Source organism: Eleutherodactylus coqui, chromosome 11, assembly GCF_035609145.1.
Source record: "Eleutherodactylus coqui strain aEleCoq1 chromosome 11, aEleCoq1.hap1, whole genome shotgun sequence".
In the NCBI taxonomy this organism is placed as follows: domain Eukaryota; kingdom Metazoa; phylum Chordata; class Amphibia; order Anura; family Eleutherodactylidae; genus Eleutherodactylus; species Eleutherodactylus coqui.
This window is the reverse complement of record NC_089847.1, coordinates 12,049,873-12,194,051: the sequence shown is the minus strand read 5'-3', so window position 1 is coordinate 12,194,051 and position 144,179 is coordinate 12,049,873. Positions and strand designations below refer to the sequence as shown.

The window sequence follows — 144,179 nt, the reverse complement described above, 5'->3', positions numbered from 1 at the left end:
TTGTACATAGGGGGCAGTATTATAGTAGTTATATTCTTGAACATAGGAGCAGTATTATAGTAGTTATATTCTTGTACATAGGGGGCAGTATGACAGTAGTTATATTCTTGTACATAGGGGGCAGTATTATAGTAGTTATATTCTTGTACATAGGGAGCAGTATTATAGTAGTTTTATTCTTGTACATAGGGAGCAGTATTATAGTAGTTATATTCTTGTACATAGGGGGCAGTATTATAGTAGTTATATTCTTGTACATAGGGGCAGTATTATAGTAGTTATATTCTTGTACATAGGGAGCAGTATTATAGTAGTTATATTCTTGTACATAGGGGGCAGTATTATAGTAGTTATATTCTTGTGTATAGGGGGCAGTATTATAGTAGTTATATTCTTGTACATAGGAGCAGTATTATAGTAGTTATATTCTTGTACATAGGGGGCAGTATGACAGTAGTTATATTCTTGTACATAGGGAGCAGTATTATAGTAGTTATATTCTTGTACAGAGGGGGCAGTATTATAGTAGTTCTATTCTTGTACATAGGGGGTAGTATTATAGTAGTTATATTCTTGTACATAGGGAGCAGTATTATAGTAGTTATATTCTTGTACATAGGGGGCAGTATTATAGTAGTTATATTCTTGTACATAGGAGCAGTATTATAGTAGTTATATTCTTGTACATAGAGGGCAGTATTATAGTAGTTATATTCTTGTACATAGGAGCAGTATTATAGTAGTTATATTCTTGTGTATAGGGGGCAGTATTATAGTAGTTATATTCTTGTACATAGGGGGCAGTATTATAGTGGTTATATTCTTGTGTATAGGAGGCAGTATTATAGTAGTTATATTCTTGTGTATAGGGGGCAGTATTATAGTAGTTATATTCTTGTACATAGGGGGCAGTATTATAGTAGTTATATTCTTGTACATAGGGGGCAGTATTATAGTAGTTATATTCTTGTACATACGAGCAGTATTATAGTAGTTATATTCTTGTACATAGGGGGCAGTATTATAGCAGTTATATTCTTGTACATAGGGGGCAGTATTATAGTAGTTATATTCTTGTACATAGGGGGCAGTATTATAGTAGTTATATTCTTGTACATAGGAGGCAGTATTATAGTAGTTATATTCTTCTGTATAGGGGGCAGTATTATAGTAGTTATATTCTTGTACATAGGGGGCAGTATTATAGTAGTTATATTCTTGTACATAGGAGGCAGTATTATAGTAGTTATATTCTTGTACATAGGGGGCAGTATTATAGTAGTTATATTCTTGTACATAGGGGCAGTATTATAGTAGTTATATTCTTGTACATAGGAGGCAGTATTATAGTAGTTATATTCTTGTATATAGGGAGCAGTATTATAGTAGTTACATTCTTGTACATAGGAGCAGTATTATAGTAGTTATATTCTTGTACATAGGGGGCAGTATTATAGAAGTTATATTATTGTACATAGGGGGCAGTATTATAGTAGTTATATTCTTGTACATAGGGGGCAGTATTATAGTAGTTATATTCTTGTACATAGGGGGCAGTATTATAGTAGGTATATTCTTGTACATTGGAGACAGTATTATAGTAGTTATATTCTTGTACATTGGAGGCAGTATTATAGTAGTTATATTCTTGTACATAGGGGGCAGTATTATAGAAGTTATATTCTTGTACATAGGGTTAGTATTATAGTAGTTATATTATTGTACATAGCAGCAGTATTATAGTAGTTATATCCTTGTACATAGGAGGCAGTATTATAGTAGTTATATTCTTGTACATAGAGGGTAGTATTATAGTAGTTATATTCTTGTACATAGGGAGAAGTATTATAGTAGTTATATTCTTGTACATAGGAAGCCGTATTATAGTAGTTATACTCTTGTACATAGGAAGCAGTATTATAGTAGTTATATTTTTGTACATAGTAGCAGCATTATAGTAGTTATATTCTTTTAAATTGGGGTAGTATTGTAGAAGTAATATTCTTGTACATAGGAGCAGTATTGTAGTTGTTATATTCTTGTACATAGGGGGCAGTATTATAGTAGTTATATTCTTGTGTATAGGGGGCAGTATTATAGTAGTTATATTCTTGTACATAGGAAGCCGTATTATAGTAGTTATACTCTTGTACATAGGAAGCAGTATTATAGTAGTTATATTTTTGTACATAGTAGCAGCATTATAGTAGTTATATTCTTTTAAATTGGGGTAGTATTGTAGAAGTTATATTCTTGTACATACGAGCAGTATTATAGTAGTTATATTCTTGTACATAGGGGGCAGTATTATAGCAGTTATATTCTTGTACATAGGGGGCAGTATTATAGTAGTTATATTCTTGTACATATGAGGCAGTATTATAGTAGTTATATTCTTGTACATACGAGCAGTATTATAGTAGTTATATTCTTGTACATAGGGGGCAGTATTATAGTTGTTATATTCTTGTACATAGGAGGCAGTATTATAGTAGTTATATTCTTGTACATACGAGCAGTATTATAGTAGTTATATTCTTGTACATAGGGAGCAGTATTATAGTAGTTATATTCTTGTACATAGGGGGCAGTATTATAGTAGTTATATTCTTGTACATAGGGGGCAGTATTATAGTAGTTATATTCTTGTACATACGAGCAGTATTATAGTAGTTATATTCTTGTACATACGAGCAGTATTATAGTAGTTATATTCTTGTACATAGGGGGCAGTATTATAGTAGTTATATTCTTGTACATACGAGCAGTATTATAGTAGTTATATTCTTGTACATACGAGCAGTATTATAGTAGTTATATTCTTGTACATAGGGGGCAGTATTATAGTAGTTATATTCTTGTACATAGGGGGCAGTATTATAGTAGTTATATTCTTGTACATAGGAGGCAGTATTATAGTAGTTATATTCTTGTGTATAGGGCGCAGTATTATAGTAGTTATATTCTTGTACATAGGGGGCAGTATTATAGTAGTTATATTCTTGTACATAGGAGGCAGTATTATAGTAGTTATATTCTTGTACATAGGGGGCAATATTATAGTAGTTATATTCTTGTATATAGGGAGCAGTATTATAGTAGTTACATTCTTGTACATAGGAGCAGTATTATAATAGTTATATTCTTGTACATAGGAGGCAGTATAATAGTAGTTATATTCTTGTGTATAGGGGTAGTATTATAGTAGTTATATTCTTGTACATAGCAGCAGTATTATAGTAGTTATATTCTTGCACATAGAGGCAGTATTATAGTAGTTATATCCTTGTACATAGGAGGCAGTATTATAGTAGTTATATTCTTGTACATAGGGAGCAGTATTATAGTAGTTATATTCTTGTACATAGGAAGCCGTATCATAGTAGTTATACTCTTGTACATAGGAAGTAGTATTGTAGTAGTTATATTTTTGTCCATAGCAGCAGTATTATAGTAGTTATATTCTTTTACATAGGGGTAGTATTGTAGTAGTTATATTCTTGTACATAGGGAGCAGTATTATAGTAGTTTTATTCTTGTACATAGGGAGCAGTATTATAGTAGTAATATTCTTGTACATAGGGGGCAGTATTATAGTAGTTATATTCTTGTACATAGGGGGCAGTATTATAGTAGTTATATTCTTGTACATATGGAGTAGTATTATAGTAGTTATATTCTTGTACATAGGGGCAGTATTATAGTAGTTATATTCTTGTACATAGGGAGCAGTATTATAGTAGTTATATTCTTGTACATAGGGGGCAGTATTATAGTAGTTATATTCTTGTGTATAGGGGCAGTATTATAGTAGTTATATTCTTGTACATAGGAGCAGTATTATAGTAGTTATATTCTTGTACATAGGGGGCAGTATGACAGTAGTTATATTCTTGTACATAGGGGGCAGTATTATAGTAGTTATATTCTTGTGTATAGGGGCACTATTATAGTAGTTATATTCTTGTACATAGGACCAGTATTATAGTAGTTATATTCTTGTACATAGGGGGCAGTATTATAGTAGTTATATTCTTGTACATAGGAGCCAGTATTATAGTAGTTATATGCTTGTACATAGGGAGCAGTATTATAGTAGTTATATTCTTGTACATAGGGGGCAGTATTATAGTAGTTATATTCTTGTACATAGGGGGGCAGTATTATAGTAGTTATATTCTTGTACATAGGGAGCAGTATTATAGTAGTTATATTCTTGTACATAGGGGGCAGTATTATAGTAGTTATATTCTTGTACAGAGGGGGCAGTATTATAGTAGTTATATTCTTGTACATATGGAGTAGTATTATAGTAGTTATATTCTTGTACATAGGGGGCAGTATTATAGTAGTTATATTCTTGAACATAGGAGCAGTATTATAGTAGTTATATTCTTGTACATAGGGGGCAGTATGACAGTAGTTATATTGTTGTACATAGGGAGCAGTATTATAGTAGTTATATTCTTGTACATAGGAAGCCGTATCATAGTAGTTATACTCTTGTACATAGGAAGTAGTATTATAGTAGTTATATTTTTGTCCATAGCAGCAGTATTATAGTAGTTATATTCTTTTACATAGGGGTAGTATTGTAGTAGTTATATTCTTGTACATAGGGAGCAGTATTATAGTAGTTTTATTCTTGTACATAGGGAGCAGTATTATAGTAGTAATATTCTTGTACATAGGGGGCAGTATTATAGTAGTTATATTCTTGTACATAGGGGGCAGTATTATAGTAGTTATATTCTTGTACATATGGAGTAGTATTATAGTAGTTATATTCTTGTACATAGGGGCAGTATTATAGTAGTTATATTCTTGTACATAGGGAGCAGTATTATAGTAGTTATATTCTTGTACATAGGGGGCAGTATTATAGTAGTTATATTCTTGTGTATAGGGGCAGTATTATAGTAGTTATATTCTTGTACATAGGAGCAGTATTATAGTAGTTATATTCTTGTACATAGGGGGCAGTATGACAGTAGTTATATTCTTGTACATAGGGGGCAGTATTATAGTAGTTATATTCTTGTGTATAGGGGCAGTATTATAGTAGTTATATTCTTGTACATAGGACCAGTATTATAGTAGTTATATTCTTGTACATAGGGGGCAGTATTATAGTAGTTATATTCTTGTACATAGGAGCCAGTATTATAGTAGTTATATGCTTGTACATAGGGAGCAGTATTATAGTAGTTATATTCTTGTACATAGGAAGCCGTATCATAGTAGTTATACTCTTGTACATAGGAAGTAGTATTATAGTAGTTATATTTTTGTCCATAGCAGCAGTATTATAGTAGTTATATTCTTTTACATAGGGGTAGTATTGTAGTAGTTATATTCTTGTACATAGGGAGCAGTATTATAGTAGTTTTATTCTTGTACATAGGGAGCAGTATTATAGTAGTAATATTCTTGTACATAGGGGGCAGTATTATAGTAGTTATATTCTTGTACATAGGGGGCAGTATTATAGTAGTTATATTCTTGTACATATGGAGTAGTATTATAGTAGTTATATTCTTGTACATAGGGGCAGTATTATAGTAGTTATATTCTTGTACATAGGGAGCAGTATTATAGTAGTTATATTCTTGTACATAGGGGGCAGTATTATAGTAGTTATATTCTTGTGTATAGGGGCAGTATTATAGTAGTTATATTCTTGTACATAGGAGCAGTATTATAGTAGTTATATTCTTGTACATAGGGGGCAGTATGACAGTAGTTATATTCTTGTACATAGGGGGCAGTATTATAGTAGTTATATTCTTGTACATATGGAGTAGTATTATAGTAGTTATATTCTTGTACATAGGGGCAGTATTATAGTAGTTATATTCTTGTACATAGGGAGCAGTATTATAGTAGTTATATTCTTGTACATAGGGGGCAGTATTATAGTAGTTATATTCTTGTGTATAGGGGCAGTATTATAGTAGTTATATTCTTGTACATAGGAGCAGTATTATAGTAGTTATATTCTTGTACATAGGGGGCAGTATGACAGTAGTTATATTCTTGTACATAGGGGGCAGTATTATAGTAGTTATATTCTTGTGTATAGGGGCAGTATTATAGTAGTTATATTCTTGTACATAGGACCAGTATTATAGTAGTTATATTCTTGTACATAGGGGGCAGTATTATAGTAGTTATATTCTTGTACATAGGAGCCAGTATTATAGTAGTTATATGCTTGTACATAGGGAGCAGTATTATAGTAGTTATATTCTTGTACATAGGAAGCCGTATCATAGTAGTTATACTCTTGTACATAGGAAGTAGTATTATAGTAGTTATATTTTTGTCCATAGCAGCAGTATTATAGTAGTTATATTCTTTTACATAGGGGTAGTATTGTAGTAGTTATATTCTTGTACATAGGGAGCAGTATTATAGTAGTTTTATTCTTGTACATAGGGAGCAGTATTATAGTAGTAATATTCTTGTACATAGGGGGCAGTATTATAGTAGTTATATTCTTGTACATAGGGGGCAGTATTATAGTAGTTATATTCTTGTACATATGGAGTAGTATTATAGTAGTTATATTCTTGTACATAGGGGCAGTATTATAGTAGTTATATTCTTGTACATAGGGAGCAGTATTATAGTAGTTATATTCTTGTACATAGGGGGCAGTATTATAGTAGTTATATTCTTGTGTATAGGGGCAGTATTATAGTAGTTATATTCTTGTACATAGGAGCAGTATTATAGTAGTTATATTCTTGTACATAGGGGGCAGTATGACAGTAGTTATATTCTTGTACATAGGGGGCAGTATTATAGTAGTTATATTCTTGTGTATAGGGGCAGTATTATAGTAGTTATATTCTTGTACATAGGACCAGTATTATAGTAGTTATATTCTTGTACATAGGGGGCAGTATTATAGTAGTTATATTCTTGTACATAGGAGCCAGTATTATAGTAGTTATATGCTTGTACATAGGGAGCAGTATTATAGTAGTTATATTCTTGTACATAGGGGGCAGTATTATAGTAGTTATATTCTTGTACATAGGGGGGCAGTATTATAGTAGTTATATTCTTGTACATAGGGAGCAGTATTATAGTAGTTATATTCTTGTACATAGGGGGCAGTATTATAGTAGTTATATTCTTGTACAGAGGGGGCAGTATTATAGTAGTTATATTCTTGTACATATGGAGTAGTATTATAGTAGTTATATTCTTGTACATAGGGGGCAGTATTATAGTAGTTATATTCTTGAACATAGGAGCAGTATTATAGTAGTTATATTCTTGTACATAGGGGGCAGTATGACAGTAGTTATATTCTTGTACATAGGGAGCAGTATTATAGTAGTTATATTCTTGTACATAGGAAGCCGTATCATAGTAGTTATACTCTTGTACATAGGAAGTAGTATTATAGTAGTTATATTTTTGTCCATAGCAGCAGTATTATAGTAGTTATATTCTTTTACATAGGGGTAGTATTGTAGTAGTTATATTCTTGTACATAGGGAGCAGTATTATAGTAGTTTTATTCTTGTACATAGGGAGCAGTATTATAGTAGTAATATTCTTGTACATAGGGGGCAGTATTATAGTAGTTATATTCTTGTACATAGGGGGCAGTATTATAGTAGTTATATTCTTGTACATATGGAGTAGTATTATAGTAGTTATATTCTTGTACATAGGGGCAGTATTATAGTAGTTATATTCTTGTACATAGGGAGCAGTATTATAGTAGTTATATTCTTGTACATAGGGGGCAGTATTATAGTAGTTATATTCTTGTGTATAGGGGCAGTATTATAGTAGTTATATTCTTGTACATAGGAGCAGTATTATAGTAGTTATATTCTTGTACATAGGGGGCAGTATGACAGTAGTTATATTCTTGTACATAGGGGGCAGTATTATAGTAGTTATATTCTTGTGTATAGGGGCAGTATTATAGTAGTTATATTCTTGTACATAGGACCAGTATTATAGTAGTTATATTCTTGTACATAGGGGGCAGTATTATAGTAGTTATATTCTTGTACATAGGAGCCAGTATTATAGTAGTTATATGCTTGTACATAGGGAGCAGTATTATAGTAGTTATATTCTTGTACATAGGGGGCAGTATTATAGTAGTTATATTCTTGTACATAGGGGGGCAGTATTATAGTAGTTATATTCTTGTACATAGGGAGCAGTATTATAGTAGTTATATTCTTGTACATAGGGGGCAGTATTATAGTAGTTATATTCTTGTACAGAGGGGGCAGTATTATAGTAGTTATATTCTTGTACATATGGAGTAGTATTATAGTAGTTATATTCTTGTACATAGGGGGCAGTATTATAGTAGTTATATTCTTGAACATAGGAGCAGTATTATAGTAGTTATATTCTTGTACATAGGGGGCAGTATGACAGTAGTTATATTCTTGTACATAGGGGGCAGTATTATAGTAGTTATATTCTTGTACATAGGGAGCAGTATTATAGTAGTTTTATTCTTGTACATAGGGAGCAGTATTATAGTAGTTATATTCTTGTACATAGGGGGCAGTATTATAGTAGTTATATTCTTGTACATAGGGGCAGTATTATAGTAGTTATATTCTTGTACATAGGGAGCAGTATTATAGTAGTTATATTCTTGTACATAGGGGGCAGTATTATAGTAGTTATATTCTTGTGTATAGGGGGCAGTATTATAGTAGTTATATTCTTGTACATAGGAGCAGTATTATAGTAGTTATATTCTTGTACATAGGGGGCAGTATTATAGTAGTTATATTCTTGTACATAGGGGGTAGTATTATAGTAGTTATATTCTTGTACATAGGGAGCAGTATTATAGTAGTTATATTCTTGTACATAGGGGGCAGTATTATAGTAGTTATATTCTTGTACATAGGAGCAGTATTATAGTAGTTATATTCTTGTACATAGAGGGCAGTATTATAGTAGTTATATTCTTGTACATAGGGGTCAGTATTATAGTAGTTATATTCTTGTACATAGGAGGCAGTATTATAGTAGTTATATTCTTGTACATAGGAGCAGTATTATAGTAGTTATATTCTTGTGTATAGGGGGCAGTATTATAGTAGTTATATTCTTGTACATAGGGGGCAGTATTATAGTAGTTATATTCTTGTGTATAGGAGGCAGTATTATAGTAGTTATATTCTTGTGTATAGGGGGCAGTATTATAGTAGTTATATTCTTGTACATAGGGGGCAGTATTATAGTAGTTATATTCTTGTACATAGGGGGCAGTATTATAGTAGTTATATTCTTGTACATACGAGCAGTATTATAGTAGTTATATTCTTGTACATAGGGGGCGGTATTATAGCAGTTATATTCTTGTACATAGGGGGCAGTATTATAGTAGTTATATTCTTGTACATAGGGGGCAGTATTATAGTAGTTATATTCTTGTACATAGGAGGCAGTATTATAGTAGTTATATTCTTCTGTATAGGGGGCAGTATTATAGTAGTTATATTCTTGTACATAGGGGGCAGTATTATAGTAGTTATATTCTTGTACATAGGAGGCAGTATTATAGTAGTTATATTCTTGTACATAGGGGGCAGTATTATAGTAGTTATATTCTTGTACATAGGGGCAGTATTATAGTAGTTATATTCTTGTACATAGGAGGCAGTATTATAGTAGTTATATTCTTGTATATAGGGAGCAGTATTATAGTAGTTACATTCTTGTACATAGGAGCAGTATTATAGTAGTTATATTCTTGTACATAGGGGGCAGTATTATAGAAGTTATATTATTGTACATAGGGGGCAGTATTATAGTAGTTATATTCTTGTACATAGGGGGCAGTATTATAGTAGTTATATTCTTGTACATAGGGGGCAGTATTATAGTAGGTATATTCTTGTACATTGGAGGCAGTATTATAGTAGTTATATTCTTGTACATTGGAGGCAGTATTATAGTAGTTATATTCTTGTACATAGGGGGCAGTATTATAGAAGTTATATTCTTGTACATAGGGTTAGTATTATAGTAGTTATATTATTGTACATAGCAGCAGTATTATAGTAGTTATATCCTTGTACATAGGAGGCAGTATTATAGTAGTTATATTCTTGTACATAGAGGGTAGTATTATAGTAGTTATATTCTTGTACATAGGGAGAAGTATTATAGTAGTTATATTCTTGTACATAGGAAGCCGTATTATAGTAGTTATACTCTTGTACATAGGAAGCAGTATTATAGTAGTTATATTTTTGTACATAGTAGCAGCATTATAGTAGTTATATTCTTTTAAATTGGGGTAGTATTGTAGAAGTAATATTCTTGTACATAGGAGCAGTATTGTAGTTGTTATATTCTTGTACATAGGGGGCAGTATTATAGTAGTTATATTCTTGTGTATAGGGGGCAGTATTATAGTAGTTATATTCTTGTACATAGGAAGCCGTATTATAGTAGTTATACTCTTGTACATAGGAAGCAGTATTATAGTAGTTATATTTTTGTACATAGTAGCAGCATTATAGTAGTTATATTCTTTTAAATTGGGGTAGTATTGTAGAAGTTATATTCTTGTACATACGAGCAGTATTATAGTAGTTATATTCTTGTACATAGGGGGCAGTATTATAGCAGTTATATTCTTGTACATAGGGGGCAGTATTATAGTAGTTATATTCTTGTACATATGAGGCAGTATTATAGTAGTTATATTCTTGTACATACGAGCAGTATTATAGTAGTTATATTCTTGTACATAGGGGGCAGTATTATAGTTGTTATATTCTTGTACATAGGAGGCAGTATTATAGTAGTTATATTCTTGTACATACGAGCAGTATTATAGTAGTTATATTCTTGTACATAGGGAGCAGTATTATATAGTTATATTCTTGTGCATAGGGGGCAGTATTATAGTAGTTATATTCTTGTACATAGGGGGCAGTATTATAGTAGTTATATTCTTGTACATACGAGCAGTATTATAGTAGTTATATTCTTGTACATACGAGCAGTATTATAGTAGTTATATTCTTGTACATAGGGGGCAGTATTATAGTAGTTATATTCTTGTACATACGAGCAGTATTATAGTAGTTATATTCTTGTACATACGAGCAGTATTATAGTAGTTATATTCTTGTACATAGGGGGCAGTATTATAGTAGTTATATTCTTGTACATAGGGGGCAGTATTATAGTAGTTATATTCTTGTACATAGGAGGCAGTATTATAGTAGTTATATTCTTGTGTATAGGGCGCAGTATTATAGTAGTTATATTCTTGTACATAGGGGGCAGTATTATAGTAGTTATATTCTTGTACATAGGAGGCAGTATTATAGTAGTTATATTCTTGTACATAGGGGGCAATATTATAGTAGTTATATTCTTGTATATAGGGAGCAGTATTATAGTAGTTACATTCTTGTACATAGGAGCAGTATTATAATAGTTATATTCTTGTACATAGGAGGCAGTATAATAGTAGTTATATTCTTGTGTATAGGGGTAGTATTATAGTAGTTATATTCTTGTACATAGCAGCAGTATTATAGTAGTTATATTCTTGCACATAGAGGCAGTATTATAGTAGTTATATCCTTGTACATAGGAGGCAGTATTATAGTAGTTATATTCTTGTACATAGGGAGCAGTATTATAGTAGTTATATTCTTGTACATAGGAAGCCGTATCATAGTAGTTATACTCTTGTACATAGGAAGTAGTATTATAGTAGTTATATTTTTGTCCATAGCAGCAGTATTATAGTAGTTATATTCTTTTACATAGGGGTAGTATTGTAGTAGTTATATTCTTGTACATAGGGAGCAGTATTATAGTAGTTTTATTCTTGTACATAGGGAGCAGTATTATAGTAGTAATATTCTTGTACATACGAGCAGTATTATAGTAGTTATATTCTTGTACATAGGGGGCAGTATTATAGCAGTTATATTCTTGTACATAGGGGGCAGTATTATAGTAGTTATATTCTTGTACATATGAGGCAGTATTATAGTAGTTATATTCTTGTACATACGAGCAGTATTATAGTAGTTATATTCTTGTACATAGGGGGCAGTATTATAGTTGTTATATTCTTGTACATAGGAGGCAGTATTATAGTAGTTATATTCTTGTACATACGAGCAGTATTATAGTAGTTATATTCTTGTACATAGGGAGCAGTATTATAGTAGTTATATTCTTGTGCATAGGGGGCAGTATTATAGTAGTTATATTCTTGTACATAGGGGGCAGTATTATAGTAGTTATATTCTTGTACATACGAGCAGTATTATAGTAGTTATATTCTTGTACATACGAGCAGTATTATAGTAGTTATATTCTTGTACATAGGGGGCAGTATTATAGTAGTTATATTCTTGTACATACGAGCAGTATTATAGTAGTTATATTCTTGTACATACGAGCAGTATTATAGTAGTTATATTCTTGTACATAGGGGGCAGTATTATAGTAGTTATATTCTTGTACATAGGGGGCAGTATTATAGTAGTTATATTCTTGTACATAGGAGGCAGTATTATAGTAGTTATATTCTTGTGTATAGGGCGCAGTATTATAGTAGTTATATTCTTGTACATAGGGGGCAGTATTATAGTAGTTATATTCTTGTACATAGGAGGCAGTATTATAGTAGTTATATTCTTGTACATAGGGGGCAATATTATAGTAGTTATATTCTTGTATATAGGGAGCAGTATTATAGTAGTTACATTCTTGTACATAGGAGCAGTATTATAATAGTTATATTCTTGTACATAGGAGGCAGTATAATAGTAGTTATATTCTTGTGTATAGGGGTAGTATTATAGTAGTTATATTCTTGTACATAGCAGCAGTATTATAGTAGTTATATTCTTGCACATAGAGGCAGTATTATAGTAGTTATATCCTTGTACATAGGAGGCAGTATTATAGTAGTTATATTCTTGTACATAGGGAGCAGTATTATAGTAGTTATATTCTTGTACATAGGAAGCCGTATCATAGTAGTTATACTCTTGTACATAGGAAGTAGTATTATAGTAGTTATATTTTTGTCCATAGCAGCAGTATTATAGTAGTTATATTCTTTTACATAGGGGTAGTATTGTAGTAGTTATATTCTTGTACATAGGGAGCAGTATTATAGTAGTTTTATTCTTGTACATAGGGAGCAGTATTATAGTAGTAATATTCTTGTACATAGGGGGCAGTATTATAGTAGTTATATTCTTGTACATAGGGGGCAGTATTATAGTAGTTATATTCTTGTACATATGGAGTAGTATTATAGTAGTTATATTCTTGTACATAGGGGCAGTATTATAGTAGTTATATTCTTGTACATAGGGAGCAGTATTATAGTAGTTATATTCTTGTACATAGGGGGCAGTATTATAGTAGTTATATTCTTGTGTATAGGGGCAGTATTATAGTAGTTATATTCTTGTACATAGGAGCAGTATTATAGTAGTTATATTCTTGTACATAGGGGGCAGTATGACAGTAGTTATATTCTTGTACATAGGGAGCAGTATTATAGTAGTTATATTCTTGTACAGAGGGGGCAGTATTATAGTAGTTATATTCTTGTACATAGGAGGCAGTATTATAGTAGTTATATTCTTGTATATAGGGAGCAGTATTATAGTAGTTACATTCTTGTATATAGGGAGCAGTATTATAGTAGTTATATTCTTGTACATAGGGGGCAGTATTATAGAAGTTATATTATTGTACATAGGGGGCAGTATTATAGTAGTTATATTCTTGTACATAGGGGGCAGTATTATAGTAGTTATATTCTTGTACATAGGGGGCAGTATTATAGTAGGTATATTCTTGTACATTGGAGGCAGTATTATAGTAGTTATATTCTTGTACATAGGGGGCAGTATTATAGAAGTTATATTCTTGTACATAGGGTTAGTATTATAGTAGTTATATTATTGTACATAGCAGCAGTATTATAGTAGTTATATCCTTGTACATAGGAGGCAGTATTATAGTAGTTATATTCTTGTACATAGAGTGTAGTATTATAGTAGTTATATTCTTGTACATAGGGAGAAGTATTACAGTAGTTATATTCTTGTACATAGGAAGCCGTATTATAGTAGTTATACTCTTGTACATAGGAAGCAGTATTATAGTAGTTATATTTTTGTACATAGTAGCAGCATTATAGTAGTTATATTCTTTTAAATTGGGGTAGTATTGTAGAAGTTATATTGTTGTACATAGGAGCAGTATTATAGTAGTTATATTCTTGTACATAGGGGGCAGTATTATAGTAGTTATATTCTTGTACATAGGAAGCAGTATTATAGTAGTTATATTCTTGTACATACGAGCAGTATTATAGTAGTTATATTCTTGTACATAGGGGGCAGTATTATAGCAGTTATATTCTTGTACATAGGGGGCAGTATTATAGTAGTTATATTCTTGTACATATGAGGCAGTATTATAGTTGTTATATTCTTGTACATAGGAGGCAGTATTATAGTAGTTATATTCTTGTACATACGAGCAGTATTATAGTAGTTATATTCTTGTACATAGGGGGCAGTATTATAGTAGTTATATTCTTGTACATACGAGCAGTATTATAGTAGTTATATTCTTGTACATACGAGCAGTATTATAGTAGTTATATTCTTGTACATAGGGGGCAGTGTTATAGTAGTTATATTCTTGTACATAGGGGGCAGTATTATAGTAGTTATATTCTTGTACATAGGAGGCAGTATTATAGTAGTTATATTCTTGTGTATAGGGGGCAGTATTATAGTAGTTATATTCTTGTACATAGGGGGCAGTATTATAGTAGTTATATTCTTGTACATAGGAGGCAGTATTATAGTAGTTATATTCTTGTACATAGGGGGCAATATTATAGTAGTTATATTCTTGTATATAGGGAGCAGTATTATAGTAGTTACATTCTTGTACATAGGAGCAGTATTATAATAGTTATATTCTTGTACATAGGAGGCAGTATTATAGTAGTTATATTCTTGTGTATAGGGGGCAGTATTATAGTAGTAATATTCTTGTACATAGGGGGCAGTATTATAGTAGTTATATTCTTGTACATAGGGGGCAGTATTATAGTAGTTATATTCTTGTACATTGGAGGCAGTATTATAGTAGTTATATTCTTGTACATAGGGGGCAGTATTATAGAAGTTATATTCTTGTACATAGGGGTAGTATTATAGTAGTTATATTCTTGTACATAGCAGCAGTATTATAGTAGTTATATTCTTGTACATAGAGGCAGTATTATAGTAGTTATATCCTTGTACATAGGAGGCAGTATTATAGTAGTTATATTCTTGTACATAGGGAGCAGTATTATAGTAGTTATATTCTTGTACATAGGAAGCCGTATCATAGTAGTTATACTCTTGTACATAGGAAGTAGTATTATAGTAGTTATATTTTTGTCCATAGCAGCAGTATTATAGTAGTTATATTCTTTTACATAGGGGTAGTATTGTAGTAGTTATATTCTTGTACATAGGAGCAGTATTATAGTAGTTATATTCTTGTACATAGGGGGCAGTATTATAGTAGTTATATTCTTTTACATAGGGGGCAGTATTGTAGTACTTATATTCTAGTACATAGGAGCAGTATTATAGTAGTTATATTTTTGTACATACGAGCAGTATTATAGTAGTTATATTCTTGTATATAGGATAAGTTTTAAAGTAGTTATATACTTGTACATAGGAAGCAGTATTATAGTAGTTATATTCTTGTACATAGTGGGCAGTATTATAGTAGTTATATTCTTGTATATAGTAGAAGTATTATAGTAGTTATATTGTTGTACATAAGGAGCAGTATTATAGTAGATATATTCTTGTACATAGTGGGCAGTATTATAGTAGTTATATTCTTGTATATAGTAGAAGTATTATAGTAGTTATATTCTTGTACAGAGTGGGCAGTATTATAGTAGTTATATTCTTGTATATAGTAGAAGTATTATAGTAGTTATATTCTTGTACATAGCAGACAGTATTATAGTAGTTATATTGTTGTAGATAGGGAGCAGAATTATAGTAGTTATATTCTTGTACATAGGGGGCAGTATTATAGTAGTTATATTCTTTTACATAGGGGGCAGTATTGTAGTACTTATATTCTAGTACATAGGAGCAGTATTATAGTAGTTATATTCTTGTACATAGGGGCAGTATTATAGTAGTTATATTCTTCTACATAGGGAGCAGTATTATAGTAGTTATATTCTTGTACATAGGGGCAGTATTATAGTAGTTATATTCTTGTACATAGGGGGCAGTATTATAGTAGTTATATTCTTGTACATAGGGGGCAGTATTATAGTAGTTATATTCTTGTACAGAGGGGACAGTATTATAGTAGTTATATTCTTGTACATAGGGGGCAGTATTATAGTAGTTATATTCTTATACATAGGAGCAGTATTGTAGTAGTTATATTCTTGTACATAGGAGCAGTATTATAGTAGTTATATTCTTGTACATAGGGGCAGTATTATAGCAGTTATATTCTTGTACATAGGGGGCAGTATTATAGTAGTTATATTCTTTTACATAGGGGGCAGTATTGTAGTACTTATATTCTAGTACATAGGAGCAGTATTATAGTAGTTATATTCTTGTACATAGGGGCAGTATTATAGTAGTTATATTCTTCTACATAGGGAGCAGTATTATAGTAGTTATATTCTTGTACATAGGGGCAGTATTATAGTAGTTATATTCTTGTACATAGGGGACAGTATTATAGTAGTTATATTCTTCTACATAGGGGGCAGTATTATAGAAGTTATATTCTTGTACATAGGGGTAGTATTATAGTAGTTATATTCTTGTACATAGCAGCAGTATTATAGTAGTTATATTCTTGTACATAGAGGCAGTATTATAGTAGTTATATCCTATTACATAGGAGGCAGTATTATAGTAGTTATATTCTTGTACATAGAGGGTAGTATTATAGTAGTTATATTCTTGTACATAGGGAGCAGTATTATAGTAGTTATATTCTTGTACATAGGAAGCCGTATTATAGTAGTTATACTCTTGTACATAGGAAGTAGTATTATAGTAGTTATATTTTTGTACATAGCAGCAGTATTGTAGTAGTTATATTCTTGTACATAGGGGGCAGTATTATAGTAGTTATAGTCTTTTACATAGGGGGCAGTATTGTAGTACTTATATTCTAGTACATTTGAGCAGTATTATATTAGTTATATTCTTTTACATAGGGGCAGTATTATAGTAGTTATATTTTTGTACATAGGAGCAGTATTATAGTAGTTATATTCTTGTATATAGGAGAAGTATTAAAGTAGTTATATTCTTGTACATAGTGGGCAGTATTATAGTAGTTATATTCTTGTATATAGTAGAAGTATTATAGTAGTTATATTCTTGTACATAGTGGGCAGTATTATAGTAGTTATATTCTTGTATATAGTAGAAGTATTATAGTAGTTATATTCTTGTACATAGGGAGCAGTATTATAGTAGTTATATTGTTGTAGATAGGGAGCAGTATTATAGTAGTTATATTCTTGTACATAGGGGCAGTATTATAGTAGGTATATTCTTGTACATAGGGAGCAGTATTATAGTAGTTATATTCTTGTACATAGGGGCAGTATTATAGTAGTTATATTCTTGTACATAGGGGGCAGTATTATAGTAGTTATATTCTTGTACATAGGGGGCAGTATTATAGTAGTTATATTGTTGTAGATAGGGAGCAGTATTATAGTAGTTATATTCTTGTACATAGGAGCAGTATTATAGTAGTTATATTCTTGTATATAGGAGAAGTATTAAAGTAGTTATATACTTGTACATAGGAAGCGGTGTTATAGTAGTTATATTCTTGTACATAGGGACAGTATTATAGTAGTTATATTCTTGTATATAGTAGAAGTATTATAGTAGTTATATTCTTGTACATAGGGGGCAGTATTATAGTAGTTATATTCTTTTACATAGGGGGCAGTATTGTAGTACTTATATTCTAGTACATAGGAGCAGTATTATAGTAATTATATTCTTTTACATAGGGGCAGTATTATAGTAGTTATATTTTTGTACATAGGAGCAGTATTATAGTAGTTATATTCTTGTACATAGGGGGCAGTATTATAGTAGTTATATTCTTGTACACAGGGAGCAGTATTATAGTAGTTATATTCTTGTACATAGGGGGCAGTATTATAGTAGTTATATTCTTGTACATAGGAGCAGTATTATAGTAGTTATATTCTTGTATATAGGAGAAGTATTAAAGTAGTTATATACTTGTACATAGGAGCAGTATTATAGTAGTTATATTCTTGTACATAGGGGGCAGTATTATAGTAGTTATATTCTTGTACATAGCAGCAGTATTATAGTTGTTATATTCCTGTACATAGGGGGCAGTATTATAGTGGTTATATTCTTGTACATAGGAGGCAGTATTATAGTAGTTATATTCTTGTACATAGGGGCAGTATTATAGTAGTTATATTCTTGTACATAGGGACAGTATTATAGTAGTTATATTCTTGTATATAGTAGAAGTATTATAGTAGTTATATTCTTGTACATAGGGAGCAGTATTATAGTAGTTATATTCTTGTACATAGGGGATAGTATTATAGTAGTTATATTCTTGTACATAGGGGGCAGTATTATAGTAGTTATATTCTTGTACATAGGAGCAGTATTATAGTAGTTATATTCTTGTACATAGGGGGCAGTATTATAGTAGTTATATTCTTGTATATAGGGAGCAGTATTATAGTAGTTATATTCTTGTACATAGGGGACAGTATTATACTAGTTGTATTCTTATACATAGGAGCAGTATTGTAGTAGTTATATTCTTGTACATAGGAGCAGTATTATAGTAGTTATATTCTTTTACATAAGGGGCAGTATTATAGTAGCTATATTCTTTTACATAGGGGGCAGTATTATAGTAGTTATATTCTTGTACATAGGAGCAGTATTATAGTAGTTATATTCTTGTACATAGGAGGCAGTATTATAGTAGTTATATTCTTGTACATAGGGGCAGTATTATAGAAGTTATATTCTTGTACATAGGAGGCAGTATTATAGTAGTTATATTCTTGTACATAGGAGGCATTATTATTGTAGTTATGTTCGCGTACATAGAGGCAGTATTATAGTGGTTAGAGTCTTGTACATAGGAGCAGTATTATAGTAGTTATATTCCTGTACATAGGGGGCAGTATTATAGGGGTTATATTCTTGTACATAGGAGCAGTATTATAGTAGTTATATTCTTGCACATAGGAGGCATTATTATTGTAGTTATGTTCGCGTACATAGAGGCAGTATTATAGTGGTTAGAGTCTTGTACATAGGAGCAGTATTATAGTAGTTATATTCCTGTACATAGGGGGCAGTATTATAGGGGTTATATTCTTGTACATAGGAGCAGTATTATAGTAGTTATATTCTTGCACATAAGGGGGCAGTATTATAGTAGTTATATTCTTGTACATAGGGGGCAGTATGATAGTAGTTATATTCTTGTACATAGGGGGCAGTATTATAGTAGTTATATTCTTGTACATAGGGAGCAGTATTATAGTAGTTATATTCTTGCACATAAGGGGGCAGTATTATAGTAGTTATATTCTTGTACATAGGGGGCAGTATGATAGTAGTTATATTCTTGTACATAGGGGGCAGTATTATAGTAGTTATATTCTTGTACATAGGGGGCAGTATTATAGTAGTTATATTCTTGTACATAGAAGGCAGTGTTATAGTAGTTATATTCTTGTACATAGGGGGCAGTATTATAGTAGTTATATTCTTGTACATAGGGGGGCAGTATTATAGTAGTTATATTCTTGTACATAGGGGGCAGTATTACAGTAGTTATATTCTTGTACATAGGAGCAGTATTATAGTAGTTATATTCTTGTACATAGGAGGCAGTATTATAGTAGTTATATTCTTGTATAGAGGGCGCGATAATCTTCATTGAATTAATGGCCATTAATGAATACCAGGTGCTGCCAGCGAATTTTGTGTCCGCTCCCCTCTATACTGTATATAAGACATGGATATATATATATATATGCTTCTTTCAGTCTGGTAGTCTCTTTGTATTTCTGCTCATGATTTTTTTACTTTTCCTATTTTTAAAAACCTTTGATCAGTCTCACATTTTACATCACATTCTCAGGCGCCTCGTTCCCCGGAGACCTTTGTGTTAAATTATTTTGTGTCACAGGACTGGCATGTGATTCTGTTGACGATCAATCTATCTTGACCCACCTGGGGATTGAGACCTTGCAGGATCAGAAGCCCCGAGGCATCTTGTCTGCCTGGAGACTGGCGCAATTCGGCACAGCTATACTGGAGGAGCTGCTGAAGTTTCATAGAAGGAAGAGAATCTATACATTAAATTACCCGAAGCAAAGAGTGAAGTATATTAGCACAAACAGGATATATCCCCTTAGTTATGTGCGCTCTACTTGTCTGCAGCTGTATGGGGCTCTGAGGACTCTGCAGACAAGAGTCAGAGTCCCAATGTAAGGGCTACAAAGGGTTTGGCATCCGGTGTATGTGAGTCATTGGGTGGTTGAGTCACCTCGCGCCTCTTGTCCAAGCCAACCTTTACATGGATCGATTTATCATTCCCATCAGCAAACGATGACGGAGTTCGCACATGCAGGCGGTTTTCAAATCGTTCTCTCATTCGCTCGCAAATCGCTCAGCAGTTAACATTTAGTGCAGTGAGAACGACTTAAGGACTGGTATTAAAACTGAACGATTAGTGAATGAGCTAATGCAGATTTTCATGCTTGCATGAAATGAATGATAAGTGAATGAATTATCATTGATCACTCGATCGTTGGCCGTTTTTACGCTGAACGATTATCGTTCAAATTCGAACAATTTTAGCAATTTTTTGAACGATCATCGTTCCGTGCAGAAGCACCTTTTATTTAACAAGCATGTTGCCTGAGCTCTCCATGGTCCATCCAAGACAGGAGGACCTTGGCATCTGATTATGTCCGTCCTGCAGCTCTGCCTTATGTCAGCAAGCAGCCCAACAAATCCCCAATGCCGACCAACTTCATATTGCCCCTCTACGCCATTCTCTTTGCATATGTGCAGTCTGTAACGCAGCAGCCGACGGACCGCCCGACTATGTAGTTCTGGCAGCACCTCACCCGCCCTGTATACTATAGGCAGGGAAGCTCTGAAGGCTTATAATGGGCCCCTGTACACTGAATAGACATTTTATTAGAGCCACCGCCCCTTTAACGATTGGCGCTTCACTGTACAGAAATCCCCGTGACCCCGGAGTGCAGTATAAAATCACATGACAGGTTTTCTGTGGATCCGTTTCAGTGTGAATCCACATTAGATGAGAAAATCCAGCGATCTTAGTGATTGCCAATGAAGCCCGGTCATCGGAGCTAGACTAGCCGGAGCCAGGATGTCATTGCCAACCGCAGCGGGGGTTTCTCATGTAACGGTGTGGAGAGTATACCGAGATTGCCATGATCAAGGAAAAAGATCCAGTGAAAGGGGATCCTGTGAATGGAAACAACTCATCACCAATAGGGGTGAGAGGAGGATGTCAAGAATCGTTCTAATAGGCGCTACACAGTCAGGAGCTGGGGCTTCAACTAACATGTTTGAATGCACAACTCAGCATTGCTTAGCACGGATGGGCTATAAGAGCAGACGACCAGTTCCAGCGCCATTGTGTGTAAGAGGAAAAGAAAGGTGAGACTCTAGCGGGCAAAAGAGCACAAAAATTGTAGCAGAAAAACATCTCCTGGTCAGATGGATCCAGATTTCTGTTGCTGATGGGAGGTCAGAATTTGGTGCAAGCAGCATGAATCGCTGACCCCTTCCTGTCAGCTGGTCAGAACATGTCAGCACAAGGGTGTAAGTATACTGGATGCAGGGGATGCGGTTGCACCCGGGCCCAGGAGCCTAAGGGGGCCATAAGGCCTCTCTTCTCCATATAGGGAGCCCCGTACTATGAGTAAAACATTATAGTTGGGGGCCCTGTTACAGGTTTTGTATCAGGGCCCGGGAGCTTCAAGTTACACCTCTGTGTCAGCACCTCCATCTAATTTAGGCCACTACAAGAAGCTTCCTGTCCGCAGGGGCCGATATTCCTGCAGAACAATTTCATCATCTGTTGGGATCTACATCATAATGAACTGCTGCGGTTTAAAAGGCCAAAGGAGTCTACTACTAGATGGGGGTCTCTAATAATGTGGCCATTCAGAGTAGTTCTCCCTTTGCTTCCCTTATCAGTGCAGTAAGGGCTGGATCTGGCACCAGCAACAGAATTAATTAGCATAACTAATTAACAGAATTAACACAGTGCAGTTAGTGGTATGAAGCCTTCTCCAGACAGAGCTGCATACCTTGTAATAGCCCCCAATGATGTCCTCTGCGGTTACTGACGGCGGGCCTCTGGGCATGCAGGACTATTGACATCTCCTGGGTGTAGAAAGGATATTTCACACGTTTTTGCTCTTTTCTAAGTTTCTTGCCCTTTTATGAGCTCTCCGCTTTGTCGAATATCTCTTCCTCTAATGGGATTAATTAAATCTTGCATGTCCTGGCTTTATGAATGTAGCTGCGCTCACCTATTGCATTAACTGGTCAACTTCAGCTCCATCATCATCTATCTTCATGTCAGCAAAACCGAGACATTTACAGTATTGCATTTTTTTCCAGCAAATGAAACAATCCTTGATGCGCCGGGGCCTCCGCCACAGAAGACTGAAGCCTCAAGGCCAAGGATGCAGCAGATTCCTCCTATATATGCCATTTACACACAAACCTGTATAAAGCGCCAGGAAGGGTTAACTGCAACATGACTGGCCGCTTCACCCTTCTTGGCCATTCTGCTTTTTCGATTTTTTCATTCTAATGATAAATGTAATATATACTGAATGACCCCTTTATTCGAGACCCCCATCCAGTAGTGCGTTGGACTCCTTTGGTCTTCCGAACTGCAGCAGTTCGTCATGGTATACATTCCACTAGAGGAATTTTGGCCCCTGCGGACAGGAAGCTTTTTGTAGTTGCTGCAGATTAGATGTAGGTGCTGACATGTTCTGTCCAGCTGACAGGAAGGGGTCAGCGATTCATACTGCTTGTGCCAAATTCTGACCTCCTATCAGCAACAGAAATCTGGGTCCATCTGACCAGGAGATGTTTCTCCGCTGCTCAGTGATATAATTTTTGCGCTCTTTTGCCTGCTGGAGTCTTGCCTTTCTGGCTTGGAACTTGTCATCTGCTGTTATAGCCCATCTGTGCTAAGGAACAGCGAGTTGTGCATTTAAATATGTTAGTTGGAGCACCAGCGTTGTATTTGGCTGTTCCTGACTATGCAGCACCTGTTCACCAGAATAATTCCTGACACTAGTGTGCCGTCAGGGGTCGCAGGGGTCACAATGGCGACCGGGCCCCAGTGCCGAGGGGGCCCAGAGGCTGCCCTCTGCCATATATAAATGCACATACAGTGTATTACCAGCTAGTCGCACTGCTGGTTGCGCGGTTGCTGCAGTGCAGTCGACAGTGTGAGCCGGAGAAGATGCTGAAGCACAGGAGGAGGGAAGTGGGCAGACTCACAGCGCAGAGGAGAGTAAGATGATGAGGTCATGAACCTGCTGATACAGTGTACAGCGTCTGTCTGCCCTGCTGCTCTCCTCACACACAGAAATGGTCAGGCCATAGTATCTATCTATCTATCTCATATCTATCTATCTATCTATCTATCTCATATCTATCTATCACTATTTATCACATATCTATCTATCACATATCTATCTATCTATCTCATATCTATCTCATATCTATCTATCTATCTATCTCATATCTATCTATCTATCTATCTATCTATCTATCTATCTATATATCTCATATCTATCTATCTATCTGTCTATCTACCTCATATCTATCTATCTATCTATCTATCTATCTATCTATCTATCTATATATCTCATATCTATCTATCTATCTATCTGTCTATCTACCTCATATCTATCTATCTATCTATCTCATATCCCTCTCTATCTATCTCATATCTATCTATCTATCTCATATCTATCTATCTATCTATCTCATATCTATCTATCTATCTATCTCATATCTATCTATCTATCTATCTCATATCTATCTATCTATCTCATATCTATCTATCTATCTCATATCCCTCTCTATCTATTTCATATCTATCTATCTCATATCTATCTATCTATCTATCTCATATCTATCTATCTCATATATATCTATCTCATATCTATCTATCTATCATCTATTTATTTATCTATCTCATATCTATCTATCTCTATCTATCTCATATCTATCTATCTATCTCATATCTATCTATCTATCTATCTATCTGTCTATATATCTCATATCTATTTATTTATCTATCTATCTCTCATATCTATCTATCTATCTATCTATCTATCTATCTATCTATCTATCTATCTATCTATCGCTGGTATAGGGTATTCACCTCCCTGTATATACTGTATACAATTACACGCAATTAAAAAATGCATCAAAAGCACATTCGCTTTTGAATAGTGTATGCAGTTTTGTAAAAACATATGTGGTCTTTGAACACCGCATGCAGATTTTTATGTGTTTTTCCTAATTGTGGTTTAAAAGTACAACAAAAATCATGAACCACCCTAAGGCCACTCTCACACATGTGTTCAGAAAAAGCAGCTCGAAGTATAAAGTTTTACGGGCATTTTTACCACAATTTCCAGCGACGTTTTTGAACGCGCTTTTTAATGCCCCCCATCATTGTGATGGGGAGGAGGTGCGTTAAAAAAACGCAAAAATAGAACATACAGCTTTTGAAAATCGTTAAAAACGCCTTGTTCGAGCGCAGGTCTGAGTAACCCCATTAAAATCTATGGGATCGTTGAACCACGGTTAGCACGGTGCTCGAGACGCCGCACTAATGGCGGTAAAAAGTAGTATGTGTGTAAGAGTGACCTAAGAGGCTACAAACAAATTTTCACGTAGTGCTGGAAATGAGTCCTGCTTGGAAAGATTACGCCAAGGGGCAGATCATGTATGGAATTCATTTTGCAGCTGTATGCAGCACGATTTAGGTATGGGTACGGGGAAAGGGGGGTCCCGAGTTGAACTTTTGCACTCAGCCCCCTAAGCCTTTACTTACACCCCTGATTCCTAACATTCTCCTCTGACCCCTTTCGGTGATTAGTTGTTTCTGTCCACAGGATCGCTTGTCGCTGGATAATTTTCCTCAATCACGCCATTCTCGGTATACTCTCTACACCGTTACATGAGAAAACTCCATGTGGCTGGCAGTAAAATCCTGGCCCCGGCTAGTCTAGCGCCGATGACCGGGCCTCGTTGGAAGTCGCTCCGATCACTGGATTTTCCCATCTAATGTGGATTCATACTGAAACTGATCCACGGAAAACTGGTCATGTGACTTTTTTATGCTGCATTCCGGGGTCGCCCATACAGGAAAGTGCCAATGGTGAGCGGGCTGGGGGCTCTAATATAGGGGGCAGTCAGTGTAACTTTACACAACGTGCATAGTTGTTTGTACTGCCTTGTACCCATATGGGCTTGTAGAATATCTCCTTGAAGACCGATGGATATTAAATGGGTTGTCCAGGGTTAGAAAAACATGGCTGCTTTCTTCCAAACACAGCGCCACTCTTGTTCATAAGGTTGTATGTGGTATTACTACTCCATTGAAGTGAATAGGAGCTGAGCTGCAATACCAGACACAACCCACAGACAAGGGTAGTGCTGTGTTTAGAAGAAAGCAGCCATGCTTTTCTAACCCTGGACAACCCCTTTAATGGGCTTCCACTCTTTGACCCAAAGACCTGCGGTCGGGCATTGATGTAGGGTGATAAGATCTGGTGAATCTTGTAAAAATGTAATTTTCCTTCTAATCTGACACATTTATAATAAACCAGAGCGTGATTTCTCTCTCCTTCCACAACCCCCATACATCTTACTGGTGTCACATAAATCTGGCAAGGAAGAGGCAATGTCCACTGTAATGTGTGGATAAATAGATGGTCTGTGATGATGATACAAGAAGGATGGAGCAGAGCGGGCACAAATCACTGACCCTTAGACAAACCTGAGTTTTCCACAAGTTTTCTAGAATACACCAGGTTCTCCTTATGGTCTCATTTGCTGCTGTTTGTAGCTTGTTTCATGTCTAATTTTCAGGTGGTCTTCCCTATTTTTCTGTCGTTCTGCTGTTTGCAATGTACTTATGGAGAAGAGCATGTAGCAAGCCTAGCATTCTGCCAGTAGTTCACTGTCCTGATTTCCTTGCCCTTACTTCACATGCTGCATTGGTGGCAGTATCTGAATGCCTACTCCTCTGCTCTTCCAGGATGATCAGGAATTCAGAGATATCATGCACAAATGGTTAGTAAACCCACTATAATGTGTGTACACACACAGATGCACACAGACACGCTGTAGCAGCTGGAGAGGCAGAGATTGGGAAAATCGTTATCATAGTGTCTGCAGATCTGTCAGCCTGCAGCCTATTATATGAAGCTAGCCCCTCCCCTATTACTATGGAAACATCCCTGGGTCCTTGTTACTAAGGAAGCTCTGTACCTAATGACAGCGAGTGGATTGCAGAGAAGCTGGAAGAGAGACCCCTAGTGGCAGCCACTTCAAGCATGATTTACAGCGGTAAAGCAACTAAATGTTTAATGCAAGCATATTACATAAATGAGAATAACACAAGCAAGCAGATGAGCAGAAGTTGTCTGGAAGGTTAGTGTCCCTTTATTTTTACCGGAGGCTGCGGGTCAGTGCTCTTCCAATGATACTAGTGAGTGTGTGTGGGGGGGGGGGTAACAAGTTATGGCAGAGAAATGTGACATTCTGCAAAAAAATCATAAGTAAATCCAATACTATAGCACAAATCCTATAATCTGGCATTAAAGGGAACTATTACTGTCCACTAAGAGGCTTCTGCAAAGATTGAAGATGGTTAAATCATCAAACTACCCCATAAATTACAGCATCTTATTTTGCTGGCTGAGCCGGTTTTAGTGGTGAGTAGCAGATATGATTTCCACCCATTCTTCTGCATTCAGTGATGGTATGAGGCACTTTGCAATATTTGAAGTGTAAGATTTGGGGTCCGACGCCATGAAAATGAGTTCCTTTCCCCTGTTTCACACATGAATGGACCCCCACACTTGTTTGCCCTTATGAGAAGCCCTTTACATTGACGTGTGTGGCTTCAGAGCTGCAGATCATGGCTAACCTATCCTCTTTTCCTATATGCTGTATAATGCATCATGTATGAGCATGGCAGGTCTTACTGTAGCCACGTGTAACCCATGCAGTTGCACAGGGCGCCGGACACCAGCTTGTAGGGGTGCACCAGGCTGGCAGCGATCTCCACCTTAGGGCTACCCAGCCAGATGATCTTCTGTCTCCACGCAGCAGCATCTTGTGAAGCTTCATGAATCCTCATCTTCCTGCTTCTGCCTCCTCTCCTCTGATGTTCCAAGCACCGCTATCAATACCCCTGCAACACAATTACTTAGTTCTACTACTGTATTTACATTATGAGCTTGGCACTGGTGCTGTATCTATGTACTGAGGTTGGTTTGTGCAGTATTTATTTTATGAGCTTGGTTCTGGTACTGTATTTATGTACTGAGGTTGGTTCTGGAATGATATCTCTGTACTTTGGTTAGTTTGTGCTATTTATGTACTGAACTTGATTCTAGTGCCGTTCTTATGTTATGAGCTTGTTTCTGTGACAGTATTTATGTACTGGGCTTGGTTCTGATGCTTTATTTACTTTATGAGCTTGATTCTGATGCTGTATTAATGTTATAAATGTGATATACTGTATTTATACACTGAGCATGGTTCTAGTGATGCATTTATGTTATGGGATTAGTTCCAGTGCTGTATTCATGTTCAGAGATTGGTTTTGTGCTGTACTTATGTACTGAGCTTGGTTCTGGTACTGTATTTCTTATGACTTTGGTTTTAGTGCTTTATTTATTCATTAAGCTATTCTACTGTTATTAAATAAACTACCTATCAGTGCAATATATATTGTTTTTTATTAGGATGGTAAGGGTTCAAAAAAAATCTGCACAGGGTGCCAACTAGCATCATGGGGTGTAATTATAATATTAGCTATGGGGCCACATCTGCTTAATGTAATAGCCCCTGTGTCCGCCTCTCCAAAATACCCCACACTCAAGCATGAAGTCATTTTAGGATGGAGCAGCTACATGTAGGCCCCCCATCTACTGTGCACAATGCGGATTGGCTCAATGGTTGGTTTGTAACTTCAGGTAACGTAAAGCTTCTGGGCCTCTGTGCAAAATCTATAACAGGGCCGATCCCCTTTCACGTGTCACTGATATTACAGTGTTTTCTAATGTGTCTGAGGCGCTTTAAGATGCCATAAGTCATCAGGGCCCAAGTGTGACTGCTTGCTCTGCTCCCTCTATAGTAATACTGCTACTTGGTCCTATAGCTGGTAGTAAACACATCCATAATACCCAAGCATGTTTGGCGTACGGTTTACAGGGAGGCATTATCTATTTGCATGTACAGTCATTGCCCCATGAACGGTATACACATGAATGCATTCCACACCTGCAGCATTTTTTTTTTGGTAGAGGATGCGGGCAGCACATGCAGCGAAACAATGACCCCTTGCAGCAGCACAACAGGTGCAGGTTTTAACACAGCTTTCAAAATTGCTACCTACTCTTTAAAAAAAAAACATGTTGTTAAATACGGACTCCACCTCTACCTGCGCATCTAGGTCTTTTCAATAGAACAAAGATATTTTTCGTGTCCTGTTGGTAAGAAAAGGACACAAAACATGATGAATTTAAACATTATGCCTTCCATACAATACAGACAACCTGTAATCAAGCAACACTAACAATCTGCAGCACTGCACCCCAATTTCTGTCCTGAAGCAGAACGCTTGGTCACTACAGCCTTCTTCACTTGGACCTCAGCCATATAGCAAAGTAGGTGGCTACGACTATTGGGGGTCTACAAGACCTATCAAGAACACAACAGGTTGACTATATTTGGCTCCGAATGCTCTGTATACCCTTCAGTTCTTCATCTTCTTTCCCATCGCCCCCCGCCTTCCTCCCAATCTATGGGACCCTCTTCCAAACAGCTTCACATGAGGGTCAGACAGTGGAAACTTCGAGCAGTACGCCCCCTCCCTGTCAGAGAGCCACTGCCTGGATTTTCCCAGTCCACAGCTGTTGGGGAGGCTAAGAAGATCCATCGCCGCTTGATCTGCAGTGCATTCCTGTTCTAGGAGGATGCAAAGGAAAATCTAAGGAGAAGGAATCGCATGCAAGAAGCTGGCACAAGCCCCTCATCCCTGCAATGCCTGCAAGGGGATGATGTGAAATCCACATAGGAACAGGTTAATTTGTGCTCCCTGGTAAAGCTAGCATACAGCAAGCCTGTTCCATCTGACTGCATTGGCTGGGGAGTGGGGGAAGCTGGATTCGGCACTGACTGCTAACTTTGCAGAAAGGAGAGAAGCCAAAGATTGGAAGACACCTTCTTCCTGAAATAGTGCATAGAAGGCAGGCTTGCCAGCTGATGATACCTGGAATGATGCTATCCCCAGCAGCTCCTGTCATCATCCCCTGCAGTTCTTGGATTTTCTCTGAATCAGACACCAATGCTACTGTGCATGATCTTCAGACTGCATGGCAGAGCTGAGAGGTGAGCAATCTATTTTGTCTGCTGCTGATGATGATCATTCACTTGTAGGGTGCTACTTCTCCGCCACCCCTTATAATCCTGGGGTGCGGAGATCCGGCTGGGGAGGAAGGTTCCTTTAATCCTGGAAGAATGAAGTCATTGCATTAAAATATGACAAGCAGGACTTCATTTTCGGCTGCTCTTGGGGGCAAGGACTTCATTATTGTCTGTAGGAACGGTGCAGGTAGCTTGGACGGTATTAGGGGAAGGGGGGATATAAGTTTATTGGAACCTATGGGCGATATAGGAAGGGGGTCTGTGATCTCCGATGTGCGTGTCCTTCACCGTTCCGCCATGCACTGTGTTATGCAGCTCCTTCATAAATCAGGGTAGTGTATTTTTTTGGGGAGGTGTGAAGATTTTTTTGCAATAGCCATTCGGCGCTGTGTAATAAGCCGTATTAACCCATGGAAGGTGGGGTAGTAGATTGTCAACCAGTGTTGAAAGAAGGACGGTGGGGGGGTAATTATTTTAATTTGCATGTTAATCCTTAAAAGCGTGATACCCTTTAGAGATGAGACACAGTTGTCTTCAGTTCTCCAGGCTGACAGGAAGCTGCTGATGGGTTTTTGTTCCCAATTACAAAGCCATCCGTTGGGTTGACTGAGCCTCAATAAAGGATTTTAATGCCCCTATTGTTGTGACAAGTGCGCCCCCTTACATTGATTCAGAACAGAAGCCCCCCCATAGTCTTTCTTCCTCCTTCCTGTAAACAAAACAGTCTCTATTATATTTCCACCCTATAGGGGGTTGTCCTATAGTCTTCAGCCCTAGAGGTGGATGATGAGCACTATATGGCGGTGAAAGCTCTTCCAGTCTTGGAGGGGTTAAACAGATGTGCTCTATCACATCCCTCCCCTTCTGGTTTTAGTGAAGTGAGGACCAAGGCACATGAAGTGACAACGAGTATTTTTTGGCTAAAGTGGATGCTGCTTTCAAGTCCCTCTGTTATTTGATGTTGGTGAAGGACCCTTGCAGAATTTTTTATTGGTGGTGGTGGGGGGGGCTCTTGGTTTGCCCATTGTTGCCTATCCTGGTTTTCCCAGATGAAGGGATGATGGGGATCCTCTGTTTTCCTTACCTGTTGTTGATGTCTTGAGGTGTAGTCTTTTTTGTTGATGTGGATTTTGGAGTGTAAACAAAAAAAAAATCTCCGAACCCTTTTTTGGTTCTCCTTTACAGATCTGTCCAGGGAGGAGAAAGGATTAGACGGGTGATCTGGAGGATCCAAAAAGCCTATCCTGGTTATCTCTCTTGATCGTAGGAGCAAAAAAATATATATATATATATACCTATCAAATCCAGTCAGAAAGCAAACGACAAGGAATCAACAATCACTACTCCACTGCTCGGGAGTACGATGAAGACTTCTCGTTGAGTCCGTTCTGTAACACCGAGCTTTAATATTGGCATGGGTTTTGGAAGGATCTGGTGTCCACTGGATCGCAGTTGATCCATCCAAGGGTCTCCATGTGGATTTTATAAATTGGGATCCCAGTTTCGGAGGAAGTATCATCGAGAACTTTCCACCTACGTATTCTGCACCTTTTTTGGCCATGGGATTGGAAATTCCCTAATTCTCAGTTGTGTATTGTGTTTCCCGGCTTCTTCTATCCTAACACTGACATGTATGAGATGGAAAAGCAAGGATTGTTCAGTGCTCTTTGTTACCTGATGCTCAATTCCCCTCTGCTGTTTACTGTCCATGGTGAGTACCTGCTGCTGCATTCTTGCAGGCACCTAACCAGGGCTCCCCCTTGCATTGTTTATTGCTTCCTGTGCCCGCATCCTCCACCATTTATAAGGGGTATCCAGTCATTACAAGTGCACCCTAAAACTGCATTTGAATTACAAATGAGACTTTTCCAAGTGGAGACATCTATACGTATATGAGATAGGGGGGCATAAATGTGTTAACGGTCATCATGCAGGTGATCTGATGGGGATATATGGATGGGTATTATGTGCAAAACAAGTCTCTAATGTAGTGTATGTCTTTGATTGGGTGTATTGGAGACATATTGGTCGGTGGGGAAGGGGTCAAGCCTGCATAAAGGGGCGGTTAAAGTAGTCGTAGATTGCTTTCCATGGAGAAGCGGCCGAGGGATGCTGAGGAATATTGTATTAGGTTACTTCTTAATCCACTGGAGTCTCATTTAACAGACTGCTGTAGACCCCTTGAGTAAAGCCAGATGAGATTAGAGCAGAACAGTCTGATCTTGTCTATTAATCTCCGCTGTTAACCAACCCCCCTGTAAATTCTATCTTCTGCTCTCAGCCACATTCACTGAAGTCCCCAAAGATGTGACTATAAGGGAGGGAGATGATATAGAGATGCCTTGTGCTTTTCGAGCCAGCGGTTCTTCATCCTTCTCTTTGGAAATCCAGTGGTGGTACCTTAAAGAGGCGACCAGGGAAACGGCACTGGAATTAGCTATCACTGCTCCCGGGAGCAGGAACAAGGTAACGACTACTCAGCTCTGCTACATACGTACAGTGAGAACATTACACATACATGATTGACAAGACCCCACCAGTTTGTCCACAGCCAATAGGAGCAATGGGCATTGAGTCATTTGCAAACAGATGGGTTATAGAGTAGCTAGCCATCATATCCCCAAGAGGGGGCCCCCAAGTCATCCCTACTGCACCCCCCACCCCACACACAATAGCCTTGGTGGTAGACTGTAGCTGTACAACTCCTCCGGTCAGCCTCCCAGCCTTGCAATTAGTTATGTAAATGGAGGTAAATAGATATTGACAGGCAGAATTATGGAGCTAAATGTATGCAAGAAAAAGCAGCCGCAGGAACAGAATGCACGGAGCTCCGGCTGCCAAGAAGCATCGCACAGGATGAGCCGCTCGAAAGGAAGGATTCTCTGTTTTGGAGATAGGAGTCAATTGACCCCTTTTTAATGTGGGGGCAGTGCTGGTACTGCAGTCTGTTACAGTTAGAGAATTTGGCCCTGGATCTGAGGAGGATCTGATGTGCAAGTCCAGAGGAGAGGGGGCCGGGGGGATTATTAATAAAATGGTATTGTAAGCCCATCCTGGAGAAGTATCAGGACAATATCCCAGGGAGAGGGGACACATAGAGGTGACACAGACTGTAGAAGAGAGACATGCAGAACTCCACACAGAGATCACCGCTAGTGATGGACAAGCATTCAGGTTCAACTCTGCAAATAATCACAAATCTCCCCCTCCCCCACATGTCCCCCACCACCACACACACTGACTCCCTGGACCCTCTCCCTCCTCTCCTCTCTCTCCCTCCTCTCGCCCTCTCTCTTCTCTATTCTCCCTCTGTTCTTTCTCCTCCTTCTCTTTCTCTCCCTTACACTCTTTCATTTCCCTATTCCTCCTCTCACTCCCTCTTCTCTCTCATCTCTCACATCCCCCTCTTCCTTTCTCTCTACCCCTCTCCCCTTTTCCTCCTCTTCCCTCGCTCTATCTTTCCTCTCACTTTTTCCTCTATCTCCTCTTCTTCCCCCTCTCTCTCTATTATTTCCCCATCTCTCCTTTGCTCTTTTATTCACTCTCCATCTCTCCCCCCTCCTCTTCTCTCCTCTCTCTCCTTCCTCTCTCTTTTTCCCCCCTTCTGTTCTTTCGCCTTCCTTTCCTCTCCTTCACTTTCTTGCTTACACTTTCATTTCCCTCTCTCTTCTTCCTCCCACTCTCCCCCTTCTATCCTCTCTTCCTTTCTCTCTTCCTTTTTCTTTCTCTCTACTCCTCTCCTCTTTTCCTCCTCTTCCCTCTCTCTATCGCTTCCTCTCCCTCTTTCCTTTATATCTTCTTCACCCCTCTCTCTATTCTCTCCTCTGTCTCTCACTTTCCTCCTCTTCCTTCTTTCTATCTCTTCCTCTTGTCTTTTTTCACCTAACCATCTGCCTCTCTGTGATCCCCGTCTCTCCAGACAGAGTATTGTGTAGTTACTTCTTATTCTTCCTCTGACTTGTATGCATTTCTTCTCCTTCTCTTATATCATCCCACTTTGCATTCCCTTTTACTCACTCTCCTGCATATACTGTGCGTACTATTACATCCACAATAGATCTATCTATCTATCTATCTATCTATCTATCTATCTATCTATCTATCTATCTATCTATCTATCTACTATCTATCTATCTATTATCCATCTCATATCTATCTATCTATCTATCTCATATCTATCTATCTATTATCCATCTCATATCTACCTATCTCCTATCTATCTATCTATCTATCTCCTATCTATCTCATATCTATCTATTTATCTATCTCTCTCATATCTATCTATCTATCTATCTCTTATCTATCTATCTATCTCCTATCTATCTATCTCATATCTATCTATCTATCTCATATCTATCTATCTTATACCTATCTCATATCTATCTCCTATCTAACTCTTATCTATCTATCTATCTTTCTATCTATCTCTTATCTATCTATCTATCTATCTCTTATCTATCTGTCTATCTATCTATCTATCTATCTATCTATCTATCTCTTATCTATCTATCTATCTATCTATCTATCTCATATCTATCTATCTATCTATCTATCTAATATCTATCTATCTCATATCTATCTATCTATCTATCTATCTATCTATATATCATCTATCTATCTATCTCATATCTATTTATCTATCTATCTATCGATCTCATATCTATTTATCTATCTCATATCTATCTATCTATCTATCTATCTCACATCTATTTATCTATCTATCTCTCTCATATCTATCTATCTCATATCTATCTATTTATCTATCTATCTCTCTCATATCTATCTATCTCATATCTATCCCATATCTATCTATTTATCTATCTATCTCTCTCATATCTATCTATCTATCTATCTATCTATCTCATGTCTATCTATCTATCTCATATCTATCTATCTATCTCATATCTATCTATCTCCTATCTATCTATCTATCTATCTATCTATCTATCTATCTATCTATCTATCTATCTATCTATCTCATATCTATCTATCTATCTCATGTCTAGCTATCTATCTATCTCATATCTATCTATCTATCTCATATCTATCTATCTCCTATCTATCTATCTATCTATCTATCTATCTATCTCATATCTATCTATCCATCCATCTATCCATCCATCCATCCAATATTTGGGTTCCTCACATATCATCTGCTGTGATTCTATATTTTCCGCCCCTCTTCTGGCTGGATCCTGTCCTGTATTATCTTACCTCGTCCTCCATAGATCATGATGTTAGAGGTGAAGTCGCGGCACCTGTACTTCCATTGTACGTTTATGCACAATATTTACATTGTTGACTCGGCGCCGCTGCCTTAAATGCTTCTCTGTTGTGTGGGAGGACAGCTCTGAGAATGCAGCAGAGATCTGCCATTTATCCCAGCTACTAGTATGTGTAAACACCATTGAGGCCGCGGCGCACCGGGGAGGCAGCGCCGGGCTCCGGCTTACAATATGCTGATTACTATTATGACAAGGCGGTCACTTCATACCCATACAGTGGAAGGGGGGGCTTCTGGGTAATGAGCCTTGTGCACACTATAACTTAAACTGCATCCTGGATTAGGTCACAGGTTGTGCTTTTTGCATGCATCGCGCCATTTGTCGCAGGCTGCCTTCACACCGGCCATTTTGGTGCAACTTTTTGTTGCAGTTTTTGATTTCAATATCCGCAGTGGATCCTAAAATTTAGTAAATTACACAGAAAATATTATATTTCCATCTTTTTCCAAATTCGCTCAGCTTTAGAAACAAGAATAAAATGGCGCATATAAAGGCTCCCTTAAAGTATAACGTTAGAATGGCGCAGTCTGCGCCCGCTAACTAAAAAAAAACAGGCATAAACCATTAAACAGCTACCTGCTCCGTATGTTTTTAACATTATCTTCTATGGAGGGCAGAAATACGTCAAGTATAAAAATGGCGCACAACGTAACACGAACGGGCACTCACTTGTATCTGTCTTATTTTTCAGGTTATTGCGAATAAGGACGGAACGAAAATCAGCGTAAGTTGTGTTTATCTTTTTAGTCAAAATGAGCAAAATCAAGAGGCGCGCCCGCAGACTACAAGAGAGATAGCGGCGGGGCCAAGGTTTCGCTATAGTGAAAGCGAACAGATCCGTGGATTGTAATGGCAGACAAACGCAAGTGCAAATCGCTAATTGGAAAAACGTGAACGAGTTGATCGCCTTTCCTTCTCTTGGATGATTGGTCTTGGTTGGCCAGCCCATTAGGTTGTGTTTGCGCATAGTACGGATGTAGCAGAGTTGAATTTGTTGTAGCTGTAGGTTGAGCTAGTGGGGCATGTCTGCTTGGTGCTAGAGGGTGCCAATAAGCCACTCTGCTATGGCCGGGGTATTTAAAGGGGTTGTCCAGTTATAAGTTATTGATGGCCTATTCTTAGGATATTAGATCAGCGAGGGTCCACCACCACCTGGGATTCCCACTGATCAGCTGTTCACTGGGCCTTCGTACTCATGCACTGAGCTGATTTATGCAGAAAACGGACAGCTCCGTTCTCACTGCAGTGGCCAGAGATGGTATTACTGAAGTAAATGAGAACTTGGCCCGCAATACCAAGCCTGGCCACTGTAGTGAGAACGGAGCTGTCTGCTTTCTGCAGAAACCAGCTGAGTGTATGAGCACAAAGGCCCAGCTTACAGCTGATTGGCGGGGGACCCACGCCGATCTACTATTGATGGCCTATCCTATAGTTAAGAATGGCCAACCATGTTTAATACAGGATTTGGAGAAGCAAACCAGTACCAGAAGAGGGTCAGGGCCTGCCCACCAGCCGGTCACCCACAAGGGGTGAATGTCACCTTTGACCTTCAGGGGGCACATTTTATTAACCAGTGCCTTGATTGCACATTGCGGCTTTTCTCATTGTGCAGGTTCAGTAGAGCATAAGAGCAGCCATTATACCCCTATATATGGGAAGAAGAGCGACGGGCAGCAAGAAAGTCTGAAAAATGGAAAATGGGGGGCATTCAGCTCTGGAGATGGCAGAACCGGGCGCAGAGGGCATTTCTGGCTCACTAAATAAAGACTGGTGCTGGTGAGCGTTGGGTGCATAACTGGCACCAAGTATCTGCGCTGCTATAGACGGGCACAAGACTGGCTCACGGTTTTCAGTTAACGATATTCTTCGTCATCACGATATGCTGGCGTTTTTTTCAATATTTGGAGGAAGAAAATGGCGCAGTTTTTGGATAAATATGGCGCATAATTTATACACTGTGCCAATATGGCGCATAGAGCATCCGTTGTATGACGCCATTGCCTCTTTCTTGGGGGCAGCAGAATGAGCGGGCATAATATTGGTGCATCGGACTCAGTTTGTGGTTAGCGCCAATACGCCAGAGACGTTGGCACGCAAAAGACAAAGGAAGGTCGTTCTGCCCATTTTTTGCACGACAGTCATATAGGTCTCCGGTTCTCTATTTAGACTGTTCTCAATGACATCATCCCAAAAACTAGTGGGGGTCATCTTCTATTGATAGCATAGCGTAAGGTTGCATTAACATGGGCGATTTCCACATGCGCTTACGCTGCATTGCGCACAGAAATCCACGTGAAAAGATGCCAAGATGGAAAAATCGCAGCAGGTCCTATTTTTTGGGTGATATCCCCATTACTTTCTATGGGTGCAAAGAAAAAAAAAAAACATCGCACTCGCATGCAGACGTGATTTTCATGCAAGTGCAATGCAATTTTTTGGTTTCCTGTTGAAATAACATGCAATTTAATGCGCGTGAAAATGGCGTGTGCGGAGGTGCGATGTGCGTTTGCAAGCATGATATCAATCTGAATTCCTCGTACCAATATCGCGCTCGCCCACATAAATCCGGCTGGGGCACAATAGGTGGTACACAGAAGGCGGTACACAGACACCATTTTTGGCGCACAGAGCTGGCGTCATGGGATGATACAATGTTGCGACCGCCTTTAAAAAAAAGTACGGGTATAACCAATTTTTGAGCCCAAGAAAGTGATTCACCAATTATAAGACCAAGACCCGTCGGCGCTGTGATGGCGTTCTGTCCAGGGAGAAGCGCTGACATTAATAAGCGCGGCGGACGAGAGGTGGATTATTTCATCGCGGCCTGAAATGCCAATGATAACTTTTTTTTCTCGTTCTTTGACTTGGGATCAATAGTAAGTGAGTCGAGCTTAAGTCAGGGATATTGGAGGAGGAAATCTATTGGCGGCGCGGCGGTAATAAAGGCCGCTGACAAGTCCTTTGTATTTGGATGGCTTAAGTCACAACAGGTGAAAATTGGGAAGACTGGAAATGACGGAGATTGAAAAACTAGATGAAGTAGAAATCATCATCCGGCACAATGGAGGCCTTTATCCCCCGCCGGAGTGATCTTCGCCACGCTTCAGTGGTGCTCATCATATAGAAGAGGTCTTACCTCTCCCCATTCTGGCCAAGCACTTGGTACGTTCCTTCCAAAATTAGCGCAGAAATGTCCCTATGTCCGGAGTTGTCTGGTCCTGCATCTATACACCCTGGCCAAGGCAGAGCGGCTTGTTGGCACCTCCAGATGGGCACACAGAATGTAGAAGAGTGATCGGGCTATATTGTCCTGTGTGTGTAATAACAAGGGGGAGGAGCCAGTCTGATCGCATAAACCGCTGTCGGGAAGTGAGTGCAGCACTGCTGTTTGATGCATCTGAAAGGCTTTGTTCTTACTGCTTAGTGTCTGGGGGGCGGCCAGTCTAACTTAGGGGCCTGGTCACAATTGTGACCACTGCGACCCCTATTATTATGCCACTGGTGAATAGTATCAGATGATGCAAACCTGTATATACTATTCACAGTCGAGGAATGGCTACTCCAATCTAGATGATCATCTATGAGTTAAACAGCTGGGACTGCAGGCTGATATGTTTTATCTGCACTGATACTTTGGAACAAACTATCAGAACAGATTTCTGCTGTGATGGAAGATTATCCAGACTTGATACAATTGTAACAAACCCTCAGATGTGTGAGGTACGGGGTAAGGGCAGTTTTCTGCATATAAGTGAGAATGTTCCCATTCGCTGGCAGCAAGTGGACTTACGATAGAATACGGCTCTTAGACCTGAGGCTCTGAGGACTGAAATACTTACCAAGCGACAAGGTATCCGGGATGATATATCATGTGACTCTGTCTGCAGTAACATTAACAATGATGCTTCTTTCAATATTAATTACATTACAAAGCCCCCAACTAATCTCCTCGTCCATATAATCACCCCCCGCCCTCTTAGTGTTTACTCTGATAGCTATGAGATAGATATGAAATAGATATGAGATAGATAGATAGATATGAGATAGATAGATATGAGATAGATATGAGATAGACAGAGAGATAGATAGATAGATAGATAGATAGATAGATAGATATGAGATAGATAGATAGATATGAGATAGATAGATAGATATGAGATAGATAGATAGATAGATATGAGATAGATAGATATGAGATAGATAGATAGATAGATAGATAGATAGGAGATAGATAGATAGATAGATATGGGATAGATAGATAGATATGAGATAGATAGATAGATAGATAGATAGATAGATATGAGATAGATAGATATGAGATAGATAGATAGATAGATATGAGATAGATAGATATGAGATAGATAGATAGATAGATAGATAGATAGATAGATAGATATGAGATAGATAGATAGATAGATAGATAGATAGATATGAGATAGATATGAGATAGATAGATAGGAGATAGATAGATATGAAATAGATATGAGATAGATAGATAGATATGAGATAGATAGATATGAGATAGATATGAGATAGATAGATAGATAGATAGATAGATAGATATGAGATAGATAGATAGATATGAGATAGATAGATAGATATGAGATAGATAGATAGATAGATATGAGATAGATAGATATGAGATAGATAGATATGAGATAGATAGATAGATAGATAGATAGGAGATAGATAGATAGATATGAGATAGATAGATAGATAGATATGAGATAGATAGATAGATAGATAGATAGATATGAGATAGATAGATAGATAGATATGAGATAGATAGATAGATAGATAGATAGATAGATATGAGATAGATAGATAGATAGATAGATAGGATAGATAGATGTGAGATAGATAGATGGATAGATAGATAGATAGATAGATAGATAGATAGATAGATAGATAGATAGATAGATATGAGATAGATAGATATGAGATAGATAGATAGATAGATATGAGATAGATAGATAGATGGATAGATAGATAGATATGAGATAGATAGATGGATAGATAGATAGATATGAGATAGATAGATGTGAGATAGATAGATAGATATGAGATAGATAGATGGATAGATAGATAGATATGAGATAGATAGATAGATAGATATGAGATAGATAGATGGATGGATAGATAGATAGATAGGAGATAGATAGATAGATAGATAGATAGATAGGAGATAGATAGATAGATAGATAGATAGGAGATAGATAGATAGATATTAGATAGATAGATAGATAGGAGATAGATAGATAGATAGATAGATAGATAGATAGATAGATAGATAGATAGATAGATAGATATGAGATAGATAGATAGATAGATAGATAGATAGATAGATAGATATGAGATAGATAGATAGATAGATAGATAGATAGATAGATAGATAGATAGATAGATAGATAGATAGGAGATAGATAGATAGATATGAGATAGATAGATAGATAGATAGATAGATAGGAGATAGATAGATAGATAGATAGATGATAGATAGATAGATAGATAGATAGATAGATAGATAGATATGAGATAGATAGATATGAGATAGATAGATATGATAGATATGGCAAATCTTAACTGTTGCACCCAGTGGTGAAATGAGGTGATGATGTGGGGAAATCTGACACCTACAGATCTCTCCTTGTTCCTGTGTAGATGGTGGCACTGAGTATAGTGCACCCAAGCACACCGCCAGCACTTCTGCCCCCTCAGTGCCAAACCATTAGACGGACTGCAGGGAACCCCGGCAGCTTTCAGTAGAAAAGGCTAAATCATTGTATTATAAAAAGTCCTACAACTTCCTAATATACTTTGTGATTCCATTCATAATTTTTAAGATCGCTGCTTGCTGTCAGTGAATGCGAATCTAATTGTTTATATCCATAAACCCATACAAACCAAATATATCACAACGGAGGGGTTGCTCCAATTGTACAAATATACTTCGCATTATTGCACACTTTTCAAGATCACTGCTTCCTGTCACTGAGACTGTAAACCCATCTTATCCCGACTCACAAAGAGCTACTATAGTTACATAAGGCAAAGCTGATGGCAAGCCGCACCTGCATCGGTAGGACATGATCAGACCAGGTTTGCCCCTTGTGTATAAACAATGATTCCCTTCACTGACAGCAAGCCGAGATCTTGAAATTGGTTGAGGAATTGAGACACAAAAATAATAGCATATTTATATTTTTTTTTTTTTTAATTAGCGGTGTTTGATTTAATTATCTTGGAGTACGGCGGGATAAATTAACCCTTTTGCTCTCGTTGCAGACTGTTCGGGTCCAGGGCAATGACATCTCCCACCGGCTGAGGCTGTCCAACGTCAGGAAGCAGGACGAGGGAGTGTATGAGTGCCGGGTGTCAGACTATGGAGATGATGAGACTCAGGAACACAAAGCCCAGGCAATGCTTCGGGTCATTTCACGTTATTCCCCACCCGACATGCAGGCCGCCGAGGCTGTATCCCATATCCAGAGCAGCGGGCCCCGTAGGAATAACCCCGGCAATAGAGCAACCCCGGAACCTGGAAACAAGCGCCCCAACCCTCCAGGAGAAAGCCTGGCCTCATCCCCAGCCACTGCAGCATCCTCCTCAGCCTCCCCTGCACCTGGAAAGGCGGCTATTCTGCGGCAGCAACACGGTTCTGGTGAGTCATCTGCTGATCTGCACTGCCATCTAGTGGAGATTACTGTGAATTGCACAAAAGCCAAAAATGCTAGGTGATGCTGGATACTTTTGTGTTACAAACAGACATTAATGTATCAGATCTGAGAAAACCTTATTAGTGATTTTAAAGCACCACAGTATCAGCTTCCACTAGCAGGAAAGAAGGAATTGTGTAGATTTTGGCATCAAATGAATATGGCGCACAGCGTTTTGGTGCCATTACAGGGTCCGTTCTCTATCGAGTCTATCATGTATCCGTTTCTGCTGTTTCTGGTTTCTAGAATTGCACAATTGCATTGTGCTGGTCTTGCCTTGTGTCAATAGTTACACCTACCTGCCCGCTACTTACCTGCCAATGCCAGGTCTGACAGTATATTATGTAGTATTATTATCGCCCAACGAAGAGATAGACAAGTCCTGCAATTTTTTTTCTTACATTCGGCCACAGATTGTGTGTCCCCTTGCGGTAATAATGTATTTAGATGTGTTCTACACAATGATAGTGGTTACAATGCAGTTACCTCCAGTGATAGTGGTTACAGTGCAGTTACCTCCAGTGATAGTGGTTACAGTGCAGTTACCTCCAGTGATAGTGATTACAGTGCAGTTACCTTCAGTGATCGCAGGTGCTATCCTCTCTGATTGGAACTATCCATTTTTGGTTTTCCTCTCTATCTGGGCCCAAAATGCCATGAAGACATCTTCCAGCCACGACTTGTCTTTCCACACTCTCCCCCATCCTAGCACTAACCCCAGTGAACCTCTCTGTACCTCCCCGTTGTAATAGTGCCATTTCTGCTTAGTATTAGTGCCTTCTCTATGTCCCAATTTAGTTATAATGCTCCCTTTGCGGGCCAACTATGTTATAATACTGTTATAACCCCTGTTTAGCCCCACTTAGTTATAGTGCCCCCTCTGTGGCCTCCCAAAGTTTTAATGTCCCGTCTGTGGCCCACTTAGCTATAGTGCCTTCTTTGTGGCCCCACTTAGTTATGGTAATACCTATATGGCCCCATAAAGTAATAATTTTCTCATCTTTTGCCCAACTTACTAATAGTGCCCCCTCCGTGACTCCACTTACTAATAGTGCCCCCTCTGTGGCTCCACTTACTAATAGTGCCCCCTCTGTGGCCCCACTTACTAATAGTGCCCCCTCTGTGGCCCCACTTACTAATAGTGCCCCCTCTGTGGCTCCACTTACTAATAGTGCCCCCTCCGTGGCTCCACTTACTAATAGTGCCCCCTCTGTGGCTCCACTTACTAATAGTGCCCCCTCTGTGGCTCCACTTATTATTAGTGCCACCTCCGTGGCTCCACTTACTAATAGTGCCCCCTCTGTCACCACACTTCGGCATAGTCAGGTCTCTGTAGAGACCGTGCTCTCCTGCTCTACTAAATGAGTGATGAAAAGGGTTTGTACTGCTGCTAATTCGTGGAGGTTCTGCAGGAGCAGCTGGCAGTAATGGGGGGAAATTTGGGACATGATGCATGCCTCCCAGGATGGCAGGACAGACCCCAAAATCCGGGACAGTTGGGAGACATGTGATTATGTCACTTCTGAAATTATGTTCTATTTGCTGTGGCAGTTGTCTGTACCCCGACAATTAAAGGGATTTCCCCTTATATCTACATGAAGCTCCTTTTCTGTGTATATTACATCCTGCAGCTTTCTAATATACTTTACTCTTTCACCTTTTCACTGTTTTCAAAATCTCTGCTTCCTATCAGTGAATGAAAGCAAGCTTGTATGCATCCAGAGGCAGAAACCCCCTCCTGCTCTTGTCCAACCAAGACAGATGGAAGGCTCGTTACAATCAGATACATTGTAACGAAGTGTACGATCAGGATGGGAATGTGAACAAAAGTCTTTTTACTTAAAGCAAGCAGAGATCCTTTAAAATGATTTAGAAATGACATAAAATGAGTATTCGGCGGTCATGGACCTGGTGATTATACACTAATGGAGCTCTATGTATATATAACCAGCGTCTCCTGTCCACACAGCGGATATTGCTGCAGGTTTCACACAGAATCGCATGGAATTCACGCCAATTCCTCATAGAGTCCGCGGTGAATCCATGTCATTTACGTGTCCCATTCATGTGGAAGGACAGTGTGTACAGCGCTGACGCCATATCATAACCTGCGCTGGGCGGTCTGCATGCGGATTAGCCCCATTGAATGATGCTGCATGCAGCTCCACCAGGGTCAGTATGAAAATCCGTGTCACAAATTGGCGCCGAAAATGCGGATTCCTGCCATAGTTTTCCATTGAAACTCACATTAGTTTTTTTCTGACATGACTTTTACTGCAGGAACATACTTGTGGGAGCGCCCGGCCTCCATGGAGATCTGGAGATGAACAGTGCCTCCTGCTGGTGGTGGATGGCTTGTAGGAGGCCCCTTAGTTATACCATGTGTGAGGAGTGTCCATATACTGCATGGCCACTTCATTAGAGACCCTATCTAGTAGCGCATTGGTTCTCTTTGGTCTTCAGCTACAATTTGCCTGTTGAGCGATTCCTGACATCCTCCTCTGACCCCTTTCAGTGATGACTTGTTTCCATCCCCTTTCGCTGGATATTTTTCTTCGATCGCGGCATTCTCGGTACACACTCTACAGTGTTACACAAGTAAACACCCGCGGTTGACAGTGTGGCCCGGCTAGTTTAGCCCCGATGACCGGCCTCGTTGGACGTCGCTCCGATTCATGGATTATCCCATCTAATGTGGATTTCACTTGTATTGGAACAGCCGTATTATGCAGAGGTCACGGCGTTCATTTTAATACAGGGAAGCTCCAAACGTAAGAGGGCCGAGGCTCTAATAAAGGGGTCGTTCAGTATATACGATGTAGTGCGCCAACGCATGAAGTGGTGGGAGAGTAAAATCCTCTTAGGTCTCACTCAGGCCGCCTTTACACGGGCGAGAATATCGCGAGAGATTTGCGTATTGCGAGATGCACAAATTTTGGATAAATATGTTCTCACGCAGCATTTACGTGCATACCTGATACATACGTTCAACCCCTATAGCCTGTCTTGTAGTGAGTGCGTGCGTGATACACACCAGGATAGCGCTTGCTTTGCGCACATATTTCGTGCACATCTTGTAAGCGGCGCCATGACAGTTTATGGGATATTAGTACTGTGTATTACATACGCAAAAACTGCACATGTAATACATAGTGGATATACATTCATGCACTGTGGAATCTATTGGCGCTATTTAAATAAAGATTATTATTATCATAGTGGCCCCACAGTAGCCTGAGTAGTAATAGTGAACCCACAGCATCCCCTGTAGTAATAATGTCCCCCACAACGGCCCCAGCAGTGATAGTGTTCCCCACAGTGGCCGTAGTAGTAATAGTGACCCCCACAGTGGTCCCAGTAGTAATAGAATCCCTACAGTAGCCCCAGGAGTAATAGTGATCCCCATAGTAGAACCAGTAGTAATAGTGTCCCCAACAGTAGCCCCAGCAGTACTAGTGACCCCCACAGCAGCCCCAGTAGTAATAGTGACCCCCACAGTAGCCCCAGCAGTAATAGTAACACCCACAGTGGCCCCAGTAGTAGTAGTGTTCCCCATAGTAGCCCCAGCAGTAATAGTGACCGTCACAGTGGCCCCAGTAGTAATAGTGACCCCCACAGAAGCCCCAGCAGTAATAGTGACCCCCGCAGCATCTCCTGTAGTAATAATGTCCCCCACAACGGCCCCAGCAGTGATAGTGCTCCCCACAGTGGCCGCAGTAGTAATATTGACACCCACAGTGGCCCCAGTAGTAGTAGTGACCCTCACAGTGGCCCCAGTAGTAATAGTGACCCCCACAGCGACCCCAGTGGCGCTGTGATTGGTTGCTATTTGTTTTACTGCTGAGGTAAAAAGAAAGCTGCACTGTGATTGGTTGCTATTTGTTTTACTGCTGAGGTAACATGAAAGCTGCACTGTGATTGGTTGCTATTTCTTATACTGCTGAGGTAACATGAAAGCTGTGCTGTGATTGGTTGTCATTAGAGATGAGCGAGGGTACTCGCTAAGGGCAAATACTCGAGTGAGTATTGCCTTTTGCGAGTACCTGCCCGCTCGTCTCAAAAGATTCGGGTGCCGGCGGGGGTGAGCGTTGAGTTGTGGGAGTGAGCAGGAGGGAGCGGGGGAGTGAGAGAGAGAGAGAGATATCCCCCCTGTTTCTCCCCGCTCTCCCCTGAGGTAAAATAAAAGCTATTCTGTGATTGGTTGTTATATATTATACTGAGGTAACATGAAAGCTGCGCTGTGATTGGTTGTTATATATTATACTGAGGTAACATGAAAGCTGCGCTGTGATTGGTTGTTATATATTATACCGCTAAGGTAACATGAAAGCTGCGCTGCGATTGGTTGTTATATCTTATACTGCTGAGGTAACATGAAAGCTGCGCTGTGATTGGTTGTTATATATTATACTGAGGTAACATGAAAGCTGTGCTGTGATTGGTTGTTATATATTATACTGAGGTAACATGAAACCTGCGCTGTGATTGGTTGTTATATATTATACTGAGGTAACATGAAAGCTGTGCTGTGATTGGTTGTTATATATTATACTGAGGTAACATGAAACCTGCGCTGTGATTGCTTGTTATATATTATACTGCTGAGGTAACATGAAAGCTGCACTGTGATTGGTTGTTATATATTATACTGAGGTAACATGAAAGCTGCACTGTGATTGGTTGTTATATATTATACTGAGGTAACATGAAAGCTGCACTGTGATTGGCTGTTATATATTACACTGAGGTAACATGAAAGCTGCGCTGTGATTGGTTGTTATATATTATACTGAGGTAACATGAAACCTGCGCTGTGATTGGTTGTTATATATTATACCGCTGAGGTAACACGAAAGCTGTGCTGTGATTGGTTGTTATATATTATACCGCCGAGGTAACCTGAAAGCTGTGCTGTGATTGGTTGTTATATATTATACCACTGAGGTAACATGAAAGCTGCGCTGTGATTGGTTGTTATATATTGTACTGCTGAGGTAACATGAAAGCTGCACTGTGATTGGTTGTTATATATTATACTGCTGAGGTAACATGAAAGCTGCGCTGTGATTGGTTGTTATATATTATACTGCTGAGGTAACATGAAAGCTGCACTGTGATTGGTTGTTATATATTATACTGCTGAGGTAACATGAAAGCTGCACTGTGATTGGTTGTTATATATTATACTGCTGAGGTAACATGAAAGCTGTGCTGTGATTGGTTGTTATATATTATACTGAGGTAACATGAAAGCTGCGCTGTGATTGGTTGTTATATATTATACCACTGAGGTAACATGAAAGCTGCGCTGTGATTGGTTGTTATATCTTATACTGCTGAGGTAACATGAAAGCTGCGCTGTTATTGGTTGTTATATATTATACTGCTGAGGCAACATGAAAGCTGTGCTATGATTGGTTGTTATATATTATACCGCTGAGGTAACATGAAAGCTGTGCTGTGATTGGTTGTTATATATTATACTGCTGAGGTAACATGAAAGCTGTGCTATGATTGGTTGTTATATATTATACCGCTGAGGTAACATGAAAGCTGTGCTGTGATTGGTTGTTATATATTATACCACTGAGGGAACATGAAAGCTGTGCTGTGATTGGTTATTATATATTATACCGCTGAGGTAACATGAAAGCTGTGCTGTGATTGGTTGTTATATATTATACCGATGAGGTAACATGAAAGCTGTGCTATGATTGGTTGTTATATATTATACCGCTGAGGTAACATGAAAGCTGTGCTGTGATTGGTTGTTATATATTATACCACTGAGGTAACATGAAAGCTGCACTGTGATTGGTTGTTATATATTATATCACAGAGGTAACATGAAAGCTGTGTTGTGATTGGTTTTTATACAGTATATTATACCTCTGAGGTAACATGAAAGCTGTGCTGTGATTGGTTTATATATATTATACCGCTGAGGTAACATGAAAGCTGCGCTGTGATTGGTTGTTATATATTATATCACAGAGGTAACATGAAAGCTGCGCTGTGATTGGTTTTTATACAGTATATTATACCTCTGAGGTAACATGAAAGCTGTGCTGTGATTGGTTGCTGTTTCTTATACTGCTGAGGTAACGTGAAAGCTGCGCTGTGATTGGTTGCTATTCCTTATACTGCTGAGGTAACATGAAATCTGCGCTGTGATTGGTTGCTGTTTCTTATACTGCTGAGGTAACATGAAAGCTGCGCTGTGATTGGTTGCTGTTTCTTATACTGCTGAGGTAACGTGAAAGCTGTGCTGTGATTGGTTGCTATTTCTTATATTGCTGAGGTAACATGAAAGCTGTGCTGTGATTGGTTGCTATTCCTTATACTGTACAGATAACAAGAAAGCTGCGCTGTGATTGGTTGTTATATATTATACCGATGAGGTAACATGAAAGCTGTGCTGTGATTGGTTGTTATATATTATACCACTGAGGTAACATGAAAGCTGTGCTGTGGGCTGTAATAAAATGGCCCCTCACTGTATAAGGTGTAATACGCTGTGCCGTTCGTTCCATGTCCTCTTAATACACTAAACTGTGTGCACATACTACACCGCCAAATAATACTCACATAAACTGCCCCACCGCCAGCAGGGATTAAGTGTTGGAACCAGCTGGTGGCGTAAGATCCTCTTATAGACATACTATACCCCGATTAGTGCCAAAAAACTGGCGTCTGTGCCTCGCCCCACATCTACAGCCTGGCTACAGAAAAGTAGGCCGACGCCACACTGTTATGAAAGCCATCAAATCGGCCTGTTGCCCCTAGCAACCAATCACAGCCCAGCTTTCATGTTACCTCAGCAGTGTAAGAAATGAAAGCTGCGCTGTGATTGGTTGCTAGGGGCAACAGGCAGATTTTGACTCGAAGTCAGCTGTGTATTTGCAGTGTCCGTACAGCGCTCACCTCCCAGTTCTGTGGTAAGGTGATGTGGAAGTGGTACTTCTGTATCACCCGACCCGTGGCGCGGCGCTCACTAGCGGGGACGGGGTGGCGCTGTCATCGCCAGGTATTCCGAGGCGAGGGGGGGAGCGCTGTACATTATGTAATCAGCGGCAGATACGCAGCTATTTACTAGTCAAAATCTGAACCATTTGTGCAGCTTTTGACGCAATTTTTGATACGGAAAAGCTGCGAATTTTCCCTTGGAAGGTCCGCATATTTCTGCTCCGTGTGAACACACCCTTAGATACCCCTCGTGCCTCGCATGCGTCAAGGAGATATAATTTAGTGAAAAGGACATAACTTGTGACAATATGCGCCAAAATTGCACCAAAATATTGGTGTAAAGTGAGATGCGCCAAATATATCGTCCGGCGATAAACCTGTCATATTTTCGGACCGTCTGATCTGTCTGAGTAATAGACAGGATTAATACCTCTGCCCCCGTATCTGAATGACTCCCTAATGAGTCCTGTTGCGCATCGGTCCCCGGAGTTTCCCTTTAATGAACGGCACGGCGTGCGGCGGAGGGCGCGCTTACATTAAGGCTGCCAGCGGAGATCAGACGACCCAAGCTCAGAGCAGAAAAAGTCACTTTTTGTCTATTTAAATTTTAACTATCCAGTGATGTGATGAGACTCGCGGCCCGGCGGCCCCTCCGGAGCACAGAGTGCAGCCAGACAGTACTTGGAATTAATAATTAATACCGCAAACAGTGTCGTTAGCCTATCCGCTCTCCTCCGGAGTCCCAGCAGCCGGAGGTGATGAGATGAAAGCACCACCGGCTCTGGAGGCTCTTCAATGAGACGGTCCTGCTGCTCGGACCGCGGTCCCTGAATATCACTTATACATAAGCTATGGAGGACGGAGATTTAAAGGGCTAACGCCCAATTACAGGTTCTCTGCCGCATGTGGCCATATAGCGGGTAGGGAAGCTTCCACGTTGGCATCTTGTTACTAAACTCCTGGCATCCGCTCGTAGACGAAGGAATCTGACCCAAAGAATACTGTTTTACACATCTGGGCTCTAACCTCTGGCACTCCGACTACAACTCCCAGCATGCCCTGATAGCCACAGGAATTTGGTTCTGCAGGGTTGTGCTTTAGACCACTGATGTTTAGCCTGCGGCTGAAAAACTACAACACCCAGCATGTTCCGACAGATGCAGGAATTTAACCCTACGCTTGATAGTTGCAGTACTGCAACAGTTGGAGACCACTGATTTACAACATATAACTGGAACCTACACTGAACGGACTGCACCGTGAATTGGACTGCACTGTACATAGACGCCAAGATGGCGGGGACTCAGCCCACAGTGCAGCGCTGCCTGTATTACTATGCAACCCGCTTGACCACTAGTGACAACCTCTGTGGGTGCTGTAACGGCGGTCACCATTGTTGTCACCCACCCGAAACAGATATAAATATATATTACACTGATGGAGTGACTGGCTCAAGGTCACTGGAACTTGGCACCAGGACAAAATCCGTCTGCTCTATGCGTCTAATGATCCCTGAAACGCGCCTCTGCTCGGAGGGGATCTATTTATCAGAGAGGTCGGAGCAGAGGGAAGAAGAGGCGGTGTTGATTTTCTGAGCATTTACATGCAATCTTCTAATATCTAGTATCTGCTGCGAGACCTCGAGGCTGATGGATCGCCCCGAAGAACGCTGGACGCAACGTGTTTTAATCACCGTTTGCCTAAGCTCCTCTCAGGAGTCATTTTTAAGCTTCTGATTGCCCGTGTTGCATTGAAGTGGGTGGGACAAGACAAATCGATGAGAATAAGAGGAGGCTTCTGATCTTGTGCTAGATGGAATGGGTCTCGCACAGCAGCACAGAGTGTGTCAGATATCATTGTAGCAGATGCAGTGTACTGACATGAAGAAAGGAATAGGAGGTCACAGGCTGATAGATAGATGTAGTATAACATATGTGATGTAGGATACAGTGTATTACCGCTTGTTAAAAGGGTGTCACGTGCATGTAGAGTAAAACCGTGCAGAGCAGGGGTCACTAAATGAGACAAAGACGAAATAGACACAGAACTGGGAATTCTTACAGAACTAAGATTTGGAGGGCAATCGTCCTGACAAGGACGGCCCTATGTCATGAACCTAGTGACCTGGTCTGCCCCTAGATGGTAAACGCAAACAGGAGACCACAAAGTACAGGAATATGGGAACAATACAGACGAAAGGCAATGGACAGGAGAAGACCCAAGAGGGGAAATAAACAGAACGAGGTTCTGGCGTCCACCCACCAATAGACAGGTAGGACAAACAAACAAGAACCAGGTATCCAATAGCCATCTGGATGGATGGATCAATACAGAACACAAACGTAGACAAACAGTCCAGCAAGCTGGCAAACAGACCAACAAACCAGCAGAGCATAGCATAGCATGCATGCAACACAACAGACAGACGAACAGACAAACTGCCAGAGCACAGCATGCATGCATCAACAACACAACAGACAGACAGAGCAGAGCATGCATGTAACAACAGACAGACAGACGGACCAACTGACGGAGCACAGCACAGTATGCATGCAACAACATAACAGACAAAACCAGATCCAGACAGACAGAGCTCTAGAAAATATACACACACAACAGACATACGCTGAAGGACCAGCACCCATGGCAGGGCGTGGCCGAATTAAATAGCATAACATATCACTAATTGGCTGACAAGGGAAATTGCCTACCTGACAACCAATAAGAACATGCACTGCAGGGGGAGATGCAGCAGGGAAGACAACAGGGAAACACTGGGGTATTCCCAATAGCCGAGTCAAGGAACTTCTACAGTGACGGGACATGGATTCCTGATTGTGGCCGCCATGCTGCAACGCTTCTCTTCTTCATCCTCGAGAACAACTGGTACTCAGTTGAATGGTGATTGGCTCGCTGGACTAAAACTAAACAGACAAAACAGATGGAAAGTCCAGACTACCAGCCAAGTGACACCATGACAAGGGGTCATCCGAGTACCCCTAACATTGGTGGAAGTGGGGGGACACCTTGAATATATATTAAAAAAGTGAAGATCCATTAGATTTACAATGGGACTACAGTTCAACCCCTCCTAAACACCCAGCAAACCCCTGACATGTCCTTTGGCAATCCAGTGTTTCTACTTGGACAGAACTGGAGAGCTTCTAGTTGGCGGGTCCTTAATATGATCACTAGATTTTATAATGTTACTTCTTGTAATAGACTATTTACTGGATAGCAATTCAATTAGAATTTCCAACCACCCCGGGAGGAGGTCTTGACGAAAGCACAGATCGCTCATCGTATTGCTATGTGGGAGCTGGAGTCAGAACCTTACCCCAACTACATTCGAGCTGAGATCCCTGCAGGGAGGCGACGTATCCCTCCTTTATTCATTATTCAGCAGCCCTCTCCCAGACAGGAATCTCCATTTTATGGTTAATTGGGAACAGGATCTTACAGAAATCTGGATCCATCTGACCAGGAGATGTTTTTCTGCTGCTCAGTGATACCATTTTTGTGTTCCTCTGCCCGCTGGAGTCTCGCTTTCCTGTTTTTCTTAGACACAATGGCACTGGAACTGGCCGTCTGCTACTATAGCCCATCCATGCGAAGGAACAACAAGTTGGGCAGTCGGACATTTTAGTAGCAGCGCCAGCATTGTATTCAGCTACAATTTCCTTGACTGTGCAGCTCCTGTTGGTGAGAACACTTCCTGACACCCTCCTTTGACCCCTTTCAGTGATGAGTTGTTTCCATCCACAGGATCCCCTTTCACTGGATGTTATTCTTCCATCACACTATTCTCTGTATACTCTCTACACCGTTACATGAGAAAGCCCTACGCAGTTGGCAGTGAAATCCTGGCCTTTGCTAGTCTAGCTCCGATGACTGGGCCTCCATGGAAGTTTACCTTCTAATGTGAATGCTCACTGAAACTGAACCACAGAAAACCTTTAGCCTCCCTGTGTACTCCACTGAAGAGAGAGATGGCAGACTATGTGGAAGGGCAGTCCTGAGAACATTGCTGGATTCTGCCGTATTTGCTAGGTAGTCACAGCATACAACTGTCCTAGTAAGTTAGGGTTTGCCAGGCATGCAGATCAGCAGTCAATATGTAAATGTCCAACACTTGATTCATTAGAATGGATCAACTGCTCACACAGCTGCAGCTCAGCCTCGTTTGGAGAGGAGTCTCTGATTGGTTAGCATCTCTTTAAATATTTCTGGCTTCTGCAGTGTGCTGCCTGTTATAGTGTAAGCCATGTGCATTTAAATACAATATTCCTTGTGTTTTTCAAGTATCTTGTTCCTAGCCTAGCTTTGTCTCGTGTTTAGACTGAACGATATAGTTCAACTTTCGCTCGTTTGAACGGTTTTTTTGAACAATAATTAATCATTCTGTCTAAAAGCACCCTTAGCCTTGTAGTTTTTATTACCTTTTTTCCCTATTTTAATCTGTCTTGTCCTGCTTCTTAGTTCAGTCTTGGTCGTTTTGTTTTTTGTCTTTGAGTCTTAGTGTCCTCTCATTGTTTGGGTTTCAGATAGAGTTTCCATCAGGGATGCTCAGGGACAGTGGTGTCTGGTGTTAGTGTCAGGGATAGATTAGGGAAAGACTCAGCAAGAGCTAGAGTCAGTTTTTGTTAGTTTGTAATCATCTGTTCACTAATATACGTCTGCTCTATTATCTAATAACCATCACCATCATCCACCTTCTTCATTATTTGATTACCATCAGCATTTCGTTCCTTTCATCTATTGGTGAATTCCTGTTGTTGCATCTTTGCTACCAGCTACTGTTTATAACTGGATTCATATTTTTGCTCTTTCAGCGATCCGGTTGTTAGATAATTTGGCAGACAACAGAGTCTCAGTAATAGCCCGATTTACTGCATAAACAAGTGACAGCAAAAGCAGTAAAATCGAGCTGCAAAACAACCCCAATTGCAAAAAAGTTGGGCCGCTGTGTAAAACGTAAAGAAATGTAAAGGGAAAAAGGAATGCGATGATTGGTAAATCTCATCTAACCATATATTATTCATAGTAGAACATATCAGAGGGGGAAGGGGAGACATTGTTCCATTTTATCCAAAAATTTGACTCATTTAGAAATTGATGATAGCAACACATCTCACAAAAGTTGGGCGGGGCCGTGTCCACCTTTGTGTAGCATCTAGAGATGAGCGAGCATACTTGCTAAGGACAATTACTCAAGCGAGTATTGTCCTTAGCGAGTACCTGCCCGCTCGGAAGAAAAGATTCGGGTGCCGGCGCGGGTGAGCAGTGAGTTGCGGGAGTGAGCAGGGGGGAGCGGGGGGGAGAGAGGGAGAGAGAGATCTCCCCTCCGTTCCCCCTTGCTCTCCCCCACCGCTCCCTGCCGGCACCCGAATCTTTTCTTCCGAGCGGGCAGGTACTCGCTAAGGACAATGCTCGCTCGAGTAATTGTCCTTAGCGAGTATGCTCGCTCATCTCTAGTAGCATCCCCACTTCTTTCATAACAGTCTGTAAACATCTGTGAAGTGAGGAGAACAATTGCTGGGGTTTTGGGAGAGGAATGTTGTCTGATGTAGGATTCTAGCTGCTCACCAGTCCTCGGTCTTCTTTGCCGGATGTTCTCCATTGGTGAAAGGTCCGGACTGCAGGTGACAGTTCACCCCCGGACTCTTCTTCTGTGCAGCCATGCTGTTGTGATGGATGCAGGATGTGGTTTAGCGTTGTCCTGCTGTAATATACAAGGCCTTCCCTGTAGGAGACGTTGTCTGGATGGGGCATACGTTGTTCTACAACCTCTATATGCTGCTCAGCATTGCTAGTGCCTTTCATGATGTGTAAGCTGCCCATGCCATAGGCACTAATGCCACCCCATACCATCATAGATGGATGCTAGTGAACTGTGCGCTGATAACTCTTCAGTCCGCAGGACACAACATTCATGGTTTCCAAAAGGAATTTCACATTTTGATTCATCTGACGACAGAAATGTTTCGCAGTTTGCCTCAGTCCATTTTAAATGACCTTTGGCCCAGAGAAGACGCCGGTGTTTCTGGGTTGTGTTGATATGTGGCTTCTTCTTTGGATGATACAGCTGTAACTTGTATTTATGGATCACAGGGAGAACTGTGTTCACAGACAATGATTTCTGGAAGTATTCCTGAGCCCATGCAGTGATTGGCATTACAGAATCATGTCTGTTTTTACTGCAGTGACGCCTGAGGGCCCGTAGATCTCCAGCATCCAATATAGATAGTTGAACATAACTTTTTCCAGATTCTCTGAATCTTGTGATGATATTATGTACTGTAGATGTTCTGATATTCAAAGTCTTCACAATTTAGAAACATTTTTCTGAAATTGTTCCACAATTTTTAGATGAGGTTTTTAACAGATTGGTAAACCCTTTGCAGCGTCCCATAGGGAGACCCCAGACACACGTGGGAAGCTGGGAGGGTAAAGTGATGGCTTGTCACGGCAGCACTTACCAAACTCTTTTCCGAAGGGAACACATGCGGCCAAGGCCAGAGTATCACTGCAGGCCACCAGAGGCACCCCTAGGATAGGGAATGCCAATCACACAGGATAATGGGGGTTGTAGTTGTAATGGGTGACGCCACAGATCCTTCACATACCGGTATGACCCCCGGAGGAGAATAAATGCAGTCTCAGACAGTTTCTTAGTACCATGGGTCCCTAGGAATGGTTAGAACACGGCAAACTTTACTTGAAGAACTGTGAACAATTATTGCAAGGCAGTTCACTTATAGACTTCACAGTGCAGGTAAAAAGCTAGTCTCCAAAACTCAGTACCTCCACATGGCTCTCACAAGCTCAAAGATGCACGTGTGTGAACAGTGATTATTTCTTTTTGTAGTACCTCCACCCAGTCTGGAAGATGCAAGGGTGTGTCAAATAAAGAGGGTACCTCTACGCGGTGATCTCGGCTCAAGACGGCCACGTAGGAAAATCAGGCAGTGAAGTAGTACCTCTGCACTGGCCTTATGAAGAAGTAGTTACTTACAATTTGCTCTCTCTCTCTCTTGGGGGCTCACTTCACTTACATCCCACATTCAAACACCCCAGGATATCTCTCTTCCTTCTCCATCTTCACCACAGGGAGGCTGAAGGTGCCTCCATGCAGCTCTGTACCTTAGTCTCTCTACACTCCAGAAGATGCTACACAGGTTGAAGATGAAGAACATTTCCCGCTCTTAAGCACTCCTTTCTATACCTTCTCTTGTTCCACATGACAGACTTGATACATTTACATCCTAACGCTGCAGCTGTGCAACACACACGCTGGAAATGACAAGACAGGCTTGCACAATGCATCCAGATAAGACAAACATGTATGACATTTATGGAGGGGACCAGAATGATGTGCTGGGTCACTACACCTTCTTCTCCTTACTGCAGGGATGCCTCTCCTACCCACAGTGACGTCACATTGAATGGAGTAATGGCCGCCCCTCCGTTCATTTTAATGGGGCTGATGGAAATTGCCAAGCACCCATTGAAAGTCAATGGAGCAGCACCATGCATGCACGACCATAGTGCAATTCAATTTCCTCCTTACTGCAGAGGTTGCAGTGATCTTACAATAGGGAGGATGAGGAAAGTGGGACCCCTGTTCTCATGATGAGTGGGGGTCTTAACAGCCCTACCAATCATAAAGTGCTAATGTAAAGGGGCTATCTTGGGATAACCCATTAAAATTAACACCATGTGACGGTATAGTAGGTTAGTTCTGTATGTCAATATTATACTTATAACATCTGGCTGTATTATGGCAGAATAGTGGTACAGTATGGTGGTATTATATTGACACGGTATGCCATTTTTTCGTTGTTAAGTAGGTATTATTTGGGATGGGAATAGTATGAGGATATGATTTGTGAATTATATGGCCCTATTAACCAGATCCTGTGGGCAACATATGATGGTATTATGGGGACATTGTATTTGGGCCTTGCATGACGGTATTATGTGAGGACTGTATGGCAGTCTTATTTAGAGACTGTATGTGAGACTTTATTGACGACAAAGGCTTAAAACACTTTGTGGCATATTTCATTATACTGGCATTTCATACAATGGTCTTAGTGAAGTGCCCACTAGAATAAGATATGACAAATTTACTAAAAGAGTTTTCCAGGAAAAATACTATTGATTACGTATCCTCAAGATCGCCGGAGGTCCACCGCTCAGGACCCTAGCTGATCAGCTGATCCCGAGTGATCGCCTGCTGACAGCGCCACAAATACACAGGGTTAGTAGCAGACGCTGATGCTCCAACTCCTGTGTAGTGGCCGGCGCCAGTAACTACAGGTGCAGCTCCCATTGATTTCAGTGAAACCCCAGCCTGCAGTTACAAGCTTCGGCCACTACACAGGAGTCAGAGCACTTGTTTTCACTCTGAACCCTTTGTATTCACAGTGCTGTCAGCAGACACCCAATCAGCTGAGGTAATGAGTGGTGGACTCCCAACGATCACCTATTCATGACTTATCTTGAGGATAGGTCATAAATAGTATATCCATGGAAAACCCCTTTAAGAGGTGGATCTCTGGCATTCCTATGCCCTAGAAAGTCAACTCTACACCAGTCCATAGCAGGTATACATTAGTGCTAGAATTTGTGGCAATTTAGGGAATAAATAATAGTAAACTTGTTGGGCACAGGACCTGTTCCTTCCACAAAGGCAATATGAAAAAAGGTTTGGTCGCCAGTAGAGTGAAGTGTGACTGTTCTCAGTGAGAGAAACCAGGTAAACTGGTATTAACCCTTTCCCACTGTATAATGTACATTTACATCCTGGAGCGTTGAGGTATGTATGAAGAGAGATCGCGGGGCAACCCCTCTTCATACAGTGCGGCGTCAGCTGTTTAATACAGCTGACACCCGCGGCTATTAACCCTTTAAATGTTACTTGCAATTCTGGCAGCAGCATTTAAATCCCCCGGGGGGTCTCGTACGCCCCCCCCCCACCCCCCGCGCGCGCGGTGAGATTGGGGGAGCCGTGCAGGCGTCATGGCAGCCGGGGTCCATTTGAAAGGCCTCAAGGCTGCCTTAGCAGACTGCCTATCAAGCCATCCCCATGAGGTGGCTTGATAGACTGCCTGTCAAATTGCAGTATGATGTAATGCTATAGCATTACATCATACTACAGGAGCGATCAAAGAATCACTAGTTGTGGTCCCCCAGGGGAGCTAAAAAAAAAGTCAAAATAAGATCAATAAAGTTTTATTAATTGTAAAAAAAAGTAATAAAAGTTTAAATCACCCCCCTTTTGCCATATCTATAATAAAAAAAAAACATTAAAACAAAAATACATATTTGGTATCACTGCGCCCATAAATCTATCAAAGTAATGCATTATTTTCCCCGCACGGTGAACGTCATCCGAAAAAAAATAAAGAGCGCCAGAAATGCACTTTTTCAGTCACCCTGTCTGCCAGAAAAAAATCCAATAAAAAGCGATTGTAAAGTCATATGTATGGTACCAACTAGAGATGAGCGAACGTGTTCTTAACGAACACTTACGCACCCGGACACCGGCTTTACCGAGGACTTCAGTGTCCGCGCGTAAAGATTCGGGGGGCGCGGAGAGGCGCGGCGGCGCGGGCGGCAGCAGCGGGGAACAGGGGGGAGCCCTCTCTCTCTCCCTCTCCCCCCCACTCCCCGCCGCACCCCCCCGCGCTGCCACGGCGACCCCCGAACTTTTTTCGCCCGAGCACGGAATTGCTCGCAAAGTTCGGTGTTCGGGCGAAAAGGGGCGGAGCCGAACACGTTCGCTCATCTCTAGTACCAACGTAAACTATAGGACATTCTGCAAAAAATGAGCCCTCGCTCAACTACATCGACGGAAAAAAAAAAGTTATTGCGCTGAAAATGGTGGCAGAAAATAATTTTTTAAAAATTGAATGTCTTTGAAAAAAAATAAAAGAAGTAAAGCAAAAAAAAACTATACAAGTTTGGTATCCTAGTAATCGTACTGACACGTAGAATAAAGTTATCATGTCATCTTTGTTGCAGTTTGTGCGCCGTAGAAACAAGACGCACCGAAAGATGGCGGAATGTTGGGTTTTTTTTCATTTTACTCCACTTAGATTTTTTTAAAGTTTTTCAGCACATTATATGTAGAGATGAGCGAGTATACTCGCTAAAGGCAATTGCTCAAGCGAGCATTGCCTTTAGCGAGTATCTCCCCGCTCGAGACAGAAGGTTCGGGTGCCGGCGCGGGGGAGCTGTGAGTAGCGGCTGTCAGCAGGAGGGAGCGGGGGAGGGGGAGAGAGGGAGAGAGAGATCTCCCCTCCGTTCCGCCCCGTAGCTCCCTGCCCGCCGCCGGCACCCGAACCATCTGTCTCGAGCGGGCAGGTACTCGCTAAAGGCAATGCTCGCTCGAGCAATTGCCTTTAGCGAGTATACTCGCTCATCTCTAATTATATGGAACATTAAATAGCACCATTGAAAAATACAACTCGTCCCGCAAAAAACAAGCCCTCATACAGTGATGCCGATGGATAAATAAAGGACATACGATTTTTAAAAAGGGGGGGGAGGAAAAAACGAAAGTGGCAAAAAAAGGGCCGCGTCATTACGGGGTTAAAGTTATCATATCTACAAGCTTACTTGGTTTCTCTCACTGAGAGCAATTACATTTTCCACAAAGGCCGCTCACTTTTTTTAGAAAAGTGGCAAGGGCGGTAGAAAAAGGCCAAGAAGTGGAAAATTGTTGCTCAAGTATGGCAACTACAATTTTTTTAATGCCTGAACTCTGGTGCAGGGGTCCTAATAACCCCCCATAGTGTCTACAGGAGGAGAAGATCTAAACCCATACTGCTTATTATATGTAAAGTACAGATATCAAAAGTGACTCACGAATGCGGAACGATCCAGTGTGGGTTCTTTGGCGCTGAGTAATACATTATCTTCCGGGGGACAATGGGATCGGCGCATCGTGATATCTACAGCTGTGACTTCAGGAAGTTGTAAGGGGATTGAGCTTCTCGCCCTTGTAGTTGAGTTAGAACATGAATGATTCACTCAATGACAAAGTGACATTGATGTGCAGCGCTATTATCATTCCTTCCATGTAACCGTCTAACATGATCATAGCCACATGACGCGAACCGTCACCGGCAATGAATATAGGAGTATACTGTATACGGGCCCCGATGGATCTGCATGTCTTGTTCTCTCTGATTCATCTCATGTAACAGATTCTGATTCAATATGAAGAATGAGAGATGTGACTGCAAAGTGTCACTCCTTACCGCCAGACACTACAACACCGTGCACTTAGAGGCGTAACTTGAAACTCCTGGGCCCCGATGCAAAACCTGTAACAGGGCCCCCTACTATAATGCTTTACTCATAGTACTGGGTTACCTATATGGAGAAGAGAGAACCTATGGGCCCCCTAAGGCTCCAGGGCCCGGGTGCAACCACATCCCCTGCACCCTCTATAGTTACACCCTTGCATGCACTAATACACGTACACGGGAACACACATACACTGACCACCCCCTGATTAGAGACCCCCATCTAGTGGCGTTGGACTTCTTTGGTCTTCCGAACTGCAGCAGTTCGTCATGGTCTAGATTCCACTAGATGATGACATCATTGTGCAGGAATACCGGCCCCTGCGGACAGGAAGCTTCTTGTAGTTGCTGCAGATTAGATGGCGGTGCTGACATGTTCTGACCAGCTGACAGGAAGGGGTCATGCTGCTTGCGCCAAATTCTGACTCCCATCAGGAACAGAAATCTGGATCCATCTACCAGGTGATGTTTTTCTGCTGCTCAGTGATACAAGTTGTGTTCTCTTTTGCCCGCTGGAGTCTCACCTTTCTGGTTCTCGTAGACACAATGGCGCTGGGACTGGTCGTCCGCTGTTATAGCCCATCCATGTTAACGAACGTCAAGTTGTGCGTTCGGACACGTTATTTAAAGCTCCAGCATTGTATTCGACTGCTCTTGACTGTGCAGCTCCTGGTAGTCTAGCACTGATGACCGGCCTCGTCGGAAGTCACTCAGATCGCTGGATTTTCCCATCTAATGCGGATTCACACTGAAACTGATCCACGCAAAATTGTCATGTGATTTCATGCTGCACTCCGGGGTCACGGGGAGACTTACCATATGAAAAAGCACCAAGTTATAATCCTGAATTTACCAGTGTCCCTAATAAAATGTTTGTTCAATATACAGCTATCTATATAGAGAGTCTGTGTAAATACGATCGTGTAAATAAATATATATATATATATATATATATATACACACACCAGTTATTAATTAGGAAATTATAGTACCAGTTTTTCTGGTAGCTGTAATAGTGACCCCCACAGTACCCCTGTAGTATTAGCGTTCTACTATACCAGCCCCAGCAATAATAGCGACCCCCACAGTAGCACCAGCAATAATAGTGACCCCCCTTGTAGTAGCCCCATTAATAGTAGTGACACCCCACTGTAGCCACAGCAATAATTGTGACCTCCCACAGTAGCCCCAGCAGTAATAGTGACCCCCCACAGTAGCCCCAGCTATAATAGTGACCTCAACAGTAGCCCCAGCAATAGTAGTGACACCCCACAGTAGACCCAGCAGTAATAGTGACCCCCCACTGTAGCTCCAGTAATAATAGTGACACCCCACCATACCCCCAGCAATAATTGTCACCCCCTACAGTAACTCAGCAGTAATAGTGACCCCCACAGTAGCCCCAGCAATAATAGTGAGCTCCACAGTAGCCCCAGTAATAGTGACACCCCACAGTAGCCCCAGCAATAGTAGTGACACCCCACAGTAGCCCCAGCAGTAATAGTGACCCCCACAGTAGCTCCAGCAATAATTGTGACACCCCTGAGTAGCCCCAGCAATAACTGTGACCTCGTACAGTAACCTAGCAGTAATAGTGACCTCCTCACAGTATCCCTAGCAATAATAGTGACCCCCATAGTAGCCCCAGCAATAATAGTAACACCCCACAGTAGCCCCAGCAATAGTAGTGATCCCCCACAGTAACCCCAGCAGTAATAGTGACCTCTCACAGTAGCTGCAGCAATAATAGTGACACCCCACAGAAGCCTCAGCAATAGTAATGACTCCCCACAGAAGCCTCAGCAATAATAATGACTCCCCACAGAAGCCCCGTATTATTATCGCTCCCCCCAAGACCCATATACTTACCTCTTCCTGGTCTTCACAACGCCGACGCTCCTCTCAGCGCTGTTGCTGGCGGGCGGAAGTGTGTGCACTTGCATCAGCAACTCCTCCCTTCTCCTCTCCTCTTGTGCAACCAAAGAGGAGAGGTGGGGAATGAAGGGGCCGAAGATCCCGAATGCAGACACTGCTGGCAATGTGTGCATTTGACCCGCGGCGCTGCAGAGGGATTACTAACCGGGAAGCTGCGGCACCTCGGCTGGTAATCACTATAATGATGACCCAGCGGAAATTAGGATACTGGGCCCGAAAGCGGTGTTATCCTACCTAAATCGAGACGACTGGTCACCTTATCATAGAGGTTATAAGAACAGCTCCCAAGTTACAGAAACAGTCCTCTATGGCAGTTACAGAAACAGTGTACTGCTAGGCAGGGAGCACTCCCCTTTTGCGGACGCTCATGCCGGAGGTTGCTCACCTTAATGAAGGTTTTTGGGCTAAAGAGAGGCCCTGCCTCCACAGTGGGACGGGAGTGCAGGTTGTGGCTGCTCTTCTCTCCTCGTTTCACTATTTCTGACCGGTAGACAGAATGAGGGCATACTTGTCGGGCTGCTGTAGAGCTGAAGCAAGTGTGTGTGCAGGTCCGCCCAACGAGACACAAGTGGAGCTCCTGGCTTAGGGCTGTTTGAGGTTGTCTCTAGTGACATGCATTTTAGAGGGGACATCAGTGCCCACCCCTGAAGGAACCTGTCCTGCAGTTTCTATTGTGACAATAGACGGGTTACGGTCTTAACTGAAGAGGAAGGTGAAAGACTGTTTATCTGGATATTCTGAACCGTTAGATGCTCGGCTGCGCTAAGGAACTTTGCCAACTATTGTTGTATGGACTTTGTGGTCTGTCTATAACTACTGAGGAGTCTGCAATCAGAAACGACTTTGTCCCTGACACGAGGGACTTGTTGGCCGTTACCTATTTCGGCCGAATTGGCCCAAGTTGGACCGTTGGTGGAATAAAGTTTTAAGCTTTCCTCGGCGGTTCCACTGGGTTCTGCATTCATGGAGGTTGTACGATGAGGTAAAACAGCACCCTATACCCAACCTTAAGTGGTTGGACCCCAGGTATGAGAGCCTCGTGTCCCTGCTGCCTGAAATATGGGAACAAGGCCCAATGACTCCTACTCATACACAAAGCCACGTGCCAACCGCGATAAATGACTCTAGCTCCCTCCACATCGGTGAGCGCAGATTCCTTCTCAGCCAGGGTTTCAGAGAGCCCCATACCTGCCCTTGCATCTTCCACCTCTTCACCTACTCAACTGTTTCCCTAAGTCCCAACCACCCCCGACCACAACATTCAGGGGGCCATTAGGCCTGTATGAAATGAGTGTTCTCCTTGATGCGACTGGATCCTTCAATCTGAGGTTTGGATCGCCATCGTCCTTGTATTCATGAGTGACGGCTCCAAGTTATATAATCTTCCCCTCTAATTTCCTGTTATCTTTCACCAGCATTCGTCTTCTCCACGTTCTTTTTTTTTGCAGCAGCAGCAGTTAACATGCACAATCGCTGGCACCTGTGACCCCACAGAAGCTTCTAATTTACTTATGGTTAAACACATTGTGTGCTGGCAGAGGGAAGGCAGCGTTGGCGGCCAACAGAGTGTGCGAGCAGTGTGGAGGAAATGTGTTTTGTCAGGCAAAATTCCCATTTGGTGCCAACCACTGGACCTGCTGCTCCTGTGCACAAAGCATACACATGAAATAACATTCATAAAGAGGAACGGAATGCGAGGAGACGTAGCTACAACCTAATGTGTTACCTTAGTTTACATTAGCTGTTTTACTACAAATTATATTAAACCCAGGTATGAGGGGAAGTTGGCATCTTCCTACATCACCAGCCCCCCAATCATCCCACATGCAGAGGGACATTCCTGGATTTCAGGTTCTGCCCTGCCACCCCTAGAAGGCTGACGCATTTTGATCAATGGGAGGGCAACCTCTGGGACCCCCACTGAGAATGGAGGGGCCATAGCATCAGGAATCACTTGAATAACCATCTTGTAATAGAAGGGTGGCATAGGTTCTGCCCAGACAGGAAAGGCACTTACAGAACGGCTTTCCATTCTGGCCATAGGGGAAGGTCCTGAGTGGGTAACCCTACTCTATGCCATCCATATGCCCTGATAGGGCATATAAATAGGGGATGCCATCTTTCAGCGCCTCTCCACAGGCTAGGTGATAAAAGTCTTACTGGTGGGGAGTTTCACCACTTTGACCTCCACCGATCCCTGTGTTCCTCCTCTTCCTCACTGTGGGCTTAATGAAGAGGAGATTAAATGAGAGTGATGGTTGAGCATGCACTGATCACACTTTTATCACCTGGCCTATGGATAAGTGGTAAAGTCCACTTTGGTACAATCGCTTTAACTATATTGAAATATGTTAGGCTTCCATCATACCGTCCCGCATGCTGCGCTGTTTTGTGCCGGATCTGAGCTGGAAGCTCTGATTAGACCCTCCACAGATGTTAACATAGGATTAAAAGGGGTTGTATGGTATAGAAAGCCCATTATTAAACACACTGTTATAGAATTCTCTGAAAAATGTGTAATGCTTCATTTCTCCTGTGGGGGAGCTGCAGGGAAATTGAACACTGGCAATTCATCCACAGGCTACAACAGAGTGCTGAAGTCTCATCTGATGTAAGGGTGGAACTTCCTAGAGATCCCCTTTCACATACTCTGCTACCATGACTTCCATATTGGTTGTCACCGAGCTTTTCCAGAACCGCATAGAACTAAAATAACATGCGCATAAAAAGCAACTGGAGGACTTTACTTATTGGTGACTTAACAGGAGAAATAACTTTTACCGCCGCTTTATTTTTGGGATCGTCTGACTGTAAAGAAGCAATAATAGAGGACGTGTGACTAATGCTTCCGCCGTTAGTAGCCAGATATCTTTAAACTCTAGCAGCGGGTAAATCAGGCAGGAGGCTGAGCCGGTATTAAACATTCGCCGCACTCTCCGCGGGGGGGCAGATAATTTTGTAATATTTTATTAATTTGCCTATCAAATAAACAAAAAGGAAAGGATTATGCTGATTTCAAGGACAAATATGCTCCAGCTTGTCAGGCATGTTTAGTCTCCAGCAGCCAGGGACGACTTACAGGCTGATTTCGGAAACTGTTGTTCTTTTTGCTTTTAGCATTCGGGAGCGGCAAACAGAACTGATTTCTGCTGATTGGCCATTTACAAACAAGTGCGTTATAACCAGGAAACAAATGTGTTTACTGTACAAAGCGCCACAAGTCTATAAGCGCGTAAATCTATAGGATAGGATGAATCATGTCTAAGGCCGGTACAAACTGCATATAATAATATGGGCCATACTGGTATAACCTGGGTATCTCCTGTATATAATTATATATGTGCAGCTGCTTCCTTCCTTCTGTCAAGTCCAATGGGTGAAGGAGCTGCTTGCAATCTGAGCAGCTTCTTTCCTTCTGTTAAATCCGATGGGTGAAAGAGCTGCTTCCAATCTCAGCAGCTTCCTTCTGTCAAGTCTGATGGGTGAAGGAGCTGCTTCCAATCTCTGCAGCTTCCTTCTGTCAAGTCCGGTGGGTGAAGGAGCTGCTTGCAATCTCAGCAGCTTCCTTCCTTCTGTCAAGTCCAATGGGTGAAGGAGCTGCTTGCAATCTCAGCAGCTTCCTTCTGTCAAGACCGATGGGTGAAGGAGCTGCTTGCAATCTCAGCAGCTTCCTTCTGTCAAGTCCAATGGGTGAAGGAGCTGCTTGCAATCTCAGCAGCTTCCTTCTGTCAAGACCGATGGGTGAAGGAGCTGCTTGCAATCTCAGCAGCTTCCTTCCTTCTGTCAAGTCCAATGGGTGAAGGAGCTGCTTCCAATCTCTGCAGCTTCCTTCTGTCAAGTCCGGTGGGTGAAGGAGCTGCTTGCAATCTCAGCAGCTTCCTTCCTTCTGTCAAGTCCAATGGGTGAAGGAGCTGCTTGCAATCTCAGCAGCTTCCTTCTGTCAAGACCGATGGGTGAAGGAGCTGCTTCCAATCTCAGCAGCTTCCTTCTTTCAAGTCCATTGGGTGAAGAAGCTGCTTCCAATCTCAGCAGCTTCCTTCTGTCAAGCCCGGTGGGTGAAGGGGCTGCTTGCAATCTCCGCAGCTTCCTTCTGTCAAGTCGAATGGGTGAAGGAACTGCTTCTAATCTCAGCAGCTTCCTTCCTTCTGTTAAGTCCAATGGGTGAAGGAGCTGCTTCCAAACTCAGCAGCTTCCTTCCGTCAAGTCCGATTGGTGAAGGAGTTGCTTGCAATCTCAGCAGCTTCCTTCTGTCAAGTCCGATAGGTGAAGGAGCTGCTTTCTTCCTTAGCAGCTTCCTTCTGTCGTCCTCACCACATTGTAGATTAAATGTTCAGTTGGTTAAACAGCAAGTAAGGTTGGAAGAAGTCCTTCGATTTCAACCTGTAATTACTTGCTATATTGACCCAGAGGAAGGCGAAAAACCCCTGAGGGGTTTTCGCCTTCCTCCCTGACCCCAAATATGGTGATCGGTATAAGTCATAAGTTACATTACAGAGGGGGTCACTTATTTTTGCACTTACAATTAAATAATCGAGTTGTGACCCATTTACTTTTCCTATTTATGACCTATAGAAGGCTTGTGCCAAATGTAGCGTTTGTACGACACCGGGAAGATAGAAAATTAGATTAGGTACATTACATAGGGGCTCACTTATTTTTCTACTTAGCATTAAGTATTTGATTTGTGACCCCTTTATTTTTCCTATTTAGGACCTAAAATATGGTCGAGCCAAATTTCAAGTTTGTACAACATCGGGAAGTTAGAGAATTAGATTAGGTACATTACATAGGGGGTCGCTTACTTTTGCACTTAGAATTCAATAATCAAGTTGTGCCCCCTTTACTTTTAAAATGGTCCTGCCAAATTTAAAGTTTGTGCGGTGCAGATGTGTGTTAGTTATATTACATAGGGGGTCCCTTACTTTTGAACTTAGCATTCAATAATCAAGTTGTGACCCTTTTAATTTTTTTTCTACTTAGGACCTAAAGAATGCTCGTGCCAAATTTCAAGTTTGTACGATATCGGGAATTTAGAGAATTGTGACGAGCCAGTCAGTCAGTCAGTGAGGGCTTTTGCCTTCAAATATATAGATATATTTTTTGGCAGATGAATAAGTACTAAGCAGCTCAATATCATCAACTATCCTTGCCTGTTACATATAGTGTGATGTCATCAACTGCCTTTAAAAACATTCCAGAACGTGGATGGATGGATGGATGGATGGATAGATAGATAGATAGATAGATAGATAGATAGATAGGAGATAGATAGATAGATAGATAGATATTAGATAGATAGATAGATAGATAGATAGGAGATAGATAGATAAATAGATATGAGATAGATAGATAGATAGATAGATAGATAGATAGATAGATAGATAGATAGATAGATAGATAGATAGATATGAGATAGATAGATAGATAGAAATGAGATAGATAGATATGAGATAGATAGATAGATATGAGATAGATAGATAGATAGATAGATAGATAGATAGATAGATAGATAGATAGAGATGAGATAGATAGATAGGAGATAGATAGATAGATAGATAGATATGAGATAGATAGATAGATATGAGATAGATAGATAGATAGGAGATAGATAGATGGATATGAAATAGATATGAGATAGATAGATAGATAGATATGAGATAGATAGATAGATAGATAGATAGATAGATAGATAGATAGATAGATAGATAGATAGATAGATATGAGATAGACAGATAGATAGATAGGAGATAGATAGATAGATAGATAGATATGAGATAGATAGATGGATATGAAATAGATATGAGATAGATAGATAGATAGATAGATAGATAGATATGAGATAGCTAGATAGATAGATAGATATGAGATAGATAGATAGATAGATAGATAGGAGATAGACAGATAGATAGATAGGAGATAGATAGATAGATAAATATTAGATAGATAGATAGATAGATAGATAGATAGATAGATAGATAGATAGATAGATAGATATGAGATAGATAGATAAATATTAGATAGATAGATATGAGATAGATAGATAGATATGAGATAGATAGATAGATATGAGATAGATAGATAAATATTAGATAGATAGATAGATAGATAGATCTGTGCCAATCTATTATGGCTTTCGGGGGCACTGTGGGCACTACCACACTGCCCATGCAATCAGAGGCAGGAAGCAGGTATAATAAATAATGGTTGGAAGTGAATGTTCTCTGATGGAATAGGACCTCGGTCTCTACAGGCGGGGCCGCTATCAGGACGGTTTCAGAGGGGTGGAAGCACACCAGAATGAGGGGAATTTCTTCCCCTCCGCCGGATTTTCAAACTTTGCACCAGAGCGCAGGGGTTTGAAAGAGGCTACAGGAAGATAGGTGCCGCCCGATCGTTCCTGATCGTGGTGCTCACTGCAGGGCGGGTCCTATCTGTTCTATCTGATAGTTAAAACGAAACCAATGAAATCTACTGAAATCCGTGGTTTTGTTTCGCTGACAGTGCGCCCTCGTGAGCCCTATAGACATCTATGGATCGTACACAAGAACACACATCCGACCGTGTGGGTGTGCGTTAACGCAGCACATACCCGCAATCACTGGCACTTCATTAGCTAATTAGCCTTTTAAATCAGGGTGGGGTGATTCCCCCGCCAGTGGGAACGAGCGGCGCCTGTGCAAATACATTGTGGGTTCCTTCGCGTTCAGCGTTTTTGCGCCCTCATTTATATGCAACATGCTCTACTTTGCACCCAAACCACCATAGGAGTCTATAGGGGTGCGCACAAAATCACGTGCGTAACTGCGCGATTTCGCTGGGGTAATAGATAACACTGGGGACTAATTAGGCTGCTGAGCTGATGTGATTCGGCCTGGAAGCGCAAAAAAAGTACAGTAAGTGGCGCAGATACGCTCGCGAGATCGCGGGAAAGTGCTCCATTCACAGAATCATGTCAATCTCTTGCGAAGGGATGTGTCGCATTCGCATGAACCGGCCCTGCATACGCTAAAAGTACAGTACTATGCGCCAATCTGTGCACTAATCTACCTCGTCAAATCTTGTTCACTGCGCAAATATGTGGCACGAAGACGAGCGGATTTGCGCATGTATTTTGCATTCCCAAATACACATACGCTCATGTGAAGGAGACCTCACAGCCGATTTTGCAATGTGGAAACTCGGCAGCACATACAGCCCGTGTGCACATACTATTGCACATACATGTGCACACATACATACACATGGCACACAAGATCCATACTTGCACCACCGCCTGCGGAGAGATCATCCAACCGAGCTGCAGCAGGAGGAGGGCAGAGGCACCTTGATTGGGAAGGCGCCATTGCTGCTGGGCACACGCACCCCTCCGTTCCCAGCTGTTATGGCATGGCAGTGATCGCAGTCAGCCGCTGCAGTCTGAATCAGGGTGATCAAGTGATTGAAGCCCACCGAGAACTGTGGGTGGCCCTAAAGAAATATGATGCCACAGCGCTTATGCGCCAAGCTGCGGTCCCAGCGTCTTCTGCGCTTGCCTCCTAGTCTGCTTTTCAGCCGCTCTGCTGCCTGACCGCTCTCCTCTAGGGACGGGCAGCGCCACAACTGAAAAGCACTGGCACCACTTGAGTCAATTGCCAAGTTTGCCTCCCCCAATACAGGCCGGTCTGCAGGGTTTGGCTGAAGGGGACAGGAGGAGGTGGCCTCTGTTAACATGCCTGTCTATATAGAAGGGCCCCCCTGACCCACAGATAAGCGTGTTCATGCATCACACAGGACCAACACGCATCCTCCTCCTTCCCCCTTTACCCAAACTCTGCAGATACCCGATATGTTCTGTTATTGCTGGTTAGACATTATTTAGTTAAATAAAGTTAACATGGTTTAAAATGAATAAAAATTGAATACTCAGCTCTCCCCGTCCAGCACAGCAGCCCCGGTGCCGGCCGCACAGAACCCAGTAGTGCCAGGCAGCCATGTGTACCGTATATACCGGCGTATAAGGCGACGGGGCGTATAAGACGACCCCCCAACTTTCACCTTATACGCCGGTATTACAGTGGAGAAAAAAAAAATCAGTACTCACCTCCCCCGGCGTTCTGTCGCGCTCCGGCAGGATGTCGCTCCCTCCTCGTCCCCGGCGCAGCAGTGCTTTCTGAATGCGGGGCTTGAAATCCCCGCCTCCAGAAAGCTAATACACACGCCATCAGCCAGTTACATCCATTCAATGACATCATTGAATGGCTGTGATTGGCTAAAACACACGTGGCTTCAGCCAATCACACTATTCAATGACATCATTGAATGGGTGTGATTACTAACACACGTGCGCCTTCAGCCAATCACAGCCATTCAATGATGTCATTGAATAGCTGTACCGGCTGACGGCGTGTGTATTAGCTTTCTGGAAGCGGGGATTTCAAGCCCCGCATTCAGAAAGCACTGCTGCGCCGGGGACGAGGAGCGAGCGACATCCTGCCGGAGCGCGACAGAACGCCGGGGGAGGTGGGTAATGATTTTTTTTTTTTACACTTTTTTTTTTTGTATTACCGGCGCATAAGACGACCCCCGACTGCAGAGCAGATTTTTCGGGGTTCAAAAGTCGTCTTATACGCCGGTATATACGGTATATAATTATATATGTACAGCTGGTATAAGTTATACATCTCCTGTATATAGTAAAATGGAGCATGCTGGTATAACCTGGGTATCTCCTGTATATAATTATATATGTACAGCTGGTATAAGTTATACATCTCCTGTATATAGTGATATGGAGCATGCTGGTATAACCTGGGTGTCTCCTGTATATAGTTATATATGTACAGCTGGTATAAGTTATACATCTCCTGTATATAGTGATATGTAGCATGCTGGTATAACCTGGGTGTCTCCTGTAAATAATTATATATGTGCAGCTGTATAGGTTATACATCCTGTATATAATGATATGGAGCATGCTGGTATAACCTGGGTATCTTCCTGTATATAGTTATATATGTACAGCTGGTATAAGTTATATATCCTGTATATAGTGATATGGAACATGCTGGTATAAACTGGGTGTCTCCTGTATATAATTATATATGTACAGCTGGTATAAGTTATACATCTCCTGTATATAGTGATATGGACCATGCTGGTATAAGCTGGGTATCTCCTGTATATAATTATATATGTACAGCTGGTATAAGTTATACATCTCCTGCATATAGTGATATGGAGCATGCTGGTATAAGCTGGGTGTCTCCTGTATATAATTATATATGTACAGCTGGTATAAGTTATACATCTCCTGTATATAGTGATATGGACCATGCCGGTATAAGCTGGGTATCTCCTGTATATTTTTATATATGTACAGCTGGTATGTTACACACCTCCTTTTATGTGGTGATAAGGAGCATGCTGGTATAACCTGGGTATCTCCTGTGTATAATTATATATGTACAGCTGGTATAAGTTATATATCCTGTATATAGTGATATGGACCATGCAGGTATAACCTGGTATCTCCTGTATACAATTATATATGTACAGCTGGTATAAGTTATACATGTCCTGTATATAGTGATATGGAGCATGCTGGTATAACCTGGGTATCTCCTGTATATAATTATATATGTACAGCTGTTATAAGTTATACATCCTGTATATAGTGATATGGAGCATGCTGGTATAACCTGGGTATCTCCTATATATAATTATATATGTGCAGCTGGTATAAGTTATAGATCTCCTGTATATAATGACATGGAGCATGCTGGTATAAACTGGGCAGCTCCTGTATATAATTATATATTATAGCTGGTATAAGTTATACATCTCCTGTATATAGTGATATGAAGCATGCAAGTATAACCTGGGTATCTCCTGTATATAATTATATATGTACAGCTGTTATAAGTTATACATCCTGCATATAGTGACATGGAGCATGCTGGTATAACCTGGGTATCTCCTGTATATAATTATATATGTACAGCTGTTATAAGTTATACATCCTGTATATAGTGATATGGAACATGCTGGTATAACCTGGGTATCTCCTATATATAATTACATATGTACAGCTGGTATACGTTATACAACCTGTATATAGTGATGTGGAGCATGCTGGTATAAGCTGGGTGTCTCCTGTATATAATTATATATGTACAGCTGGTATAAGTTATACATTTCCTGTATATAGTGATATGGAGCATGCTGGTATAACCTGGGTATCTCATGTATATAATTATATATGTACAGCTGGTATAAGTTATACATCTCCTGTATATAGTGATATGGAGCATGCTGGTATAACCTGGGTATCTCCTGTATATAATTATATATGTACAGCTGGTATAAGTTACACATCCTGTATATAGTGATATGGAGCATGCTGGTATAACCTGGGTATCTCCTGTATATAATTATATATGTACAGCTGGTATAAGTTATACATCTCCTGTATATAGTGATATGGACTATGCTGGTATAACCTGGGTATCTCCTGTATATAATTATATATGTACAGCTGATATAAGTTATACCTCTCCTGTATATAGTGATATGGAGCATGCTGGTATAACCTGGGTATCTCCTATATATAATTATATAGGTACAGCTGGTATAAGTTACACATCCCCTGTTATGAAGTGATATGGAATAATCCTCTACAGGCATGTACTCTCGATTAGGTAATATTCCCTCTTCCCCGCTTCTCTCGTGCTGCAGGCTGTGGCGGTTTTCAGTTGTGATACCATTTTTTTTCCTGCCAAACTAAATCACTCTGCTGAAATTAAAGTAGCATTTATGATAATGAATGCGGAGAGGAGAGGTTACTGAGCATTCCTCGCTTCCTGCTGTTATTGCTTTACAAGGACCATTTGCATTTTTTGTCTTTCACTGAAAACATAAATAACCTTCATTGCGGTGTCATTCTTGCCTCCGCCATCCTGTATAGTACTGGCGTTTGTGGATCTCTCTGAAGGGTCCCACCGGAGACAAGCTCACCGGTCCATTTGCACTGCACCAGTGCTGCTGGTTGAATGCCAGTCGGAGAGCAACAGGACATTCCCAAGGACAAAATGAATGTACAGGGTAGTCCTCTGTTCCCAGCTGCTAGCCGGCCGACTACACTTACTGTCCACCAATCCTGAACCTATTCACACCGGCCCTGAAGCCAGGAACATGATCCGTGATGGGACACAGGGGCGTAGTCAGGTGGCTGTCAGACCAGAACTATACATTCAATCATCCATGAGAGTACCTCCGTTGGGATGAGGAGGCTGTGAAGTGGGAAACGGCTCCCTCGAGGGGCCTGGAGCACTACGATAAACAAAGTTTAGGGGGGGTGGTGAAGTGGGACTCAAGCCTGGGCTTCGGCTTTATCCAGGATTTCTCTATTAACAGACTGTCTTGGCTGCACAACTTGGTGGTAGTTGGTGTGTTATACCATAATGACCGGTGACCGCGGTGCATGGGCCCCTGCCGTCAGGCGTCCAGATGAACCCAGGGGACGATACCCTGTGTGGCCGGTTTGGGTCTAGGGGGCTATTATGCGAGTCTTCAGATGCCATCACCCAAGCGGGCACCGGATTGGGAAGAGATACACCACCTATCAGGTTGGCTCTCTCACCAGGAGCAGGTGCGTGCTATGGCCCAAAACCTGGGGTCTGTGGAAGGAGCCAATGCCCCTCCAGTAGAACTACAGCAACCATCTGCAGTGCAGGTGCAACTAAAGCAACTGCAGTCCCATGCATTGAAGGATAGAGATGCTGAAGCCGGTAACCAGGAGTCGGTGTTGTACATCAATTTGTTGGGCTTTCATTGCAGCTTCTTGCTTTTCTTGCTAATGTTATTACTTGTGCTCAGAGCTGTGTCCAGCCTGGGACTGACCAGCTAAAAGGATGGGGGGATGTAAAGGAGTATGACAAGGGGGTGTATACTGTTTGTGCACCGTTGTTGATGATGGTTACACTGTTTTATATTGCAACATTGTTTTGTAACATTTTACACTGTTCAAGCTATTTGCCCTCGGAAATAGCATTTGCTGCTCTGCGCGACTTTGTAGCACCACTTACGAAGATTTTCGGGGGGAGGTTGAAATATAAGCCCCTGTCCCAAAAAAAATAAGACCTAGCTGCAGAATTTTTTTTCTTCTTTTTTTAAGTATACATCACCTTAGAAGCGCTGGCAGGGCTACACTGAATCTTCTCCCTGGTCCCTGGCACTGTTTTTATCTCCTCTAGCCGGGGATTGAAAAATCCCCACCTCCTGGAAGTGCTGGCTGTGATTGGCTAACACTTAGCCAATCAGAGCCAGCGCTCGATGAATGGCTGTGACTGGTTCATCGAGCACTGGCTGTGATTGGCTAAGCATCAGCCAATCACAGGCAGCGCTTCCAGGAGGCGGGGATTTTTCAATCCCCGGCCAGAAGAGATGAAGGAGAATAGTGCCGGGGAGAAGATGCGGCCGGGCTGACAGCGCTTCTAAGGTGATGTATCCTTTTTCTTTAAATGCTTCCTACGGCTAGGGCTTAGGTTATGGCTTTACAGTGGGATTTCCCAGTGACAAAGTTGCATCACACCATACAAAAATCACGTTTTCGTGCGATGCAACAGAGAAGAAGGCTCCGTAGGGAAACATTGGCTACAAAACCTCACGAGTCACATGCATATCCTGGGACCCGCAAGGTTTTTGTGTCGGGATGTCGCATGCAACAAAACATCGCATGTGTAAAGTAACCCATAGGAAAGCATTGGCTTCACATACATGTGATTTGTAGCAACGCGACTTTGTCGCCCGTGTAAATGAGGCCTAAATCTGAGAAGTAGAGCAAATGAAAGAAATAGTGAAGGCACATGAGCTAAGCTCAAGACACAGCAGAGAAGCTGTAAAGTAAGGAGATGAGGTATGAGTGTATGCTGAAGTGAGGCTCTGCCTGTATGCTGTAGAAAAGTTGATTAAAGGGGTTCTGTCATAAAAAAAAAAAATCTATACTTGCCTATTCCTCCCCCGTCAGTCTACTTACCAGATCTTTACCTCACCTATCTTCTCCTGTCTCCTGCAGTCCAGGGGGGGGGGGTCACCTCCCCTCCAGCTGGATGATTCCTCAGCTTCCTGTGAGGTTACATACATTCACAGGCAGTCTCCTTCCTGCCAGCCAATGTATGTTACATCACAGTTCACAGTCCAGCAGGGGGAGTGCCGAGCTATTGCAGAGACTGCTCATGTGTGCTGTCTCAGCAATAGATGAGCATTCCCTCCGAGCCAGTGAAGGCTACGTCACAGGGACATGACCTTCACCGAAGAATGTGAGGAATGCCGGCTTTATAACAAGCTGGCCAGGCTGGAGGGGACGTGACTGCAGAAGCTCAGGGAGGAGAAGATCCGTAAGTAGACTGCCTGTGGGGGAATAGGTGAGTATAGAATTTTTTTTTAATGACAAAACCCCTTTAATTCCTCAGGGAGGATAGGAACTAGGGGAATGTCACAGGCTGTGCAGACATCTAATTTCCCAGAGTACCAGGAGAACCAGAAGTTGTGCCTTCAAATAAAGTTCTATGCGTTGCAAGCATCGTGGAGAACCAGGATTTCTTTGAAGGGTTCCACCAAAGACTTGCTCTCCGGTCGTTTCGCAGCACACTAATGCTGCCAGTTGAATATCAGTCGAAAAAGGACCAGGACAGTCCCAAGAACAGGGCCACTACGTGGTCCCACTAGACTTACCACCCACCGATCCTGAATCTGTTTGAGGAGAGAGGGGAGGGTGCTGTATACTAAGGAGCATCTTGGAGACCAAGTTGCACAACCCATCCAACGAGCCCCAGGGATAACTGCTCATAAGAAGTGATCCCAGTGCTAGGAAAAGTCCCGTGACTTAGTTAGGGGGGCTCAGGATGTAATTATACTGTTGGGACTGTTATATTTATAGTGTGATGAGGGGAGCACCGGATGAGATTATACTGCGAGGGAGTACTGGATGGCATGACTTTGTAAAGAGGGAGTGCCAAATCAGATTATATTGTGGGGGAGTGCTGGATGTGATATAGGGAGGTGAGATATAATGGGGGGCACTTGATGCGATTATCTTTTGAGGGGGAGCGCCGACTGAGATTATACTGCAAGGGGAAAGTGCTGGATGAGATGATACTACATAAAGAGGGAGCTTTGAATGAGATTACACTGCAAGGAGGAGTGCCGGATGAGAATTATACTGCAAGGGGGAACATCAGATGAGAGTATACTGCAAGGAGGAGTGCTGGATGAGAATTATACTGCAAGGGGGAACATCAGATGAGAGTATACTGCAAGGGGGGAACATCAGATGAGAGTATACTGCAAGGGAGGAACATCAGATGAGAGTATACTGCAAGGAGGAGTGCTGGATGAGAATTATACTGCAAGGGGGAACACCAGATGAGAGTATACTGCAAGGGGGGGACATCAGATGAGAGTATACTGCAAGGGGGGAACATCAGATGAGAGTATACTGCAAGGGGGGAACATCAGATGAGAGTATACTGCAAGGAGGAGTGCTGGATGAAAATTATACTGTAAGGGGGAACATCAGATAAGAGTATACTGCAAGGGGGGAACATCAGATGAGAGTATACTGCAAGGGGGGAACATCAGATGAGAGTATACTGCAAGGGGGGAACATCGGATGAGAGTATACTGCAAGGGGGGAACATCAGATGAAAGTATACTGCAAGGGGGGAACATCAGATGAGAGTATACTGCAAGGGGGGAACATCGGATGAGAGTATACTGCAAGGGGGGAACATCAGATGAAAGTATACTGCAAGGGGGGAACATCAGATGAGAGTATACTGCAAGGGGGGAGTGCCAGATATGATTATATTAGGAAAGGGGAGCGCTGGATGAGATGATACTGTAAAGAGCAATTACTGAATGAGATTATACACTTATATTGGGGGAGAATAGCAGGATGAAGTAATACTATGAGAGGGAACGCAGAATAAAAATTGTACTGCAAAGTGGAGCACTGGATGAGATAATACAGTAAAGGTGGAACGCTGGATAAGATTATACCGTGAAGGGAGTGCTGAATGACATTATATTTATACTGAAATGGTGAAAAACGGATGAGATTAAACTGCAACAGGAGCACCAGATGAGATTACATTGCAAGAGTGACATCAGATGAGATTGGATTACACGAGTGGGGCGATGGATGAGATTATACTGTGTGGTGGAGTGTTGAATGAGATTATAGTGTATGGGGGGAGCACCGGATGAGATTATACTGCAAAGGAGGAGTACCGGATGAGATTATTCTGCAAAGAAGGCTTACCGGATGAGATTATACTGCAAAGGAGGAGTACAGGATGAGATTATACTGCGAAGGAGGAGTACCAGATGAGATTATACTGCAAAGGAGGAGTACCAGATGAGATTATACTGCAAAGGAGGAGTACAGGATGAGATTATACTGCAAAGGAGGCGTACCGGATGAGATTATACTGCGAAGGAGGAGTACCGGATGAGATTATACTGCAAAGGAGGAGTACAGGATGAGATTATACTGCGAAGAAGGCTTACCGGATGAGATTATACTGCAAAGGAGGAGTACAGGATGAGATTATACTGCGAAGGAGGAGTACCGGATAAGACTATACTGCGAAGGAGGTGTACCTGATGAGATTATACTGCAAAGGAAGAGTACAGGATGAGATTATACTGCGAAGGAGGAGTACCGGATGAGATTATACTGCAAAGGAGGAGTACAGGATGAGATTATACTGCAAAGGAGGCTTACCGGATGAGATTATACTGCAAAGGAGGAGTACAGGATGAGATTATACTGCGAAGGAGGAGTACCAGATGAGATTATACTGCAAAGGAGGAGTACAGGATGAGATTATACTGCAAAGGAGGCGTACCGGATGAGATTATACTGCGAAGGAGGAGTACCGGATGAGATTATACTGCAAAGGAGGAGTACAGGATGAGATTATACTGCAAAGGAGGAGTACAGGATGAGATTATACTGCGAAGAAGGCTTACCGGATGAGATTATACTGCAAAGGAGGAGTACAGGATGAGATTATACTGCGAAGGAGGAGTACCGGGTAAGACTATACTGCGAAGGAGGTGTACCTGATGAGATTATACTGCAAAGGAAGAGTACAGGATGAGATTATACTGCGAAGGAGGAGTACAGGATGAGATTATACTGCGAAGGAGGAGTACCGGATGAGATTATACTGCAAAGGAGGAGTACAGGATGAGATTATACTGCAAAGGAGGCATATCGGATGAGATTATACTGCAAAGGAGGAATACAGGATGAGATTATACTGCGAAGGAGGTGTACCTGATGAGATTATACTGTGAAGGAGGAGCACTGGATGAGATTATACTGCAAAAGAGGCATACTGAATGAGATTATACTGCAAAGGAGGAGTACCAGATGAGATTATACTACAAAGGAGGAGTACTGGATGAGATTATACTGCGAAGGAGGAGTACCGGATGAGATTATACTGTGAAGGAGGAGTACAGGATGAGATTATACTGCGAAGGAGGAGTACCGGATGAGATTATTCTGCAAAGAAGGTTTACCGGATGAGATTATACTGCAAAGGAGGAGTACAGGATGAGATTATACTGCGAAGGAGGTGTACCTGATGAGATTATACTGTGAAGGAGGAGCACTGGATGAGATTATACTGCAAAAGAGGCATACTGAATGAGATTATACTGCAAAGGAGGAGTACCAGATGAGATTATACTACAAAGGAGGAGTACTGGATGAGATTATACTGCGAAGGAGGAGTACCGGATGAGATTATACTGTGAAGGAGGAGCACCAGATGAATTATACTGCAAAAGAGGCGTACTGGATGAGATTGTACTGCAAAGGAGGAGTACCGGATGAGATTATGCTGCAAAGGAGGCGTACCGGATGAGATTATAGTGAAAAGGAGGAGCACCAGATGAGATTATACTGCGAAGGAGGAGTACCGGATGAGATTATACTGCAAGGGAGGAGTACCAGATGAGATTATACTGTGAAGGAGGAGTAGCAGATGAGGTTATACTGCGAAGGAGGAGTACTGGATGAGATTATACTGCAAAGGAGGCATATCGGATGAGATTATACTGCGAAGGAGGAGTACCGGATGAGATTATACTGCAAAGGAGGAGTACAGGATGAGATTATACTGCAAAGGAGGAGTACAGGATGAGATTATACTGCGAAGGAGGAGTACCGGATGAGATTATACTGCAAAGGAGGAGTACCGGATGAGATTATACTGCAACAGGGAACATTGGATGAGATTATATTGCAAGGGGAGTGCCAGATGAGATTATACTTCAAGGGCATTGCACCAGATATATAACATTTTATTTGGCCTTACGCTTTTCAGGATAAGAGCCAGCGGCTCCAAGGTAATTTATTTTAGACTAGAGCGCTGCTATCGGCTGAGATTGCCGTCTACTCACCAGAGGTTTCTGCATTTTCATTATCAACTCGGACTGTTCATGTCAAATCCCTAAATCTTGTGCCTGACTTGGTCAGCAAAATTGTATTGTTGGTCTCAGTGCAGCCGTGTCTGCAACCAAGGATTCCCACGTACCAGGTTATCTGCCCGCAGAAGGAAACTGTTGAATGGTCCGGTAATCACATCAGCCTGGCACACACTGCAGCCTGGCATGCCTGTAATCTTACAGAATGGACAACTCATTAGAAAGTGGATTTACCCACTGGCGGCTCCCCGTAGCATCCTGGCTGCGGCAGCTGGTACAGATAGTATGGCTGATGGCATTGTGTGTATGCAGCCTACTCAACCTCACTGTACGCTCACGATATTAGTGGTATTACCTAAAGAGAACCTACACCGAAAATACCATTTATGTAATGTCCCCCTCCCCCATCTAGGCATACACTGGGAGGAACTGGCATCCTGATTGTTCCTCTAGAACGGTTTGTGTATGGGCACTGATATATACAATGTCAATTCCCAAAAAGTTGGGATGTTGTTTAAAATGTAAGTAAAAGAAAAACAGAATGTAATGATTCGGAAATCTCATCTAATCATATATTATTCACAACAGAACACAGAATATATCGGGGGTGGGGGGGGGGCATTGTTCCGCTTCATTTTTAAAAAATGAACTCATTTAGAAATTGATGGCAGCAACACATCTCACAAAAGTTGGGCGGGGCCGTGTCTACCGTTGTGTAGCAGCCCCTCTTCTGGGAAGTGAGGAGACCAACTGCTGCAGTTTTGGAATGTTGTCCCATTCTTGTCTGACGGTGGACTCTAGCTGCTCACCAGTCCAGGGTCTTCTATGCCGGATATTTTCATAATGCACCAAATGTTCTCCATTGGTGAAAGGTCCGAACTGCAGGTGACAGTTCACCCCCGGACTCTTCTTCTGTGCAGCCATGCTGTTGTGATGGATGCAGGATGTGGTTTAGTGTTGTCCTCCTGTAATATACAAGGCCTTCCCTGTAGGAGACGTTGTCTGGATGGGGCATACGTTGTTCTACAACCTCTATATGCTGCTCAGCATTGATAGTGCCTTTCATGATGTGTAAGCTGCCCATGCCATAGGCACTAATGCCACCCCATACCATCAGAGATGCAGAACCGTGTGCTGATAAGCTGGATGGTCCGTCTCCTCTTGAGTCCACAGTTTCAGAAAAGAATTTCACATTTTAATTCATCTGACCACAAAACTGTTTCACAGTTTGCTTCAGTCCATTTTAAACGACCTTTGGCCCATAGCAGACGCTGGTATTTCTGGATTGTGTTGATATGTGGCTTCTTCTTTGCATGATACAGCTGTAACTTGTATTTATGGATTGTACGGCGAACTGTGTTCAGACAATGATTTCTGGAAGTATTCCTGACCCATGCAGTGATTGGCATTACAGAATCATGCCTGTATTTAATGCAGCACCGCCTGAGGGCCCGTAGATCTCCAGCATCCAATATTGACCGTCAGCCTTGTCTCTGGTGTATATGATTTTCTCCAGATTCTCTGAATCTTCTGATGATATTCTGTACTGTAGATGTTCTGATATTCAAAGTCTTCACAACTTTACGTTCAGGAACATTTTTCTGAAATTGATCCCTAGTTTTTAAATGCATTTTTTTCCCCAGATTGTTGACCTTTGACCATCTTTGTTTGAGAGACTCTGCCTCTCTAACATGCTCTTTTCATACACAGTCATGTGAATTTGTAGCAAATTGACCTTCCAGCTGTTTTTCATTAGTACTACTTACTTTTCCAGCCTTTTGTTATCCCTGTCCCAACTTTTGTGAGATGTGTTGCTGCTAGAGATGAGTGAGTATACTCGCTAAAGGCAATTACTCGAGCGAGCATTGCCTTTAGCGAGTACCTGCCCGCTCGAGACGAAAAGTTCGGGTGCCGGCGCGGGGGAGCGGTGAGTAGCTGCAGTCAGCAGGAGGGAGTGGGGGGGAGAGAGAGATCTTCCCTCCGTTCCTCCCCGCTCTCCCCCGCAGCTCCCTGCCCGCCGCCAACACCCGAACGTTTTGTCTCGAGCGGGCAGGTACTCGCTAAATGCTCGCTCGAGCAATTGCCTTTAGCGAGTATACTCACTCTTCTCTAGCAGCAACACATCTCACAAAAGTTGGGACAGGGATAACAAAAGGCTGGAAAAGTAAGTAGTACTAATGAAAAACAGCTGGAGGGTCAATTTGCTACAAATTCACATGACTGTGTATGAAAAGAGCATGTTAGAGAGGCAGAGTCTCTCAAACAAAGATGGTCAATGAGTTATTTGTTTAAATGAAATGGAACGATGTCTCTCCCCCCCCCCCCCCCCCCCCCCCTTGATATGTTCTATTGTGAATAAAATTATGGTTAAATAGGATTTCCAAAAATCCTTGCATTTTTTTCTTTGCATGTATTTACATTTTACATAGCAGCTCAACTTTTTCGAATTGGTGTAGTATTATACTAGCTCTATTGAATATTATATGGGCACTCCAATTTATTGTATGGCTACTGCAGTATATTGTATTCTACTTGGACTGAAATTATACATTGTATAGATAGTAACTTATATGGTATGGGCACGAATGAATATTTTATGGACACTACTGTATACTGTTATTTCCACTACGGCAATTGCTAGATATTGCATGGACATTGCACTGACTGACATTATATTATATGGGTATGGTATCACCCCTGCTGTATATTACAATGGTACTGCTGTATGTTATAGGGCCACTGCTGACTACTGTCTGGGCAATGCTATACACACTTAATGGTCACTTTATTGGAGACCCCCATCTAGTGGTGCGTTGGACTCCTTTGGTCCGCAGAGCTGCAACAGTTTGTCGTGGTGCAGATTCCAGTAGGTGATTAAATCCTTCTGCAGGAATAACGGCCCCTGCGGACAGGAAGCTTCTTGTAGTTGCTGCAGATTAGATGGCGGTGCTGGCATGTTCTGACCGGCTGACAGGAAGGGATCAGCGATTCATGCTGCTTGCACCAAATTCTGACCCCCCATCAGTACGGTACAGAATTCTTAACCCATCTGACCAGGAGATGTTTCTCCACTGACCATTGATACAAGTTTTGCGCTCTTTTGCCCCTGGAATCTCACCTTTCTGTTTCTCTTACACAATGGTGCTCGAAGTGGTGTTCTTGACATCCTCCTCTGACCCCTTTCTTCGGCGAGTCGTTTCCAGTTGTTTATTGCTTCAGCAGTACAGTTGCAAAAAAAACTAACTAAACCCTTTAGACACATTTAGTGTCGCTGATTGCTGCTAGAAGGGGATCTACAGGTTGTTAAATCCAAGGGTTCACTTACTTTTGTGGCTGACTACAATAATAGACATGAGAAGTACAAGTGTCTGCGGGTTATTAGCTACATTGTGTTTGTCTACAATGATGACTGTGATACAAGCAGAGCACGCTTCATTAGTCATCAATGCAAAAATCCAGGGACTCCCTAAGACTAGTGTCACACGGCGACCGCGGCAAAGTCGCATCGTTATTGCTGCAATTTCTGAGCATCAGCGCTGCTCTTTTCGGAGAATAATCTCACATCCCATCGCTGCCGCCGCGCTAAAGTCGCGTGATCAAGCTTCAGTGAAAACATGGCAGATAGGAAGGAAACCATTGGTTTCCCAATCTGCTTTTTTACTGACTATCATATCAGGTGAAAATCGTGCAATTTTCTTGCCCGTGTGAAACTACTTACTTTTCTTGCAACTTCGTATCCATTTTTTTATACTGCTAACCACTTCCAACATTCAGTCGTTGCACATATCATCTGCAGGGACGGGGTCTGTTCTCCCATCTGCAGGGGTCCGCTGCCCATTCAGTAGCTGTGCCCCCACCCCCCCCCTCGCTCTTGTTGCGCTGATAATGTCTTTGATTAGATTTCGCCCCGCTTATCTCTGATTACCTCCCCTGTGCAGCTGTCCGGTATAGAAAACCCAAGTCGTTTGTGCTGAGGCCACCAAAGCTGCTAATTTTCTATACATTGACGATGTCACCCTGATTGCACAATGAGAGCGCTGAGAGCTGCAGACCGAGGCCAATCAGCGGATCAAAATATCACTGATTAGATATTATAAGAGGCGCTCGTCCTTTCCAGATAGATGGCGGCTCCTGTTGGCCACATCTTGAAGAGGATTAGTCGCTTGATGCGATACAATCTGCGGCGCTGCCCCGAGGAACCGCATTATGCAAAGGAACCTCTGATATCGATGCGCCGCAGAGAGAAGACGAGGCAAAGGAAACACCTGGAATACTTAAAGGGGCGCTGCACCGAAAACCAGCAGCACATATGCTACCCATAAGAAGGCAATTGGCGTGGTTGGCCCTAGCTAAATGTGACCCGCACATGGGCGCCAGCCACCAGCTTGTAGAAGGGGCACCAGATGGGGGGCTTCCAAGGCACTGCTGTCATCCCATTGGTGCCCTTGCAACACAATTGCTTAGTTTTGCTACTGTGTTTATGTTATGAGCTTGGTTCTGGTATTGTATCTATGTACTGAGCTTGGTTTTGTACGGTATTTATGTACTGGGCTTGGTACTGATATTATATCTATGTACTGAAATTGGTTTGTGCAGAATTTATGTTATGAGCTTGATTGTGGTGTTTTATTTATGCACTGAGCTTGGTTCCCGTACTGTATTGATGTGTTCTGCTTGGTTCTAGTGCTGCATCTATGTTATGAGCTTGCTTCTGGTGTTGTATTTATGTATGGCGCTTAGTTCTGATGGTATATTTATATTATGAGCGTGGTTCGCTTGCTGTATCTATATACTGATGTTGGTTCATGTAGTATTTATTTTATGAGCTTGCTTCTGATGCTGTATTTATGTTATGAGCTAGGTTCTGATGCTGTATTTATGTACTGGGCTTGGGTCAGGTGCTGTTATGTAATGAGGATGGTTTGTACAGTCTTTAACTTATAAGCTTGGTTCTGGCGCTGTATTGATGAATTGAGATTGGTTCGTGCAGTATTTATTTTGTGAGCTTGGTTCTGGTATTGTATTTGTTATGAGCTTTGTTCTGATATTATATCTATGTACTGAGGTTGGTTTGTGCAGTAGTTATCTTATGAGTTTGGTTCTGGTGCTGTATCTATGTTATGAACTTTGTTCTGGTGCCGTATTTATGTTCTGCGCTTGGTTTGTGCAGGATTTAGATTATGAGCTTGGCTCTGGTGCTGAATGAAGTTCTACACATGAGTGATGCTGCGAGGTAAAAAATCGCTGCATATCTGATTTTTTCGTGTCCCTTGGAGAGCTTAGCTAATCGTTTTCAGTGGCACCGCCAAACCCATCAAGTATCCAGAAAGTAAAGGAGAACGGGCAGCGCTCCTGGGTGTTCAGAATTAAAAGCAGCAATTTATTTATATAAACATTGGCAGGAGCGAAGCCAGGACACGGTGCGCAAGAAATAGGCGTCAACTGTTTTGCATCACATGATGCTTTATCAAGCCTTCCAATATGTGGCGCTGTACAGGCGTTGGTCATATCTTCCCATATCCAGGCCATTGAGGCTCATTCCCACATGCGTATGCGTTAAACCCTGGGGGGGGGGGGGTCACGCAGTATTGCACCGCCCTGGGAGCCAGCGGTGAGCAGTATGGCAGCGATAGCGCACTGCATATGACACGTATCTCACGCTCGCTGTCATGCGGTGGGACTATTTTTTGTAATTCCTCGCTCCGTCACATGGCAGCGTTGCGTATGTTTATGCTCCCCATACAGAACAATAGGGCTGTTCGTGTGTGAAATACAGCGCGCTGCGATCGTTTTCATGCATGTATTTACAGGCAATGAATACGCGCTAATGTGAATGGATCGATGAAAATCAATGGACTTCCATTGACTCGATTCATACCCCGAAAATAAGACATAGCATGATTTTCCTGAATTTTTGAGGATGCAAAATGATTTTTCAGGCTTTTTGAGGATGCTTGAAATATAAGCCCTACTCCAAAATTAAGCCCTGCTAACAGTTAATTTAAAAAGTCAATTTAAATAGTGTCCAGGCAGCTGTACATGTAAAAAAGTTTAACCTTTTTGAACAAAAATTAATATGACAATGTCTTATTTTCAGGGAAACATCGTAGGTGTGCATTGGACGCATAAAATGCAGTGAAATCACCGCCTAAGGGCAGCTGCACACGGGCGCATTTCTGCTCACTGAATGCGCAGCAAATAGACCCCATTAAATTCAATGGCCCCTTCTGCATGAAATCGCTGACCCACCTACCAAGTCAGCTGCCCCGCCTACTCTAACATGGCGCTGTCGGGACTAGCGGTCCCCGCAGTACAATAAAGTACGGATAAAAGCTCTGATACGGGCGAAATAACCCGCGATCGGGGTGCCCTGTATAGCGCATATATGTTGGGCGATAGCGCTTCTTGTGCTTACACCCGTGTTAAGAACGCAAGAATCCTGAAATAACCTGTTTCCCTGAAAATAAACCCTACCCTGATTTTCAGTGGGGAAGGGGGATGGGCTTGAAATATAAGGCCTCCCCAAAAATAAGGCCGTAGCTAAATTACATGAAAAAAAAAGCAATACTCACCTAGCCGGCGGTGTCTGTGTCCCTCGCGCTGGTCTTCAGCACTGCGGCAGGCTGCAGTGTCGTCCTCAGTGCTGACATAACAATCTCTTCCTGGTAATGGGGCTTTGAATACCCCGCCTCCAGCAAGCGAGTGCTGTGATTTGATTAAGAGCGCCGTTGCTCAGCCAATCAGAGCTGCCGCTTGATCATTCACAACCATTCAGAGAATTCACAGCCATTCACCTATTGGATGGCAGCATTCCTTCAAATCAATGCCTGACCCTTTATGCTGCCATCCAATAGGTGGCGCTGCAGAGGTATCATTCCACCTTCCTTATTTGCATATTACCCAGAGGAGCATGCATGGCCTTATAAGTCTCCCCACTCCCCTTCTTGGTGCTCTTCTTAAGGAGTGATGATACCCCCTCCCGACTAACTATTCCTGTGCCAGGCACTCCTGGACACTTCAAACAAGGCAGGAAAACGGAACCCCTGAGCACAGATGTGATGGCAGTCGTAGTCCGCTCTCACACGAAAGGGTCGGATTCCGCATGCGGATTTCTGCAGCAGAAGACCTTCGATCAATCACAGATCGCGGAGGATCGCGGATATCAGTGTTTTTCCATGCCGATGTACACTGTGCACCCTGCATTGTCCGCATGGAAGAAAGCTCTCTCTCCCTCCATTGCTGCCGGCATTCCGGCTTGCCTATTGAAGTTGCAAGAGTTGGCGTGGACGGCGATCACGGAATCCGCAATCCAAATCCGCCCGTGTGAGCCCGGCCTTACAGTGCATCCAAGAAGGGTATTTCATTTTGACTTTAAGTGTGAGTGATCAGGGGGAGACAAATCCTGGCGCGGACCCCAACGAGCCCCCAGAAATGGATCATCATCATTCTAGATGAAACGCTCCTCCCGGTAAGCAGGTGACGAGGCAGAGCCCACGGGGCGACCTGGTATGTGCGCGGATATGTATTACAGTCTAGATGGACTCCTTCAATCTGTGTATGTTGTCCATGAGTGGCCCAGCCTGCGTTGTACGATGGTATGGAGGTGCACAGCACAGATATATCTCATGTCACCCATTTATATTCTGGCCGCCATCCAACAGTATCCATGATTATTACAGTTAATTGGTATCCCTTATAAATCCTGCCCCCCCCCCCCCCCCGCCCTCATCACCATTGGCTGCAGATGATTACCTAACCAGTTGGACAGTTAGTTCTGTAATAGATTCCAACACCGATATAAGGGGTCTCATAGGAGGTGGGGAGACAAACTGGACATGTTGGTTGTAGTACATTAATAATCAGCTAACTTATAATAATTATTCTTAAAGATTTTCCTTCCTCCAAGATGTCACACTGAGGTTGGTTTGTGCAGTATTCATCTTATGAGGTTAATACTGGTGCTGTATTTATGTTATGAATTGGTTCTGGTGCTGTATCTATGCACTGAGCTTGGCTCTGGGGCTGTATTAATGTACTGAGCTTGGTTCTGGTGATGTATTTATGTACTTAGCTTGATTCTGGTGCTGTATTTATGTACTGAGCCTGGTTATGGTATGTACTAAGGTTGGTTTTAGGGCTGTATTTATGTACTTAGCTTGGTTTTGGTGCTGTATTTATGTTATGAGTTGGTTCTGGGACTGTATTTATGTACTGAGCTTGGTTCTGGTGATGTATTTATGTACTTAGCTTGATTCTGGTGCTGTATTTATGTACTGAGCCTGGTTATGGTATGTACTAAGGTTGGTTCTAGGGCTGTACTTATGTACTTAGCTTGGTTCTGGTGCTGTATTTATGTTATGAGTTGGTTCTGGTGATGTATTTATGTACTTAGCTTGATTCTGGTATGTACTAAGGTTGGTTCTGGGGCTGCATTAATATTATGATATTGGTTTGGGTGCTGTGTTTATATTATGAGATTGATTCTGGTGCTGTATTTATGTTATGAGTTGGTTCTCGTGCTGTATTTATGTTCTGAGTCTAGTTCTGGTGCTCTATTTATGTACTTAGCTTGATTCTGGTATGTACTAAGGATGGTTCTGCGTCTGTATTTATGTTATGAGATGGGATCTGGTGCTGTATTTATGTTATGAGTTGGTTCTGGTGCTGTATTTATGTACTGAGCTTGGTTCTGGTATGTACTAAGGTTGGTTCTGGGGCTGTATTTATGTACTTAGCTTGATTCTGGTGTTGTATTTATGTACTGAGCCTGGTTATGGTATGTACTAAGGTTGGTTTTAGGGCTGTATTTATGTACTTAGCTTGGTTTTGGTGCTGTATTTATGTTATGAGTTGGTTCTGGGACTGTATTTATGTACTGAGCTTGGTTCTGGTGATGTATTTATGTACTTAGCTTATTCTGGTGCTGTATTTATGTACTGAGCCTGGTTATGGTATGTACTAAGGTTGGTTCTAGGGCTGTACTTATGTACTTAGCTTGGTTATGGTGCTGTATTTATGTTATGAGATGGGATCTGGTGCTGTATTTATGTTATGAGTTGGTTCTGGTGCTGTATTTATGTACTGAGGTTGGTTCTGGTATGTACTAAGGTTGGTTCTGGGGCTGTATTTATGTACTTAGCTTGGTTCTGGTATGTATTAATGTTGGTTCTGGGGCTGTATTCATGTTATGAGATTGGTTCTGGTACAATATTTATGCACTGAGTTGTTCCCATGTGGGTATGCTGCTATCTTACTGCTTTCTGCACAAGCAGAATACAGGCAGATTACCTATCAATGCAATATTAAATTGCAATTGACAAGGGAAGCCCCCAAAAAGTCTGTAAAGCTAGCCTAAGCCCGGCACTGGAAACTAATATATATATACATGTCTATGGAGGTCGGTGAAGCTCTGAACCTACACTCACTGCAAATATAAACTTTGTTGTGAAAGCTGATGAGAAGGTACAGGAGGAGAGAGCAGAGGGGAACTAAGCTAACAGTCCAGCCTCACTGTTAAATCTCCTAATGAGACTCGGTCTGCAGTTTCTAAATACAGTGATATGTAGAAGCTGCAGAAGACAAACGTTGCAAAATTTTTAATCACTCCCTATTGCAAAAATGATTGACAGACCAAAACACATACATTAAGTGAAAGAACTTGTCCCCCTAAATGTGTCCATAGTCTTTATAAGGGTTTCTGGGACTCTAATATTGATGACCTATCAAACTGCTAATTGTTGGGGCTTTGCCTCTCAGAGCCCCCACCGATTAGCTGTTTGAAGAGGCTGGGGCATTTGCATGTGCAAGTGATATCGCATTCATCATTCACATGACCTGCGAGAAGCTCAGTCCCATTCAACTGAATAGGACTGAGCTGGTATACCAAGCACAGCCACTATACAATGTATGGCGCTGTGTCTGGTATGCAGGCAGATGGCCAGGATGCTCACCCCTGCATCATGGCTTTGTCAAACAGCTGGTCTTCTATGGGACCCCCACTGATCTACTATTGATGACCTCTCCTGCCAATGAGCCATTAGTATTAGAGTCTTGGAAAACCCCTTTTAGTAGCCTCCTATCTAATCTTGTAAAGGATTACACTGCCACCTAGTGCCCAGATTTGAGTCAACTAGTAAATCCATCAACACTATGTGTAAGCAGAGCTCTCATGGCCGTGGTGGCGATGCGCAGTGGATATACTGAAGATTTCAGTGGATGTACGCTCTTGTTTTTTCTTATATTTTTGTCTTGGTCAGAAAATGTTAAAATCAAGTATTCCGGCTAATTTTGTTTTCCCCCTCCCCTCTAATCCCGGGTCGGCTAGGAAGAATTTATCAAATCACGCTGTCAAAAAGTCATCAAAATCAAAAGCTGAAAATATTCTTCCCTGACAATTGGTTCTTAAAAATAGCTGCCGCTAATCAACAGGAGCGAGCAAGAAAGCGACAGGCGAGCCCCAACACCGGCTGTTTATTCATCAGTGTCACGGCTGCCCTTATCCTCCAGTGTCCCGGCCGCTCCTGACGTTACTCTTCAAGGAATGGTGACATTTCTGGAGAAACAATGTATCAAGAGTATGACAGTCGCACGGCGGAGATGCTGATAAGAAAGCATCCTCAGGCTTAAGAAAATAACTTTTTTTTCACTTTTCTATATTTTCAGTAAAGTTGGATGGATTGTAATTATTTGTTATTTTTATAATTCAATTGTTATGAAAAATTAGTAATAAGATATTTTATATATAAACACTGGAGAAATCTACAGAGATAATGATAAATATCCAAAATGTGTTAGAAAATCCAACCTAATCTATCTATCTATCTATCTCATATCTATCTATCTATCTCATATCTATCTATCTATCTCATATCTATCTATCTCATATCTATCTATCTCATATCTATCTATCTATCTATCTCATATCTATCTATCTATCTCTCTCATATCTATCTATCTATCTCTCTCATATCTATCTATCTATCTATCTATCTCCTATCTATCTATCTCATATCTATCTATCTCATATCTATCTATCTATCTCATATCTATCTAGCTATCTATCTATCTCATATCTATCTATCTATCTATCTATCTATCTATCTCATATCTATCTATCTAACTATCTCATATCTATCTATCTATCTATCTCATATCTATCTATCTATCTATCTATCTATCTATCTACCTATCCCATATCTATCTATCTATCTATCTCATATCTATCTATCTATTATCTATATATCTATTATCTATCTAGCTATATATCTATCTCATATCTATCTATCCCATGTCTATCTATCTATCTATCTATCTATCTATCTATCTATCCATCTATCTCATATCTATCTATCTATCTATCTATCTATCTATCTATCTATCTCATATCTATCTATTATCTATCTATCTATCTCATATCTATCTATCTATTATCTATATATCTATTATCTATCTAGCTATATATCTATCTCATATCTATCTATCCCATGTCTGTCTGTCTATCTATCTATCTATCTCATATCTATCTATTATCTATCTATCTCATATCTATCTATTTATCTATCTATCTCATATGTATCTATTATCTATCTGGCTATATATCTATCTCATATCTATCTATCCATCTATCTCATATCTATCTATCTGTCTATCTCATATCTATCTATCCATCTATCTCATATCTATCTATCTGTCTATCTCATATCTATCTATCCATCTATCTCATATCTATCTATCTTATATCTATCTATCTATCTCCTATCTATCTCCTATCCATCCATCCATCTATTCATCTGTCTCCTATCTATCTATCAATCTATCTATCCATCTATCTCATATCTATCTATCTATCTCATATCTATCTCTCTATCTATCTCCTATTTATCTATCTAATATCTATCTATTATCTATATATCTATTATCTATCTATCTCATATCTATCTATCTATCTCATATCTATCTATCTATCTATCTATCCCATGTCTATCTATCTATCTCCTATCTATCTATCTCATATCTATCTATCTATCTCCTATCTATCTATCTATCTCATATCTATCCATCCATCCATCCATCCATCTATCTTCTATCTATCTATCTATCTCATATCTATCTATCTCATATCTATCTATCTATCTCATATCTATCTATCTATCTATCTATCTATCTATCTATCCATCTATCTCCTATCTATCTATCTCTCTATCTATCTCATATCTATCTCATATCTATCTATCTATCTATCTTCTATCTATCTATCTATCTATCTATCTAATTTCTATCTATCTATCCATCCATCCATCCATCTATCTCCTATGTATCTCCTATCTATCTATCTCATATCTATCTATCTCATATCTATCTATCTATCCATCTATCTCCTATCTATCTATCTATCTCATATCTATCTCATATCTATCTATCTATCTATCTATCTATCTATCTATCTATCTATCTCCTATCTATCTATCTATCTATCTAATTCCTATCTATCTATCCATCCATCCATCTATCTCCTATCTATCTATCTCATATCTATCTATCTATCTATCTATCTATCTATCTATCTATCTCTCTCATATGTATCTTCTATCTCTCTCATATCTATCTATCTCATATCTATCTATCTATCTCCTATCTATCTATCTCCTATCTATCTATCTATCTATCTATCTATCTATCTATCTATCTATCTATCTATATCTATTGTATATCTGGACTTCTCTAAAGCATTTGACACCGTGCCGCATAATCGGTTGATTATATAATATGAGGCAGCTCGGACTGGGCGATAACGTGTGTATCTGGGGAAAGAGCTGGCTCAGACATAGAAAGCAGAGGGTGGTAATAAATGGTTCGTACTCTGATTGGGCCACCGTTGCTAGTGGGGGGCCACAGGGTTCAGTATTGGGCTCCATTCTGTTCAACATATTTATCAATGACCTGATAGAGGGGCTGCACAGCAAAATATCAATATTAGCAGATGATACAAAATTATACAATATAATTAATGCAACGGAAGACAATGTGCGGCTACAAGCGGACCGAGATAAGCTGGGGGCTTGGGCAGAAAAATGGCAAATGAAGTTCAATGTTGATAAATGTAAGGTTCTGCACATGGGCAGGAGAAATGGATGTCACCAATATACACTAAAAGGGGTACTGCTAGGGAAAAGTGATATGAAAAAAGACCTGGGGGTACTAGTGGATTGTAGACTAAACTGGAGTAACCAATGCCAGTCAGCTGCTGCAAAAGCAAGTAAAGTCTCGGGGTGCATTAAAAGCGGTATAGGGGCGAAGGACGAGAACATTATCCTCCCACTATATAAGGCACTTGTCAGACCCCACATGGAATACTGCACACAATTCTGGACACCGGTGCTCAGGAAGGATGTTACAGTACTGGAGGGGGTTCAAAGAAGGGCAACTAAACTAATAAATGGTATGAGAGGACTGGAATACCCAGAGAGGCACCAAAACTGGGATTATTCACCCCGGAAAAAAGACACCTAAGGGGCGATCAAATAACTCTGTATAAATACATGAGGGGACAATACAAGGATCTCTCCCATGATCTGTTTACACCCAGGACTGCGACGGTAACGAGAGGACATCTGCTACGTCTAGAGGTACAAAGGTTTCATCACCAACACAGAAAGGGGTTCTTTACTGTAAGAGCAGTGAGACTGTGGAACTCTCTGCCTGAAGAGATGGTGATGGCAAAATCCATAGAGGAGTTTAAGAGGGGCTAGAGGGCTTTCTAGAGCGCTGCGATATTACAGGATATAGACACTAAATAACCAGCAGGTTGTTGATCCCATTAAATAACCAGCGGGTCTCGGAGTCAGGTAGGAACTTTTCAAACATTGATGCAGGGAATATTCTGACTGTCATTATGGAGTCGGGAAAGAATTTTCCCCCAAAATAGAGTAAATTGGCTTCTACCAAATTGGGTTTTTTTGCCTTCCTCTGGATCAAAAAGGAGGGTGGAAACTGTCTGGACGGGATGGACATTTGTCGTTTTTCAGCCTAGCATACTATGTCATATCTATGTATCTATCTCATATCTATCTGCTCTCCTCAGTGCTATCAACAGAATATTAGAGCCTTTTATACAGTCCATGTTCTCTGCCTATAGATTTGGAAGCCATGGCATTCAGGGTTTTTACCTGTGCCCATAAGTGCAGGATTCCTAGCAGCAGGCCTCATGCTTGAACACTATACTACATACCATATAGTGATTTCTGCAGGAAGCAAACAGCTCCACTCTTTCTGCAGTGATCAGGTTTGGTATTTCAGGCAAATTTTTTATTAATCCCATTAATAACCCAACCTGCCATACCAGGCCTGACCACTGCAGTAAGAACAGAGCTGTCTGCTTCTTGCAGAAATTAGCTCAGTACATGAGTGCACTGGTTGGTGAGCAGTTGATCGATAGGGTGCCTGGTGACGGAACCCCATCACTCTACTATTCAAGACCAAAATTGTCAATAGACTATCAATAGTTTACAGCCAGCCAAGCCCTTTAAAGAACAATTCCATATATAAATGATAGGGAATATCCACAGGATAGGGAACAACTTTATGATCAGTGGGAGTCCAAATGATAGGACCCCCACCAATTCTGAGAGTGGGGTCTGGTCGGAATGGAGCAGAGGTTGCACAGCCGCTGCATTCATTTCAATGACAGAGATAACTGAGTTCAAGTGCTTGGGCAATCTCTGTCGGGAGGGTATCATCACTCCTTAAGGAGAGCACCTGGGAGGCGAGTGAGGAGACTTATAAAGCCATGCATGCTCCTCTGGGAAATATATGTAAATAAGGGTGGACACCCACTTGCTATACGATAGCCTTGCGATGCGAGAGTGAGTGAAAACGCATGATAATAAAACAAACGATTTTCAATGGTTTCATTCTCATTTGAGATGTTTTCAATGTAATCTCACATTGCAAAGAAGAAAGGGCGATATCGCCCATTGTCATCAATGAGGCCCTATTGAAAACATAGGGAGAACATAGCGCTCCCCTGACACAGCTGTGACAGCTTTGGCAGGGGATTCCTTCACCCCCACAGGGATCGCGGGGATGAAGGAATCCTCTGCCACAGCTGAGACAGCTGTGGCAGAAGTCCGTGATGCTATCCTATTCCTTTCAATGGGGCCGGCACTGCCGCGGCCCCATTGAAAGCAGTGGGTTTGCAGCAATGATTTTTTGGGGAAGGGCTTGAAATAAAAGCCCTTCCCTGAAAAGCATAGCAAGTTGTAAAAAAAAAGTAAAAAAAAAAAATTTAACTCACCTAGAAGAGCCTTCTGGCTCTTCTCTCCAGCCCCGGCAGTCTTCTTCTCTGTTCTGGAGGCCAGGAATTGAAAAATCCCCGCCTCCATAAAGTGCTGCCTCTGATTGGCTGAGCGCTCAGCCAATCAGAGGCAGCACTAAGCTGTCATTCAATGACTGCTGGACACTGCCTCTGATTGACCACAGCGCTCAGCCAATCAGAGGCAGCACTTTATGGAGGCGGGGATTTTTCAATCCCTGGCCTCCAGAACAGAGAAAAAGACTGCCGAGGCTGAAGAGAAGAACCAGAAGGCTCTACTAGATGAGTTAATCCTTTTTCTTACTTTTTTTTTTTTACAGCTTGCTATGATTTTCAGGGAAGGGCATATATTTTAAGCCCTTCCCGAAAATCATCGCTGCAAACCAACTGCTTTCAATAGGGCCGCAGCAGTGCCAGCCCCATTGAAAGAAATAGGATAGCATCACGGACTTCTGCCATAGCTGTCACAGCTGTGTCAGGTTAGCGCAATGTTCTCTCTATGTTTTCAATGGGGCTTGCGCTGCTGCCGCTTGCCTCATTGATAACAATGGGTAATATCGCCCATTCTTCTTTGCGATACGAGGTTACATTGAAAACATCTCAAATGAGAATGAAACCATTAATAATCATTGGTTTCATTATCATGCGTTTTCACTCTCTCTCGCATCGCAAGGCTATCGTATAGCAAGTGGGTGTCCACCCTAAGGAAGATGGAACAATACCTCTGCAGCGCCACCTGCTGGATGGCAGCATTCCTGCAAAGCAATGTCCGACCCTTTATACAGGTCTTTGTAACACAGATTGGGAACAATCAGCCGTGATCCTCATTACCGGCGCTGGTAACAGTTAGAACAAGATCACGGGTGATATTCTCATTATTGGTATTTTATGACAAAGATGGCTGCCAGCGGCGGACGGGTAAATCCTAAGACTTCCACTGCTCCAGCCTTGAGGATCTCGGAGGACCTGCAGGAGTCTCATCGCGTCTCATTTACATTTTCATTGAATAAATAAATGCGGGAGGCATCCTGACATGTTTACTTCTCATTATGGCGCGGCGCGCACTGTATACCGTTCTCTATACCGCGACGTGTGGAGGAGGATAATTGAATATAATGTGATTTTGCAAACCACTACACATGGGCCGGATGGCTGCACAAATTGAAATTTCATCTGTAGGCACAAGATGTTACAGCTGTTAAGACAAATATATAGGAAGCCGAATCCTGACATCGCGGGCAGTTCTGCCTGTTCCCAAAAGCTCCACTCGTAGGGACAAAATGTGAAGTCTTAAAGGGATATCAACCCAAAACCAATGCTTCTGTCCATAGGTGTAGGCTCTATTAAAGGGAATGCATCATCTATATTTGTACTAATCGTAGCCCAATAGTTAAACGTTTTCTAATCTGTTTTCTGATTGCCGATTTTTTTTGTCTATTTTCAGTACTTGACTAGGGGGGCGGCCATCTGAGCTGTTCTTAACAGCATTTAGATATATGCTTTACAGCATTGGCACAATATACAGGATCTGACCCATTGACTTCTATGGGAGAGTGTTGTGGACATGCACTGTGACCTGTGCAGGGAGAGGGAGGAGGTGAGCTGTGGCAATAACGTATAGAATTCTATCAGAGAGTGTTGGGTGCATAGACTCCTAGAATGGTAGAGTTAGAAGGGACCTCCAGGGTCATCAGGTCCAACCCCCTGCTCAGTGCAGGATCACTAAATCATCCCAGACAGATGTTTGTCCAGCCTCTGAAGAGTTTCATTGAAGGAGAACTCCCCACCTCCTGTGGCAACCTGTTCCACTCATTGATCCCCTCACTGTCTAATATCTAATCTGTGTCTCCTCCCTTTCAGTTTCATCCCATTGTTTTTCCTTGTACAGATGAGAATAGGGCTGATCCCTCTGCACTGTGACAGCCCTTCAGATATTTGTAGACGGCTATTAAGCCTCCTCTCACCCTTCTCTTCTGCAAGCTAAACATTCCCAGATCCTTTAACCGTTCCTCATAGAACATGATTTGCAGACCGCTCACCATCTTGGTAACTCTTCTCTGAACTTGCTCCAGTTTGTCTCTGTCTTTTTTAAAGTGGGGTGCCCAGAACTGGACACAATATTCCAGATGAGGTCTGACTAAGGAAGAGTAGAGGGGATAATGACCCTAATGTGATCTAGACTCTATGCTTCTCTTAAAGGGGTTGTCCCGCGCCAAAACGTTTTTTTTTTTTTTTTCAATAGCCCCCCCGTTCGGCGCGAGACAAACCCGATGCAGGGGTTAAAAAAAAAAAAACGGATAGTGCTTACCTGAATCCCCGCGCTCCGGTGACTTCTTACTTACCTTGCGAAGATGGCCGCCGGGATCTTCACCCTCGGTGGACCGCAGGTCTTCTGTGCGGTCCATTGCCGATTCCAGCCTCCTGATTGGCTGGAATCGGCACGTGACGGGGCGGAGCTACAAGGAGCCGCTCTCCGGCACGAGCGGCCCCATTCAGAAAAGAAGAAGACCGGACTGCGCAAGCGCGTCTAATCAGGCGATTAGACGCTGAACATTAGACGGCACCATGGAGACGAGGACGCTAGCAACGGAACAGGTAAGTGAATAACTTCTGTATGGCTCATAATTAATGCACAATGTACATTACAAAGTGCATTAATATGGCCATACAAAGTGTATACCCCCACTTTGTTTCGCGGGACAACCCCTTTAATACATCCCAGAATTATTGACTCATGTTCAGTCTATGATCTATTAGTAGACCCAAGTCTTTTTCACATGTGCTGCTGCTTCGCTCAATTCCTCATATTCTGTATGTGCTTTTTCATTTTTCTTGCCCAGATGTAGGACTTTGCATTACTCCTTGTTAAATACCATTCTGTTAGTTGCTGCCCACTGTTCAAGCTTTTCTAGATCTTTTTGAATCCCCTCTTTCTCTCTTATCTAGTGTTAGCTATCCCTCCTAGCTTTATGTCATCAGCAAATTTGATCAGTTGCCCTTCAAATGAGAGACAAGGAGAAACGCAGTAGTAAATGTATAATGCGCCGTGGCCATCACCTATAGACATCTATTGGAGAGTGTTGGGGGTACAATATATAACTTGTGCAGGGAAGTGAAGGAGGTGAGCTGTAAGCATCACCTGTAGACTCTTATGTGACAGTGTTGCAGGTAAACTGTGTAACCTATGCAGGGAGAGGGATCAGGCAAGCTTAGATCATCACCTATAGACTTTTATAGAACGATGTTGCAAGTATGCTCTGTAACCTTTGCAGGGAGGGTGAGGAGGTAAGCTGTGGCCCTCACCTATTGAGATCTATTGAAGAGTGTTCGGGGTACACTCTGTCACCTGTGCAGGGAAGGGCAGGAAGTGAACCGTGAGCATCGCCCATAGACTCTTATGTGACAGTGTTGTAGCTATGCTCTGTGACCAATGCATAGAGGAGGAGGTGAGCTGTGACGTCACCTGTTGTGATTGGTGGATCCTGTGTTATCTATATATACGTGTCACCTCTCAGTGTAATCCTGCCTGTGATGATAATGAGGTGGCTGCTGGGAAGTTTTCTCTTTAGAACAGCAAGTATCAGAAAACTGCAAGATTTTAGGATTTTCATTTAATATGGCAGGTGAAAAAAAAACATTAAGAAACTTATCATTTATAAATTTGGAAACTGGAGGGCGATGATTCCTTGATTTTGTTGGGACTGTACTCTGGTCTGATTATAAATCACAATCTCCACTTTTTACTATAATGCTGTCTTTAGATTTAACATGCTCTGCTGATACCTTTATATCAGTCAGGGCTCAGTATTTCTGATACACAGTTCCAAATCCCCTGAATAGACATAGTTATAATAAAAGATTTTGGCTGCCCATGACCACCACTAGGGGGATCTCAGACGCTTGCTGCATACTGATAATGCATTACACTCAGTATATAGTAAGCACCTGAGCTCCCTCTAGTGGTGACTGCAGACAGACAGAATTGCTCTATTTAACTCGGGGAAGAGTGCATTTACACGTGCAATTAAATTGGGCGAGTTTTGTGCATTGTGAGATGCACACAAATAGAACCTGTTCTTTTAAATGCGTCTATTTAAACTGGCATAAATGTGTAGCGCAAATCTGAGTGGTTGGCATTCCGGTGCCAGAGATTTGATAGATTTAGTAAGATGTATACGCCTGTAACTAAATTTGGCGCATTTCATTACAGCATACTTTGAACTTCCCCCAATGTCTATGGGCAGGATGTGAAGCCATATAGCAGAATAATGTGCTTATTTCTCTGTTATCAGCCTGAAGGATCCCGGGTGTTCTGGTTAGCCAGGAAATATATCACCTCTGTAATACTGTTGTCCTTTTTATACCAGAGTACTGAACATGACATAAGCTACGTATCAGGAAAAGAGAGTTAATTAAGAAATGAATTAATGTAGGTAAGACATTCGTTTTAAGCTTAATTAACGAGGGCTCGTGTCCAAGGTGTAATTCTGTCTTCAGCATCTCACAGTACAGGAAGAGTTGAGTAATTCTGCAGACGCCTCGCTTCACTGATTTAATGCAATTATTTCTATTTAGAATTGTCTTAAAAATTCTGCTGGTTGCCGTTGGAAACAGACAGCGATGAGCGCCACCTGGTTGTCAGACATGTGACTTAACTTGGCCTTTGAAGCTAGGTTCACACTTGTATTCAGCCAGTTATTTTATGCCTGAGATGGATACAACTGATGACATTTTTGTGCTCTTCCTTCACCTCTTTGGCATCCATAGGCGAACAGAAAAATGCTGCGTGCAGTGTTTTTTTTTCCTGTGCAGTGAAGCATCCGGCATCAAAACTGATGTGCTTCATGCTATTAAAGGGAATCTGACATCAGTTTTTAGCAATGTAAACCAAGACAAGCGCTATAATAATGAGAGTCGGGAAGGTATCGTTTCTCCTTAAGGAGAGCACCTAGAAGATCTGAGGAGACTTAAAGGCCACCCATGCTCCTCTGGGAAATATGCAAATGAAAAGAAGGAACAATGTTTCTACAGCACCACCTAGTGGAAGACAGCATTCCTGCAAGCTTTGTTTCAAGGTTTGATGTTGACTTGCAAGAATGCTGCCTTCCCATAGGTGGCGCTGTGGAGGTGCTGTTTTATCTTCTCATTTGCATAATAATGAGCATCCACTCTTTTACACAATTATCTTTGCATGTCTGCTAATAAAAGCCTACCTGGGTCATTAAAGTTCATAATATTGCTGCATGTAAATAAGGCAGAGGAGTCCAGTGGGTAGGCCGGACTGTCTCTTCTAGCATCTTGTTTTGCTCCTCCTCCTGGCATTATCCAGGCAGCACTCCCAAGTCTAGCGCAAGTGCTATGAGGTCATCAATCGGCGCATGTGCAAATGATCTGTCCTTTTCTGGGCTGAATCGCACTGTGCACCTATGCCTGCACCGGCTGACAAACTCATGGCGATCATGTGAGACTTGGGAGCTCTCTGTGGATTATGCCCATTATACCATTAATGTCTGAAGAGGCAGGAAGGCCGGACGTAGGGGCAAAACAAGACAGTGTAAGGTATATTTATTACCAATTTCCCTCCAATCTTCCAATTCGGATTGGGTTGTGATGCCACTGCCGCGCTCACAGAAGATCCTCACTTCTCCCCCAGCTTCTGCGTTCCTGCCCATACTATATGCAGCGCAGGTGCCGGGGGGGGAAGAAGTGAGGATCTTCTTACTGTCGCCGCCTACTGGCTCAGCGCCTGCTGTGCTGTGGTGCATTAAGAAAGAAATGGATAGACATTTTGACAGTTGCCATGCATGATGTATAGAAGCGAATGTCCTCTAATCAGACTATCTATTGTCTTGCAGGAACGGGACCCAATCTGGCCAGCGATCCAATGCTCTACACGTTCCTGTTGATATTTCATCAGCTCGTCTTCTTACTATTCAACCACTGATGGACCATTTTGTGAATCATTCCTGAAACCAACCAAACAGCCCATAAGAACTTTATCCAAATCCCTCCCTTAAACGAAAGCTGCAAATTTTAGAAAGGACAGATAAAACAGACTGAATGAAGCATGGCAAACACTTCACGGTGAAAAATAAGATGTAAAAAAAAGAAAAAAAAACATATTTTTGGAGAAACTTATAAGAAATGAACCGCCCGAAATGACGCGTCTAGTTTCCAACAAAAAAAAAAACCCAAGAGTCTGGTCTCCGCCTTGCTGCGCGAACGGCCAATATGATTTCCGGTTACGAGATCCATAACTTATCAGGCATTTGATTTGACGAAAACAAAAAATTCTTTGTTGTTCTTTTTGCACGAACTGTTGAACAGTTATTTTTATGATGATCTGTACATTTATTGAGTTTGACAGAAACGTTCTCCCGAAGACGAAAAAAAAATAAGAATATTTTTAATTAGAATGTGTTTAATATTTGGGATTTTTCCTTTTTTTTTTTTTTTTTAAATTTTGCTCTTTTTTAATTTTTATTAAATTATTTAATTTCAGTATTTCTTTTTTTCTCGTCAGAAGGCACATGTCCGATCCATTATTACTCACCGTCAATAATATTTATTTTTAAATAAAGATTGGAAACAAGAAAAGAAAATTTGTTTATAACGAAAAAAAAAATAAAATCTGTATTGTATAATGCTGAATAACAGTTGAATAAAATGATTTTGAGATAATAGACCGATATTCTATATTCAGCCAAAAAGTCTTCGGGATTGTAGTAAATTTTTTGTGAAAAATATTTAAGAGATAAATGGTATCTGCACAAAGGCAGAAAGAGAAGCTGCTGCAAAACCTATAACAGCCCCCCAACCCCACCCCGAACGATAACCCTTCATTTATAGTACTGGGCTCCTCATAAAGTTGTAGGGCTTATTCAGTTTTTCATGCCCAGACGACATACGCTGCACCTATCTGCAATGGGAGGAGGCAGGATGGGACGGAAGCTAGTGCACTGAGCTCCCGCCCCCTCTCCGCCCCTCGCCACTGTTTGGAATAGGAGGGGTGGGGTGAGCTAAGTCTCGCCCCCTTCCATTGCAAACAGTGGCAAGGGGCGGGAGCTCAGTGCACTATCTCCCATCCCGCCTCCTACCATTGCAGAGAGGGGCAGCATATATCGGCCGGGCGTGAAAACTCCACCGATATACACCCGTATGAATAAACCCGTAATCAAAATGATTCAACCCCAATTGCAAATTAAATTTTTTCGCCAAATATACAAACTTTTAGCTTTTTTCCAAAAACAATCAAACAAGAACAATTTAAATAGCTCATCACAACTAATAGAACAAGTGGTTTCTCCACATTCTACACAAAATGTAACTTCTAATGACTACTTCAGTCTCAGGATTATTCAGCTCCCTGAATGGAATGCCGTATAAAAGCACACATTTACAAATCACATGTTGTCTCAAGCACACCTGGTGCAATTAATCAAGAACTTCATTAGTTGTATCAGGTGTGCTTAAGAAAAAACACATCAAATACCTGGATTGGTGAGGGCTTGGTTGATTGTGATGTTTGTTTGCATGTTTCTAACATAATATGTTAGGCTGAAAAAAGACATGTTGAATTAGTTCAGCTTATTATCCCCCCAAGTTGCAAGTTAGAAATACGGCTACGGGTCTTTTTACACGCAACGATTATTGTTCAAAATTTGTTCAAATGCTGAAAGTGAGCGATAATCATTACATGCAAACGCGGACTGTCGTGTACTATTTGTTTAATTGTCGTTTAGTACTGGTGTTTAGATTGCATAAAAACCATTGTTTGACCGATTGAAAGACATTTCATTTGAATGTTCAGTCTTTTGAGTGACTTGCCGACTTGAGGGAAGTAAAAAATGTACTCATAGTATTTGCTTTTAATTCATAATGAGAACATGTGTTTACTCTGCGGGGAGGAGACAATGGAATTCTGCTGGCCAGATAATCCCTTGCATAAACACACTCCCACCTGAGCAAACAACTTGTACTGAGTTTACTTTAGCTAATAAGGAAATGGAGATGATAAAAAGCCATTCTCTGTACTGTAATTTTATGTTAAAATGTCATCAGTTCGTTCAGTAGCGCAGCCATTTTACCGATAATCGTTGCATGTAAAGGGGCCTTAAGGCAAGAAAATGGGCCAAAAAACTAAGAGTAGAGATTATTACCTTGTACAAACAAGGAAAAAGATACAAATGCACTGAGTGTTCCTAGAGATACAGCTGGAAGCAGTTCACAACTTCAATGATAGAGGAACACTTGGATGTGGCAGAAAGAAGGCACTATCACCGTCTGCCACCAGATTCCTGAAGAGGCAGGTGGTCAAAAAACGTCAAGTGACTCCAAAAGGCCTGCAGCAAGATTTGATGGCAACATGCACTGAAGTTTCCGTTTGCACAGTAAGGCTCATACTAAACACTGACAGTCTTCATGCCCGAACTCTCAGCCATTCACCTCTACTGACCCAGAAACACAAGAAAAGTTGCCTCCAATATGCTAAAACCATACAAATAAGCCACAGAAGTTTTGGGATTCTGTTTTATGGAACAATGAAACAAATCTGCAACTTTTAGGGCCTGTGGATCAGTGGTATGTCTGGAGGAGCAGTAATGAAGCATATGCTACAAAGAAGGCGGCTGCAGCATGCAAAGCCAAGAATATCAGTGACCTGGAGGCCATTGTCCATGAGGAATGGGGTAAGACTCCTCAGGAATGCTGTCAGAAGCTGCTGCCTGGCGATGAATCACATCTGCAGCGGCTGATAGCAACAAAAGGAGCTCTACTGAGTGCTAAAGATGCTCCTCATGAAGAGGGTGAATAATTCTGAGACTACAGGAGTCTTAAAAGTGGCATTTGGTGGTGAATTTGGAGAAATCACCTGTTATATTATTTGTGTGGAGTTATTTAAATTGTTCTTGTGTGACCGCCTCTTTCAAATAGCTAAAAGTTTGTAAATTTGGCAAATAAACCGAATTTGTAATTGAGGGTCATGGAATCCTAGAATGGTAGAGTTGGAAGGGACCTCCAGGGTCATCGGGTCCAACCCCTGCTCAGTGCAGGATTGACTAAATCATCTCAGACAGATGTCTGTCCAGGCTTTGTTTGAACACTTCCATTGAAGGAGAACTTACCACCTCCTGTGGTAACCTGTTCCACTCATTGATCCCCTCACTGTCTAATATCTAATCTGTGTCTCCTCCCTTTCAGTTTTGTCCCATAGCTTTTAGTCTTTCCTTGTGCAGATGAGAATAGGGCTGATTCCTCTGCACTATGACAGCCCTTCAGATATTTGTAGCAGCTACTAAGTCTCCTCTCAGCCTTCTCTTCTGCTAAACATTTCCAGATCCTTTAACCGTTCCTCATAGGACATGATTTGCAGACCGCTCACCATCCTGGTAACTCTTCTCTGAACTTGCTCCAGTTTGTCGGTGTCTTTTTTTAAAGAGGGGTGCCCAGAACTGGACACCGTATTCTAGATGAGGTCTGACTAAGGAAGAGTAGAGGGGGGTAATTACCTCACGTTATCTAGACTCGGTGCTTCTCTTAATACATCCCAGAATTGTGTTTGCCTTTTTAGCTGCTGCATCACATTGTTGACTCATGTTCAGTCTATGATCTATTAGTATACCCAGGTCTTTGGTTAAACAATTTGGATTGTAACTGTATGGGGAAAAGAGACTTTATGGGTTCAATAGCATCCATAGCGCAGTGTGTTTCCTTTATTGGCCTCAGTAGTAATAAGTGAGCCCATAGTATTCCCAGTGACCTCCCTATTGGCCTCGGGCCGAGCATCCCTACAAACATTCCACTCACCCAGCTTGCAGGTCCGGCGGCAGCAGTGTAGTCCATGACCGCTGACCTCTCTCCCCTCAGCGTCTGCACTGTGTACAGATCGGCCTATACAGACATCGGGGAAAGAGGTCAGTGGTCACGGACTACCCTGCCACCGCCAGACCGGACCTGCAAGCTGGGGGGAGCAGAATGCTGCACAGACAGCAGGTCACATAAAATGAGGCGGGGGGGCCGGATTCGGGCCTTGTGTTTGACACATGTGGCTCAGAGCATCATTACAGTAGTGTTCTACTTGGTGACTTGATGTGTTGAGAAATGTTCTTTCTTGGCCGCCGAATGTCCTTGAATCTGACAATATCCGTCATTTAGAATTTCTTCCGTTTCATATATTCTTCATTTCTGGTTTCTCTTTCTACACAAATATGAAAATGTTGCACTTAGTTGTTTACAGCTCGTCACGGTCCCAGTAGACCCATTATACTCAGCTATCTTTTTGTTCTGGGACCCGAAAAAAGGCCGCCACTGCTAATCATATCAGAAAGTTTGTAAACTGTCTAGGCGAGAACTAGAGATCTCAAATAAATGACACCGCAAAGCCTCAGGGAGACGAGGATCTACCTTGACTGTGACAGGTACTGCATGACGGGCACCACTAATTACTATGAGCAGGCAGCTCGGAATTACAAAAATTCTCTTACTGTCGCTGATAGAACAGAAGCTTTAAAAAGGCAGCCGAAACTTAGCCGATTCTGTATGTATCCAATAAACTGATCTCGTAGGTTGCCAATGGAGTCACCCCACTTCCCCCAGGTCTACTGTTTGCTTTAGAAGAGGGTGAATCAGATAGTATTTGCATACCTCTCGCATTTTGAACAACAAAAAGAGGGACAACTGTTGCACTGCTGCAAATTTTTATGACAGGCCACACCCCTTTTAGGCAAAGCCACGCCATAATAGTGCCATTCAGTGAGTGACTGACAGTAACAGTCTCTCTCAGTGGTCCCCTCACAGTAGTAGTGAGCCTCTTAATGACCCCAGTAGTAACAGTAACCCCATTAGTGGCCACAGTAGTAACAGTGACCTGCTAGTGGTCTGAGTAGTAATAGAGACCCCACATAGTGGTCCCAAAAGCAATAGTGACCCCCATAGTGGTCCCAGTAGTAATAGTTTCCCCAAAAAGGCCCAAGTAGTAATTATGTCCCCCATAAAGGCCCAAGTAGTGAAAGTGTCTCCCATAGTAGTCCCAGTAGTAATAGTGACCCCTATATTGACCCCAGTAGTAATAGTGCCCTCAGTAGTAGTAGTGTCCCCCATTGTGGCCCCAGCAGAAATAGTAACCCCCATTAGTAGCCCCAGTCATAATAGTGACCTCCTACAGCTACCCGACAAGCATTAACTCACTTGTAGTCCTGGTCCGGCGGCAGTGGCACCGCTGCTGTAATCAGTGCGCTCTCTGACCTCTCTGCCGACGACTGCATGCAGGAACACAGATGAGGGAGGAAAGGTCAGGGATTGCAGTGATTACAGCAGTGGCAGCCACTGCCACCAGACTGGGACTACAAGTGAATTAAGGGACTATTCCGGAGACAGGGCAACATTTTCAAAAGGTTCCTAACATTTCCACTTATTGCTTTTACTCTCAACGCCCATCTGAATCATCAAACTGAACTCCTCTACATTTTTTGCCGACCTGCAGAACTAAGCAGGAGAAGGGGGTGAAGCCACATCTCTGCAGCTTTGTAAAACAAGTCATAACATTATATGGCAAAATTACATGTTATCATATAACTTTCACTTTGAATTGCTGGAATACCCCTTTAAATGCTTGTCAGGGTGGAAGCAGGACTTGCCTTCTGCTACCCAGGACTGCATGGCAGCGTCCCAAATCTGGAACTGTTTGGAGGCATTGATTTGCACCAGTTTGACAATTTGTTAACGGACCATCAAATTTTCAGCATTTTGCACAACTCTAGTGGAAATGAAGTGTCTATACTTGTTTTTAGAGGCTGCATGTTGTATTCCATGGAGAGCCTCTCCGTCTATTGCTGATATTGTGCAGCTCTCCAGTCTTTCTGCTGCGGTATATATATTATTGACTAACCCTTAGTGACCGGCCAATTTTGTGCCTCAAGGACCAAGGGATTTTCACTGTCACATTACAATAGCCATAACTTGAGGGCTTGTTCTTTGTGGGATGAGTTGTATATTTTAATGGCCGCATTCCGGGGTCCATATAATGTGTTGTAGGTAGAGATGAGCGAGCACCCAAATGCTCAGGTCCGCGTTATTTGAGTCGAGCTTTTCGTAAAATTCGAGAGCTCTACTCGAGTAACGAACCCCATTGACTACAATGGGAGACTCGAGCATTTTTGTATGTGGGACGCTGGGTGCCGAGCCGTTTTTTTCTAGGTTTGTTCGTCTCTCCGTCTCTCTCTCTCGTTAGGAACGAGGTAATAACTGTTATGTGTTGCTTTTTAAACTTTTTTTTGTATTTATCTATTGAAAACAATGCGGTATTTCCTTCCTGTCAGCATATTATGCTTTGGTGCATAAGAAGCTCCTACAGCTTCCGGTTGTTTCTCAATACTTCCCACTTGCGTTATGATATAGCCATATCTAAGAAATACCAGCCTGTTAGAAAGATGAGGATTTTATGCTTTTATGGAGAAGAGGTGGGGTTGGAGATTTTGTCCACCCATATCTGAGTGCCAGGATTGTTTCTATAAGTCTACTTTTGTTGATGGTCATCAGTCTTCCTGGAGCTCCGGTGGAGCATCTCAGAAAGTTGACCAAAGATGAATCGTTCAACATGCAAATGGAACATGAAAGCGTCCTCAAAGTAAAAGTTGAGTTAGAAGGGTTTAACAGGTACTAGGATGGAAGACTTAGTGAGTTCCAAGAATGACAAGAAGGTGTTGGTGTGGTCGCTTGGTCTGGGTGGTGCCTTGTCAATCGGGTGTGACTGGTTGTGGATGTGATGCATCGGAGGGGACTGGATGGTGTTTCAAGCTACTCTTCCAAAGCACAGTTATTAAGTGCATCTTGTGTGGTGGGCTTGGTGATGGCAGGAGATGGTCACGGGCTCGCCTCGCTCATCGGCATCCAACTGAAATGTAGTGGGCATTTCATGGTGAAGTTGCTGTGTGTGCACATTCATGTAACTGAAGCTGCATAAAAATAGAGAATTCTTATACAAAATGTTCTACTGCAATTTCATAAACTAATTGAAGCAAGGGAAGAATAAACCTTGGAAGACGCATCCGGTGCCCTGACTGGTGCCCGAGCATCTGGAGGTATGAATGTAGATACGGGCACATTTGTCTACTTATGGAGAACAGATCGTTGTAGGATGTTGACTTGTTGCTCTGTGAGCTGTGATAAAGGAATGATGTACTACAGGATTGTTTTAGGTTACTTTCACAAAGGTGACCAAAGAAGATCTGATGGAAGAGCCTGTGGTGGCTCACAAAGGGCCTGGGCTAAAGGATGGAAATGTGGGTGGGGTGGAAGCTCTTAATGAAGTAGAAGTGTTGAAGCTGTGGATACTTCAGGCTGAAGGAGAGACGAAATGCCCAGCGTCTACTAAGGAGAAAAATATGTAGGTCTTCGAGCTGCTGCCTTTGAAGAGAAACAGAAAAAGAGCAGGCTCCCTAAAGTTAGTGCAGAAACAGTAGTTGGAAGCACAGACCCCCAAACAGTAGTTGGAAGCACAGACCCCCAAACAGTAGTTGGAAGCACAGACCCCCAAACAGTAGTTGGAAGCACAGACCCCCAAACAGTAGTTGGAAGCACAGACCCCCAAACAGTAGTTGGAAGCACAGACCCCCAAACAGTAGTTGGAAGCACAGACCCCCAAACAGTAGTTGGAAGCACAGACCCCCAAACAGTAGTTGGAAGCACAGACTCCCAAACAGTAGTTGGAAGCACAGACCCCCAAACAGTTGCTCTTTACAGTTAAGAATTGTTATTCTTCTGTGAAGCTTAAGGTTAGTTTGACCCTAGGGGTTCGATCAAGGTGAAAATTCCAACAGCCTTTATCGAGGAGGGGAATGGGGTATGTAGCAGTGAAATGGCCACTAGGGGGCTTGATTACAAACTGTCTGAAAGTCTGTCTGGCAGGGAAAGGGAGTCTCTGTCGGTTAATTAGGAGGCACCTGAGGGTTTAATTAGAAAGTGTGCCACTCCAAAGATGCTCCCAGTTCTGGGAGGAGAGAGGCTGTTGATAAGGGAGTATAGGGAGCTGTGTGAAGGTATACAACTAAACCTGTAGTGATGCTCTATTGTTTTTGTGGGAAAAAAAACGTGTATTTTTTTAAACTGGCTTTTTTTCTTTTAATTAAACTTTATTAAACTTTTTGACACTATTTTTTTAGTCCCTTAAGAGGACTTGAAAATGCGATCATGCGATCACTAGGACAGTACACTGCATTACTTATGTAGTGCATTATACTAAGCCTATGAGAGCAGCCTATTAGACTCTGCAATAGGTGGGGCTAATAGGCTGATTTACTTGGAACACATGGAGGCCTTTGTTGGGCTTCCTGCTGCTATGTGAACCTATTGGTACCTTGCAATTGCACTGCAGGGTGCTGATTGGTGATAGAAGAAGGCCTCTCCCCCTATCATCTGCTAACATGCTGCAGTTACTATTGATTGTAGCACATGAGGGGTTAAATTGCCAGGATCTGAGGTTTCTCTGCTATTGGCAGTTAGAACAGGAGCCTGGCTGGCAGTAGTCAACCAAGCCACCACCTTAAACAGATGTATGTGCAGGTTTAAAGTTCATTAGTAAAGTCAATAAAAAGGCATATTGGCTGTCACTAAGGGGTTAAATGGGTTGTTCCGGCTGTTTTGCTGCAGAGATCAGATAGCTCTATACATTGCACAGTGGTCTGGGTTGGTACTGCAGGCTGAGTCCTATTCACTTCACATGCACAATTTACTGAGTTCACTTGGGATGCATTTGACTTTTTGATCTTTTTTAATTCCGTTTTTTTGGGGGGGTTTGGGGTTTTTTTAATGGTGTGACAAAAAAAAGTGCAATTCTGGTGTGCTTTTTTCTGATGGCGTTTACTGTTATTTTAATAAATCACATCCTAGAAATTTTTGTTTTTATTATTTTACTACAAATATAGGAAAAGGTTTTTTTTTCCTTTTAATATTTTTTTTTTTGTAATTATTAAAAAAAACCTGTTTTCCCTTTTCTCTTAGTCCTCATATGTGACTTGAACTTGTGATCGTTTGACCGCTTACCCCATAAACTTCAATATTTCACTATTGCAGTATCTTGTAATTCTGCAGGTATTATATTCACAAGGCCCCAGGCTGCCATGACACTCAAATGACAACCGGCGATCCCATTGTGGGGGGGTGGCTATTTGGGACATTTAAATACCATTATGTGAATTGACAACAGTATTTATATGGTTAACAGCCACGATCGTTGCTATCCCTGATCATTGCCATTGTGGTCAACTGCGAAAGACAGCCAATACCCACCGTGTATGGAGTGGGCTTGGCCCCCAAGGCTGCTCCATACAAACTTTGTGAATATTTACCATGCATCTACGGCAGCAGTTGCTGAGGGGTTAAGCCTTGCCAGATGCACATCTTAATAGGCCAACATTCATGACATCCCAGGGGGCCTTCACAAGTCCACAGGCTTCCATCCCAGGGGGCCTTCACAAGTCCACAGGCTTCCATAACAAAGACAGGGAAGCCCACAATCTCATAAAAGGTGAGCCATTCAAGTGACAGAGGAAGCCCCCTCCCTCTATTGGGCCATTTAAATGCTACTGTCAGTATTGACAGTAGCATCTAAATAGTTGCCTATCGCGATAGAAGTTTTCTCTGATCCCAGCAACTGCAGCTGGTTGTCAGATGTTGGTTGTCATACAAACCCCATGAACATTCTATGTACATGTATGTCGGATGTTGCCAGGTGGGTAGAGAAGCCTTGGAGGTGAGGGAGAGTTGGTGATCATTGTGTTACTGCTGTTTATAAAGTGGACCTTCCACATCCTCTTACAAGCGAAACAGGCTACATACCTTTACAGCCGTGTCCTGTGTCCCCCTACCTCCTCGCTGCACCCCTATAGCGAGGAGGAGATTGAATGGAGCGCCGGTCGTTCATGTGCGGTGCTGCTCTACACATCTTCAATAGGAGATGGCCAAGTGCTTGTACTCCGCTATTTCCGTCAGCCCCATTGAAATTAATGGAGCAGCACCGTGCATGTGCGACCGCCAATCTCCACAGCACTGCGGATGGGTGCAGCAAGCTCGCAGGAGCTAGGGACATAGTACCCCCGTTCTGGGGATCGTGAGGGTCTCAGTGGTGAGACCCCCACTGATCAGACTTTATCACCTGTCCTATCAATAGGTGAGAAATGTATTATTTTTTGTATCAGATCATTTGGATTGAAGTTACATTTTTTAAGACAATTTCCCCTTCATTTCTGCACATTTATACATAGACGATATCATTACCCCACCCAAACAATACAATCAATCATAGCTTTATTTAGGCAAACCATTATCACCCCCGTACCCAACAAAGAGAAAAAAAATATTTAGACACAAAAAAAGAAAAAAAAGCTCCCTCTTCTTCCCCTTCTCCCATTTCTCTCACCCCCTCCAAATCCCAGTAGCTCTTCTACTACATTTTGGTACTAAGACCAACATCCACAAGGTATATATTTTTAATTACCTCTATTACCCCATTCCAAAATTCACGTAATTTTACACAATCCCATAACATCCACATAACATAAGTCTGAGTGTAATCCTATATGCATGTTAAACAACTTCAATGGAGTCCAATAAACTCTGCAGTAAATACAGCTGCCACACTCGTTGACTTTCAGATAGAGATATTGGAATTCTACCCAACACTGCGGCCCGTTTATCTTCACTAATACGGCTAAATCATTTCCCCATTTTTCTTTTACCTTTATTGGAAATTACTGTAAATAGTAAGAAAGCTTCTGTCTATATAAATAAGATATTACACCCCTCGTGGCTCCAGAACACTGAGGAAAGGGTGTTGGACCGGAAGTACCAATACTGACTGGCCTGAGCAACAGACGTGTGTCGTAACTGAAGGAACCGGAAGAAATAACTATGGGGAACATCAAAAAGCTTCTAAATTGTTCAAAACTGTAATAAAAAGACCCCAATAATGTACCTGTTCCCTCTTTTCATTCATCATAATGTTTGTTCCCTCTTTTCATTCATCGTTATAGAGGGGCTACAACCTGTCACTTTAGAAGCCAATCTGCCATTGACCCTCACCCCATTTCTTTCTTCTCACCCCTTTAACTGTTACAAATGAGACACCAGAAAATATATCCAAGTATTGGAACTGCCGACCCTGCAGACCGTTTATCCCTTTGAAGGGTCTCCAATTTAATTCCAGCAGATTCCATAATAAACTCCTAAATATAGTGTGAAATCTAAAATAGATTGTGATTAGAGATGAGCGAACGTACTCGGTAAGGCCGATTTCACAATCGAGCGCCGCGATTTTCGAGTACTTCACTACTCGGGTGAAAAGTACTCGGGGGCACTGTGGGGCGTGGCGTGGCGTGGTGGAGCGGGGAGTAGCAGCGCGGAACAGTTGGGAGCTCTCTCTCTCTCTCTCCCTCTCCCCCCCACTTCCCTCTGCAACCCCCCACTCACCCACAGCGCCCCCGAGTACTTTTCACCCGAGTAGTGAAGTACTCGAAAATCGCGGTGCTCGATTGCGAAATCGGTCTTACCGAGTACGTTCGCTCATCTCTAATTGTGATGGAATCCAATCCGGAGAGTTTGAAGAATATAAAGGAGTTGTGGCATCGGAACCGTTTTGATAAGATTTCCCCCGCCAACTATCGACAATTGGAGAGAATTCCAGACCTTGAGCTTATTCTCAACTTGACCTTATCCTCGAACTTATGGAAGCAAATTGGCAGAAATCAAGTCTTGAGGCTTAGAAGATACCACAACTCCCAAATATTTGAATTTTTTCACTATTTGTAGTTGCAAATGTTCCAATGAATGGTCCTGCAGCAAGGGATCTAAAAGCAGGAATCACAGATTTCCCCCAGTTAATAAGGAGACCTAACACCTTATCAAATATATCAAAAATGGACATAATAGGACTTCTTGATCTGCTCACATCCCCTGTATACAAGAGATCATCTGCGTATAATGAAATATGTTGCTAAATTTCCCCACACTACAATCCAACTGTAGGGGGTTTGTTGGCCTACCAAACCAGCCAGGGGCTTGATTGCCAAGGCACAAAGAAGAGGGGACAGGGGACACCCCTGACTTGCTCACCTCTCTAACACCAATGGTGTTTCATAGATTGACAACTGCCTGTCTACACGGGCCAATCGTCACTTGAATGACCAATGATAAGTGAATGAATTGTCTCTCGTCATTCAGTCACTGGCAGCATTTACACTGAATGATATTCCCACAATCCAGTGAGGATCTGAACAATAATCATTCCATGTAAAAGGGCCCTAAGTCATAACTTTAACTGGAGGTCCATTGGTGAGCATGGGCCTCCGGTAAAACTTTGATTTCTCGACAGGTAAACTACGGATAAAACTGGTTCTTGGAGGTGTGGATGGAGTTACCTTTAAATAGGCTTATAGACTCATTGAGTCAACATGCTGGAGTTCTCTCCAAGTTTCCAGACGCCCCGTGACTTGAAGCGTTTAAGAAAAACATTGCATATTGTACGACATGATGCCAAAAGAAATAAGAAGGAAGAGTTCTCAGCATGTACCATTAGCAGATATTTTTAGACTTTGCTACCTGTGAATTTGAAGAAAAGAGAAAAAAAGCCAAGAAATTCCATTCTATAGAAGCGAATTACAATACAACAGGCGCGGAGCGCAGCGGGGAATTAAAATGAGTGGAAGGAAAGATGGAAAATATATGCAGATGCCAATGAGCAGTCATTTAAAAGTATTATCTCCGCCAAACAAGAGCCCAGAGTGTTGATGAGAAGACAGAGGAAGCGACAGAGGTCACATCACCGACTTATTGTGCAGACATAAAACACAGCAGTACGGGAAGAGGAGGGAAAGGGGGGGGAACCAATGTACTCATCACAAGATACCGAAAGGTGATCCAAATTCTAAAGAACGGGGTGATCCTGAGCCCGGAGAGAAGAGACGCGGGGGATGTCAGGGGGATGTTTAGCGTTATGTATTCATTTCATTTTTGAGGGTTTTTTCCATTTCGCTTTGCATTTAATGTCTATTTACAAGCTGTATATAGGAAGCGATATTAAAAAGTATCGCCATAATCTAGGCAGCGGAAGGCGCTGAGTGCGGTTCTATATAGATACTTTTTCCTGATTTTATCTTATTTCTTGAGTTTAATGTATTTATGACTTATATATCTATATATATAAAATTGAATGTATGTCTGTCTGCGTGCGTGCGTGCGTGCGTGCGTGCGTGTTTGTCCTTTATGCGCTACTACACCATTCATCCGATCGCCATGAAACTTTGGGAAGTTGTTGAGTACACTCCTGGGAAGATTATAGGCATAGTACAAATATCCTACGATAAATGGCGCGCGCGAGCGTCGTCGGAAGTTACGCCCCCCCCCCCCACGTAGATCGAGTAAGTAAGCCACCTGCTATTGTGATGTCATCACTGATGTCATCAACATCGGACGCCCTTGAACATGCCCCAACATGTTCTATAAAGCTGCATTGTGATGTCATTAAGGCTCTATTATGACACGTACAGCTTGGAACCACTAGAGCACGCCAGCCAATTACCATTGGAGTTGGAAGTGGGTAAACAAGTACTAGGATATCTTCCTAAGAAGCCACAGCAGCCGGATAAATTGTATGTTCCACCCAACGGCTATTTTATTCAGCCCGCAAGGGGGAAGCAGCGGCCTACAAAATCTAATTCTCTCATTTCCTGATGTCATAGATAGATAGATAGATAGATAGATAGATAGACTGTATGCAATAACCCTGATAGATAGATAGATAGATAGATAGATAGATAGATAGATAGATAGATAGATAGATAGATAGATAGACTGTATGCAATGACACGTACAGCTTGGAACCATAAATACTAGAGCACGCCAGCTATTTACAGTCAGTCTCCATTGGAGTTGGAAGTGGGCAAACATGTACTAGGCTATCTTCCCAAGAAGCCACAGCAGCCGGATAAATTGGATGTTCCACACAACGGCTATTTTATTCAGCCTGCAAGGGGGAAGCAGCGGCCTACAAAACCTCAGTGGTCGCTGCTGCCGTCATCTAGATATATAAAAACGTAGTATGTATGTATGTCTGTCTTCGCAGCAACGCGCGACGGGTACGCTAGTAATATATAAACCGCCGGTATTTATGAATATAATATTATTCTATTGATTTGTATGATTTCATTGTTGCCATTAGTAGCAGTAATGTCTACTTGTATCATCCGGATTCTTATTATTATCATTCGCGGTAGTCATTTATATTGGAATTATTGTATTTTTTTATTGTTATTCTTCTTATTTCACTATTATTATAATTTTCTTATAAGGACTTGTACACATCACCAGTGATGGTCCGGAGCCAATGACGCTGAATTCTGTTCAAATCTTGGATACCATAGGGCTGCATGCAGCGCTATATCACCCTGTGATATACTGGGCAGCTGGATGGAAACCAAATAGTCAATAGGGTCCATTGAGTGCCGTCTGGTTCTGTCTAGAGATGTGCGAGCACCAAAATGCTCGGGTGCTCGTTACTCGGGCTGAACTTTTTGTAATGCTCGAGAGCTCGGTTCGAGTAGCGAACCCCATTGGCGTCAATGGGAGACGAGCATTTTTCAAGGTGCCCCATGCTCAGCATAGGAGATGGTTCTCTCCTCTGAAATTTACCCGAGCGCTTTCGAGTATGCTAATCCTTGATCGAGCATCAAGCTTGGACGAGCATGCTCGCTCATCTCTAGTTCCATTATAGCGTGGATTCTTGCAGCCGGTGGATGCTGCTTTTCTGCTACCATAGCCCACAGAACAGATATGAATGAGCCCTAGGCACTAAAGGATTGTTACAAAGCATTTGAATACATCCTCAGAGCATTTGGAACTATTGAGAAGGTCCCCATAGGATTTGGCGCTATTAGAATTTTCCCAAGAGCACTTAGCACTAGTGGAAATGTCCAAAGAGCACTTGGCACTATTAGAAATGTCTCTAGAGGATTTGGCTTTATTGGGAACCTCCACAGAGCACTTGACACTATTGAGAATGTTCCCAGAGCCACCTGATGCTATTGAAAACCACACCAGAGCACTTAGCACTATTGGGTATGTGCCTAGAACATTTGACAGAATTGCGAAAATCCCCAGAGAACTTGGCACTATTGGGAATGTCCTCGGAGCACTCGTATTATTGGACGTTGCGCTATTGGGAATGTCGCTAGAACATTTGGTGCAATTGGAAAGGTCTCCAAAGCACTTAGCACTATTAGGAACCTCAGCAGAGCACATGGCACTACAGGGAATGTCCCCAGAACACACGGCACTGCAGGAAATGTCCCCAGCGCACATGGCACTACAGGGAATGTCCCCAGAGCACATGGCACTGCAGGAAATGTCCCTAGAGCACATGGCACTGCAGGAAATGTCCCTAGAGCACATGGCACTGCGGGGATAGTCCCCACAGCACATGGCACTGCAGGAAATGTCCCCAGAGTACATGGCACTACAGGGAATGTCCCCAGAGCACATGGCACTGCAAGAAATGTCCCTAGAGCACATGGCACTGCGGGGATAGTCCCCACAGCACATGGCACTGCAGGAAATGTCCCCAGAGTACATGGCACTACAGGGAATGTCCCCAGAGCACATGGCACTGCAAGAAATGTCCCCAGAGCACATGGCACTGCAGGAAATGTCCCCAGAGCACATGGCACTAAAGGGAATGTCCCCAGAACACATGGCACTACAGGGAATGTCCCCAGAGCACATGGCACTGCAGGAAATGTCCTCAGACCACATGGCACTACAGGGAATGTCCTTGGAACACATAGCACTGCAGGAAATGACCCAGAGCACATGGCACTGCAGGAAATGACCCCAGAGCACATGGCACTGCAGGAAATGTCCCCAGAGCACATGGCACTGCAGGAAATGTCCCCAGAGCACATGGCACTACAGGGAATGTCCCCGGAACACATGGCACTGCAGGAAATGTCCTCAGAGCACATGGCACTACAGGGAATGTCCCCGGAACACATGGCACTGCAGGAAATGGCCCCAGAGCACATGGCACTACAGGGAATGTCCCCAGAGCACTTGACACTATTGGGAACCTCCTTAGAACATCTGGCACTATTGGGAACCTCCCCAGACTACTTGGCACTATTAGGAACATCCCCAAAGCAATTGGTGCTATTGGAAATGAGCCCCGAGAAATTAGCACTATTGGAAAAGTGCCCAGAGGACTTATTGCTATTAGAAATGTCCCCAGAGCACTTGGCACTTCTGGGAATGTCCAAAGAGCACTTGGCACTACTGGGGATGTCCAAAGAGCACTTGGCACTACTGGGATCATTACCAGAGCACTTGGCGCTATTGGAAATGTTGCAAGAGGATTTGGTGCTATTGGGAATGTCCCAAGAGCACTTGACCTAGTAGGAATGTCCCCAGAGCGCATGGTCCTATTAGGAATGTTACCAGAGCACTTGGAGCTATTGGGAATATCTCTAGAGCATTTGGAAACCTCCGCAAAGCACTTAATGCTATTGAGAACATTGCCAGAGTATTTGTCACTATTGGAAACCTACCCAGAACACTTGGCGCTGCTGGGCATGTCCAAAGCACACATAGCGCTACTTGGAATATTACCAGAACACTTGGCGTTATTGGAAATGTTCCCAGAGCACCTGGCACCTACTGGAAACGTTGCCAGCTCATTTGCATATCATATTAAATTTAATTTTCACGGAAAAGAACCAGGTCTGGATAGCGACAGAGGTCTCCGGATCGATGTAAGCGTCCTACAGAATGCGTGCAGTACTCCTTGTAACACTGGCACACCATATAAGTATTTCTTCCCCATGCAGGCTGCTCAGATACATCTAGAATAGACTAGAAACCATGCCAAAATGGACCCGGTGATGTTTTCCACGGCTTTTCTAGAATAGTCTTTCTCACCCCAACTCTGAAACCCGGCTGACTTTTCCGGACACCTTCATATATGTTGGAAATAATGAGGCAGGGGCTTTAGAGATTCCGCAATCGAAACGCCACATTTCTAAATATATTTACACCAGAAAACCGCTGTAAATACTTGAAGACATCTTCCTCGGTCTATAACATTCCACATTGAAGACCACTTCAAAGACCCAGTAAATCCTCTTTTGTGCACATTCGTTGCGGCACCTTTAAATCCACTACTGAGCAAAAGAAGAAAAACGGGCTCTGAGTTTCTGAGGATACAGGTGGATAGTAATGATTTAAATTAAAATGAAGCGCGATGAAGCAGGCGCCGACTGTGCGGAGAAGGCAGGATTTCATAAGCCTTTCGGAGGGGCTCACTGGCTCAATCTATTGTGAAAAATTGCTCATTCCTGACAACATAATTATATTACTTTTAAAGAAGTGGATAATAAGAGATCTCGCAGGCCAACCGCGCTCTGAAAACTTGGGTCTTGTTTCTTAGCAGTAAAGCAGTAATTACAATTCTGCCAGCGGTTTTGTATATTGTGGTAAAGGTAATGGAGTTTTTGTGTGTAAATAAAAACACGAGAAAATGCGGCTTTCCGCTAAGAAGATAAAAAAAAAAAGTTTCAATATTTGAATTTTTCCCACTTCTCTCCGATGATAATAAAACTTCACAGCTTCCATGGTTTCATTGTACCATAGGATAGGGGATAGAAGTTTGATCGGTGGGGATTCCACTGCTGAGACCCCCACCGATCTCATGTGTGCCCCTCTTCTTCTCGCTGCCGGCTCACTACTTCCTCTGCATTGAGGAGAAGCTTGACAAGCCGGCAGTCCCATAGAAAATGAATGGAGTGGCTCCACACATGCTCAACCGCCAATCAATCCGTTCTTCACAAGTGCTGCAAGACGAAGAGAAGAAGGGACACGACAGGACCTCCAATCTCAGGATCGGTGGGAGCTTTCAGACTTTTATCACCTATCCTATAGATAGTTGATGAAACTCGATTTTGGTTCAATCCCCTTAAACAGGTATTCTCATCCACAGGATATGCCATATATGATCAGTGAAGGTACCTGAGATGGGACTTGCATCTATCTCCATAATGTTGGTTCCTCAACTACTGGTCAACACGTCCAAGCAGAAAGTGAATGAAGAGGTGAATGAATGGCCGCCTCTCTATTCATTCTCCACTTGGAAGCAGCAGTCAGTGGTGAGGTCGGAGGATAGATGTGGATCCCAGAAGTGGTACTCACACCCATCAGACATTCATAGGGACTTGCCATGAATATCTAAGGGTACTTTTACATAACTCCATCTGGGCTACACAATAAAAGCCGATCAATGAGATCAGCGCTGTGCTTAGAATTAATGTAGTAAAGTTGGCACAACCCTTTTAACCCCTTAACGCTACATGACAAAAGTTTATATCCTGGGCAGCTGGTACTTGCCGCTACAAGTCATAAACTGAGGCTGAGCCCACGCCATCTGCAGCAGGAGCCAGCTGGGATTGACAGCTGACCTCCTGCTGCAATAGTGGGTATCGGTGAGAACACCGATCCTTGCTGTTAATATCTTACATGCCAGAATCAATATTGATTGCGGCATGTAAAGGGTTCACAGTAGTCCGCTCCTTCAGTGACGTCATCGGCCCACCACGATGTGAAAGCAGAGGGACGAAAGGTTACCTGGAGTCTGCACATTCCATGGCATATGATCGCTAGCAATAGCAATAATGCATTGCAGTATAGAGGTACTGCAATGTATTGTCATAGCGATCATATGATGATGGGTTTAAGTCCCCTACAGGGACAAAAAGAAGTTGTGAAAAAATTTTTTAAAAAGTTTAAAAAAAAACATTTTTGCCCACTTTTCTCTTTTTAAAAAAAAAAAAAAACACTCATGTTTAGTATCACCGCGTCTGTAATAACCTGTGCAATAAATTGAACATACTATTTATCCTCCACAGCTAAAACCGCTTTAATAACCCCCCAGAAATCCTGTGCGTACCAATAAAAACTATAGCTTGTCCCACAAAAAACAAGCCCTAAAAAACCCATTGATAAAAAAGTGATGGAACTTTCAATGCAGCAATGGAAAGAAAAATAATAATTAAAAAAAGGGGGTTTTATTGTGCAAAAGTCGACAAACCTAAAAAAAATCTAACTGGTATTGTTGTAATTGTGCCAACCTGCAGAAAAAAATGTATCATGTCATTTGATTCATGGTGTAAAAAAATAAAACACACAAAAAAGAATGGCAGAATTGAGGCATTTTTCTCCCTGCCCTTGAAAAAAAATGATCATAAGTTATAAAATGTGTTATATGTACCCAGAAAATGGTATCAATAGATATTACAGCTCATATACGGCCATGCCGACGGAAAAATACAAAAGTGGAGTAATAGGCAGGATGGGAAGGACTTATGTCTTTTTTTCCAGCCTTACATACTATGTTACTATGTTCTTAAGCCAAAAATAGGCAGCATTCTTAAGTGGGTTAAAGAGGTTGCCTCATTTCAACAACCCATTGAAGTTGGTCTGGTGATCACTGCGGGTCCAACTTCAGAAACCTCTGTCAGGCCGTGTAATACATCAACGGGCTGGGAACGCCCACCCAATACGATGTCCCTATGCTCTAGTATGTGAATATGAGACAACCCTGATAATCTAATGTGAATGGTTACAACTCTTTGGATTAGTCCTCCACACTACGACCCACGTGCATTCTGGGAACACCTCGCCACATTTTTTTTTTTTTATTTCATTGAAAGGACGGCATAACCTGGGAGAAAATTGCTTAAACTCCAAACTCTATTCCCTTATTAGTGAGGCCAGCGATGAGATGAAGCTCTCGCAAAAATTTTGGAGGAAAGAAGAGCTGGAAATCCACCAGTTTAGCAGACGCCTCGATGTTTTGTTCTGAGCGCAGATATAAATAGGTGCAAGAATTTTTTCTTCTTCTCCTGAACAATTCCTGATTACATCCCTATTATTTCTGTTGTAATAATTTCCTGCCATGCTCCGACTACCACTTGGCAGATGCGTGTCACCCAGGGTTTATTTTTAGGACTCACGGGTCAGACACAAAATATGGATTTTTTTTTTTCAATTTCATGATTTCAATAGAAAAAAAAAATAACACTCTTTGAAGAGCTGACACCTACGGCACATTAAACAGTTGCGGGAAGAAGACAGAAAACTAAAAATGTATTTCAGGTCCGGTGTGTTAGAGCTGTAAAGAGCTTTTTACATGGCGGGCAGACAAAAGGTAGACGGGGTGATTCATGTGCAAATGTGCTTGTAGGAGACGCGGCTGGTAAGTTCTTAGAGCAACAGAAAAGATCGAAAAATAAAAAATACAATAAATGAATCCCCATTTGTGGGCTTTCAGTTTGTAGCCGGCCATTTTATTTCCCCGCTCTACGTTGGGCATGTGAAACAGGGAGTTAAATAAATAAGTTTACTTGTGTAGCGCCAGCGCTTTCAGGTAATTTATTTATTACTCATTTTACTGACCTTCGAAGAATAAAAGGCTGAGTCAACCTTGAGCCGGCTACCTGAACCATTCAGGGATTAAACTTGCAACCTTCAGGTTGTGAGCGAGAGCTTAGGGCTGCATACTGCTGCCTTAACATTCTGTGCCACACAAGGCTCTTATAGTTTTAATGAACACTCCAGTAACTATTGTATTAGGCCCATCGCAGGGCCTACGGGACATGAATTGTCTCTTTCGTGTTCTTTACATACCTGTATCAGGCACCACCCCTGAGTAAGCGTCTCCTATATCGAAACTTCTGGATCAGACAAATCCCAAACACATGGTGTATGAAGTAGGCCCTTTGGGCTATAAAATAGGCTTTGTTTTCATATCCCCCAAACTGCATCTTTTGCCCCATTCCTTATAGCCATCACCAGTGGACTACCTCCTCCTCCGGGGGTAATCGTCTGTTTTCCTTTTTTTTCTTCTGGTCTTTTAAAGTTCAATACCGGGATGGGCCATGCCAACTTATCCTGGACCCATTTTGTTAGAGTTTAACACTTTTGCTTGAAGTCAGTGAGGATTGTGTCTGGGTTTTTCTTCTTGCGATGGATTCCCAGGACACCACATTCCAATAATTCAGTTTATAGATCTTCCCTTAACCCTGGTGACTTTTACTCATGCTACCCTGCTTCCCTAAAAATAAGACCTACCCTGAAAGTGTACCATATAGGTGTTCATCACAGTCATGTCAGCTGTTTTAGCCAAGGGATATTTCAGTCATATCACACCTCGTTGACATCCTGGTGAAGGCCTCCTGCTGTTGTGAACATCTAGGAGGCCTTCACCCTAGGCACTCTTGGTGCACATTAGTAGGGGGCTCACCATTCCAACCATTCCCTGCTCCTAAACTCCCATCCCACTGGACAGTGATGGATGGACTGTTACAGCATGGGCTACCTGGTCTCGGAGGAGATGGTATTCCAATCAACTTCCCAGAACTATGGGCAAATGTTTTTTTCTCTAGATTTCTCTGTATCCATTTTGTCTGCAGTGTTGCTTTAAGAAAGGAGAAGAGCTTTAGTAGCTTTACTGCTATGGAGACCAGGAAGCTTCCGCTTCCTTCCATTTAGTTAAACCCAACTCACTTAAGTTAAAAGAAACTAAAGATGGAGGACATTAGAAGGAGAAGGTCTTTCTTTGCTGAATTTTTTGTTTTAGGACTTTTCGAGAAGGCTTACAGACTGACAAATACTTATTAATTTACGTCTCCGTTTGTTCCTCCAGACTTTAGTAAATATGCAAGGCCTCTTTCATACAAACGTTATATCGCTGCCAAGTAAGCTGCGCAATAAAATCACGACCATCTGAACCAATGGTTTCCTATGTATTCAGACGAACAATTTTTTTTGGGGGGCGCACAAAAATCAGACCCAAAAATATAGCACATGAGCGCATGATTTCAGCGACCGAAATTCCACGCTGCCGAAAAAATATAGCTCTTGCCCTATCTATGGCCTGAATAACACAGGAGGCTCCATAGACTCCTATTGGAACATCTGAAAAAGGGAGCGCTGCTAAACACTGACGGGCGAGTCTAGTGAGGCATTTAAAGGTGATTACTAGTAGTTCTGCTGACCGATGGATATTAGAGCTGCAGCGCAATTGTTCTGCAGCCAGCCGTGTGAATGGACGGAAAAGTCACGAATAATAGCTTGGTTGCGGCTATTTTTTGTTCATGCGATTTTGGCAGAAATGATCACGATTCTTTTGCGCGGCTAACTTAGCCACCATATAATAACTCTTGTGTGAAAGAGGCCCAAAGATGGCTTCACATGAGATAACTATAAATCGAATAGTCGCTCAATAGAGGCAATGTAAGTGACAGTTATTCCATGTAAATGTGACAGGGGACCCCCAAGTGTCAACTGGACCCTTCTCAGGATTTGGAGATGGGGTTGTTACTTCAGCCTGGGCTCTTCCCAGAGGTCAGTTGGACGCGGCTATCATTAGTTGGGTGCTTTCCTCCTCCCAAGGTGTGGGTTTGGGGACTTGCACCCTAGTCTCTGCCCCTGATCCATATGTCTAGAAATAAGCCCAGGTATAACCTGGTAGCATAGGGGGGAGTGGTTTATGGCGTGACACGGGAATGAAGCCAACCATGATACTGCAGAACATCTATTTAACGAACAGGTGCTAACGGCAAGTATCTAGACACGTCCAAAGTTCTCGGAGGTTGGAAGCTTGAATGTTACACAACAAAGCGAAGCACTAACAGTCACTGAGACAAGTTCATAGCAGTCACTCACGTGTGGCTCAAAGCTGAAGAAAGTCCACTAAATGCTTCCCTCGGGGTTGAGGAAGGTACATAAGCATAGTACAAGTCCAAACAATGGCACATGCAGGCCTTTAGAATTGACATTACCGGTTTCTGGGAGCAGTGAGGCACCAGAACGGTCAAAGATGTCTGCAAGTTATTCCCCATCAGTCCAAATGCTTTGGAGATACCCCAGAACTTGTGGGTATCCTTCATCCGCTTCACTTCCACGCCAGAGGCCAAATACTCAAAAGGCTGTGCCGTGGACCTGTTACAGAACTCAACCGGCAGCTAAGTAGTTCCTGCAACACCTTCTGGCATAGACTATGCTTATCCATCGTGTGTCCGCCTTATAGGGCACCTGCATACCCAGTTGTCCAGGCCCCCTTTGTGACCCATCACACCCAAAAGGGAACAGCATACAGAACACTGTAAAGGAATATACAGAGGGCAATCATATTTGACAACCACTAGAAGTTGCACTTGCAGAGCAATTCTTGTGAACAATACTATATTAATGCAAAACGACCCCAGAAGCCGTTACTCCCGGACTTCAGTAGACATATACATACTCCTCACGTAAACATGGCCGCCAATCGGGAGACAAGCGAGTATTTCTTCACTAGTCGCTTCATTTCAGCTCACCTAAAAATAGTCGCTTGTTGATTAATTATCGTCTGGTGTAAGCAGATAATCATTGTCTTTCAACGACTAGCCAATAGCTTTGCAGGGTGTTTGCTTCCTCAGCGTACGCCTCCCACCGAACATTCATTGGCTCCCATCTTTTTTTGAACATTATGCCCTCCCACTTAACCCTTATTAGTTCCTGAAAACACATAAATACGTGTGAGGAATCCTCAACTAGGTGGTCTTTGAAATAACACTCGGTGCTATGGCTGCCTGTTGGCTTTGGTCTTCAAAAATACACTTACTACAGCACCGACTGTTCAGTCAAGCTAGCAAGAGACGGCAGCAGCGCGTGTTCACTTTAAGAGTACTTGCATATATTTATGTACGTTCAGTTGACTCGGCAAAGAATGAAAAGAAAGGTGATGACCACAATCAATGCTACCATTAACAGCAGATTGAGTCCGGTTAGGTGGAGGGAGGGGCTTGAGTTAGGTTTTTCCAAAAAGTTTTGGTGTGCTCACTCACATGATAATGAGTTCAGAAGCCCTGTCCCTTTGTGCCACTTTCTTTCCCTGATTTCTTGCCACCAGGCATCATTCTGCGCTGGCACTGTTTTCACAAGTGACAGCTTATTGTAGGGTGTACTGTCCCTTTAAGTGCATCAAGCCTGGATGATGAATGTTAGTGTTTTATTGTGAAGTGCAGAATAATGAGCTCGGCGCCGGTGAAAACATCATTACTCTTGTTTGGATAGAATTGTTTTTTTAAAACGAAATTACCTTGACTTATCTCCTTCTCCTCAGACGAGACATTCGGCAGTGGAAATGTCAAATATTTTGGAGGAACTAATATTTGTGCTGTTAATTAAAGATGTTTATTAATGATTATTAGAGTAATGGATGCATTTCATAAACAGGCAAGAAGGACATGAGCAGCAACGTATAACCGCATATGGAAGGGGCGATTACAGGTACAGATGCAGAGAAAATGTGAGCCAACGCGGGCAACTTGCTGCAATGAGTGATCTTATCTGGGGGTGAGGAAGCCGAAATAGTAGAACCCCATTTCTGGTCAAACTTTGCTAAAAGTTCAGTTCGGTGTGAGCCCGAATCTCGAGCAGTTAGTCTTAGCCAAACGAAGAGGAGGAAGAAGAAAACTTCCTCTACTTCTTTCCCTCCTCTTCCTTCTTCCTCATCCTTTCCCTCTTCATCTTCCTCTTCCTTTTCCTTCTCCTCTTCCTCTTCTTTCTTCCTCTACCTTTTCTCTTCCCTTTCCTCTTTTCCTCTTCGCTTTCCTCTTTTTATTCTTCTTTGCCTTTGAACAGCTCAGTAGTACTTAGATGCACTCCTAGTTGACCTGAGAGTGTTACACATGGCTCTTACAGCTCCTAGACAGACCGGTTTTAGAGATATTCGTGAAGTTCCGGTTCAATTCCCACTGATTCGAACCAAACCAAATTGTTTGCCAAAATTCGGCTACAAGGTCGAAGCAAACTTTTGCAAAATTCATTCAACCCTTTTCCTATCTTGACACAACAAAAGCCATTGAAAAGTTATTGAAAAGAGAAGAAAGGTTTCTGTATCACAGTAGAAACGAAAACGATAAAAAATATACAACAGGGGCAAAATGTATAAAGCGCTAGATAGGGAGTATACTATGCTTGGCACCAATTCCTTTGTACCATGGAGTATAAGACTTTGTGTTGCACTGTGGAACACAAGACATATCAACTTCTCCCACAATGCAACACAATAGAGCAGAAGGGAAGAACTATAAGAGGGTGTAGAGGTTGGTGTTGCATAAGAGGTGATCACTACTAATAAATGATGTGTGATAATTAGAGCTGGGCAAGTATACTCGCTAAGGCACATTACTCGAGCGAGTAGTGCCTTAACCAAGTATCTCCTCGCTCGTCTCTAAAGATTCGGCGGCTGGCGCGGGTGACAGGTGAGTTGCGGCGGGGAGCGGGGGGGAGAGAGAGGTCTCCCCTCCATTCCTCCGCGCTCTCCCCCGCCGCTCCCCGCCCCCCACCAGCCCCCGAATCTTTAGAGGCGAGCGGGGAGATACTCGGTTAAGGTACTACTCGCTCGAGTAATGTGCCTTACCGAGTATACTCGCTCATCTCTAGTGATAATGGAGGAGACGGATTTTGCATTGTAGTTTCATTCACACCTCTGGCAGAGCAGGCTCAGTACAGACAATGAACAAGCTATAGGAACTGGGAAGGAATCATGTTATTAGAATCATGGAAAACAATAGAATTCTGAATACAGTTCTTGAGGTCACTGGAGTACTAGGGTCTATGTATAATTGAGGGATCCTATAAGGGGCCTGTCATGATTATCATGAATCCCCCTACTGTTTCCTCATCTCCTGTCTTCTAGTTTGTTATTGGGGCAATTGCTATGCACCTATCCCATAGCTGATGCATTAGAGTGGGTCAGATCACCACACTGCTGTAGCTCAGGCTCCTTTGGAAAGGAGTCACTCATTGGTTAGGCTCTCTTTAAATATTCCTGGATTCTGCAATGTGTTGCTGGTTATAGTGTAAATGATGTGCATTTAAATCCAGTATTACTTATGTTCTTCTAGTATCTTGGCCCTCATGGTCTAGACTGGTTAATTGTCAGTGTAGTTTTGGTCCGGTGGATATTTTTAATAGAGTCCTAGCCTCTTAGCCTTGTAATTCATTGATTGCTTACTTCCTTTTTGTATCTACCTTGTCTTGCTTCTTAGTTCTGCTTAGTTTGGTTTTATTGTCTCTGGATCTTAGTGTCCTCGTATTGTTTGTGAGGATCAGTGCTGCATCTCAGACTATACCGGATGAATATAAAAGAAGTGCTTTCACTATCACATCTTGGAACCTTTAGCTTTCAACTAGCTTAGAGTGTTGCGCCTTCACCACCAGTATTTTACCACATTCTCTTACACTAGGTTGAAGAAGGGTTACTGATTGGCAAGCCTTTTTTTAAATATTCCCGGCTTCTGCAGTGTGTTGCTGATTATAGTATAATCTATGTGTGCTTAAATCCAGTATTCCTTTTATGCTTCTTGTATCTTGTTGCTAGTCTAGCTTTCTTTATTGTCAGTGTAGATTGCTCCTTTGGTGACTACCATTCCTTGCTTCTTAGCCTAGTAATTTGTTGTTTGCTTCTTCCCTCTTTGTATCTACCTTGTCTTGCTTATTAATTCTTTGTTTGGTTATATTGTCTCTGGATCTTAGTGCCCTCACATTGTTTGTCATGATCTGTGTTTCAGCAAAAGTTTCCATTATGGATATCTGACGGTTATCCAGGGGCAGTGGTGTCTGCTGTTAGGGTCAGTATCAGAGATAGATTAGGGGAAGACTTAAAGGGGTTATCAAGGCTTTAAAAAATGATTACCTATCCTCAGGATATGCCATTAATATCTGATTGGTGAGGGTTCACTTCTTGGGACCCCTGCCATTCAGCTAATTGCAGGGTCAGTTGCATTCGTGTTAGCTCTGTAGCCTCTTCAATGTTTACATCTGAGTAAAACCCTGAGAGTGCGAAGAGCACCATATTGTTTATAGCAGTCATTCTGAGTACTAAAAGCTTGTCCCATCACAAACACTGACATAATTCTATAAAATACAGCATTGTAAGTACACACAGAATCATAACCAAATATTAATACTGAAAAGGCTGCGGCACTCACATGACTGTCATGGCTTCTTCAGTCAGCTGATCAGTGGGGTTCCCATCAAGTAGATAGTAACAGTCTATCCAGAGGAAAAGTTATCAAACTTTAAAGCCTGGATAATCCTTTTAAGACTTTCCCTAATCTATCCAACACTGACCCTCAGATCAGACACTACTGTCCCTGTTTAACACTCCGATATCTATAATAGAAACCCTAACTAAAACACTGACCCTGACAAACAATGAGAGAGTACTAGGATCCAGAAACAAGAAAAACAACCTTCAATCAGTGGTAAGTCCTGTCCTAGGGGTATTTGATTACTGGGGGACACTGTAAGCACCCGGGAAAAGCAACTGCTATAGGTGAAATCCAGTTCTGCCGGTGTCATTACAGTATAAGCTACTCTTATCTCCCCTCACATTTGGTAATATGAACCTGCAATGGAATCACAGCAATATTAGTAAATCAATGAAGGGGGAAATGATAAACATCTTCTCTCCTACAAGAAACGGGAGGAGATTGATAGTACAAATAGCACCAGTAGCAGACCAAATTTGCATCTTCCTTTAGGGCGCTTCATTATACATCCCTGACCGGCTTCATCCTTACAACAGAGGATGCACTTGGCCAGAAATAATCCCAAGATGTGAAGAGATTCACCGCTCAACCCCGTATATTGGAAGAGAAGCTACAAGTATTAATATAAACTCCCTGCACTCAACCCCCTCCCCCGGAATCAGGCATACATCTACAGGAACGCTGCTGCCATTATTAGGAGACATATTATACAATCTATAGTACAGCTGCATTGTCGGAGCTCTGGGGGAAAACATCAACCAATTAAATGTGGCAGATCTGTTAAAATTGTCAGCCCCCCCCCCCCCCCCCCCTCTTCCCAATGCAGTAGAAAACGTTTTCTTTCCTCCGGTGGGGAGGGTGGCCATATTTATAGTGCGGAATACCGAGTGAGCATTAGTGTCACTCACATTGTAATATGTTTGAATGACAGGGATAAAATTAGTCAGCGACTCCCGTGCTCGGAAGTCAGTGATTTGTTTTCATTAGGTTTGCTGTTTTGTGAGGAGGTGGATGTGTCTGGAGTGCGGTATTAGCTGTTCCCCGTCGCTCCTCACTCACCGCTCTCCTCTAGTAATTTATCAGAAGGAGAAGAAATGGAGAGAAAACTAATGAAGAATATTTATATTTCTACGTAATGTGTAATATATAAGAAGGTATTATAGCAGTTATATTCTTGTACATAGGAGCAGTATTATAGTAGTTATATTCTTGTACATAGGGGGCAGTATTATAGTAGTTATATTCTTGTACATAGGAGCAGTATTATAGTAGTTATATTCTTGTACATAGGGGGCAGTATTATAGTAGTTATATTCTTGTACATAGGGAGCAGTATTATAGTAGTTATATTCTTGTACATAGGAGGCAGTATTATAGTAGTTATATTCTTGTACATAGGAGGCAGTATTATAGTAGTTATATTCTTGTACATAGAAAGCAGTATTATAGTAGTTATATTCTTGTACATAGGAGGCAGTATTATAGTAGTTATATTCTTGTACATAGGAGGCAGTATTATAGTAGTTATATTCTTGTACATAGGAGGCAGTATTATAGTGGTTATATTCTTGTACATAGGGGGCAGTATTATAGTAGTTATATTCTTGTACATAGGGGACAGTATTATAGAAGTTATATTCTTGTACATAGAAGGCAGTATTATAGTGGTTATATTCTTGTACATAGGAGACAGTATTATAGTAGTTATATTCTTGTACATAGGAGACAGTATTATAGTGGTTATATTCTTGTACATAGGAGACAGTATTATAGTAGTTATATTCTTGTACATAGGGGGCAGTATTATAGTAGTTATATTCTTGTACATTGGAGGCAGTATTATAGTAGTTATATTCTTGTACACAGGGGGCAGTATTATAGTAGTTATATTCTTGCACATAGGGACAGTATTATAGTAGTTATATACTTGTACATAAGGGGCAGTATTATAGTAGTTATATTCTTGTACATAGGAGCAGTATTATAGTAGTTATATTCTTGTACATAGGGGCAGTATTATAGTAGTTATATACTTGTACATAAGGGGCAGTATTATAGTAGTTATATTCTTGTACATAGGAGCAGTATTATAGTAGTTATATTCTTGTACATAGGGGCAGTATTATAGTAGTTATATTGTTGTACATAGGTGGTAGTATTATAGTAGTTATATTCTTGTACATAGGGGGCAGTATTATAGTAGTTGTATTCTTGTACATAGGGGGCAGTATTATAGTAGTTATATTCTTGTACATAGGGGGCAGTATTATAGTAGTTATATTCTTGTACATAGGGGGCAGTATTATAGTAGTTATATTTTGTACATGGGAGCAGTATTATAGTAGTTATATTCTTGTATAATGGGGGCAGTATTATAGTAGTTATATTCTTGTACATAGGGGGCAGTATTATAGTAGTTATATGCTTGTACATAGGGGCAGTATTATAGTAGTTATATTCTTGTACATAGGAGGCAGTATTATAGTAGTTATATTCTTGTACATAGGGGGCAGTATTATAGTAGTTATATTCTTGTACATAGGGGGCAGTATAATAGTAGTTATATGCTTGTACATACGGGCAGTATTATAGTAGTTATATTCTTGTACATAGGAGCAGTATTATTGTAGTTATATTCTTGTACATAGAGGTAGTATTATAGTAGTTATATTCTTGTACATAAGGAGCAGTATTATAGTAGTTATATTCTTGTACATAGTGGGCAGTATTATAGTAGTTATATTCTTGTACATAGGGGGCAGTATTATAGTAGTTATATTCTTGTACATAGTGGGCAGTATTATAGTAGTTATATTCTTGTACATAGGAGCAGTATTATAGTAGTTATATTCTTGTACATAGGGAGCAGTATTATAGTAGTTATATTCTTGTACATAGGGAGCAGTATTATAGTAGTTATATTCTTGTACATAGGAGGTAGTATTATAGTATATTCATGTACATAGGGGCAGTATTATAGTAGTTATAGTCTTAAACATAGGGGGCAGTGTTATAGTAGTTATATTGTTGTACATAGGGGGCAGTATTATAGTATATTCATGTACATAGGGGCAGTATTATAGTAGTTATAGTCTTAAACATAGGGGGCAGTGTTATAGTAGTTATATTGTTGTACATAGGGAGCAGTATTATAGTAGTTATATTCTTGTACATAGGAGGCAGTATTATAGTAGTTATATTCTTGTACATAGGGGGCAGTATTATAGTAGTTATATTCTTGTACATAGGGGGCAGTATTATAGTAGTTATATTCTTGTACATAGGAGCAGTATTATAGTAGTTATATTCTTGTACATAGGGAGCAGTATTATAGTAGTTATATTCTTGTACATAGGGAGCAGTATTATAGTAGTTATATTCTTGTACATAGGAGGTAGTATTATAGTATATTCATGTACATAGGGGCAGTATTATAGTAGTTATAGTCTTAAACATAGGGGGCAGTGTTATAGTAGTTATATTGTTGTACATAGGGGGCAGTATTATAGTATATTCATGTACATAGGGGCAGTATTATAGTAGTTATAGTCTTAAACATAGGGGGCAGTGTTATAGTAGTTATATTGTTGTACATAGGGAGCAGTATTATAGTAGTTATATTCTTGTACATAGGAGGCAGTATTATAGTAGTTATATTCTTGTACATAGGGGGCAGTATTATAGTAGTTATATTCTTGTACATAGGGGGCAGTATTATAGTAGTTATATTCTTGTACATAGGGGCAGTATTATAGTAGTTATATTCTTGTACATAGGGAGCAGTATTATAGTAGTTATATTCTTGTACATAGGAGCATAATTATAGTAGTTATATTCTTGTACATAGGAGACAGTATTATAGTAGTTATATTCTTGTACATAGGGGGCAGTATTATAGTAGTTATATTATTGTACATAGGGGGAAGTATTATAGTAGTTATATTCTTGTACATAGGGGCAGTATTATAGTAGTTATATTCTTGTACATAGGAGACAGTATTATAGTGGTTATATTCTTGTACATAGGGAGCAGTATTATAGTAGTTATAGTCTTGTACATAGGGGCAGTATTATAGTAGTTATATTCTTGTACATAGGGGGCAGTATTATAGTAGTAATATTCTTGTACATAGGAGGCAGTATTATAGTAGTTATATTCTTGTACATTGGAGACAGTGTTATAGTAGTTATATTCTTGTACATAGGGAGCAGTATTATAGTAGTTGTATTCTTGTATATAGGGGGCAGTATTATAGTAGTTATATTCTTGTACATAGGGGGCAGTATTATAGTAGTTATATTCTTGTACATAGGAGGCAGTATTATAGTAGTTATATTCTTGTACATAGGAGGCAGTATTATAGAAGTTATATTCTTGTACATAGGAGGCAGTATTATAGTGGTTATATTCTTGTACATAGGAGACAGTATTATAGTAGTTATATTCTTGTACATAGGAGACAGTATTATAGTGGTTATATTCTTGTACATAGGAGACAGTATTAAAGTAGTTATATTCTTGTACATAGGAGCAGTATTATAGTAGTTATATTCTTGTACATAGGGGGCAGTATTATAGTAGTTATATTCTTGTACATTGGAGGCAGTATTATAGTAGTTATATTCTTGTACACAGGGGGCAGTATTATAGTAGTTATATTCTTGTACATAGGGACAGTATTATAGTAGTTATATACTTGTACATAAGGGGCAGTATTATAGTAGTTATATTCTTGTACATAGGAGCAGTATTATAGTAGTTATATTCTTGTACATAGGGGCAGTATTATAGTAGTTATATACTTGTACATAAGGGGCAGTATTATAGTAGTTATATTCTTGTACATAGGAGCAGTATTATAGTAGTTATATTCTTGTACATAGGGGCAGTATTATAGTAGTTATATTGTTGTACATAGGTGGTAGTATTATAGTAGTTATATTCTTGTACATAGGGGGCAGTATTATAGTAGTTGTATTCTTGTACATAGGGGGCAGTATTATAGTAGTTATATTCTTGTACATAGGGGGCAGTATTATAGTAGTTATATTCTTGTACATAGGGGGCAGTATTATAGTAGTTATATTTTTGTACATGGGAGCAGTATTATAGTAGTTATATTCTTGTATAATGGGGGCAGTATTATAGTAGTTATATTCTTGTACATAGGGGGCAGTATTATAGTAGTTATATGCTTGTACATAGGGGCAGTATTATAGTAGTTATATTCTTGTACATAGGAGGCAGTATTATAGTAGTTATATTCTTGTACATAGGGGGCAGTATTATAGTAGTTATATTCTTGTACATAGGGGGCAGTATTATAGTAGTTATATGCTTGTACATACGGGCAGTATTATAGTAGTTATATTCTTGTACATAGGAGCAGTATTATTGTAGTTATATTCTTGTACATAGAGGTAGTATTATAGTACTTATATTCTTGTACATAAGGAGCAGTATTATAGTAGTTATATTCTTGTACATAGGGGGCAGTATTATAGTAGTTATATTCTTGTACATAGTGGGCAGTATTATAGTAGTTATATTCTTGTACATAGGAGCAGTATTATAGTAGTTATATTCTTGTACATAGGGAGCAGTATTATAGTAGTTATATTCTTGTACATAGGGAGCAGTATTATAGTAGTTATATTCTTGTACATAGGAGGTAGTATTATAGTATATTCATGTACATAGGGGCAGTATTATAGTAGTTATAGTCTTAAACATAGGGGGCAGTGTTATAGTAGTTATATTGTTGTACATAGGGGGCAGTATTATAGTATATTCATGTACATAGGGGCAGTATTATAGTAGTTATAGTCTTAAACATAGGGGGCAGTGTTATAGTAGTTATATTGTTGTACATAGGGAGCAGTATTATAGTAGTTATATTCTTGTACATAGGAGGCAGTATTATAGTAGTTATATTCTTGTACATAGGGGGCAGTATTATAGTAGTTATATTCTTGTACATAGGGGGCAGTATTATAGTAGTTATATTCTTGTACATAGGAGCAGTATTATAGTAGTTATATTCTTGTACATAGGGAGCAGTATTATAGTAGTTATATTCTTGTACATAGGGAGCAGTATTATAGTAGTTATATTCTTGTACATAGGAGGTAGTATTATAGTATATTCATGTACATAGGGGCAGTATTATAGTAGTTATAGTCTTAAACATAGGGGGCAGTGTTATAGTAGTTATATTGTTGTACATAGGGGGCAGTATTATAGTATATTCATGTACATAGGGGCAGTATTATAGTAGTTATAGTCTTAAACATAGGGGGCAGTGTTATAGTAGTTATATTGTTGTACATAGGGAGCAGTATTATAGTAGTTATATTCTTGTACATAGGAGGCAGTATTATAGTAGTTATATTCTTGTACATAGGGGGCAGTATTATAGTAGTTATATTCTTGTACATAGGGGGCAGTATTATAGTAGTTATATTCTTGTACATAGGAGCAGTATTATAGTAGTTATATTCTTGTACATAGGGAGCAGTATTATAGTAGTTATATTCTTGTACATAGGGAGCAGTATTATAGTAGTTATATTCTTGTACATAGGAGGTAGTATTATAGTATATTCATGTACATAGGGGCAGTATTATAGTAGTTATAGTCTTAAACATAGGGGGCAGTGTTATAGTAGTTATATTGTTGTACATAGGGGGCAGTATTATAGTATATTCATGTACATAGGGGCAGTATTATAGTAGTTATAGTCTTAAACATAGGGGGCAGTGTTATAGTAGTTATATTGTTGTACATAGGGAGCAGTATTATAGTAGTTATATTCTTGTACATAGGAGGCAGTATTATAGTAGTTATATTCTTGTACATAGGGGGCAGTATTATAGTAGTTATATTCTTGTACATAGGGGGCAGTATTATAGTAGTTATATTCTTGTACATAGGGGCAGTATTATAGTAGTTATATTCTTGTACATAGGGAGCAGTATTATAGTAGTTATATTCTTGTACATAGGAGCATAATTATATTAGTTATATTCTTGTACATAGGAGACAGTATTATAGTAGTTATATTCTTGTACATAGGGGGCAGTATTATAGTAGTTATATTCTTGTACATAGGAGACAGTATTATAGTGGTTATATTCTTGTACATAGGGAGCAGTATTATAGTAGTTATAGTCTTGTACATAGGGGGCAGTATTATAGTAGTTATATTCTTGTACATAGGGGGCAGTATTATAGTAGTAATATTCTTGTACATAGGAGGCAGTATTATAGTAGTTATATTCTTGTACATAGGAGACAGTGTTATAGTAGTTATATTCTTGTACATAGGGAGCAGTATTATAGTAGTTGTATTCTTGTATATAGGGGGCAGTATTATAGTAGTTATATTCTTGTACATAGGGGGCAGTATTATAGTAGTAATATTCTTGTACATAGGAGGCAGTATTATAGTAGTTATATTCTTGTACATAGGGAGCATAATTATAGTAATTATATTCTTGTACATAGAAGGCAGTATTATAGTAGTTATATTACTTAGCAGGTAGCAACATTTAGCTCAAGAAAGCTATTGACAGAATAAATGGAGCATAAATTCTCTTTTCCATACGAGGCATGATGGGAGTGACATTCATAGTAATAACAAAGGTATTTAACAAATCCTACTTTTTAGAACTCTTTTAGCATATTTACTATTTTCGCATTACCCTGACTGGAATTGCCCTTTAAAATTTGCAGGGTTGTTTTTCTTCCTCGCTTTGCTTTTCTATAGGCAGATAATGACATTTGTGTTGGGGCTCAGGTTCATGGTAACTGGCAGCGAGCAGAGCGTCCGCTCTCTGCACCTGGTGCTCGCTGAATGCCTCTTTGCTTCCTCGCTGGCGTGTACCTGGTATTTTGCAGGTTATCTCCCGCTGTGTGCCGTGCTCTGTGAATATTCAGCCAAATGAAAACTCATTTTGCCGTCTCTTTCAGCTCCTTTGCTTATTTATCGAGCCTTAAGCCGTAAATAACAGTGGTTCAGCTGCATGGCAGCCATTTTTACGTAACCCACACACAATCCCGATAACTCCAATCACTAATGGATGTAAACCAGTTGCGAGTCAGAGATTCAGCGCTCTGTAATAACCAGCGAGCGGAGGAGCGGAGCACCCAGCGTGATAATGAATCATAATATATTATAAAGTTCACTCTGATCAATAGTTAATGAATAGGGATTCTGTATAAAGAAGGACTTGTGAAAGGTTAATCCTTGCTGCAGGCTACATGAGGACGATCATTACACCTTGCAGCTACTCATCAATTATCAAGACTGTTCTATGGAAGCAAGGCTGAGGAGCCAACGCTGCGCCGTGAACAGAGTGCGAGGATATAAACATATATTGTTTGCAGCTGTATGTCTGTTATAACCTTTGCTTGCATGTATAATAGGCGGCTAATGGAGAGGAGGAAACTAATCCGCATAATATGTGTTCAGCCAATCAGTTTGGAATCTGCCAGTCACTAGAAATATGTCAAAGCGAATAATGGCGAAATCGACTTTGCCATTCAATAACTTCAAAATGAACAAACCAACCATACCATTACAACCACTGATAGGTAAATGTGAATAACACTGATTAGCTGGTGTTAAGGGCGCCTGTCTGGGCTTTTACACACGTTTATTGCTCAAAATTTGCTCAAAAGCCATCTTTTGAGTGATAATTGTTGTGTTTAAATGTGCCCATCTTTCACTTTTCTGCCAAACGATGATTTTATGTTCGGCATAAAATCCATCATTCGGCAGAAGAGCTGATAGCAGGGACTTCACGTTGTGTTCTCCGCGGGAAGGGATGATAACATTGTCTCAGTGGCAGAACAGACCACCCGCTCTTCTCTGACTATAGCTACCGGCGGCTCACACATATTAGTACCAATTAGTAGTTTATCCTAAATGATTGCTCAAAAGCCATCTTTTGAGCGATCATCTTTGTGTGGAAATGGGCCCTAGGCAGCAAGTGGACAGTCAATTCTTAAAGTTGATATGCTGCAAGTAGGTAAAGGGATCTGAGCAACCGGGACAAGGACCCATTGGTGTAGCTAGGAAAGGGGTGAGGTGGGGCATGTGCCCCAAGTGCAGTCATGACTAAGAGGAAGGGGAGTGCCACCCCTATAGTTAACCTGAAACAGAGCTGGTTCTGCAGGAAAAGGACACATTTAACTTGTTCTAATTCAATCAACTTAGCTCTGGTTCTATCAAGGCTACCACTAGGATTCTTGGCTTTAAAATGACACCTAAAACATGTCTATAGCTCTTATAGAATCAAAACTACAGCTGTTTGAAGTGGGTAGGGATATGGAATTTATAGCTGTTGTGTCTAGTGCAGAAGTGGGGGGCTTCCTGCAAGTTGAAGTGAAGGCTTAAAGTTTCGAGGTGAGGGGAACACGCCATACTGATTTCTTACGTCAGGTGGCAAAAAGTCAGGCTACATCTCTGCAAGGACCAAACTGTAATGTGTTGACAGCTGGGTCAGAACATTCCCAAAATGGCTAGCGTTGGGGTTGTCCCCAGCATGCTGTGGTTAGTACCTACCAAAAGTGGTCCATGGAAGGATGATCAATGTCATGGGTTGGGATTATGGCTGTCCACGGCCATTTATGGCCTGCTCAATTGACGTCCCACCTCATAAGCTACTTGCTGGTAATGTTTTGATGCCTTGAATCTATACTTGAATGGGTCAGAGCTGTTTTGGCAGCATGAGGGGAACCAATACAGCATTAGGTAGGTGATTTTAATGCTATGGCTGATCAGTGTATGTATATATGCAGTACAGCATGAACGTAGAGCGATCCACGCCACCACACATGGACACGATGCAAATAGATACAATGCAATGCAAATGGACTCACCTGGTGCCAAGCGGGGTCCCCCCCCCCAAGGGAATCCCGCCTGCAACGGAGATCCTGACGAGCTTCTAGCAGCTGCTTTAGGTCTTCCAACCATCCTATGGTTAATAGGAGAGCAGCAGGATACAAAAGCTCACAATTGTAGATACAACCGGGGAATGATATGGAATTGATAAAAAGAAAAAAACTTCCGCGCTCTTGTTGCTGGTCCTAGAGTCCTGGAAAAATCTTCGGAATCCAATCTCCAGATAATAATTTATTAAATTGGCATAAAAACCATAATAACAAACGTGACCAAGAAAAACTCTGTCATGTGATGCAACTAGAGATGAGCGAGCGTACTCGGTTCGGGTGTTTTTGCACTTGAGCACTGCTTTTTCCGATTAACTGACTACTCGGACGAAAAGATTCGGGGGGCGCCGGGGGTGAGCGGGGGGTTGCAGAGGGTAGTGGTGGGGGGGGAGAGAGAGAGAGCTCCCCCCTGTTCCCTACTGCTACCCCGCGCTCCACCACGCCGCCCCCGGGCGCCCCCGAATCTTTTCGTCCGAGTAGTCAGTTACTCGAAAAAAGCGGTGCTAGAGTGAAAAAACACCCGAACCGAGTATGCTCGCTCATCTCTAGATGCAACGCATTTCGGTGTTCTAAAAACGCCCTTCTCGAGCATGCAACTGCCTCAGAAATACTGACACCACACCTCCGGGCACCAATAATCTGCCCAAGGTCAGAGTCACTAGGTTTACCCATGATGGCCAAATGTTGCCTCCTGCTGTGCAGAGGAGAGGTCAGCAGATCATCTGAAAGCTGACCGCACTGCTTCTCTGACTACCTGATGTACACTGTCTATTAGCACACATCATTAGTCTAAGACACTACACCTGCTTTGATTAACCTGTCCACATGTCCAGTCATACCACCTTGTAGTGCCTTAGACTACTGATGTATACTAATACACAGGATGCAACAGCAAGTCAGAGAAGCCGTTCAACCATTTTTGTTTATCCAGGCCTGGAGGGTCCCTTTAAGAGGCTCGTTCACATCTGCACAAAGGGGTTCGGTGTACCTACACCATTATGGGAGCAGGAAACCGGCTCCTACTGACCAAATAGATCCGTCTAATGACGGAACTGAATAGCGCCTTGACTGTAATGTGGTGCGTTCGGTTTCCGTCCGGCTGTCCAGCACTTTACAGGATGTTGTATGCAGCACTATGTCATCCTATATTGTAACAGATTGCAACAATGGAGGTTCCAAATGCTGATATGAAGAGGTTCTCAGTGTTTGTTCATGTGTCGTGCAAATTTGCAAAGCAAATCAGCACCAAAAATCACCTCATAATCCATTTAGTGTGGATTTTGGGGCAGATCCATACAGATTTCACCTTCCTCGTTACTTTCAGTCTGTGTATTGTCTCCCTCCTCTAAACAGGACATTCTCAATACGTTTCCACAAGAAAACCGTATTGGGTGGTCGCACACAAAATAGCCCCATTGATTGGAACGAAATCCGCAGGATGATCTGCTGCATCTACAATGGAAAATCTGCAGCACAAAATGAGGTTCAGCCTCAGATTTCTGTCATGGATTATGGGGCAATTTGGTGTAAAAAAATCCTCAGCATTTATGGGAAGACCCACAGGGACAAGATTTAACAACCTCCACAACAATCCTGAAGAAGTTGTCGTTTTGCTGCATTTCCCGTCCTGCGGTTCCATCTCAGGTAGATCTGTAACTGATGAGAGTTGTGGTAATTAGATGAACGGTCTTGTCACCTAAGACCCTAAAAGTGGTTCCCCCCTTGGACTATAAGAGGCTCTTGGAGGCTCCTTGTGTGTAGTGACCTCTTCTTCCGCTTGTGTAGAGCTTGTTGACCACTGGACGCCTCTACGACGCAGAGAAGAGATTTCACCCCATTACCAGAGGGGGGCGCATTATTGGGATGTGAGGAGCTGGATGGTCGTATCGATGAATTGTCCCCATCGGCTGTCCGACCAGACTGTTAGGAGGTGTTGGGACCAGTTGATGTGTGAGGGCACACAAGGGGGACCAGGCTCCGGACGCCCCCTGCAGACCACTAGTAGAGAGGAGCATCTGACCAGACTGTTAGGAGGTGTTGGGACCAGTGGATGGGGGCACACAAGGTGACCGGGTTCGGGACGCCCCCTACAGACCACCTGCAGAGAGGAGGGTCTGACCAGACTGTTAGGTGGTGTTGGGACCAGTGGATGCGGGCACACAAGGTGACCAGGCTCAGGATGCCCCCGACAGACCACCAGTAGAGAGGACCATCTGACCAGACTGTTAGGAGGTGTTGGGACTAGTGGATGTGTGAGAGCATACAAGGTGACCAGGCTCGGGACGCCCCAACAGACCACCAGTAGAGAGGAGCGTCTGACCACACTGTTAGGAGTTGTTGGGATCAGTGGATGTGTGAGGGCACACAAGGTGACCAGGCTCGGGACCCCTGACAGACCACCAGTAGAGAGGAGCGTCTGACCAGACTGTTAGGCGGTGTTGGGACCAGTGGATGTGTGAGGGCACACAAGGTAACTGGGCTCAGGATACCCCCTACAGACCACCTGTAGAGAGAAGAGTCTGACCAGACTGTTAGGAGGTGTTGGGACCAGTAGATGTGTGAGAGCACACAAGGTGACCAGGCTCGGGACGCCCCGACAGACCACCAGTAGAGAGGAGCGTCTGACCAGACTGTTAGGAGGTGTTGGGACCAGTGGATGCCGGCACACAAGGTGACTGGGCCCAGGACCCCCGACAGACCACCAGTAGAGAGGAGCGTCTGACCAGACTGTTAGGAGATGTTGGAACTAGTGGATGGGGGCACACAAGGTGACCGGGCTCACAAAGCCCCAACAGACCACCAGTAGAGAAGAGTGTATGATCGTCTGATAAGCACCAGCAGCTTCAACTGTTTCATTGTCCGCCATCTAGAGACAGGTGGCACCACCGTTACACCTTTGTGTCTGTCGGAACCATTTTCAGGCGCTTGGCTGAGGGACATTTGGTCTCACAGCCCCCCATTACATGCACAACCTTTGACACCCCCGTTGCCTCCGTTTGCAGTGGTGTCATGAATGATGAAACTGAGCGCTACGGAGGGGAACCAGGTCGTCTTCAGGGATGAATTCAGGTTTAGTTTGGGTGCTGACGACGGCCGTGTTCGTGTGTGGAAAGCTTGGGGTGAGCGCCTCAATCCTGCCTTTGCTGTGGAGCCGCACACTGCCCCCTGCTAGTGTAATGGTCTGGGGGGCCATTGCATACGACAGTCGGTCACCCCTAGTAGTGGTACAAGGGACAATAACAGCTCAGCGATATGATCAGGACATCCTGCAGCCATATGTGTTCCTCTCATGGCGGCTTCCAAGAGGCAGCAGGATAATGCTCGGCCGCACACACAAGGGGGTCACAGGAAGACCCCACAACATTGTCACACTTCCGTGGCTGCTCGGTCACAAGATTTATCGCCAATAGAACACACATAGGACCACCTTGCATGTCAACTTCAACAGTCTGAGTATACACGATCTAAAGACTCAGTTACAGCAAATGTGGAGCGATATGCTACTGGATACCATACGGAACCTGTATGCCTTCATGCCTACCCGTATCACATCTTGTATCCAAGCTAGAGGCGGTACAACAGGGTACTAGAGCCGAGGTCCGTTCTCCACAATAAATGACCCTGTTGCTCTGATATTATAATCACTTACTTCTATCAATGTTCCAATCACACAAAAAGTTTCATTCCGCTCCGGGGGGGGGGATCGGATTGGACAATGACAGTATTTGATATCTGCAGGATATCCACAGAAATCCGCATCAAAATATCATTTAGATTTAGCTGCTGCAAATTGTCTGCTGTGTAAAGTTGGAAGTTATTCCGGCCCCTGTGGAGCCCCCTAGGCTAATACTATGTGGGTGACTGAAATATTGGACTGTGACTCATGCTCCAATATCACGCTCACCAGCATGCGATTTCACCGTGAATGCAATGTGTTCATCTATCAAAACCGCCTCGCATCAGTTTGGGGAAGTAGCGATCCTCCGTCGCGGCTGTTAGCACCTAGAAAATGGTGCGATGCTGACGCTGGCCCCACTGAGCGCAATGGGCAATAAGAAGGCACGCCCAAAGATAGGACATGCGGATGACTCCAATCAAAAGAATGGGGTTCATATTTGTCTGAGATTTGTGCATCTCGGCCGTGTGAAGACAGCCTTACGCTTCAGAAAACCTGCAGAAGTGCTGCTCCATGTGCGCATACCCTAACATTATCACATGAGTTGACGGGTCACTGTCTCACCCCTCAAGAATTCGGCTGTTCTTGAAAGGCCCCTCAACGTGTTGTGCTGAGCCCCGCAGTGAAATGGTTAATACCGGCGCCTCCTTCTAACAGGAAATTCACAGTGTGGAGATTTAATGAAGGATCAGCAGAGCACATATTGTATTGTAGCAATGAAAATATTGGCAGGACCTTCCTGTGACTCAATATTTACCTCCAGAGACAATAAATCTTTATGTCCTATTTTACTGTAACCAATAAGCGGGACGATGCGGTATAAAGATCCCGCTCTGCGTTCCAGAAATCAATGGCGAAAAAAAAATAAGTGTAATCGCTGTTAACAGACGGAGTGCATCGCTCACCCATGTGACGGTGACGCCCGGGTGAGTCTCATCAAGGTGAAGAGGATCTGCCACCCGCATGACCCACCCCTGTACATTAGGGATACCTGCTGAACGCCCAAAATCACAAAAACATACTGCGGCGATTCCGTTCCCCTCCCGAAGGACGCAGCAGAGATGCTGAATTAATAACTGGCGAAAGAAAACCTCCGGTGATCACAGCTTACCTCCCATCACCGTGTAAAGACCCCCGTACACACTACAGATTCGCTGTCCGAACCCGCCGATAACGGTGTAGTAGCACGACCCTCTAATGAGTATGAGTTGTGAAACTCAACAGATGATGTCAAGATAAAGAAGGATCGGGTCGTTAAATTCCAACGGGGAGATAAGCCACCGCCAGAGCAGCGTCTTATTTCTGGGGAAACATCTGTAGCAAGAACGATTGTGCATGTGTGTGAGGAACCGGGAAGCATCAGTTGGAAAAAGGATCGGTCGTGTGTATGGGGGATTTGGGGGGGAACATCGGTAGGAAGAACGGATGTTTATGTGTACAGGGGGGTCGGAGAATAGCTGGAGGATGTAATACAACAATTGGGGGACATCCATAAAACCTTTTGTGCCAGTTTCTGGCCTTAAAAAAATGTCCTTTTTTTGGCACTAGTGAGATTTGGTTCAACAATTTGCAACTTTTTGCTGCCTGCGCCACTATAACAACTTTTTTTTTTTTTAAAGGGGCAGTGGCCTTTAAAAGCGGGCGTGGCCACTGAAAACAACGCATAACTCATGGGCGTAAATTATACCAAAAATGAATGCCTCATAGGATCTGGTGTGCATTTCTGCTTAGGCACACAGAGCTGCCGAGAGGCTCCTGATGCCTGAGGAGACATGCCCACCTCGTGTATTAGGTGCATCATACACAGACTGAAAGATTGTTAAGACCAGCCATTTTATTTATTCACCATGTAGCTGTCCCCCCATTATATATAAGGCGGCTAGTGTTACCTTCATTAGTTATTCCTTATTATCTGAGACTCCCGGCCTCTTTGTTTTAGGATGGTCATGTGATCTCAGTTCTGACCAGTCAGATCTACATGGGGTTATGTATTCTCAAACTAGTCAGTTTCTCAGTCTGCGTGATACTATTACATGATCCCTATCACTGAAATTGTTTACAGGGGGACACAGACTCTCCTATCACAGTTACTAATGATGATCACACAACTGCTGTCACACAGTTATACTAGAGGAGATCACAGCTCATCCTTCTGACTGTATACTTATGGGCTGTAGCCTATTTAGGTGAATATAGAAGGTAATGATACTTAAACAGTTTTCCCCGCTGAAATAAAATGATATAGCTGTGCTGATGCATCATGGGATAGATGTGAAAGTGAAACCTATATGTTTCAACATCAAGATGGTGGCTGATAAGGGAAGTATATTGCAGGGAAGTAGCTGGAACACACAGAGCAGACCTCCATAGTGTGACAATCAGGCAAGGGGGGCAGGGATGGAAAAATGTGATGACCCTGGAGGTCCCTTCCAACTCTACCAGTCTATGATTTCACTAGAGTGGCCCTTTAATAAATTTCCCCCATTGTGTATGGGTAAGCCAAGGGAAACAGATATGGAGTGAGCAGTCATTTATCAGACAGTTGTCG

At 41.8% G+C, this 144,179-nt stretch overlaps 1 protein-coding gene across 3 annotated transcripts; it reads left to right on the top strand.

Moving 5' to 3' along the window:
- Nucleotides 1-29,381: 29,381 nt before the first annotated feature.
- On the top strand, nucleotides 29,382-101,294 carry VSTM2B (V-set and transmembrane domain containing 2B). 3 transcript variants are annotated; one of them, XM_066584193.1, is made up of 6 exons: nucleotides 29,382-29,825; nucleotides 31,047-31,572; nucleotides 32,143-32,327; nucleotides 35,838-35,870; nucleotides 41,432-41,807; nucleotides 100,725-101,294. In XM_066584193.1, the coding sequence occupies exons 2-6, from the start codon at nucleotides 31,491-31,493 to the stop codon at nucleotides 100,811-100,813; spliced, it is 765 nt and encodes a 254-aa protein (XP_066440290.1). In that variant the 5' UTR covers nucleotides 29,382-29,825; nucleotides 31,047-31,490; the 3' UTR covers nucleotides 100,814-101,294. The 3 variants fall into 3 exon arrangements, with proteins under 3 accessions (XP_066440290.1, XP_066440292.1, XP_066440291.1); XM_066584195.1 differs by lacking the exon at nucleotides 31,047-31,572; XM_066584194.1 differs by lacking the exon at nucleotides 29,382-29,825 and having other exon boundaries at nucleotides 30,820-31,572.
- The last annotated feature ends 42,885 nt before the right edge of the window (nucleotides 101,295-144,179 follow it).

Coding starts and splice junctions, on each gene's coding strand:
- VSTM2B (XM_066584193.1), top strand. CDS start 31,491: ATGTATGAGATGGAAAAGCAAGGATTGTTCAGTGCTCTTTGTTACCTG. Junction 31,573..32,142: donor TCTGCTGTTTACTGTCCATG/GTGAGTACCTGC, acceptor TTCTGCTCTCAG/CCACATTCACTGAAGTCCCC. Junction 35,871..41,431: donor AGGACGGAACGAAAATCAGC/GTAAGTTGTGTT, acceptor CTCTCGTTGCAG/ACTGTTCGGGTCCAGGGCAA.